The sequence below is a fragment of the Vulpes lagopus genome, chromosome 2 (genome assembly GCF_018345385.1).
Source record: "Vulpes lagopus strain Blue_001 chromosome 2, ASM1834538v1, whole genome shotgun sequence".
Lineage (NCBI taxonomy): Eukaryota > Metazoa > Chordata > Mammalia > Carnivora > Canidae > Vulpes > Vulpes lagopus.
In genome coordinates, this window is record NC_054825.1 from 101059378 (window position 1) to 101181273 (window position 121896).

At 35.4% G+C, this 121896-nt stretch overlaps 1 protein-coding gene across 3 annotated transcripts; it reads left to right on the top strand.

The window, feature by feature from the left end:
- The first annotated feature begins 56704 nt into the window (after positions 1 to 56704).
- On the top strand, positions 56705 to 120104 carry OPRM1 (opioid receptor mu 1). Of its 3 annotated transcripts, none has more exons than XM_041737851.1 (4): positions 56705 to 57009; positions 101650 to 102002; positions 102732 to 103252; positions 120032 to 120104. In XM_041737851.1, exons 1-4 carry the CDS (start codon positions 56720 to 56722, stop codon positions 120068 to 120070), a joined length of 1203 nt encoding a protein of 400 aa, XP_041593785.1. In that variant the 5' UTR covers positions 56705 to 56719; the 3' UTR covers positions 120071 to 120104. The 3 variants fall into 3 exon arrangements, with proteins under 3 accessions (XP_041593785.1, XP_041593791.1, XP_041593778.1); XM_041737857.1 differs by lacking the exon at positions 120032 to 120104 and adding an exon at positions 105942 to 105986; XM_041737844.1 differs by lacking the exon at positions 120032 to 120104 and adding an exon at positions 104956 to 105013 and having other exon boundaries at positions 102732 to 103260.
- The last annotated feature ends 1792 nt before the right edge of the window (positions 120105 to 121896 follow it).

The window sequence follows — 121896 nt, forward strand, 5'->3', positions numbered from 1 at the left end:
TATAGTATGGCATAATCTTGACTTTATTTTTCCTTTAAGCTCTGCATTCTTTTCCCTAGCTGTATAGACTGCAGAAATTCCTATGACCTGGGGATTAACATGGTGCCAAATTAATAAAGATCAGAAACATTTTCTGCCTGACTCTTTCCTTTCTTCTTAAAAAAAATGGAACCAAGAGTATGTTACAAAAATACTAGAGGTTTCATAGATTTCAGCCAGTCCATTTTGGACTCAAGTCTCAAATTCTATGTATCAGTTGAGGTGGACCCTTCAGAAGTATGTTTGGGTTTCCCAAAGTTTTTGAGTTCTTGGTGAGAAATGTCATTATAGTTTCTCTGGCTGTATTGAGGCTGTACTCTGGCTGTACATGTGATAGCTCTTGCTGGATCTAGATCTTCACTACAGATCTTACTTACTGATGCTGTTGTTCAGGAGCTTAAAAACCAGCAGGTTCAATAACTTCACTCAGCCAACTGACAGAAGTTCCTGAAGAAATAGAGAAGCAATAAAGCTATAACTAGACACCTTTTATTAGGCTCTGTAATCCTTGCCAAGTGCTAAACAGACTGAGAACTTTGCAATATCTGAGAGGATCTTTTTTTAAAAAAAAAAGTAAAGAAAAGTAGAGCTAAAACATCTCTACAAATAACATTTGGATAGACTCTTGGAAATAAACCCTTGTTTGGGGTAACATAGACATGATCCTGCTTTCTTTACACAATTGCACACTTCCTGAGGGTAAACAACATGATTTTCTGTTTCATGTTGCTATTTAGATGCAGGCTCTCTCTTCTGTGTAAAAAAGCATCCCACTTCATGGGGTGCCTAGGAGGGCCCACAGTTGGTTAAGCATCTGTCTCTTGGTTTTGGCTCAGGTCATGATCTCAGTGTGGTGAGATCCACTTGCCTAGCGTGGGGCTCCATATTGAATGCAGAGTCTACTTAAGACTCTATCTCCCTCTCCCTTTGCCCCTTCCCACTGTACTCTTTAAAATCAATCAATCAATCAATCGTTAAAAAAAAACCCAAACAAACAATTCCAGCTTCTCCACCTAGCCATCTTCCCTAGAGATAGGAGGAAAGAAACACAATGTTTAAACAATGTATTCTTGCACTCCGACTGTCTATGATAAAAGAACATATATTGATTACACAAGTATTAAATTCATTAACAATTACTCACCCATTATATTTTCCAATAAAAATACATTGATTTTTATATTATGTCTCTGGCATCACTATTACCTAAAGAGAAAAAGAAATAGTAACTTTGGAAATTATCTTCCTAATACAATTTATCTTTTAAAAAATCCATTTAGAGATACAAAATAATATTTTTAAAAATATTTATTTATTTGAGAGAGAGGACAGAGAGAGAGTGTGCTATTAGGAGGAGGGGCAGAGGAAGAGGGAGAGAGTTTCTCCAAGTAGACTTCCTGTTGAGCACAGAGCCTTGCCACTCTATCTCACAATCCATGAGATCATGACCTGAGCTGAATCCAAGAGTCAGATGCTTAATAGACTGAGTCTTCCAGGCGCCCCACAAAATGATATTTCTATCCTATTTATGTAAACATATTAGCAAAGAAGTTGGAAAGATGTAGCAACATGTTAGGAAAGATTCTATCATCTTTTTTCTTATCTATGACTTCTTCAATGTTACTTTGGCAAAGGGAAATAAAAAACAAGTTGTATTTTTGTTTTTTTTTTTTTAATACCTACTGCCTAATTTATAATTGTCATTTAATAATTTCCCCAAATTTGCATCAGATATATTAGAAGCAGAATCCTCTCCCAATTATGGATTTGACTAAAATTGTTAACAGAGAAGAGCTTAGGAAGTGACTTCTGTGTCTTCTCAATATGATCATGAACTACAACTGATTCTAAACAGCTGGTGATTGTTTTTGCCAACATTTGACATCCTGATGTCTTATGTCATGTCCATTTCTGCTCTGTTCTCATTAGGAGAAAACAGCAGAAGATAATTTTCAGTACTGATTATGTTCCTTGCAATGAATTAAATTAAGAAAAAAAATGAAACTATCCCAGATTATTCGATAAATGTTCCTGATAATTTATTCTGTATTAATTTTTATATCAAATATAGAAAAAGAAAGTAATGTTTTAGAAATCCTGAATTCAAATTACTTTTCCAAATACAATGTTTCACTCATGTCCAATCATTCATTAAACAAATGTGTAGACCTATCACACCCCAGACTTTGGCTAAGCACTTAGGTCCTCGAGATGAGTCATGAATGGTCTTTGCCTTCAAAATTCCTTGCCTTCAAGGAATTTTGTTCAGTGTTTTTACAATAGTGTTTATTACTATACTACATATATGAAATAATAATGACTATAATAAATATAATCTTTTAATACTTTTTTTATTGTAAGATAAAAATTATATATAAAATTAGAAGGAAAGACAGAGTTAGTATTATAGATGATTTAGAATTAGTTTCAAAGTCCTAAAACGTTCCCTTGTTTTTTAAAAATTGCTCTAATGAAATCATATTTTATGCAAAGATTGATGAAAACAATGATGAAATATCTATATAGTGGATGCAATTCATCTTTAATATCATAATATAGAAGTAAGTTTAGCAACTTATAAATATACTTACAAAGTGTTGTGATATATATCACAATATGCTTTTAAAAATACATCAAAATTATAACAATAGTTATCACTAATGGTTTTACAGATGATTTTTTTCATTTTGTTTATTTTCTACATTTTTATAATAAACACATCTAAACATTTCAAGTTATATAAAATTATTTTAATAGAGATTAAATATTAGAATAAAAGAGGAACTCTGTGTTTTATAAAGCCTAAAAGTAGAAAATTGCTAGAAGATAAATCTGGCAAAAAAGAAAAAGAGAGAAAGAGGAAGGAAGGAAGGAAGGAAGGAAGGAAGGAAGGAAGGAAGGAAGGGAGGAAGGAAGGAAAGAAGGAAGGAAGTTCTCCTTAGATGACTTGAGTAGCCTCTTTTGACTTGAGAAGACTTAGTGTTTACCCCAGCACCAGATATTCTGAAAATAGGAAACACTCTGTCTTGACTACATATTTGTACTGGTAAGTAACCAAAAACTTCTGTCTCAGCTTGGTGCAAGGTATCAAGAAATTGCCATGCTTTTAAAACCATAAGACCATGTCTGAATCCTAAGTAAAGTAAAAACAACAGGGACATTTGTGTGAACACTTCATCAAAACCACAATACAGAAAAAAAAAAAACCCACAACAACACAGTTTTACCATGACTTTAATGAGAACTAGTTAACATGGATGTTACTGGTCAATATATGTTTAAAAATAAATCACACATGGAAGTCAAGGTGGAGTTGTGTGTGTGTATATATATATATATTTGCAAGGAAACATTCATATCTTAGTTAATAGGAATGAAACTTTATAAATGATAATCCAATTCAATATTAAAATTTCAGTTCTGTTGATGATTTATCTTAAAAAGTACTCTACAAAAACTCTTGCCACAAAACAACCTTATTATTATATTTGAGAATGACCTAGATCTTGACTCCCAAAATACAGAGCAAGGATTCTTGCCTCTAGGTCTTTGTTCTTGCTATTTGTTTTGCCAGGAATAATCTGCCTCCAAATTTTACCTAGAAATGATCTCTCTGTTCTTTAAAGCTCAATCTCATTGTATTCATTTCTAGAACTCTCCAGTGCATGAAACAAGTCCAGGACATGGTAAGAAACAAATAAGTATTTGATGAATGAACTAGTAATTGAAATGCTAATTCCAAATGGCTTTCCCTTCAGATAAAAGTATTTTTGCCTACCTCCAAATACCTCTAAAGTTGTGTTGGCATTTTTCATAGGCTACTTAAAACACTGTCTGATACTACTGTTTTGTTCTTCGATAGGTTCCTCCCCTATGAGTGGAAAGACTATGAGTAATTATTGTTTAAATCCTTGATTTTATTTAAGGAATTTACTTCCAGCAGGAAAAAAGAGGCAGTTCTAAGTAAAATAGAACAGAAAGGTGATATAGAATGGCAATCAGAATGGAAATAAATTTTTAAATGTACTAATATGTTTCTGGAGTTTTGTCCAAAAATCTTATTTAAATAAGTCTACTTTATCACAATTGATTTGGAAATAGGAATAAAATATTTACCAAATATGTGACTGAAGAGAAACTTGATGTGAGTGTGAATAAATCAGATAGCAGAATTCATATCAAAAAGAACTTTTTGGAATGCAAGAATTTGTTGAAATCAAACACACTAGAATTTAACTGTTATAGTTTTATAGGACTACATTCACATCCAGACAGAACAACTGTATAAATTCCAGTTCTGTGTGGTTTTGATTTAGCAGTAGCTTGCATAAAACCAACTTAGTTGGGTTTTTCTACATTAAAATGAATACATGCCAAAACAGGATGTGAAAGTTCAAAAAATGGATGTAATCCTACAATAAAGGGATAATTTATACAACAGGAAGATGATATCATACTTACTATGATAAGAATACCCTGAATAATTATACTCAGTTCTTAAAAGAGTTACAGAAACATGGAGAGCAAGAACAGGGGAGATGGGCCCCAGAAACCATATCATACAGAATTATTGGATGAGCTCAGAATACTTAACCTTGAGAGTATAGAAGACATGATGGCTCATTGTCTTCAATTATTAGAGGAATTACCATGAAAGATATTACCATAAATCATCATAAAAGAATGAAGTTCATAGAAAGAAAGATTAGGGCCCAAGTTAAAGCAGGAATATAAAGGATCAGAGCTGTCAGGTCAGACTCAACTGATCCTGGGTATATGAGGGTTCCCCATCATTGAAGGTGCCCACATCACTGATGAAGGGACACATAGTGTATACTACAAGAATAGGAGCACCATATGAATGATTTAAATAGGTAATCCTAAAGCAACTTTCCTTGCAAAGATGAAATTCTAACGTAAAGTACTTACAGCATAATTTGCTAAGTGAGCTCCTAAGAAGACTCTGTCTCAGCAGTCCCCTATATTAGATCCTGTCAAGATTAGGGATCTTCCTTCTTAAAGTTCTCTTGCCCCTTCAAAAGATCTACCACATAGAAATAACTATACGATTTTCTCTGCAGTCTCTATGTTGCAATGTGGCAGAAAATGGAAATCACTCAATAATTTATAGTGACTGAAAACCTCAAACAAAAAGAGTCAGGCTGCCAGAAATAGATGAAAGAATTAGAGATGCAACATAAGGAATGAAAAAATAACAGGACAAGACACCAAAATATTATCATTTAATGATCCTATCAAAGCTGTGCATTGAAAACCAGGGACAAGTGAAATGGACTTGATGTTCATCAAATAAGTGGGCAAATAAAGATGAAATTTGGAATGAAATTTAATTTCTATGTAGTCTCCTGCTAGCTGCTGGTAAAATGAGTTGGGGCTCCTAGTAAATATTACTTTCCTCTCATCTCTCAAGAAAATACTAGAACAATTCATTGGCATCAACTTGGCTGAAGTTATTTCCTTAACACAGTTTCTAGTTGGAGTTTTCAGATGGGTAAGGGCATGGAGTGAATACATAGACCAGAGACATCAAGAGTTAATAAACTCTTGAGAACTGAGTTATTCCTGATATTACAAAATCTTTTGTCTCTTATCATTCTATTATGGAAAAGGCACAAAGATTGGGATCAGGTAACCTGGATCTGAGTCCCAACAACTCTGTTCACCAGCTGTATGATATTGCTCAAGACATATAATTTTTATGAGAGTTGGTTTCATCTTATGTGGAGGAAAAATACTCTTATGAAGGAGTATTTTGTTTTTAGCTTGCATTCTAAAAGTGTAACTTGGAAACACAACAGTAAACTCAGCTTTGCAACATGAAGTATTACTTTTAAAAGTTATAAGATGTATGCAAGCAAAAATTGTCTGCATTAAATCTTAAATTGCATTTTTAAAGCACTCTCTTGAACATTCTCCTAATGTATCTAAAAAAATAACACAGTTTCAAGCATCTTGGTTAGCTGGCTCTGCATATTGGTTTGATTGGGTTCCATAGTTATTATTCTTTTATAATAATTATATTATTATATTTAGTATATAAATATTATTATATTTGACATCCTATAATTTATCCAGCAGCCCTAATTATATGCCATATTCTGTCACACAGAATTTTTTCTGAACACATTACTGTGTCAGTTTTAGGACATTCAAATCAATATAATATTATATTATAATGTTAATAATAATATAATACTGCTTCCCTCGGAAAAACTAGAAAATATAGCACTACCGTCTATTCACGATACACTCTACATTTGCTCAAAGTCATTGTAGATACACAGTAAAGCCCGAAGCATTCTTAACTTTAACAGGTACTGTAGAATATATTACTATGCACTTTGCATTATGTCATGAAAACAATGAATGAAAACAAATATAGAGTAAACTAGATTATGAGTGGAGGGAAAGAACGCAAACGAACTTGAGAAGGTAAACTGTTTGAAAGAAGTTAAAACTATATTAGATCCATGTGGCTATAAAAAATAAATTCTATTTTTTCTACACTAATTCCAGTTTGTTTTTCATTTTTTAAATCTAATAACTTCATTTCTAAGAGGTAATTAACTAGCAGAAACAAATTAGGTGCTAGTTCTGGTACTATATATAAGTTACTAAATAAATGTAAGTTTCTTTTTATAACTGTGTCATTCAGAGCTTCATAATTCCCCATTTTATTTACTTTCTAAGAAGTTTTACTGTATCAATATTTCCCTAAATATAGAGATGATTTATATTTTATACCAGATAATTGGACAACTGTCTTATTTGAAGTTTTGCTGATGTAAAGGGCTTATGGATTGCTCTTTACCTAAGCAAGTGATACTTACTCCTCCTCAAATGAATTAGCAAATGTATCAAAAGAATCTTGTGTCACGAATTCACATAAAAATATGTGTTTGTCAGTCTTTTTTTTTTTTTTTTTTTTGTTTGTCAGTCTTTAGGGACTGTTATATTATAAGTTCTTCAGAAGAACTGGAGAGACGTATGCAAGCAAAAATTGTCTGCATTAAATCCTTAAATTGCATTTTTAAAGCACTCTCTTGAACATTCTCCTAATGTATCTAAAGAAATAACACAGTTTCAAGCATCTTGGTTAGCTGGCTCTGCATATTGGTTTGCCTCAAAATAATTCACAACTAAAAGATGAATAGTAAAGAGTTTGTGCTGTCCTTAGGTTTGATTAGGACTGCACTCCAAACTGTTTATCACAGATGGATGGATGGATGGGTGGATGGATGGATGGATGATAGGCAGATAGAACAAACAATTTTAATCCATAAAATGGGTAAAAGCAATAATTGAAAGTTGGCAGAGATGTTTCCACAGTCAGAGATTTTTCTTCATTCTGAAGTGGGTAACACTGAAAGAAACTGTGAATTAGAATTTCATGTATTCTTCGAAACAGTGCCTCTTTTACCCGTGAGACTTGGCTTTCCTTAAATGCTTTGTCAACTTAATTTCACTGTAAATCCTGACATGGAATGAGTTTTCCTACAGCATAAATTGGTTAATAAAATAAATCACTGACATTTCCCTGAAATTTAATTCTCTGTGTGTCAACTTTTATCATAACTGTACTGAAACCTCTGATGTTGCTTGGTATTATGTAAAACAATTACACATCATTATACCTGGCAACTGGAAATCTTGCTGTCCAGATTTTGGAACTAAATAATTTTAGGCAAATGCTTGATAAATGCTTTACTATTCAAAATTTCCCTACTCATTGTCTAAAATCCAGGATCCAATGGACTTGAATGTCAACATATTCCTTTTATATCTGACATTACTATTGAGAATCTCATTAATCTCCCTCAGGAAATAAAGAGACTTGACTGTTAAGATATATAGAGATATAGATAGATATCCACAAAGAGATGTAAATATCTTTGTGTTGACAGAATCATAAGGTGACCTAATGATGCATTTGGAAAGACTACAGAGAAAAGAAATTGCCAAATCTCCATCATAGTAAAGATCAAGCTCAACATATCCTGAATGCCAATTACTACATAGGGAACACAATTCCAATAATTACCTGGTGTCCATAGCACATAAAATACGTTGAACTGATCAGTAATTTCAGTCACATAATAATCATTGGAATAATCCATTCTAATATTTTTTAAAGTGATAGGTGCCTTTTATTTATTTGCACTGTAAAAAATATGTATTCACATATGTTTCCTATTGCAAACATCCCCTAGGCTGGCTTTTCCTCCCTAGTCTAACTGAAAAAAATTACTCTTTATATCTTACTGCTAATGTAGAAATGTTTGGAAACTGGTCAAAGTGAATGAATATTATTAAAATTTCTTTTATAGACCTAAAGATGACATATCTTATCTAATGAAAAAGGTGTCATTTTATCAATGTGAAGGGTAAATTTAATTTAAAAGGCAACTCTTAAATAGAAATCAAAGAGGTTGCAATTTCATATATAAAGCAACTATCACAAAAAGAAATGGATGTTGTTCAGAAGTAATTTATTAGATTTGGGACTATTGGGATTTCTTAGGCTAAACTAATGTTATTGATTCCTAAATTTATTTCATTGTAACAGAAATTGTTATGCATACTATGAGTGCTTTAGAATATACTAAGGCTTCCTTTGAGACCTGGTACTTGATTGATTTTTTTGGAAATGTTCTGCGTGTGGTAAAAATTAATTTATATTATCTTTCTTGGATGCAGATTCTCTCTATATCTTTAAGATCAGTCCTGTAAATCATTTTTTAATTTTCTGTATCTTGTACTTTTTTGAGATTTACTTATTTCTCTTATAACTGGCTCTTATTATGTGTTACAATCTATAAACATAGAAACAAATTCAAAAATGTAAAATTATTTTAATACAATTAAAATATAAGAGAATAGATTTCCATGACTGAAGTGGAGGACAATGTTTCAAGTGTAAAACCTACTTCCAGTTCCAACCATGATGGAGTGACTTACCCAATACCCTCCATAAACAAAATACATAAAGCATCCGTTTTCAGGCATTGAACAGCAGGCATTGAAGGCCTGTGATGCTTGAGAGAAAGAAAACACACAAAATGATGTCAACATTCATTTTGGCTCCCTGGGTGATGGCAATTGTCAAGCTGTAGCCCAGGGAAGTAGAGCCTCCCAGAGGGAAGAAATAGAAATCAGGTTCCAAGGAGGCTGGGGTGCCTGGAATTAGGGTAGGAATTTCTCAGAAGAGCTGATTAAGATATATCCATATTTTTAATTTTGGCCACAGACAGAGTGTTCATATCAAAGGCAAGACTGCAAGGCAGGCAAGATATAGACCCTGGGGGTTGTTTCCTGAATGAGATTTAGGAGATCACATAGTGTTGGCAGAGGTTGTAGCCCTGATCTAAAGTGAAGAAAGCACTGAACTGGAGAGAGAAAAGAAAAAAAAAAAAAAAAAAACCTTGGGTAAGTATTGCTGCAGATCATTTAATACTGGAATCTCAAGGCTGAAAAAAATGAATTCTTTGTGTATCTGTGCAAAAATATTATGTAACTGTTACAATAAGATTATAAGAATAAGGGTGGCTTTATATATCTGCCCAAGTGCATTCATTTCTGGGAACAGTGAGGCAAAGATAGCTCAACCTCAGCACTACTCATATTTTGGGTCAGGTATTTCTTTGCTGTGGGAGAGCTGCCTTGTGACTCTACCTACAAGACTCCATAGTACACTGACCTCCTTCCATCCAAAAATGACACCATATGCCTTATATCTTTGCCATGGCCTGAATGTTTATGTCCTTCCACAATTCATGTGTTTAAATCCTAACCTCCAAGGTGATGGTATTAGGAGGTGACTAACTAGGTCATGAGGTTGGAGCCCTCATGATGGGGATTAATACCTTTATAAAAGAAGCTCCCCAAAATTGCCTTGTCCCCTTCCATATGTGAAGATACGGTGAGAAGGTGCCCTCTAAGAACTAGAAAATGGGCCCCCCTAAGATACCAAATCTGTCAGTGTCTTGATCTTATGCTTACCAGCCTCTAGAACTGAGGTTAAAGACTGTTGCCATGAAGCTAACTAATTTAAGGTATTTTTTTTATAGCAGCCTGAATGAACTAAGACAATCTCTGTGGTGGAAGCTGGAGAAAAAATTACCTTCTCATTCAGAACTACTAAGCCAGAGTAATAAAGTACAGAGGGAAAGTATGACTGGAGTCCTCTACTGGGATGACATGCAATCCGAAAAATGAAAGAACTCTGGCGAGTCATTCTTTAGTAACTTGAGTCATTCTTAAAAACAGAACTCAGCAATATAATGCAGATAGCCAAGTAATTGGAAGACATGTCATAGTCAAATCTGATGGCTTATGATTGTTGACCGTTTTCTAATAATATGGAATAAATCTAAGCAATCATGGGATATATGGTCATGGAAGATAAAAGCTGTAAGTTTGGAAAAACTAAACTAACACTTTAATAAGTAAAAACTGTGAGATAGTAAAAGGAAATAAATGATTAAATGTATACAATTTCCTCATATTTCTTAAAGGAAATCTGACAGTCACTTCTTGTAATGGATAAATCAGGAATGAATGGTGTAAGCCAATGAGATAAGCTTATTAAAATATAAGAAATAAAATCTGTTAAAGGAAGAGGGCAGAAGCACAATTGTGTTGATTTTCTCATCTTTCAAAATAGGACATTAATAGATGCACCTCCAGTGGTTATACCAAAAGATGAAGAGTTAGGTGTTACAGATGTAAAGATCCATAGAAGAGTAAAAACAATGAACCTTAAAAACATATTCACATACATTCTCACACATTCACTCTGTCTGCCATACAGAAAACAAAATAGATAAAGAAGGAAATCCAAATAGTAAAAATAAAATCATAGGGAACATTCTAACAGAAAATAAAACAAGATTTAAAACTTACTACTAATTATCCCAGTTTTATCAGGAATTTTAAATGGAGGATAAACTCACTTATTGAAAAAAGATCCATACCTGACTTCATAAACCAAAACAAGCTACACATTTTGTGCAAATAACACAATTAAAACCAACATCTCAGATTATAGGTAGAAGGGTAAACATGTTAGGTCAAGCAAGTAATAACAAAAAGAATAATGAAATTTCAACAACAATAATAATAAGTTTGATTTTTTGGTAGTTAGGTAATAAGTAGATGAACATAGGAAATAAAAATGGGTTTGTTCTCTGAAATAAAAAGCTTCAAACATTAAAATAAACAACCATAATGGTAGTAATAATCATATTAAATTACAGCAGATAATGGTAAATAAATCAAGAGAGAGTCTGCATTTATAAATTAATATAGATAGGTAGATTTGACATCTCTACAATATTGAGTCTCTTAGAAAGCAAAATGTCATAAAATATATTTAAACATCTTTGAGTATTCTTAGAGGAGTGTTTATCTCTTTTGTATTAGTAAAAAGAAATTGGACTTTTTTTTAATTGCATAAATCTTTTGGTACAACAATCCAACATTGAGTTCTGTCTTTCAGAAATCAATCAATGTTTTATGTAACACATGCTGCCATGGATAGAATATTGCAAGTCAAATGTATATGTGTCCACAAGTGGATGGCTGCATGAATTATGGTATATCCAACAAGAAACTACCAAAAACAATAACTTCTATAAAATCTATCAGGGGCTTCATTTTAAGCTGCAGATTTACATATAGTGGATAGTTCCTAAACATACAAACAACACAATATCCACATTCTATACATGCTTGTGTCTGTTTGATTAATCAGAGAGCAACTTGTGGAATATATACACCACCTGCCAATAGTGCTTATTTCCAGTAGAGAGATTTTACAGGTTTGGTAAAAATATTTTAATTTTTTTCTGAAAGACTCTCTTAATTCTTCAATTTGTTGTATAAAGCAAGTATAACGTTGGCAATTTAAAATATAAAGCCTCAAGACCTCAGATGCAAATTAATAAAAGACTGTTCCCTGAAAGCCCCATTAGTTAAGGGTAAACTTAGAGACACATGGTGCTATTCGAGATCAGGAAGTGGTAACTTGCTGCTGCAGTTCTGTGTGGGGTTTTTCTGTCTTCCAGGTTAGGATAGGCAAATTTTGCATGTAAAGAACCAGACTGTAAACACTGTATGCTTGGCAAGCCATATGGAGTGTGTCACAACTACTCAACTCTGTGGTCTGAAAGCAACCAGAGGCATGAAGTAAACAAATGACAGTGGCTGGGTTCTAGTCTACTTTATTTGTGGACACCAAAGCTAAATTTCGTATGATTTTTATGTGTCACAAAATATCCTTCTTTTGGTATTTTTCTACCATTTAAAAATGTAAAGATCATCCTTAACTTATGGGCTGCCCCCAGGTGAGCTCTGGATCATAGTTGCCAAAACTTTTAGGGAATACAAGTGGAAGTAGAAATCTACCTACTGGAATGGAGTCCTGTTGTCCAAGCCAAAGCCTTTGAGACCCAGGGGAGCTGGTACAGAACTTATGCAAGATTGGAGGTTATCTTCCTACATGATATCTTCCCATGTTCCTTCTGGATGAAATACACTTGATTACTTTATCAGCTTTAATTCTATACTTAGCCTCATTGTATGCCAGAAGAAAAAAGAAAAGAAAAAAAAAAAAGCTCCAATCCTAAGAGAAAGAAATGCATTAGGCTATGCTATCTCTCACTGTGTGGAATTGTGAAAATGACATTCTCCAAACAACTGCACCCAGAAAATGGAAGTTGTAATGGGTTAGAAGAGAGGAAGGAAGCCCTCTTTTAGATAATAGATCTCCCCTGAGAAAGGCTGTGTGAGCTGTAGGATGGGTGCTGCCTGCCAGGAGAGACAATGGGTGAGGTACAGGGCAAGAGAGGTGGTGTGGTCACTTGGCTGTAGAAACAAATGAGACAAAACAATATATTCAATTGTTTGCCTCAGACTGCATCCTGATTTTACCAGTAAGATTAAAACTGAAGAAAACAAAGGTATTTGAGGGAAGAAAAGGTAAAAGGCAAAAATCATTTCCATTTTTATTCAAATTTATGCCAAAGAATTACGCAGATGCATCTCACTCAGAGAACAAAACAGTGCATCATGCATTCGGAATGTGGGGCAGTAGGTTATGACTTAGAGGTAGGCCAGGATTTCATAGAGCGGGAATGCTGGAGAACTTCAAATAAACTTCAGGAAGAATGTGTTAATGATAATAAAGAAGGCTCAGTTTTTGCAAGACAATTTAAAATCCAACTATTCTCATATGCTTTGTTAACTTCCTAAGGGAGTTAGAGTGTACCTTACTTCAAGATATATTTGAAAACAAGATGTGTGTGTATGTGTGTGTTTGTGTGTATGTGTATAAAACCTTTCAGGATTAATCCCCACAAAACACATTTTAGAAAATACTACTTTAGTTATAACCATTTACAACAAAATTTGTGCTACGACAACAAAAAGTCATCAGGTACACATAAACTAAGTAATGTAGAAAGAGAAACAAAACTTAAAATAGGTATATATGGGGACCCATGGTTGCCTCAGTAGGTAGAGTGTGCAACTCCTGATGTCATTGGCAGAGATTACTTTAAATAATAACAACAAAGTATGCATTTACATGCACTTGTGTGCATTTAACCAAACTCCCTTCCTATGGCACAAACTGTGGGAGACAGTGACATAAATATGTTCTTAAAAGCAATGGCTTCAAGTTATCAAAGAGATTTCACTTTCACATTTTAAAAGTTGGTGTTACTCTTAATAACTCAGAATGTACTTTCTAATAGAAACTAACAAAAATGGTGACTTAGTTTCCCAGCCAAATTTACTAATTTTTAAAATAAAGCTGAAATAAAATTACTGGTGATACAGTAAAACTTTTTTTAAAAAAAAGTCATTGTTAACCACAGTCACTAAATAAAACAGAAATGTAGAGATTTTTAAAACAATATTTTTAAAATAGTATATTAAGCTTAATGCTTCTGAAAAAAATAAGTGAAAAAATATAATAGTTTAAGAAAATTATAAAGGAAATTTTTGAAACATATATTTCCAGACTATTTTGTTTGCCTATACAGATATTTATCAAAAAGAGATTTTGCCTTAATAACCTTCCCTTTAACTCTTTTTATTTAAGTATAGCAAATGCAAAGAAAACATATACAGAACAAATATTCATCTCAGTGAATTATCACAGGGTGAACACCCTGGCAACCACTACTCCAGAGATGTAATATCATACCTCAAAAACCCCTGAATCACCTCACAGTCACTACTCCTCCCTTCTCCTCATGTATAATATGATCCTGACTTTTAACATAATGGCTACTTTTGCAAGCTTTTGAATTTTTTTTTTTTATTCATGAGAGACACAAAGACAGAGGCAGAGACATAGGAAGAAGGAGAAGGCTCACGGTAGGGAGCCCGGTGTGGGACTCGGATCCCTGGACCCCAGGATCACACCCTGAGCGGAAGGCAGATGCTCAACCACTGAGCCACCCAGGTACCCCTAAGCTTTTGAAATGTATGCAAAGAGAAAATACAGTACATTTTATTCTAGATATGGCTCCTTTTAGTCAATATTATGTTTATGATATTTTTCTGTGTAATTATGTTTTGCTGTAATTTGTTTTCCTTTATTGATGAATAGTATGCCACTATACGAATATACCAGCATTTAACTACTCTACTTTTATATTCAGGTTTTGGCTCTTTTACATGGATATCTGGTTGTAGAAATCTTAGTAGTGGAATAGCTGAGTCATTGGGACAAAGTTCATTCAAATTTAGTAGACAACGCCACAGTTTTGCCAAGTGGTTTATTCCCATTCACTTTTCTGTCAGCATTTCCACTGCTTCATATCCTTATTGACACTTGATACTGTCAGTGTGTTGGATTTAGCCATTCTGATATATGTCATTATGTCTTAATTTACATTTCTGTAGTCATCTTTTTCCATATTTATTGAACACTGTGTATCCTCTTTTCTGTTCAAGATGCTTGCCTATAATTTTACTAGATCATCTACTTTTTTGTTTCCTTTGAATAATTCTTAATATAGTTTGAATATAAGCTGCATTTATTGTTCAATTTATTTCTTTATTAACTATTTTAGTGCGTTTGTCAAAGTAAGAAGCTAGGCTTATGCTAAGGGAACAAAAAACCTTCAATGATTAGTAGACTTACACATAAATGTTAAGATTTGCTTCAGGTCATTGAATTTGGGGATAGCCACTGTACTCCACATAGTCTCACCATTTCAAATGTTGCTAGTTGCCTCAGCAAGAAAAAAGAAAGAAAAAAAGTTCACACCAGAAGTGATATGTGTCATTTTTGTTCACATGACAACATGCAGTTCTAGTCATACCTAAACTTATTCATACCTAAGCTTGAGAAAGATAGGAAGTGCACTTTACCAAAGGCCCAGAAATATTGGTAAGAACTAGTAATTTCTACCATGTCTGGACATATTCCTTTATCAATAATATAAGTCTAATTTTTCTTTTGAATGTTTGCAATACATTCCAGTTTGGGCTCATACCATACTTTAGTTAAGTACTTCCCCAAATTATTCACATCATGACACAAAAGAAAATGTTATTTCTGTGGTAAAATGGGATGAATATCAGAGTTTTGGTCATATTAGTGACATCTATATGATATTGTTATATTAGGTCATAATTAGAAAAACAATGTGTTCAGTCATGTGTTGCATGATGAATTACTGTATAACATTCAAATTACAGTTTTTCAAATATTTAAATGAGAAACTTGAACTGTTTCTGTAAACATGTTTTTAATATCAGATCTTGTACTTGAAATAGTAAGATGAAGTTCCTGGTCAAGGCTTTTAAATGATCATATATATTCAAGTTTTTTGGGTGATCATCAACAAAACTTGTTCATAATAAGTTTGCAGAAAAAATAAAATTACCACAGTGGAAATTATATTTGAAGATTACGACGGCTCCTCTTTTTTCTTTCACTATCAAATAAATTTTGAATTGCTTATGGAAATGGGGATGAATTTTGAAACCCAATTCAACATTGTCAACTCAACTACTTCAAATTACTGATGTAAGTTTAGTTTGTAGAACAGGCATGCATTGTTAGGACAATATTCTATAGCTATCATAAACATGATAAAAAGGATACATCAGCCACAAAGGGATAAAAGTATCCGATATATGCAAAAACAGAAATTCAGAGACTGGGGCAGATGCACCCACCAAGGACTTCTTCCTAACTCCATACACCAGTCTAGGACTGCATGCACGAACCCTTGGGTGCCAGAGACACCACCCCTCCTTGCAGTATACAAACCCCTTGTTTCTGACGGGCAGCAGCATACTCTGCAGCTGACAGCTAAAGAAGTTGTCAAAGTGGTTGACAGTGACCAATGTGTGACAGTGAAGTCATTAGTGCCTATTACCTGCAGAAAACTTAGGTGTATCACAGTCTTGCTCCCAGGAGCTCTGGGGGAGCTTCATCTAAGGCACCTAACAGTGAGATGTATTTGGCTGAGCTCCATATTGCTGGACTCTCTGCCTCTTTTCACAATATTCTGGGGACTAATTAACTAGACCCAAATAAGAGGTCATAATGACATTCACTCAATTTAACACAAGAGAAAACTGGGGCACAGAAAGATCAAATGTCTTATGCGCAGCAACACAGATTGCTAAGTGGGGAGTTAGGATGTGAAACTAGGAAATTTGCTCCATAGTTGCTACTCCAAGCACTAGAGACAGACATTTATTTTCTCAAGGCGAAACCAAAATGGCACAATTGCAAGGAATTGATATGTTGTGTTGATATTAATCATCTCTAGTGTGTGACCTGTTGATCAGAAACACCTGCAGATTTGCACTGAAAGAAAATAATGGCCCTTGCAATTCATTATGACTCTGGCTTTTCCTTACTTAACAAAATGAACTAAGAGCTAGTTTGCCTGCAAGTTTAATATGTTAGAATGTAAGATGAAAACTGTGATGATTATAGTTTCATTTATATAGTACTTTCAAATTTCTCAGTGTTTTAATACAGTATTAATTATATCAATAAAATTGTGGGGTTTTCAAGTGAAACAAGTAGAATTTCCAGAACTGATCACACATTCAATTAGAACATAAGTAGATACACTATTGAGCAACACAATTTCCCTCTTCTCTTATAACAATACGAAAAGTTGTACACTGAGGAAATCACAAATTAAAGTAATACCATTCTGAAGATTATTATTCAAGCATACTCTCAGTTTACTGTCTTATACAAATACAAAATTTGATAGTTAATAGGACTGTTACTGTAGATTTCTATAAAGAATATCATTACCAAAAAAAAAGAAGAATATAATACATTACCATAGCTATACCAAAAGATTTAAATTAGTAAAAATAAGTCTGGTCAATTTTTTGACACCTAGATCCTTAGAAATCAGAAAATTCACATGGCATTATCTTTCAAATTGCAGCAGATTTAATGACATCTGAACTGTAATTGAAAACACCAAGACAGGGACTCCTGGGTGGCTCAGCTATTGAGCATCTGCCTTTGGCTCAGGGCCTGATCCTGAAGTCCCAGAGTCAAATCCTACATTGGGCTCCCTTGTGTGTAGTCTGTGTAGTCTGCTTCTCCCTTTGCCTATGTCTCTGCCTCTCTCTCAGTGTGTGCCTCTCAAGAATAAATAAATACATAAAGTCTTGAAAAAGAAACAAAAAGAAAATGCCAAGACTGGGGCGCCTAAGTGGCTCAGCTGGTTGAGCATCTAACTCTCGGTTTACGCTCAGGTCATGATTGCAAAGTCCTAATATTGAGCCTCAAATCAGGCTCCCAGGCCCAGTGGGGAATCTGCTTAAGATTCTCTCTCTCTCTCTCTCCTCTTCATCTGCCCTTCCCCCATTCTTGCTCTAAAATAAATAAACAAATTAAAAAAAAAAAAACTAAACTAAGAGAATTTTATATTAGCCAAGCATAGACTGAACTTCAACACATTCCAGCAACAAAGTGTATTACAAATGATGTTATTCTGATGTGGTTCTTGCCTCATCCAATTTGTTCATATTTGATATGACTTAGCTGCATAAATTGCAATTTGAAAGAAATAGAAGATAGTTTAGGTTACTTTGTTGTGGTCTCTGGGAAGTTGTTTATTCTTTTGGACTTCAGGTGCATGGAATTGGGGCCAGCAGTTAGTTTGTGGCATGATCTAACCTTTCCTTCTTGCATTTTTTTTAGATGTATTTCCATGTGCTTTAATTTTCCTTCCTTTTATCCCTTTGTATATCAGCCCTAATATCATCTAATCTTCTCTCAGCCTATCATGTCACCATAAATTCTGTGACCACAATTTCTAGAATGGTTTGAGGCTATTCAACTCTTTGTGTTACTTCACAATTTTCATTGAAAATACTTTTGACTCCTCCATCCTGCTTCCTATAGATACAGTTTTGTTTTGTTTTGTTCTGTTTTTCACTGTGATAAAGTATTCCATCCTTTGTGTAGCTATGTCTTACCTTCCCAGACCCTGCTGATGGTCACTTAGATTGTTTCCCATTCTGATTCTACTAGCAATGCTGTGCCATTGCTTCATGGATATGTACAACGGTTTTTCTCCAAAGTACATCTCAAGGAAGAGAGTTAACAAGTGGTAACATATGTACATACACAAATCCATTACAGATTGCTCTGCAGAATAGTTGAATCTACTTATATTTGGGAAACAGGAAGACATTTAGTTTTCCATGCTGATATCTGACCTTAATTTTGATGGCAAAAGATTTGCATGTCATTGCTGTCTAATTTGATAATTTTCCTCAGTATTGATATTGCATAATCTTTACTTCTTAGATATTCATGCTTCTTTCTGTGAATGTAATTGATCTATTAGATCTTTTCTAGGCTAATTAGAGATTTTCCTGTCTTATTCTGTCTAAACTGAAAGAATTTCTTATATATTTAAGATTTCTTATAGATATTGAATGTTTTTTAGTTGTATGTTGTATCAGGATCATCTGCCAGCCTGTGAGCTGTCAGTTAATTTTGTCTATGCTATTTGTGTAACAGAAATCTTTCCTTGTGCTGTATTCAAAACCCACAAATTTTGCCTTTATGTCTTATTTTTTAATGTTTTGTTCAGGTCAAGGGTGTGTAAAGGGCATGAATTTTCAGTGTACAGTTTGACAAATGTTTATGGATGTCTGTGTATAAACCTTTGTGATTGCCACTCAAATTAAGATATAAAATTTCTAGCATCCCAGAAACTCCTCTGTGTCTTTTCCCAGACAAAACCAACTCTTCATCTCTACCCCTACACCCAAACAGCAACCATTCTACAACCAGATGTTAGTTTTGTTTGTTCTTCAACTTTATGTAAATGGAATCATAAACTGTATACTCTTATTGTCTAGTTTTCTTCACTCATTGTCCTGACAATGAGATTTATCCCTGTTGTTGCAGGTAGCAGTGGTTCTAGTTTGCAGCTGTGTGGTTCTACATTGAATAAATATATTGTATCTATACATTTTATTATGATTGGGCATTTGATTGCTTTCAGTTTGGGACTATTATGATAAGCTGTTACATATTACACAAAGAATTTTACAAACATATTTTATACATATATGTATATATGAACTCCTCTCTCTTGAATGTATTTCTATAACACACCTGTAAGTATATATATAATTTTTGGGATTCAGGGTTGTGTATATATTTATTAGGAATAGTTATTGCGGGATCCCTGGGTGGCGCAGCGGTTTAGCGCCTGCCTTTGGCCCAGGGCGCGATCCTGGAGACCTGGGATCGAATCCCACGTCGGGCTCCCGGTGCATGGAGCCTGCTTCTCCCTCTGCCTATGTCTCTGCCTCTCTCTCTCTCTGTGACTATCAAAAATAAATAAAAATTAAAAAAAAAAAAAAAAAAAAAAAAAAAAAAAAAAAAGGAATAGTTATTGCAAATTTGGTTTCCCAAGTGATTGTCCCAATTTACACTCCAAATTGCTCGACAGTTATAATTGCACCACATCTTTGCCAAGATTTTGTATTGTTGGTCTGCTTAATTATAGACATACTCATGAGCATGTGGGAGAATTATATTTGTGCTTATTCTCTTTTTTCTCAATATTTAACTTCATTTCTCTGGCTTCTTGATCAATTGTTTAGAGGAGAACATGGCCTGGAGTACCACAGTACTAAAGTTATTGCATACAGACTACCAGTGTGGATGAAGCAATTTATTGTCCCACAACATTATTTGAGAATATTTTCTAATCACACGTAATAATCTTTATCAACTTTATTTTCAGTATCTGTGTATGTAAAATTGCTTCACTTTAATGTATTAGTTGTGAATTATATTACCAGATGTCCCACTGCTGAAACTTTGTTATATAACTAGAATAAAATGCAGTTTGTGATGTTATTAATGAGTTACTCCATTCTGTTTGCTTAGAATTCGGTTTACTTAGAATGTTTCTATGGGTATCCATATGTGATTTTGGTTTCCTGACCTACATTAATGTGCTGTATTTTGGAAGCATTCATATGAGGGCTGTATTTGCTTCATACAATAAATTGGAAATTTTTTCTGTTTCTCTCCCCTGGAATTGTCAAATAATATTGATGACATCTCATTCCAAGTAAGATAGAATTCTCTTGGCTTCTCTAGCTTGATGTTTTTTTTTCAGGAAGTAACACTATGATAAGAAATCTCTATTTCTTCTGACATTTGGCTTGTGTTTTCAAAAAGGCAATGAGGTAAACTGGTGGAATGGACTCTGGTGCCCAAAGCCCATGGTCTGGAATCTTGGTTCTGTCCTTTACCAGCTGTGTGACCTTAGACAAATCTCTTGTCCTTCTGTGCCTCCATGTCTTTTTTGGAGAATAGGAATGATAAAAAGTTCTGATAGTGCCGACTTCATAAGGTTGTTGTGGAGATTAGAATGGTTAGGTATAGAAAACTCTTAGGACAGTGTGTGTGGCACAAAATAAAGAGCATTTAGTACTACTCTTTCAACATTCCTGGGGGAAGTTTGGGCAATTTACATGCTTGTAGAAAATGTATTTCATCAAATTTAAAACGCATGATATGGACAGAACCATTTCTTTTACATCTTCAATTTTTTGTATCTTTTATTGTTACCTCATTATTACTTCTTAGTCTTTATTGATGTATTCCTGTTTTCCTTTGATTGGTTTCGTTAACAGGTTAACAAGGTCTTGTTTTTCTCCCTACCCTAAGAACCAGCACAAGATTTATTCATTATTTCTAATGATTTTCATTTTCTTATTTATTATGTCCTGTCTTTACTTTATTTATTTATTTCTTTGGTTTCCTTTGGTTAATTTTATCCTAAGTTCTTATGTTGAGTGTTTAATCTTTTCCTTTCATTCTTCTTTATTATTTTATTACAGTTATTTTATTCCATTTATATGTCAAAGATTCAGATATGTAGTCTTTCCATTATTTTTGTTTTTCAAATATTTTGCAATTATAGTATGAATTTCTTCTTTTTCCAAATAATTCTTTATGAGAAGTTTTTATCTGTTGATTTGGTCTTTCTCCTCTTTCAATTTTCAGTTAATAAATATTGCCTTATTCTCCAGTTCTCTTACGAATAAATTAATTTTTATTGAATTTTTTTATCAGAAAGTGTTCAAAAGTCATCTTCTGCTCTGTAGCTTGTTTTACTTTTTCTAGTGATGACTTTTCATGAACAGAGCTCTTTAATTTAGGGAAATTTGTCAAGGAATTTACTTATTATCATTTTATAAGTATTATTTTTTTTTACTACTGAAAGTTGATACAGGTTCAGCCCGCATATTTTCTAAATTTTCATTTTGCTTTTTATATTTAATACCTTAATCTACTAAATCCATTTTTGTATATGATATGAAATCTAATTTCAGTTTTCCTCATTTCTAATCTGTTTTCACAACACTATTCAATTTTCCCTCTTCTACAATTCTACTTCTCATATCTGTTATGTCCATATGATTTGTCAGTTTGTCTCTTAAGTCGAATACCACATACAGTAGGGCAATTTCCTACAGCCATCTTTAGAAATACCTTGTCACATTTCATTCACATATTCTAGTGAAATCTTAACCTCATTTGAATTTTGTTTTGAATTGTATTCAATTGACAGATCAACTTGGGAAAAATCAACATTGTTTTAACGTAAGCTACAATACATTTTCCCATTTATTTTCTTGACTATATTATAGAAAACATTTACATTGTTTCCATACAGGATTCACAATCCCTTTGTTAGATGTAAACCGAGGCAATTTATGTATTAGTTTTAAAAGACGTTTTATTTTACCAACTAAATCTCTGACATATAGGAATGCAATGAATATTTACACATTAACATCATATTCATCTATGTTAATGAAATCTCTTATTTCTTCTAAACATTTGAAAGTATAACTTTTGAGGGTTTTTTTTTAAGATTTTATTTATTTATTCATGAGACACACAGAGAGAGGCAGAGACATCGGCAGAGGGAGAAGCAGGCTCCCTGTAGGGAGCCCAATGGGGACTCGATCCCAGGACCTTGGGATCACCACCGGAGCCAGGTAGACGCTCAACCGCTGAGCCACCCAGGTATCCCTTGAGTTTTATATGTGAAAAATAGAACACCTGAGAATAATGACATTTCTGTTTTCTTCCTTTTTAATTTTCATATGTTTAATTTTATTTTCTTGTCTTACAGTAGTAATAGTAACGTATTATTCCTAAAACATTTTTTACATATATTTTAGCATGGTCTCAGTTTATGTCAAATGTCTTTTGTCAGATAAAGGAAGATTTACTTTCTATTTTAATAAGAATTTTTATTATGAGTGACACCTGGGTGGCTCAGTGGTTGAGAGTCGGCCTTCATCTCAGGGCATAATCCTAAAGTTCCAGAATCAAGCCCTGCATCGGGCTTCCTGCAGAGAACTTGCTTCTCCCACTGCCTATGTCTCTGCCTCTCTCTGTGTGTCTCTCATGAATAAATAAATAAATAAAATCTTTTTTTTAAAAAAAAGAATTTTTATCATGAGTCCATGTTGAATTTCATCAAAGGTTTTTCATACATGTATGGTCATATGTCTTTTTCCTTTCAATATGTTAGTGTGGGAGAAGACATTTCTGGATATTTATGCCTTCTTGGAATAAATTGAACTTGTCATAATATGTTCTTTTTCTATTATAGATATTATCCACTAATATTTTGCTTGGGAATTTTGCATCTTTATTGAGTTAGATAGGTCTAAAATTTTGTCTGATGTAGACATCTAGTTCTTATTGAATTCAATGTATGAATTAAGAGTTTTTTCTTTTTCTGTTCTTTTAGAATAGTTTGTATAACATTGGAGTGCTCTATTCTTTAAGAATTTATCATAATCAGCCTGTAAAGCTATCTGGCTCAAGTGTTACCCTTGGGGAAAAAATTTTTAACTACAGAATTAATTTAATGTATTCAGGATTTCTATTTATATTTAATAAATTATAGTAAATTACATTTTGGCCCATTTTACCCACCCAATCTTACTTTATTTGCCCAATATTTTTCTTGCTACAATTTTACAAATCTTTTTACATTTTTTCTTAAAAAAACTAATTTTAGGTTGAGATCCCTTATGTCATCTTTGGTTTCTATTTTATTAATTTATACCATGATCTTTTTATATCCTTCCACCTTTAAATAATATTTTTCTGATATATAGACATGAAAATTAAATATATATGTTATATAATATATACACATTTAAGTTCTACTCTCAGAAAATTTTAACTATATAATATAGTATTATCAGCTATTCTCACTAGGTTATGCATTTAATCCTCAAAACTCCTAAATCTTATACTGGAAAGTCAATTTGTTTTTTTTCTAACTTAGGTTGGCTGCTTAGCTCACCCATTTTTAATCTGTGTGTGACTTGTTTTTTTTTCACTGATTTTTTAAAAGATTTTTCTGTTTACCTTTTGTTTTCTAAAGTTTCACAACAAATTATGTAATCATAAATTTCTTAGTGTTTATCCAGATCGGTAGATGTTTTGCTTTCTTAAAAATCTATGGGTTTGTTTCTTTAATTTATAAAATTCTTAGATATTATCTCTTCAAGTTGTTCCTTTGCTCCACTTTTTTCTGTCCTTTTTCTGGAAGTCCATTTAAAATAAATTAAACTTTCTCATTCTTTCCTCTTTATATTTTAACCTTTCTCATATTTTTTCATTTCTCTGTCTCCCTGGGATGGATTCTAGTTAGTTACTTCAAACAGTACCTTCCAGTACATTTATTCTGTGTAATATTTAATCTGTATCCTTTGAATTATGTCAACACTTTCTATATCTAAAAGTTTTATTTGCTTCTCTTTCAAGTCAGCCAATTTTTTTTTTCTAATGGGTTTTGCTTATTTTCCTGCTATCATTCATTTCTTTAAACATTTCATCCACAGCTATGTTATTTTTTTCTGTTTCAAGGCTACTTACTCCAGAAGAACCTATCTGAATTCTCTTGTTCTGATGGTTCAATGATTTCTGGAGTCACCATGTTTTCTGTCAGTGGTCAGAAGATGATTTACAGCTGACTCAGAGCATCCAGTCTTGCAAATGAATAGTCAATTGCCAGACTATAACTTCTCTTCCTATTGATTTCTGTAAGACTTTTGTATCTGTAGAGTCAGTTAATGTTATCAGAATATGTTTAGACACTTTCAGTTTTTCATCTTTCCTGCCAGAAATTTGATCAGTTCTTTCAATCTATAGATTCAAGTCTATCCTTACCTCAGAGATCTTTTCTTATTTTTTTAAGCAGTACATATCCTTTATCTGTTCTTTTCTTTCCTTTTAAAATTATTCACATGTTAGATTCCTGGAACTATCCATCAAATTTTTCATCTTTTCTCTCATGGTTATTATCTCCTTGTCTTTACTCTGAATTTTGAGATAATTTATGCCCTTTAATCTCAAAGGCTCTTAATTCAGGTTTTAACAGTGACAATATGTTCCTTCAACTAATCTACCAAACAGATTTATTTGAGTGTCAGTAGTTTCTAACTCCAAAAACATTCTTCTGTGTGCTACATTTATATCTCCTTAAAAGGTATGTTAGGGAGCCCCCTAAATTCTTAATCTGCTTATAAAATCAGTTCTATTATACCAAATGTTCTATTTGTCTTCACTGATAATCATTTTTTCAGCTATTGGATCCCCTTAAATGAGATGAATTATTCTTTACCCAGTCGTCATAAGTGGTGAAAAGCAAAACGGCAGTAATTTAGAAAACAGTAATTTAGAAAACAATGGTACATTCCTGCCAATGTACATGGAAGAACCTCTCTTCTCAGAATCTTGAACTCTTTTTGGCCTCAAGGACAGAAATGATTGATTCCTCCCTCAGCACTTTCTGACCCTCAGGGTGATTGGAAAAGTGTATACCTCCCTGATGGTATAAGCTTCTCAGTCTGCCACTTTCCGAAGCTTTAGCCAGAACTTCAGGCAAACTGAACAAAGTTCTGCACAGTCTGCCTGCATGGACCCCAAGAGAGCCCAAGGTTAATGGCCTGCAGGCCTATCACTGTTGTATTTTTGCCTTCTTTTCAACTACTTTGTTCCTCATTTAGCTTTTATGGGAAAGAGAGGAGTATTTTGAGAGCTGAATGGTATTTTTTTCCCAGAAGTAGTTGTTATTGTTATTATTGTTTCTCTATCAAAGATTTCCCATGGCCCCCAAGATTAGGATTATTTTAATGTCTCTGTCCTCTGCATACTGCTTCTCTGAGCTCATGCAAGGGTTATTACAATTGCTACCATTTAGTAGTGGTGGCCCTTATGGTTTCCTTTAAATTAAATCATTTTAGTTTTCCAAATCTCTTAGGAGATTTCTATTTATTTCCTGTAGCAGACAGAATAGAATTAGAACCACACTCCTCAGGTCTTCTGAAAAAAAAAAAAAAACACATATAAGAAAGAGAGAAATACTTTTCCCTTGCTACAAACATTATCTTGGATCTAAACTAGCAGTTGTTTGTTCTGAGAGGCTTTGTCCTCTGTCTCTGAACTCTAAGCATTCTGGAATACCTCTCCCTGCCAATAAAAGTTTTCCCATTACTGTTACATTGTGACTGAATTCCTCATCCATATCCAATATCAATAGATCAGAAAAATACCCAAAGTACATTAACTCTATCTAGTTGGGGGAAAGGTGAAATATTCTATGACAATAAAAGCAAGTTAATAGCATGTGGCTTTTTTCGGATAAGGGAATGCAAACTAAGAGTCTTCAACAATACAGCAATAGTTATAATTCTAATTCCTAGTATTTATGTGGAGAGTCTAGAATATTCTGCTCCTATTCTATTCCATCTTTGCAAAGAAAGGAATCCTGAGGCGCTCCCTAGGCTTTTCCCTCTAGTCCATTGGAAGTGTACACACTCTTCAGCTATCTCACCCTGGAGTCTTTACAATATTTGGTATATGGCCATGCCTTGCTACCCCAGCTTATTATATTCCCATATAACTTCTTGCCACGCTTTGATCTGAGTTTAACCTCAGTCTGTGAACATTCACCAGTATTGTTTCCAAAAGTTCAATTACTTGGACTAGGTAGTTTCTTTAGAGACACAGAGCTGGGAAAATTCTGGGTGCTTTCACTCTTGCTTCAAAAGCTAATTCTCATTCCACAGAATGAAATATTTATCCCTTAGGGGAGCCAGGGAAGCTAAAGAGCATGTTTCAATCATCTGCCTATTATCACTTCTGAATGCTTCCACTGCTTATTCCACTAGATAATTCAGTGACTCAAAGCCAGATGTTTTCATCCCCAAGTGAAAAGTCCTACATTTGGTCTAAAATTACAAATATACTGCAGTACAGAAAATGACATTCTGAAATTGGCCAAAGGGTTTTATTTAACATCAGAACACTTAGAGCATTTCTGAAGTAGCACCAAAAATTTATCGTTTATAAATACATTCTCTGTATCAGTATGTATTTCATGATATATCAATACTTATTGTCTGGCAAGTAAGACTTTGTTTTCATACATGTCTGGTTTTACCTAAGTTATGGCTTAAAAATAATTGCTATGATTATTCTGTTTTGGTGCTGAGGAAGACAAATCACAGTACCCTCTTATTTCCCTACGTGTTCCATTACTAGAACCCCCTCTTTGTTTTCTCTACAATGTTGGTTAATTCTACTTAGTTTTAAAAAAAATACAGTAACTGGTCTCTTTTTAAAATTTAGACAGGCTTTCCTAACATTTTTTACTTACCATTTGAATACTTGAATGATTATTCTCTAAAAATTTTGAGATATATTTCACGAGCCTCTCTCTTTCTCTAAATACAGATAGATGATAGATAGATAGATAGATAGATAGATAGATAGATAGATAGATAGATATAGATGATAGATAGAGATAGATGATAGATAGATGATAGATAGATAATAGATAGATAGATGATAGTCTCCAGGTTGTTCCAGACACCACTAATCTATGGAATTCAAGAGTTTAAGATCTTCCTGTAGTTCTGTGATTCCTTGTTGATAAATAAGTACTATGCCAGGAAAAAAAAAAGAACACTTTTGTTGATGGGTGATGAAAATGTGTTAGCAGAGAATGCTGAAGCAGCAAGACAGAATATCATACTGACAGGAATTCATAGACAAAACACCAGGAACCAACCTGAGGCCAAATGAATGGCTTCAAAAGCTCAGTAGATGCAGAGTGAATACATTTTTGCCTCCAGGATGGAATCACATACTTTGAAATGACTCTGCCACGAGGTGTTGCTAAAACTTTCTCAATGAGAAGGAAAGGTACTTCAGCAGTCTGCCCCTACAGAGTCCAGTAAGGTGTCCCAACCAATATCACACCTACCCTGAATCTGTCCCCAACAGATATGGAATTTGTGGTGATTCGCTCAGCCTATGCATGCATAAGCTCTATGGCAACCTTAATTCTGGCTGCTTCTTTTTTTGCCTTTCCACATCCGCATTCTGATCATCTATTGTTGTGTAACAAACTTTCTCAAATCATAGTGACTAGACAACAACAATAAGGTTATTGTTTTTCATGATTTTGTTTGTTGACTGGGCTCAGCTGAGCAATTATTTGACTGGTTCTAGTTGATGTCATTAAGACAGTAGCAGTTGCATAGTGGTTAGGATAGTGAAAAACCTCTCTCTCTCTCTCTCTCTCTCTCTCTCTCTCTCTTCCTTGAGTCTTAAGGCTTATCCTCTCCATGTGACGTCTCCTGTAAAGTACAGTAACCAGACTTCTTACAAGGTAGCTAAAGGCTCCCAAAATTAATGAAAGTTTTCTTAAAACCTAGACTTGGAATTGGTCCAGCATCACTTCTGTAACATTTTATTCATTAACATAAGTCAAATTCATTGTAGTGGAAAGTACTATACACACACACACACACACACATTTCATATGTATACTATCTGTTCTATACTTCTCTAGAAAACCCTGACTAATAATATAATGATGCACATTTTGCATCCCAGGCACCCTTTTAGCTTTAATATACTTTCCTATTATTAAAGTCTTTTTAATTGATTTCTCTTAGCTAGTTTCATTTCAATATATCTTGGGAAAGAGAAAAGCGGTTCTTGACAGCCAGGACCCAATCTGGCACTCATAGCTAGGCTGTGGTGTTCTCCTATGGAACATAATTTTAGAGAATGTCAGTATGAGAGGGACAATCTGTGATTCTATGAATCAAAACAAAGACAAGACCATAATCATGTCTGTATACAGACAAGAACATTAACATTGTCCAAATCACCAAAATGTCTGCACATCCCCCTATTCTGGCTAATAGGAATGACATAATTTTTTTAAAGACTTTTATTTATTTATTCATAGAGACACAGAGAGAGGGAGAGGCAGAGACACAGGCAGAGGGAGAAGCAGGCTCCATGCAGAGAGCCTGACACGGGACTCGATCCAGGGTCTCCAGGATCACGCCCTGGGCTGCAGGCGGCGCTAAACCGCTGCACCACTAGGGCTGCCCAGGAATGACATAATTTTAAACTTGGTTTTAGTCTTCTCCCCTGCTGATAAAATGTATTAAGACAGAATTACCTCCACCCTTTGATAGCATCTAATCCAGAACAGAGTCTGCTTCCTCAGCCCTCTTCAAAATTGATAAACCAAACCCAAATCTTATTTTAAAAAGTTGTTTCTAAAATTCTCTGAGATGACTCACAGTTGTTTTTTTATTTTTCTTTATTTTAATTCGGACAGAGAGAGGCAGAGGGAGAAGCAGGCCCCATGCAAAGAGCCCAACCTAGGACTCAATCCCAGGTCTCCAGGATCACACACCCCGAGCTGCATGCGGCACTAAACCGCTGTGCCACTGGGGCTGCCTGACTCACACTTCTTGATGGTACTGATTTACCCATCCTGAATTGAGAAAGAAACCCAAGTTGCTCACCTACAGTTATATTTCTGATAGTCTTTGACTAAAGAGCATCAGCAGTCTTATTATATGTGTCATCAGTGACCTTAAATGATTTCTGGGTCAAATCAAGGTGGCATGCAATACTTAAACAACAGAAGCATAAAATGTGAAGTTTTGAAAGACCAGTAATCGTTTTGTATTCTAAGTAATTCTCAGTGTTACACTGACTGATTTTAATGTTTATTTTGGTATCTTATGGTTACAAACCAATATTGAATATCAAAAGCACTCGGCAAATTGCTGTCTGGAAGTTATTAAATTAATCCCAAGTAGCTATATTGTTTCCTTTTCCTGAAGAAAGCTGTAGGCTTGTAATCATTATAATTCTAGGTCCTGTGAGTATTCTGTAGCAATCAAATACTTATTAACTGCCACTGTTAATGCAGCCATCAAAAAAATGTGGAATGTATAAGTTTCAATTCAATTTAGGAAATAATGGAATGACACAGTTAAAAATTCAAATGACAAACAAAAGAGAGAGAAAGAAGAAAAGGAAAAGGCCAAACATATTGAGGCACAAAAAGAAAACAGAAAAAAGAACAAACATAAATCCAAATGTATTTTTTTAAGTAAGTTTCTCCTACTAGCCAGAAGGAGTAATAGAGACTTACTAATACTCCCATTGAAACCATCAAAAACAGGATGAGATATATAAAACAAAAACCTTCAAGACATTGGACTATGACAACAAATGACAGTGATTCCTGAGAAGCATAAATGATGTAAACCCCGCAATTGCTCTAACTTATTGTCTTGAAAAAGCTCCTACTCCACTACCACAGGGACAGAACACAGGAAGGGAATGTGAGTTGTGAGATAGAGCTAATAGTCCAAACAGCTAGATATCATCAAGCAGAATCATGGAAAAGAGAAGGCTGCACAGAAAAAGGGCTCTGAAATCTGCAGATGATCCCTCTTGAGTATTCAACATAGTTCTGAACAGTGCATGTGTATGAAGAATGTATTGCAAAGCTGAGGAAAGAACCACCCAAAAGGATTGGAGGGACCAGTACATGATACTCTCACATGTGATATAGGCCACCAAATAGAAAAACATCCTATTTTATGTGGCATTGGGTAGAATATTCAGAAGGTCCTCTAATCTACTAACCAAAAAACCCACAAAGGTACATGGGTTGGGACAGGAAACTATCTTCCTGCAATTTTAGTTATCTTCTCAAAAATCAGCCTTTGTTTTTACTAATTTTCTCTATTGTTTTCCTGTTTTCTATTTCATTGATTTCTTCTCTGACCTGTATTATTTCCTTTCTTTTGCTTGCTTTGGATTAATTTATTCTTCTTTTTCTAATATTCCTAAGTGGAAGCTGAGGTCATTGATTTGAGACCCCCCTTTTTTTTCTCATTTAAGACTTTAGTGCTATCAATTTCCCTTAAGTATTGCATTATCTACATCACACAAATTTTAACAAGTTGTGTTTTCATTCTTATTCACTTCAAAATACTTTTTAATTTCTCTTTTGAATTCTTTGTCCCATGGGTTATTTCTCTGGTCTCAGTTTCCTCACATTCATGAACTTATCAGTATATAGACTTGAGAAAAAAACTCTACAGATCTTTTTAAATGCAACTGTCTCTTCTCTAGTACTCTCCCCTGTCAACTCAAACCATGTTGACTTCCATGGACTCCCAGTACTCTTTTCTCAGTTGAAGGAGACCAGCAGGTTCTATCTAGGTTTTTATTTCCCTGTATTGCAGCCATGAAACTTTCTTTAGCCAAGAAGTTGGGACAATTTCAAGTTCACCTTGTTTGTTTCTTATTTCTTATTGTCTGGTGTCCAATATCTTGAAAACAACTTTCATATATGTTTCATATATTTTTGGTTATTTGAGAGGTTAAGTCTAGTTTCTTTTATTGCATTTCCACTAGAAGCAGAAGTCCCAGAATTGAAGATTTAACTTTGCAAAGTACTTATCTCAAATAGAAGTAGACTCCAAGTTTAATATAGTATACCTTGATTCTTCCCAAGGATATAATTATTGGTAAAAGAAGATGGATGATTACTAAGAATTGTAAGAGCTGATATTACCTTAATATTTTTCATTTCACACACAATAACAGGAAGAAGAAAGATTTCTCCCATTAAAGGCATCTGAGTCTGCCCCAAATTTCTTTTCTCAGCTGCTATGGTATATTAATTTTCTATCAGCTGCTTCAAAGAAAGAGCATTTCACCAAATGTAATGACTTGGTAGGTATCATTCAGGTGGACACCTTTTTTTTTCCTTTTGCATTAAGAACAATGCAGAGAATCCCTCTGGGAATAATTTGGAGAAGACAATGAATAGTGCTCAAATGTGTTTCCCTTTTACTGCTGCTTTTATGTACTTTATATTATAGTTGGGTTGATGTTCATAGAAGTTTTAATAAATGTAAAGCCAGTAAACTTATAAACCATGTCCCAAACTCTATGACTGTAATTGTTCTTTATTTTACTCTGCTCTAAGGAATGCTGACACACACTCATTTGTCAAAGAAATTTTCCACTCTATTTAATTAACTTACATGTTTATTTAGGAAATATTTGTTGAACAACTACTATGTCAAAACACTGTGTGAGACACTAAGGTTATAATATCTGAAACAAAAAATAGTATTTTTACTAGTAAAGTATATAACCTAGTGAAGAAATGGACAATACCAGTAAACAAATAAGTATTTAAACACAAGTTGTATTAGGTGAGGTGAGGGAAATTAACAAGGGACTATGCTGCAGAATAAAAAAAAAAAATCAATTCCTATCATATATAAAAGTCCTATCTAAGAAAGTTATAAAATGATCCACAGAATGAAAACAATCAATCACAGGAATAGCACAAAAGATAGTGTATATAGAGCTATGTTTGTGCTGAAATATTACGAAAGGAAAGATGAACTTATTGTGTTTGAAAATATGATATAAAGCCACTGTGGTTGAAGTGTATCAACAGAGAGAGTGAAACCAGATGAGGCTGAAAGAGAGGAGAAGCCACACCATATAGGGTCCTACACGCAATATTCGTTAAAGAGTTTAAAGCATAAGGATGGTAGAATCATCCTTATGTTTCTGAAAGACCACTCTACCTTCCATATATATAATAGATCAGAGGAAGGCAAGAGTGGAAAATAAGATATAAACTAGGAGACTAATGCAGGAGTTCAAATAAGAATGACACGAGATACAGTAAGGTGGTGGAGATGAAGTGAGTACGTGACTACATGTTTGAACAGAGAGTTTGCGTATGGATAGGCATGGAAGTCAGGGACAAGTTTCTAGCTTAAGCAACTAAGTTAACAATGTCCATTGCTAAGATGGGAAAAGACAAAGTGAGAAAAAGATTTGGAGGTGAAATCAATTCCGTTTGGAGCACATTAAGTCTGGAATGTTTAGGAGTTATCAAAATAGAGATGTTAGGTAGCTACCTGAATAAATAATTTATGGGAGGAATCTGAAATGGAAATATTTTGGTAGTTGTTAAAATTTAGATTATATTTGTAGGCATGGAACTGGATAAACTCACCTAAGGAGAAAATGTACTCAGGAGAACCTAGGACTAACATCAAGTGTGATGGTTAATATTATGTGTCAACTTGACTGGATCACAGAATGCCCAGATATCTGGTTAAACATTATTTCTGGGCATGTCTGTGAGAATCCTTTCAGAAAAGATTAGTATTTGCATTGGCAGACTGAGTAAAGTGCATTTCCCTTCCCAGTGAGGGTGGACATCATCCAATCCACTAAGACCTGAAGAGAAGATAAAGAAGGAAAGAAGTTTTCTCTCTCTTCTTCTCCTCCTCCTTCCTTCTCCTTCTCCTTCTCCTTCTTTTCTTTTCTTTTCTCTTCTCTTTTATTTTCTTCTTCTTCTTCTTCTTCTTCTTCTTCTTCTTCTTCTTCTTCTTCTTCTTCTTCTTCTTCTTCTCATCTTCATCTTCTTCTTTTCTTTCTCTCTCTCTCTCTCCCCATGACTATTGAACTGGAGCATTACCCTTCCCCAGTCCTCAACACTTCTGGTTCCCAGGCCTTCAGAGTCAGACTAGAATCTACACCACTGGCTCTCTGACTCTCAGGCCTTCAAATTATGCCACTGGTCTTCCTGAATTTCCAGCTTTCAGATGAAAGATTATTGGGCTTCTCAGCCTTTCCAGTCAATTGATCCAAGACCTTTTAGATAGGTAGGTAGGTAGTAGGTAGGTAGGTAGGTAGATGATAGATAGATAGATAGATAGATAGATAGATAGATAGATAGATATAGAGGGATAGATTCTGTTTCTCTGGAGAACCTTGACTAACATGCATCAAGGAACTCCAACACCTAGATTTCACATAGAGGAAGAGGAGAGGAAGGGAGAAGACAGTGTGATATCATAAAAGCCAAAGGAGAAAAGTATTTTGAGAAAGGTAATGTGAGTGGGTTGTGAAAGACATATGTCAATTAGTTTTTAAAACTCAATAGCATTCTTGTGAAGAACAGTTTTTGTGAAGCATTAGAAGTGATAGCCAGATTTAAAAGGTTAAAAAGAGGTAAGACGTGAAGAAGTAGAGACACATGTGTGATAAATAACTCAGAAAAATGATTTGGAAAGAAATCAGTGAAGTGCAGTGATACATAGAGGGAAATATGGAGTCAAGCGATTTGTATATATATACACAAATATATGTTTCTTCACTTTCTGCCCTATTCATATTCACCCTGAATATTTGTCATGGTACCAATTTGAAGCATATATAAATAAATTATGGAAAGAAATCAAAGTTACCTCGCATCATCAAGGGAGAAAAGCTGCATAGTCATTCCCAGTCCTGAAAAACATGTGGAAATCCATTCTATCAATATTTGTGCAAACCAACCTATTGCTAAAATTCATTAGTATCAACACAACTTTATGAAACAACTGTCTAAACAAAAATAATCCAGGGGTGAGTGGCTCAGCGGTTTAGCGCCTGCCTTCAGCCCAGGGCGTGATCCTGGAGTCCTGGGATCAGGCTCCCTGCATGGAGCCTGCTTCTCCTTCTGCCTGTGTCTCTGCCTCTCTCTCTCTCTCTCTCTCTCTCTCTCTCTCTCTCTGTGTGTGTGTGTGTGTGTCTCATGAATAAATAAATAAAATCTTTAAAAATAAAATAAAAACAATCCTTTTTCTACTTAACAAGAAGAAATGGTTTTTGATGCAGATTCCTATAAAATTGTGGTAAGTCATGTTACATGTTACTATGAAAGTTCTCTTTCTCTATGTAAAACTAAGAATTACCATAAAAAAAAAAAAAAAGCACTAAGCACAACCGAACAAAGATAGAGGGTTTGACGTCAGATTTAACTTCCAGGTGTGATTTTCCTGTAATTTTACTGCAAAAAAAGCTGAGCTCACAGGATATTTTTAGCAAATAAGAGAATTCTTCAGTTCTTCTCCTGATATTTGGTGATATATGGATGGGTGAAAAGTAGATTAATAAGCATAGGTGAAGGAATGAGGAGAGCATCTAGTAGCAATGGAATAGTCATGAAACTAATCTTATTATTTACTATAAGAACATACAAAGTTTAAGTGAAAGGATTATCTACTTTAACAGTTTCCACCCAAGTAAGGATTTTCAAGCATATTCCATTTGTTCTTACCAAACACAATTAGGTTGACATTATTATAATTTTACAGATAAAGAAACTAAGGTTTATGAAAGTTAAACATCTTACCTAAGTATACACCCAACTGGTAAGTGTCAGATCCAAGGTGTAAATCCAGCTTATCCAACTCCAGCGCCAATGCTTCTAAAGACATAGCAGAATGATAAGCAGTAGAGGGAAATAGGACCATGGGCTGGGAACCCAGCTGCTTCTGTTTGACACCTAACTCAACCCCATATATATATATATCTTTTTTTATTGAAGTTCAATTTGCCAGCATATAGTATAACACCCAGTGCTCATCCGTCAAGTGCCCTCCTCAGTGCCCATCACCTAGTTATTCCATCGCCCCGCCCTCTTCCCCTTCTACTACCCTTTGCTCATTTCCCAGGGTTAGGAGTCTCTCATGTTTTGTCACCCTCTCTAATTTTTCCCACTCATTTTCCCTCCTTTCACTATTTCTTATATTCCCCGTATGAGTGAAACCATACGATGATTGCCCTTCTCTGACTTCAGTGACTTCAGTCAGCATAGTACTCCCCAGTTCCATCCACGTTGAAGCAAATGGTGGGTATTCGTCCATTCTGATGGCTGAGTAATAGCCACAGTTTGGCTATTGTGGACATTGCTGCTATAAACATTGGGATGCAGGTGTCCTGATGTTTCACTGCATCTGTATCTTTGGGGTAAATACCCAGAGTGCAAATGCTGGGTGTAGGCTCTATTTTTAACTCTTTGAGGAACCTCCACACTGTTACTAACTCTATTTACTTGGGCAAGTTGTTTCTTCTACTCTATCTCAGTTTTCTCATTTATAAAAGGGAGATAATATCTACTTCATAGGATTGTTATGAGACTTAAATGAATTTAAACAGGACTTGGACTGTGGATTTTAATAAATGATAGGCATTAGTATAGGAACAGTTTTCTCTTTGGTAAAATTACCCTCTTAGGAACAGTTTTCTCTTTGGTAAAATTACCCTCTTAATGGAGTTCCTAGTGACTTCAGTGAGCAAAGATGCTTCCCAGTCAAATCACTATAAAGTATTTTTGATCTTATATCAGAAGACAGACAACTAGAATTTTAATTTCAAAATAGAGACAATATTGTCTTTGTCTCACTATTACGTATTTGCTTGTTATTCAAGCTTTTCCCACCCCAGTACCCCCAATAAGTCTTTGTCTGAGAAGTAGAACAACTAAATCTATCAGCACCAAAGCTGGGAAGGCTTCCAGGATCATTTGGAGAGTACTCCACAGAACGTAGGGAAGTGTGATCTGTCACAATATGGTAAGCTTGCACTAAGTCTGCATTCTAAAAACTCACTGGGAAAAGCAAAAGCAAACAAGATGGAGCAGCTGGGTCAGAAGGGCTTCTCCATTCAGTGTTTAGTAATGATTTTGCCTGCATTAATTGCCTCTTTCTTTTATGAACAGGAGAATTCAGTCAAGTAGATGTGGTAGAAATGAGTTGCTCTAAGATAATAGAAAAGGACTCCTCTCTTTTACATAATTGCAGCTCCTTGTTCTTCTGTTTGTTAGATGCAATAAATGCTATTCTATGACAAGGACCAGTCCTTGCATCCCATCAAAATCTTTCCCGGAAACCTGGAGCATAGAATTCTGATATCCTCTCATATTGTAGCAGAAAAGCAGTAGTACAAGGCACATTACCGAAATAACATGGTACAGGAGAGGTAGGGCTGATTTATTTTGTTGTAGAACCTTTTCCACTGAATTTGCTGGAAAAGCAGAGTAAGGGCTACTTAAGACTCAGCTTTCAGGTATTATGCATTCTGCTTGTCCCTGTGACAGAGAAGCAGACAACTGAAGGACAGCAAACAGAAAAAGAGTAACAATTCTGCGAGTTAAATGAAAAGGCATGTATGTGTACATATCTGTGTTTTTCCAGAATGGTTATGCAATAGGTAATATTTATGTCAAAGCACGGTTTTATAGAAGTCATTTTAGAGTTCCTTTGGTTACTTCTTAGTTTTATTATACATTTAGAAGCTTGGAAACAGAGGGAAATCTAGGGCTCCTCTCTATGGATTTAAATACTTAGAAAATTCAGCTGAAAGCAGAAGAGAAGAGACAAAACTCCAACATATGAAAAGTTTTACAAAAGTGTTGTTTTCCAATATAAATATAAACTACCTCATCACTGCCTGCTTATCTGTGTGCATGTCTTTCTGCATTCACACATGGTCACACACACACACATAAAATTTAAGGGCAAGCAATTTGAATTGAAATAATTGGTATGTCTCAATTATCTGGATGCTACAAGAAAAAGTAAAAATATTCTGACCACAATAAGTTTTCTATCTCAATCATGTGTAGACTATTTTAGAACATTTAGGACATTTTTCTTTAAAAGAAAATCTTCGGCAGCTATTGGGATGGAGAACAAAGAAGATCCCAGTTATTTCTTTCACAGATGGACTCCTAATACACATTACTATTAAAATTATGTCACAGCAATGTTTGCAGGTAATTGGGATTTAAATTCAAATACAAAAAAAAAAAAGCCCATTCAGAACCAAAAAGAGTTGTACTTTGAAAGTCAAGATGAGACAACCTTCCAAGTAACTTAAGCAATACTTTAGCCACAAAATAATTTAAGTTATTGCACTTTCACTTCCAAATGTAAAAACTTAAATATCACCTTGAATTTTTCCTTGTGCCATGAAGTCTCTGTCTTAAGGACTTGGCTGAAAGAGAGAAATAATTGCATTTTTAGCAAGTGCTAAAATGTGATGGGATCAATTCAACAATGTTAATGAAACTGAGTATTTACAATCATTGTCCCAACAAATGACAATGTAGGCTAAATAACAAAAATATAACAAGATAAAATTTTTATAAAGATGGTTTTAAATATTTGACAAACTTCTTAAATAATCAAGTAAAACTCAACAGAAATAAACTTTTGTCTTCTAATTTTTGTCATGATGGAAACTTTCCATAACGTATATTATTGAATTGTACTACTCAGAGAGTAGCGGGAGGTAGATCACCAGCCTTTGGTCTAGATTATCGATGGCTACATCTCTTTTCTTCCTCAAAGAGGAGCTAGGTAAACTTAAGCTGCAAATACAAATTTATGGAGTTCCCCCTATTGGCAGAACAGTGGCATTTATGATAACATCTGATTTCCAGAGCTCTTACTGGGTATCATACCTCCAAAGGGTTAAAGTGGCAAATGATGCCACATTCTAGCACCTGAGAGCTTACCCTAGAGTCTGACATTAAAAGTAGAATTTGAGGGCAGCCTGGGTGGCTCAGCAGTTTAACGCCCCCTTTAGCCCAGGGTGTGATCCTGGAGACCTGGGATCAAGTCCCACATCAGGCTCCCTGCTTCTCCCTCTGCCTGTGTCTCTGCTTCTCTCTCTCTCGAATAAATAAAATCTTTTTTAAAAAAAAAGTAGAATTTGAGTCAAGACTGGTCAATGTTTTCAATCACATTTCAATCAATTAAAAACATTCTCTCTAAACTTAATCATTCTTGACAATGTTGAAGACTTAAAAACTTTCAATGAAGTATTTTCCAAAAATAAATGAAATATGAGAGAATTTGCTTAGTAATATTTATTGCTCATTATCTTTAATCAGTTAGGTTTGCAAAAGGGGAGGAGAATTTCAAGTGGCTTTTAGCCTTGAGTCCCAAACATTTTGATTCCTGCCTTTTTAAGTCAGCCAATAACAGAGAAAACAAGAACAGTGAAAATTGTTATGTGTAGAGTACCAATAGCTGCAGTCAGGACATTTTCAAAGAATAATGTACAAAATTCTAAGAGTTAAAGGGAGCTATATGCATTTAATTAAAATCACCTGTATAAGTGTGTGGGAGAGAATAATTAGTTTGAGGAACTATTAGCAATGTCATTCAAGTGCCTAAAATAATCAATGCATGTTTGCAAAATTTACAGAAATAATTTGTGAATTTATTTATCTAACAAATGTTTATTGAGAACCTACTTATGCCAGAAAATTCCCTATCTTCATGGAATTAATATTTAATGGTAGAAAGCAATAAAGACAAAAGTAGCATATAATCAGTTCATCCTTTAAAACATGGGTTTGAACTGCACAGATCCACTTATACACATTTATTTTATTTCCATTTATTTTTCAATAAATAAAGTACTACAAATATATTTTCTCTTCCTTGAGATTTTCTTAATATTTTTTCTCTATTTTAAGAATATATTGGTTTATTGTAACAATGTATAATACATAAGGCATACAAAATATGTGTTAATCAACTGTTTATGTTATCAGGAAGGTCTCCAACCAAATAGTAGGCTATTAGTAGTTAATTTTGGGGGGAATCAAAGCTATATGTGAATTTTCAACTGTTGAGTATCAGCACCCCTAACCTCATCATTGTTCAAGGGTCCACTGTAATTAGCTGGATAAGTGGCAAATGCTAAATAAAGATCAGTGTTATGAAGTAAATTAAAGTGTGTCTATTAGTCAACTATTACTACAAAATTGTGACATTCAGCAGTAAGTGTTTATTGCACACATGTCAACTATGCTGATCTCAAATGAGGTTGGAGGACTCTAGGATGGTCAAGGTCAATCCCGACCAAGGTGATTGGGGCAACTCAGCTCTAATTCATGTTTCTCAACTTCCAGCAGGCCACTCTGAGCACTCAGGGCCTAGTGAGAAGTATGGGAGAACATATGGAGATAGCCAAGGCTTCCCAAGACTTAGACTTGAAACTGGCACACTGGCAATTCTAATTCATTGTACTGGCCACAGAAAGTCATATTACTGAAGCCAAGCTCAAAAAAACAGTGTATGTCATCCTACCCAGTGGGAGAAAAAAAAACAGAGATTTAATAGTAAGGGGTATGGACACAAGGAGGAGTAAAAAACAGGGTCAATGATACACCAACCACAGTGTATAGGCTACTCGAAGAGATCAAGAAAGGACTTATCTATTTGACCCAATTGATCAGACACCTTAAAGAGGCAAAAGGATGGGCAGCCCCGGTGGCCCAATGGTTTAGCGCCACCATCCACCTAAGGTGTGATCCTGGAGACCCGAGCTCACCTTGGGCTCCCTGCCTGGAGCCTGCTTCTCCTTCTGCCTGTGTCTCTGCCTCTCTCTCTCTCTCTCTCATTAATAAATAAATAAAATATTTTTTTTAAGTGAGACAAAGGGGTGAGCCATTGGGATGCATGGGATAAATAGTTCAAGTGAAAAGGCCATGAGGCAATGTGGAAGAAATGAGGGGAAAGAAAGAGGAGATGAGGTTACAGAGGTGGTGGCAGAAGGTGAATTGAGGCACAGATCTTATACAGTCTTGTAAGCCTTTGAAAACATGTTTATTTTTTTCTAAGTAAGATGAAAAGCCATTTGAAGATTACGAGATAAGGTAAAACAAACTTTATATTTAAGGGAATTACAACTGACAAATGCTGGGCACGCTAATAATTGCCATGAAAACTGAAAAATTGAGAGTCATAGAGAAATATGTACCTACAGATAATAAGAGGGATGGTTAAATTCTACATATGGAATCAACATATAAAACTATATACAATAGTCTCCTACTACCCACAGGGCTTATGTTCTAAGATCCCCAGTGGATTCCTGAAACCACAGATAGTACTGAATCTTATATATATTTTTTCTATACATACATACCCATGATAAAGCTTATTTTATAAATTAGGCCTAGTATAAGATTAACAACAATTATAGTAAAATAGAACAATTATATTAATATACTCTAATCAAAGTTGATCTCTCTCAAAATATCTTACTGTACTATGCTTACTCTATTTCCTTTTCTTGTGATAATAGATGATAAAATGCCCATGTGATGAGATGAATTGAAAGGTATGATGTAGGCGTTGTGAGGTAGCATTAGGTTACTATTCACCTTCTCACAATATCTCAGAAGGAGGATCATCTGCTTCCAGACCTCAGTTGACCATAGGTGACTGAAACCATAGGAAAAGAAACTTCAGATAAGAGAAGATTGCTATATATAATACCTTAAAGGAAATCTAATGGCTATTCTAAGTAAGGTGATTTACAACTTCCTTATGCTTAATTTAGAATATAGCCCAAATAAGCAGAGATTTCAGATTTCAGTATGAGCTATGGTCTTGGATTTATTACCTAGAGTCTCATTGAGCAGAGATATTCTTTACTTTATGTAGTACATGTATGTCTGAAAAGTCTTCTGGGGCTTTGAATTTTAAACTGAAGTAATTTCCCAACGGCTATAATTTAAAATATGCAATCCCATGCAAAACTAAATTGAGATCCCCTAAAATAAAATACTTAACATAAATAATAAAGTAGCAGGTATAAAAAGTTAACATACACTGATTTTTATTACATAGGTATATATAGTTAACTAAATAGAAGATATAATGGAAAAAACGCCATTTGCAGCAACAAAAATAATAATATAATATAAGATACCGGGAGTACATTTTAGCAAGAAATATCCACACCTCAATGAGGAAGTTTTTAAAACAGTCTTAATGACACAAAAGTAAAAGTAAACTTAAAATGAAAAAATAGACCATGTACTTAGGATGAATCAACATCATAAAAAAGATCTGTTTTCCCTAAGGTAATTTAGAAATTTAATACAATACCACTTGAAAAAATCGTTCATTTTTTCTTTTCCACAACTGGACAAGTTAACTATAAATTTCACTTGAAAAAAGAAACAAGCAAAAATATTTCAACAGAACTGGGGAAGTGGCTAGTTCTAACAGTTATTAAAATATACCATAAAGGTTCACAACAGTGTGAAAACTGTTCCATTAAAAAGACATACAAATGGAACTGAATAAAACGTTCAAAATAAACTTAGTTACACATACATATATACATAAAATATAGAATATAATAAGGAGGCGGCGTCTCAAGTCTGAGAGGAAATACAAACTGTTTAGTAAGTGGAATTATGATAACTGGAAACTGATATAAAAAAGATAAATTAAATCTATTCCTTACATCAAAAATGATAATAAATTCTGAAAATATCAAAAAGATTTAAAAAATAGAACATTATAGTTCTAGAAGTCAGCATGGTTAAATTCCTCTGTAATCTGGGAAACTTTGCTCAAATTCCAGAACACAGAGAAACATGAATAAATTTGAATACATAAAATAAAAAGATACTTTTTGCATGGCAAAAGACACCCTGAGCAAATAACAAAGATAAATAAAAAACTGGGAAAAATACAATCTGAAGTGTCAATATTCCTAATATATAAGCTGCTCATAAAATAAAGAAGAAAAAGACTAACCACTCCAAATATTTTAATTTTTTTAAAGATTTTTTAAAATTCTGCTATAGTTAATATCCAGTTTTTTAAAAGGAAATATTCTTTTTTTTTTAAGATTTTATTTATTTATTCATGAGAGACACAGAGAGAAAGAGAGAGGCAGAGACACAGGCAGAGGGAGAAGCAGGCTCTATGCACGGAGCCTGATGTGGGACTCGATCCCCGGGTCTCCAGGATCAGGCCCTGGGCCGAAGGCAAAGCTAAACCGCTGCACCACCCAGGCTGCCCAATATCCAGTTTTATAATAGTTTCGGGTACAATACAGTGACTCAACAATTTAATGACCCTATAATTTCAAATGAAATAAGAAACCGAATACAGAGGACAAAGAAAACTAAAGGTAAATAAATGGCTCAACTTTAAGGAAAGATATTCAACCTTACGAATAAGAGAAATGCAAAGTAAAACTTCTGGTATACCATTTCTCTTCTACCACATAATCAAAAAATCCAGAAGGTTGAAACCACACTGTTTTTAAACCAATGAGGAATCAGGCCCTCATATATTTCTGTTAAACTGTAAAATGTGAAATTCTCAATGAGACGAGTTTAAAAATACCTAACATAATTATGTATGCATTTACCCCTTGATCCAGCAATAGTTCCAAGAATCTATCTAAAAGACATACTGGCAAAAAATACAAAAAGCACAGGACTGTTCATTGCACTATTTGTAATAGCAAAAGTCTGAAAACAATTCAAGTTTCCATTAAAAAGAGATTGGTTGAATAAATTATGGAACTCCACACATCTTATTACTTAAACAGTATAAGAAGAAATGAGTAAACTCTGCATACATCAGTATGTGCTACCTCTAGAAAATTTATTAAAGTAGCTGATTATAAAATTAACATGCACAAAGTATAAGAAAGCAATAAGTAAAAAAAATCTGATGTGCTAACAATTATCTAAGAATGGAAGAACACTATTAATATATTTTATAACTTTATAATTTAAAAATTCATGGAGAAAGTACAAAGTTAAAAAAGTTATCCTTAAGTCAGAGAGGTAGAGAGAAAGATAGCGGGTAGAGAGTAGCTAAACTTATTTAGTAAAGTACTTTGTATACTTCACTCTAAGAGTTTAAATTGCTTACAAAACATCTTTAAGTTTTAGAACTGAGTTTAAAGAATTTATATTGAAAGTCATTTTCAAGTCTGGAATTTCTAACTCAACTTTTGTTAAGATAACATTAAATTATTTTCTATAGTTACTCATACATAACAGATATTTTGGCAAGTGTGAAAGCACAGTATATATGGACTATATTTGTCACTGTGATAGGTGCTCCCATTATATAGTGAAGAAGGAGATTGAGTCTGGTGGAAAGTTTCTCAGTTGAAAATCAGGTTATCAGCCAAAACTAAAAAGAGTTCTTTAAAAATAAAAACCTCAAGGGACGCTTGGGTGGCTCAGTTGGTGAGGCATCCGACTCTTGATTTTGGTTGAGATCATGATCTTGGGGTCATGAGACTGAGCACCTTCTAGGGCCCTGTGCTGGGCATGGAACTTACTGGGGATTCTCTCTCTACCCACCCTTTGGTCTCTCAAAATGAATAAATAAACCAAAACTTCAATTGTTAATAATTATATAAGAAGATAAAAATATAGTTGAGCTTTATTCTCTTAATGGCTATCATCTCATTTATATAATCAAATACAAGTATCCTGATATACCTCTCAGTTTGGCTTATCATTGAACTACTAATATGACTTTAACATACAATTGACTTTTTTCTAGCACTCATTTTCATCTGACTAATAAATTAGTCATAAACAATTTTTTCTCTCCCTCTCCCTCTCCAACTGCCCCCTACTCTTCTTCCCTCCTTCCCTTTAGAATGTAAGCTCCATTAACACAGGGACTTGTTCATTCTTTTATCCTAGTATCTGGTTTCCATGTCTGTCATATACAAGTTGCCTAATAAATATTTTTAAATAAATGAATGTGTAAATGTTATGGTCAAAATTCTATCCAAGATTTGATATGGTCTTAGAGTGTTTGACCATGGGTATAAACCCAGGTTTATGATGAACAGCACAATCTCTAGGCTTTCAATGGCATTGGTATACAAGAGATCAACAGCAGAATGTAGCGGCGAAAGAAAAGAGCCTCTGAAGTCCTTCACTGCACCTTCTCACAGAGCCTACTTTACTCACTTGTATAGAAAGATTCATGATAGTACCTATCTCATAAGGTTATTCCAGGTAAATAACCTATCACAGTATCTAGAATACAGTAGGTTCCCAGGAAATGTCTTACTCATACTTACATGCTGTGAAAAGAGATTAAGAAAGAAGACTGAAGGAATTTAATCCCTAACATCTAACTTCCACAAGTCTCTGTCCTACTATTTTTCATACAGGTGATCATTGTTGAGTTGTTGAAATAATTTGAGCTTCAGTTTCAGATTCAATAGTATCTTCTGACTTTAACATTTGGCTGCTGGTACCTACATGTAAACATGGAAGAGATTTTTTTTCATAAAGAACACATCCCTGACTTCAAAATTCTTTCTCATTTTCCATTTTCCCCCAGCAATTCCCTTTCTTGTCTCTTCTGGTTGTGCTCATCGAAAATATGGGAGTCTAAAACCTATTATAGTTCTGGGAAATAATAAAAATAGAATAAAGTCACTTATTGCCCCCAGAGAAAACACTTGTTTCTCCTTGAGGCCAAGTGCCATACTCTTCCCCACACTTCAGGCCTGCGAATGAGAAACTTGTACTTGAGTACAAGTCTCAGAAATACTACTATGCCCAGTATAGTATGATAACCTTTCATTTTGTGTTTCATACATCCCTGGAAAAATAAAGTATTTTCTACTTGAGTGCAAGACTCGCCCATCCTTAGATACATCATTAAGTTCTTTTCCCAGGCAACTACTCCCACCCCATTAATATATCTTTCCTCTTTGTGAACATGGATTGTCTCTCCCCACAAAATTTTTTCCTTATATTGCCACTTTTCTAACTATATGGCCATCTTATTTGGTCCAGTTTATTGGTTTCCCTTCCCTTTGTACAGATGTCTATACACCTTCCATGGAGCATCACCAAGCTCAAATATAAATTCATACCCTAAAAAAAAATCCCCCTTTATGCTTTGATCTTTCCTTAAAATATTTAATATATGTAAGTCTGACATTTTCTAAGGTAGTTTACATGTAATATGACAGTAAATTAAATGTTTTTTTAAAAGCTGAGCATTCTATTAAAAATTTTTTTAAAAAACTGAGCACTCTAGAACATAAATGAAAGTACTTATTCATGTTGTCATTTTGTAAGATTTTATCTCTAGAAAAGCTTCCTGTTTCAAGAACTAATCTTTAAATTACCTTTAAAAAAACATATAAACCAAATTTTTTAAAAATTCCATCTCCATACTCAAAGGCTAACCACCTTATTTTAAACCCAAAATAAAATGATATAAGCACAACACATAAATTTGGCCCTAAACAACTTTTTTATTATGTTAGGAAATCAATCTTAACCTCAAAGAAGGAAGACTCTAACATTTGCACCTATATTAAAGGATACATTAATAACTATAAGAAAGCACAGTTCCAGGTCAGATTTTCTATCTAGATGAGATGGGCTGTTATTGATAATTCTGAAGGCTCCTAGCAGGGAATGTGTGGAGAGATCAATTCTCATTTATATTTATATTCAAAAATGTTCCTGTAAACATTCAGAGTATACCTGACATATTGTACCCTTCTCAAAGTTTCCCCATGCTATCCAGTATTTATTTACATTTAAGAAGGTATGTTAACATATATGCAAGGAAGTATAAATCCTAGTTTTTGCTCTTGAGGTTCTTTAAACTTGCTTAAGAAAATAAGTTGATAGGTACTACAGAGACACCAGGATTTTAGGAATTTTCACTTATGCTGAGAAAAAGTCTAAAAATTCAAAATAGGGCTATGCCTGGTTCCTTTAAGAATTAAAAAATTTTATTAGGAGTGTATTATCAAATATGAGCTTGGAAGTGCTAGTTTGCCTGAATCAAAAGTCTTCCTGTCTGCCTAGACTCTTCCAAGAGAAGTGTGGTGAAAGTAAAATTATAAGCTAAAAATAAAAGGAAAATAGTGTTAATCAAACATATGTACTCAGTTTTCCCCTCACAAATTTGTTTTTAGTAAAGTAAATTCTGGAATATTTTCCTCACAGGATTTGGGAAGTACAGAGAGATCGGACAAGAGGTTTGGGGTTATACACATTGCCTTACCTCAAATTTTGTGCAATCTGTTCCCTGAAAAGAAGGAAAATTATATGAAGATCAGAAGGATCCAGAGTTAAAAACAACTTTAAAAATATATGGATTGTTTTCATTGTTCCTGTAGAAAACAGGCCATGGAAAAGACAAAAATAAAAAAATAGGGCAAAATTATATTAACATATCTCTGAATCTTCAAATGGATGCACATGAAGACTACAATAGGTAATCCAAGGTAATGGTCAGAAATTACAGCCACAAAGAATACAAGTGTAACTTTATGGTAGGGTTATCATAGAAGTTTGTTTTAGTTTTATATTAAAAGCAGTAAGAAAAAAGAAATAAAAGAAAAATCTATGATAGTTTAATCCCATCAAAGCTCTGTGATAGTTTATATTTCTTTTTTAAAAATATTTTATTTATTTATTCATGAAGAGACACAGAAAAAGAGAGAGAGAGAGAGAGAGAGAGAGAGGCAGAGACACAAGCAGAGGGAGAAGCAGGCTCCATGCAGGGAGCCTGATCTGGGACTCGATCCGGGGTCTCCAGGATCAGGCCCTGGGCTGAAGGCGGCACTAAACTGCTGAGCCACCTGGGCTGTTCTATATATCTTTAAATCCTATTTCAAAACCCTAGTACCTTAATGTTAATATAAAAATATTGGCATTTAGACAATTTTACATTGTTATTTTACTAAAGGTCTTTAAGGGGAATATGACCAATCAGTTGTCAGGCACAAGTGCATTCAGTTCTGAAATACTCTGCTCCATATGCCTCAGATGCATCTAACCATTGAGTCTTTCCTACCAATCAGTTGTTACAGGATTTTTACTAAGGCTTTGCTGTATTCCATCACTGTGCCAGTCTACATGGTTAAACGGGGCTAAAACAGCACCTTACAGTCAGTCAACAAATATTTATTAAATACGTTGTGTGTCAGAGAAGTAAATGATCTAAATAGAGAGACAAGAAAGAGTATGGCAAGTACAAGGAACTATAAGTTGTTCAGTATTCGCAGGGAGCAAAATGCAAATAGTGAGTACCCCAGAGATGAAGCTAAAATGATTTATCCTGAAGGACTATATGTAACAGGAAATTCGACTTTATCCTATTAATAATGGGAAGCCAACAAACAAGATCAGTAGCAGCACAGTCAGATTTTCATTTCAACATCTCCTTTTGAAAGCACTGTGTAAGGTGAATGCATAGAGAGAAAGAGAGGACAGTTAATAACTTACTATTTACGGGCGCCTTGCCTGGGTTGCTCAGTCAGTTAAGTGTTTGCCTTTGGCTCAGGTGATGATCACAGGGTCCTGGGATCAAGCCCCACATTGAGCCCCACATCAGGCTCTCTGCTCAGCAGGGAGCTTGCTTCTCCCTCTCCTGCTTGTGTGGTCTCTCTCTGTCAAATAAATAAATAAAAGATTTTCTTAAAATTTACTATTTGACTCTAAAGGAGTAATAAAAGCCTGAACTAGAGGACTGATAGCAAGAATGAGAAGCAATTTAAGGTAGACTCCGCAATCACTATCACTGAATATGGAGATAAAAAGAGAGTGGGAGCAGTCTATGAATTTATTTGACAAATATTTATATCATGTTTACACATGCCAAAGACTCTTGTAAGTGCTTTTGTTAAAAATAACTCATGCAATACCCATAAAAGCTCTATTAAGAGCTTAATTTTATAGATGACAACACTGGCTATCAGCCAGTTAAGTAAATTGTCCATAGTGGCAATGGCTTGTTTGTGGTGAAAATTGGATGTTACCAATAAAAGAGGCACCAGAGTTCACACTTTTAACCACTACATGCTGCCCATCTAGGATGGTTGCCAGGTTTCTCAGTTGGAAGACACAGGGAATGAATGAAACCATTAAGAGAAGTATGTTTGTGTTGTATGGTGAAAATACTTTGGACATACGGCATTTCCAGTACCCATGAATTGTTCAAGTGGAAAAGTCTATCAAACATTAGAATCTGAAGCCTTACATAAAGGTCAGAGCTGGAGATGCAAATTGATTGGGTCCATCAGTGTACAGGTTAAAATCAAAAGTGATTTGATATTACTTTGGAAAAGCATGTTGAGAAGGTTATTAAAGGGAATGCTTAAAAATACCAACATTTAAGGAACAAGTAGAGGAGGAAGGATGATTAAAGTAAATGAAATTGTATGATCAGAGTGATAGGATAATCAAGAAATAGAGTTGAGGAGAGACACTAAAGAGTATCAGGAAGAGAAATTATGTAAGACTAAAAATGCTAGTAGGTAAGCATTATGAAAGTCCCTAATGTCCTTAGAAATGAAGGCCAGATTTTTAAGTGTGAAAGAGTCCATGAGGCTATGAGAAAAGAGAGGAAAGATAAGGGCAGGGCTTGGGTTAGAGATAAAAACATGAAAAAGTGCCATTTTAATGAGAATGGAATGGCCTGATTTTATTAACGCCAAATTAAAAGAGTCTTTTGTACAAAGGCAGATGTATAATGGTTTGAATGCAGAACTAACATGCTAGGAAAAAGCTGCCACCATCACTTTCTATGTGATCTGTGAAGCATAGAAGTTCAAGGAGGGGAAAAAGGAGGAAATGAATTAAGAAAAAGGAAACAGAATAATGTGTAGATAAGGATACAGGTTAATAAAGTTGGTTTAGGCGAATCATTAAAAGCTATGGTACAAAGGAATGATTTGCTCAAGGAATGATTTTAAGATTTATATGGCACCGACACATGTTCAGTAGATTGATAGAAAATAAAAGCAGAGAACAGTAAATATTTATAAAAGTCTAAACCAGTAGTTCTGAAAGTGTGGTCTAGAGATTCCTGGGAGTCTCTAAGACCCTTTCAAGGGATCCATGAGGTCAAAACTGTCTTTAAAATAGGGCAGCCCTGGTGGCTCAGCAGTTTAGCGCTGCCTTCAGCCCAGGGTGTGATCCTGGAGACCTGGGATCGAGACCTGGGATCGAGACCTGGGATCGAGTCCCACGTCAGGCTCTCTGCATGGAGCCTGCTTCTCCCTCTGCCTATGTCTCTGCTTCTCTGTGTCTCTCATGAATAAATTAAAAAAAAAAAACTTTAAAAAAAAACTGTCTTTAAAATAACCCTAGAATCCCTGGATGGCGCAGCGGTTTGGCGCCTGCCTTTGGCCCGGGGCGTGATCCTGGAGACCCGGGATCGAATCCCACATCAGGCTCCCGGTGCATGGAGCCTGCTTCTCCCTCCGCCTGTGTCTCTGCGCCTCTCTCTCTCTCTCTCTCTGTGACTATCATAAATAAAAAAAAAAAAAATTGAAAAAAATTGAAAAATAAAATAAAAATAAAATAAAATAACCCTAGAAAGTTATACTGCTTTTTTACTGTGTTGAAATTTACATCAATAGTACAAAAGAAATGATGGATTGAAACTACTGGCACCTTAGGAGAAATCAAGGCAGTGACACAAAACTGTGTCACTGTAATTTTTCACAAATACACATTCACAGAAAGGAAAAAAGTTTCATTTTCAAAAAGTCATTGATGGATCAATAAAAATAATTGATTTTATTAACTCCTGACCCTTGAGTACATGGCTTTTTGATATTTCAAATGATAAAATGGGGAGTACATATAAAGTATTTCTGCCACATATTAGAGTAGCACTTCTGTGATGTGAGAGTGACCTGAACTTTTCCATGGATGACTATTATATTTAAAATATGACTAAAGATAAACTACATATATTCAGAATTATATATTTGATAAACATTTTCCTAAAATTGAAGGAAGTGAGTCTATCACTTCAAGGAAAACTGAAGCTATTTCTTACCACTGAAAAAATCCAGTCTTTCAACCAAAATTGGAAATTAGAAAAATTTGTCTTCCATTCCAGCTTGACAACATCAAAAAATCTGAAGAAATTTCCTATAATACCAGTAGTGACATTAACAAATGTGATTTTTTAATGTTATACAGTAGACTGCATTTGGAAAATTGACATAACCAAGAAATCCAACATTTTTCAAATGATCAATGCATGATTTACAAAATCATGCATGAGTAGCAGATCCATCTGAAGTGGAAGTTATGGGGCACCTGGGTGGCTCAGTTGGTTAAGCATCTGCCTTAGGCTCAGGTCATGATCTCAGGGTCCTGGGATGATCAAGCTCTGTTGGGGAGCCTGCTTCTCCCTCTCCCTCTGCCTGCCTCTCCCCCTGTTTGTTCTCTCTCTCTCTCTCAAATAAATAAATAAAATACTTTAAAAAATGGAAAATAAACCAATGGATTTTAATGTAACAGAACACATGAAAAAATCATTACTTCAATTTTCACATTCCAACTAATCTTTAAGTTAACTAGCACTTGTTAAGCTTGTGTTTGTATCAAAGAAAAATATCCACAATTATCTGCAAAGGCCACTGAAATATTCTTCCCCTTTCCAACTATGTATTTGTGTAAAGCTATAGCTTCTTCATGTCCTTCAACCAAACAACATAATGCAAATGATTGCAGAAGGAAGCAGATATGAGAACCCAAATGTCTTCTTCTAAACCAGACATTAAAAATAATTGCATAATGTAAAACAATGTCACTCTCCTCATTAAATATTTTCTTACCTGGAAAATATAGTGTTTTTTTCCCTAAAAAAACGTTTACCTGGGGATCCCTGGGTGGCTCAGTGGTTTGGCGCCTGCCATTGGTCCAGGGTGTGATCCTGGGGTTCCGGGATCAGGTCCTGTGGGCTCCTGGCATGGAGCCTGCTTCTCCCTCTGCCTGTGTCTCTGCATCTCTCTCTCTCTCTCTCTCTCTCTCTCTCTCTCATGAATAAATAAATAAAATCTTTAGAAAAAAAAGTTTACCTATAATAAGTTTACAGTTGTTATCTTAAATGAGTGAATAAATGCTTTTAAATGTTTTATCTTAATTTTTAACATTATAAATTGTGATAAAGGGATGCCTGGGTGGCTGTTGGGCATCTGCCTTTGGCTCAGGGCATGATCCCAGGATCCAGGATCGAGTCGCACATCAGGCTCCTGAGGGGAGCCTGTTTCTCCCTCTGCCTATGTCTCTGCCTCTCTCTCTTTCTGTGTGTCTCTCATGAATAAATAAATAAATCTAAAATAAATAAATAAATTGTGATAAAGTATAACCTAATAAACCAAAGTTTCTATGAATCCTCAATAATTTTTAAATGTGTAGAGTCCTAAGACAAAAAGAATCTGACAATTTTTTTGTCTAAATATAAAGTGTTGGGATCCCTGGGTGGCGCAGCGGTTTGGCGCCTGCCTTTGGCCCAGGGCGCGATCCTGGAGACCCGGGATCGAATCCCACGTCGGGCTCCCGGTGCATGGAGCCTGCTTCTCCCTCTGCCTGTGTCTCTGCCTCTCTCTCTCACTGTGTGCCTATCATAAATAAATAAAAAATTAAAAAAAATAAATAAATATAAAGTGTTAAAAGGCTATGATACAGTAATGGCAGTCTTCTGTAACTGGAAATCAAAGAGAAAGACTCAAATAGAAATGAGGTTTCAGATTTTATGAAAGATATTTAGACCTATGAATCATTAAACTATCTGCTTTTGTGAACTATTCAAAAGAGTTAACTGAGTTGGACTCATAGATATCATCTTCATGGCCTTAAAGGAATCAGGCCCTTTAAGGTCAATTTTGTACTATTAAATATTGTGTAATATTTGTGTAACTCTTCTTGCTAGTCTTTAAGCCACATACAACAAGATATAAAATTCCAAAAAGTGAAGGATACTTTCACATGCAATGGAACATTACTCAGCCATAAAAAAAGAATGAAACCTTGTCATTTGTGATAACATGGGTGGGCTTAGAGGGTTTTATGCTACATGAAATAAGTTGGAGAAAGACAAATGCTGTATGATTCACTTATGTGTGTTCCATTAACAGTCAGTCTCCAAAACTCAGGAGTAAGCTATTAAAACATGTGTAGGATAATGGTAATTATATGAATAACTAAATAATATATACATTATATGTATATTTATATATTTTTAAATGAAGGAAGAAGAGTGGCTTTTAGCACTTGTCTAGAATCCATTCTATTACTAAATGCATTGCTTTGAAATATAGTTTTATGAAAAAATGTTTTATTTTAGGGATTTGATATCAATGTCAAATCTTGACTGGTAGGTAAGTTTTTCTTTTTTTCAGAGAGAAAATCTAGGCTAAACAAGAAATACTAACAAAAAAGCAAATATTCCTATTATACAGATAACTTACTAAGGCTTAGGAAATTAAAGATTATATGGTTAGAATCCATGTTACATAAAATATTTAGGCATGTACTAAATTAACTTATGCATTTACATTTCACCTCCTTTTACAAGAGACCTGAGACTTAAGACCACTCTGGTAGATGGGACACCAGGGTGGTTCAGTCAGTGAAGTGGCTGCCTCTGGCTCAGGTCATGATCTCAGGGTCCTGGAATCCAGGCCCACATCGGTCTCCCTGTTCTGTGGGGAGCCGCTTCTCCCCCTCCCCCCGGCCTCCCTCCATGTGCTCTCTCCACCCCCTCTCAAATAAATAAAGTCTTGAAAAAAAGACCACTTTGCTGGGAAACATGCAATTAGAAGAAAAAGGAGAACACCCCACAGGGCTACTAAGATAAAATAGAATCTGGAACTTGAGGTCCTTTTACACTATATATTAAGTGGTATCAATTTTTTATTTCTATAACAGCTCTTCCCTGAGTTTCTCAAGGCTATCCTATGATATTTGAAATAGAAATTAAGTTTGTCCTACATTTCTCAAATTGTATATTGAATATATGGGAGATACTGAGATACAGATGTTAATATAATTTAAGAAAAGACTTGCATTGATGTTCAGAAAATTCTGCTTTCAAAATGGAAAAATAATTTCCTAATGAAACTTGAGAAAGAATAATAGAAAAGGAAAACATCAAATTTCAGTTAAAACTATATACTTGAAGCCAGAGTTCAAATATCTACTACCTAGAAAAATTGTATATTTATAAAATAGAATGAAAAACAAATGATATTTCTAGAGAAGGACAATGGGAATTTTTAGTCTATGACAGTAATTCTAAGAGAAAAGTCCCATGATTTTTAATGACTTTATAATGTCAGTCCCATTATATATGTAGTTATACTATGTATTTAATACTTAGAGAGCGAACGAGCCCACGACATATTAAATACTGTGTAGTGATCAGACTTGCTCTCAGGAATCATATTATACATATTATACAGCCTCTTTTATAAAGCCAGGAGGTTAATTGAATATATAAAGTAGGAAGTAGACATACAAAACTTGACAGAATCACAATTCCAGAAGATTTTGTTAGATTTGAATCATGAACTAGATCTAAGATGTAATTTAAAAATTAAAAATCTATTTGTTATACTCAGATCCCTCTAAACAACTATAAATTTGTGAAAGGAAAAATATAACTTACGAGGTATAAGAAGTCAGCTCCTGTGTTCAGAAACAATTAAATCTATCTTTTAAAACTCCAGCACCTGACCCACAGTAGATCTTTAATAAGTATCTATTGAACTCTTTTGGATCATGTTTAGAGAATGCTATCAATACTAAACCTAAGGAATGTCAAGAAAACATTGTGACTTCAAAAACAAAAATGTAATGGGATCTTTTAATACCTGTATTGTTAGAAAGAAAAGTTTATAATCTTTCTCAGTTTTTATTGGTCAGGCCAAACTTAGGGCACTGTTTTTAGCTCTAGAGCTGTACCTTAAGAACAGACATACAGTACAATACAATACAAGACGATAAAATAATAAAATTATACACACACACACACACACATATATATATATAAAACAGACGTATAAACTATAATGTGAATAGAAAAAAGGGAAGGCTACTGAGAAAAGCCAAAACTACATTTTATAAAAGAAGTTAATATTTAACTTGTGGAAAAGACTACTTAGCTATTTTCAAAAATATTAAATGGAATAATAAAAATAAGCTATCATTATTAAATAACTACTATTGTATATCTCATTTAATCCTGCTAACAGACAGATGAGGTATTATTAACATTTTTTTCACAAGAAAACTGTCAGTGAAATAAAGTTACATGTTCAAACTTATGCAGCTTAAAAGTTATAAATCCAAAATTCACAAAATGCTATGAGTCCAAGGCCAAGGCTTATTACATTGTGCTTATTTGTCTTTCACATAAATCAAGTTCTGTGTTTTCAAAAGACTAAATAATGCCAGAGACATTTCAGGTCTGTGTGTGTGAATTGTATACTAGTTCATATGAGCATATGTGGTAAATGTTTTTTACTCATCCTTAGGAGATCTCTATGAACTTTTATCACTGAAATTATACCCTCTAGTGTAAAAAGATAAAAATAATATTAAATATTGGCAAAGTAACCTATGGAGTTTAATGGTGTTTACCTATGAGTTACCTGTTTTCAAGAAAATGATAATATTGGAATTAAACATTTTTTTCAAGTTCCCTAAGCCACTCCTCCCCCTGTTCCCCAAGAGTGTTACTTTCTACAACCAGCTGGGGATATCTAATATCAATCTTTATTGTTAAAAATATATATACAGGGCAGCCCTGGTGGCTCAGCGGGTTAGCGCCACCTTCAGCCAGGGGTGTGATCCTGGAGACGTGGGATCGAGTCCCACATCAGGCTCCCTGCATGAAGCCTGCTTCTCCCTCTTCCTCTGTCTCTGCCTCTCTGTGTGTGTGTGTGTCTCTCATGAATAAATAAATAAAATATTTAAAATATATATACATAACACAAATACATACAGTTATGGGAATTACTTCAGGATTAGTATTAATTTACCAAAAAGCAAACAAATTAATAACAAAAATATCTTACCCCTGGTTGATTTACACATGTATTTCTAAAATAGAAATATTTAGGGTCTTGGAAGTTAGGTATCAAATTTAAAATGTATCAATATTCCTCAACCTTTTGTCAGCCACTCCAGTTCCAGATGTCTATGAAATTCCTCCTGGAATCTCTACACTGGAAAACAGACTGATATAATGCAAATGTTTGATCTTGACAACCTCCCACCGAGAAGCACATGTTCATGTAGCAATTCTGGCAATAAAAGAGATAATAAATAATTCTAAACGAATCTATGAGATCTAAGATGTGGGGGATCACCAATATCTTTCATTGCTTTCCCGGATGCCGCCACTCTCTGATTTCTATAACATGTTCTTGTGCCTTGTCCCCACCAGGGTAGAAATCAGTGTAACTAGAGCTTCTACTTTAAGAGAAATTGGGGACATATGGAGTAAAAGGAATAGATTTCCTAGACAAAAGTTTGCTTCTCACTTCTTTTTCAAAGAAAGGACCACGTTTGTTTTAAAAAGCTTTGTAGGTCTGAAAATGTTCATTTACTGTTGTAAAAAAAACACGGTTAGTTTTGTGTGGACATGAAGGACTGAGCTAAGGAGGACTAAGGAAAAGGAGTTTGTGAACCCTGTCCGGAATGATTTCAGCAGACTGGAGGGCTGGAGGCGCGCTGGGGTGTAAGGATTGTCCGGGTTGTACCAGGCCAATGTCTTTCCTTTCGTATTATACAGAGAAAACGGAGCTGGGAAAACAGACTGATGTCAGCCCCCTTTCTTATGCTTTCCTGCTGCCAAGAACTCACTCTCTGTCTCCCCCATCCCTTCCCCATTCTGCCGCTCCTTAGCATTCTGCCTATGCTTGCACCGACGAGTGCCTTTTGGGAGACAGACCAACTCGTTGGATCGCTTTGCGCAAAATCCACCCCTTCTCTCTCCTCCCTCCCCTTCAGCCTCCGGATCCCGCACAGCTCTCCCTCCCCTCCCCACAGCGGTCGTGGGGTTGAGGATGCGTCTCTACTACTAAGGCGGAAGGGGGCTGCAAGCAGATTATGTCAGATGCCCAGCTCTCCCCTTCTACCTGACGCTCCTCTCTGGCTGCACCAGGGCTGGTCTCTGTAAGAAATAGCAGGAACTGTGGCAGCGGCGGGAGGAGGCGGCCGAGACGCGTGGAACCTGGAAAAGTCTAGGTGCTCGCGTTTACCTCGTAGCGAAGTCCCAGCCAGCCGTCAGCACCATGGACAGCAGCTCCGTCCCCACCAACGCCAGCAATTGCACTGATCCCTTTACGCACGCTTCAAGTTGCTCCCCAGCTAGCCCGGGGTCCTGGGTCAACTTCTCCCACCTAGATGGCAACCTGTCCGACCCATGCGGTCCGAACCGCACCGAGCTGGGCGGGAGCGACAGCTCGTGCCCTCCGACCGGCAGCCCTTCCATGATCACGGCCATCACCATCATGGCCCTATACTCCATCGTGTGCGTGGTGGGTCTCTTCGGAAACTTCCTGGTCATGTATGTGATCGTCAGGTAAGGAAGGCGCCAGGGCTCCCACCAGAGACTTCAGCAGCTAATAGGGGCGTAAAGGGACACCTGATCCCCCAGGCAGCGTTTGGCGGGAGGATAAGAGAAGGGAGGTAAACAGGGGAGAATATGGGGGCGACAGTAGGTAGAGTGGTTGTTGTGAGTGCAAAAATCTACTTTTCTATTTTTCCCTCCATTGCTAAAGAATCAAAAATTTCAGAAACAGATAAGTTGCTTTAGTAGATGTAAAGCTCTGCGGGGGTGGGGGGTGGGGGGATGTTCTGTCTTAGAGCTCACTTTCACTGAGCCAAGAGGGTGCTTGGACTCAGAATCCTACAGTCCCTTACACAGGAGCTGTGGAAACAATAATTTGTGAATGATGGAAGAGAAATTCTAGTTAGTTTTCCTGATGAAGGGAAATCTCCTTTTCATGTCTGAAGTTGAACTTGAACATGCAACTTCCCTATCCCTGCTGGCTTCCGGGTACTTTGCTGCACCACAGCACCCCCCTCCATTCCCTTGTCACACTTGTCCTTTCCCCACTGTTCCTTCCATCCTGAGGCCACACTCACTGAGAAAGTTTTCTGTGGTAAACAGTGTTGCTTTGCAGGAACAAATATGACAGTTGTGTTGCCTAGACCATTTGGCAGTTGGCAGCTGCAGATCTGCTAGGGGAGTCACAAACTGAATTGAGAATAAATTAGTGTGGTTCAGGAGACCTGTAGGGCATGACTGTTTTCCAAATCCTCTGAAAGTGGGAACCAACTAGAAGTGACCTTAAACGTCATAATTCTGGATTATAACTATCTTTAGGAACTTACAGTGGTTTCTCTGAAGGGATAAAAGTGTCTTAATCAGTGAAATTTTTTGAAAAGAGTTTGTGGCCCATTTTCTTTCTACCTAGATACTCCAGGTGTATTTGGCAAAGAATGTGCAAGCTTTCAATATTAATTGAGATTAATGTAGACTGTGTTAGTTTTGGTGTGCATATTCAAGTCCTACTTCTAATATGGAATACTATATATTCATTTTTGTTAAAATAGAAATGTATTTTAAGACTTTAAAATGGTTTCTAATTTGGGGTCTTCTTCCTACTACAGATTATATGTATGTAGTGAACATAGTATTTTCATATTTAGTTACAATATTCACTTCATCTAATCAGCAAGTACTGCAGGTTGTAATGGAGTTCCTTAATCATTTAACAACCATTTTTCCCCTTATGCTTTCCTGACCACGGTGCTGCAAGCTGCTTGTAATCGATTATTTCTCATATGTCTGATTTCCTTAATTAATAATTGTTAAAGAATAAAACTAATTTCTCTAATCTTTTGATGAGGAATAAGATAAGTAGTGTCTCTGAGAAAAGAGCACCATCTATTGAGAAGAAGGCTAACAACAGAAGGGAAAATGTAGGAAGGAAATCAATGGAGAATTTATTTTTGAAAACATTTACCGTGTATAATACAACACAACTCATATCAAAGATAAAAACCATGTCTCACATATTTACAGTTATGACAATAAAAATCATAATTAAAGGGTGACCTTATGAGAAGAAAATATATTTCTCATTTGTCCTAAGAAAATTCATAGAATCATAAGCCGATAGGGCTAGAAAGGACCCTAGAGTTTACCTATACCAGATGAGTAAACTGAGGCACAGAAAATATTAATGATTTCTTCAAGGATGGATAGTCATTAGTTCAATAACTGTATTAGTTCAATATAATATCTATCTTAGCCAGTATAATTTTCTTTTTATTGGAGTGGCAAATTATGATTTGAGTTAGTCCAACTAAAATATTAACAGAGTAGATTTAATTAGAAGTAATAATGTGGAAATAATAAAGTACCCCAAATTTATGTTTGAAATCCTGGAAAATAAATGATGAAGAGAAATTACCAAAGTGTGTAGAAATCCTGCTGTCTGAAACATAATCCTGTATTCCTTTTATTTGCTTCTTTTGGTATTTTCCTTCCTTGTTTTTTTCTCCCTCCTAGTTTTATGCTTTTCTATAAAGAGAGAGTCAATAAAGCAGCAACTGGCTGTGAAATAAAAAGTTTGGTCTTATTTCAGTGTTTAAGAGATTGCTGGTTGGGTGAGTTTATTTTAAAGGCATTACTTCTGACCTCTTAATGACTTGGAGGATAGTGACATTGCATCTTAGTGGGAACATGATATTATGCTTTTACTTCTCTGTACTGAAAGTTCTAACAAAATGCAGTATGATTTGAAAGGTCACCCAAACATACACCTATGGCACATTGGGTGTATAATTCCATACTTATGTAACCTTATGGTAATATGACAGTGACACAGAAAAATGAACAGTTTAGTGACCAATAAAGTGATGAAGAAAGCATTTGGAGATTGAGAATATATGTTTCTTTAGCTTAGAATATTTAACTGGACTCCAAGCTGTGATGTTTTCACTACAAAATGGTAGTTCAGAGATACTATTGCCTCTGTTTAAAAGATAAGTATAATGCTACATCTATTAAATTATTGAGGTGAAATGCTCACTTTCTGCTATTATTTAAAATTCAACAAATATTTTTGAATGGTCAAGCGCAGTTATTGTCAAGTTACAGTTTTCTATCCAGATTAAGGTGATATTTATTAGAATGCTTTAATACCTCAAGTAAATTATGAATCTCAGATGACTATAGCAACCAAAACAACAAAGGTAACTGGTAATACAGATGCCATGATTAATACTTTTCTGCTCTGTGTCTCAACCCCATCATCATCATACCTTCATGAACAACATCATTAAATAGTATAAACTTAAATAGTATTCTTACACGGTGCTGTTCTAAGGAAATAAGGTAGGGAAAGAGATACCATCATATGATCTAAAGATTTAAAATCTAAATGTTAAATGATAAAAAATGTTGTAACTATTCATCACATGAAAACCTTTTCGATTTTAAAGAAAAGAATTACTTACAAGATAATTATATAAAAATTACCACAGATTCTGAAAAATATTGTGGTCAAATATTATAAAATGTTGCAATTATTTAAAATGAGATGACACTTTATTATTGTCAAGAATGTTTTCTAGGGGCACCTGACTGGCTCAGTCAGAGGAACATGCAACTCTTGATCTTGGGGTTGTGAGTTCAAGACCCATGCTGAGTGTGGAGATTACTCAAAAATCAAATCTTTAAAAAAAAAAAAAAGGTTTTTTAAAAATATTAACCAAAATGGTACACAAAGTTATGGCTACCAGGAATGTTTCACTTTGAGAACACTTGACAAAACTGTAGAATTAACCATAAATATAAAAACTGATATCGTCCCACATGTATTTATTTTGGGAGATTTTTTTCCAAAAAGACTTGTCCATATAGTCATGAACATGTTCTATTCACACATTGTTTAAAAAAATAGAGAGTTGGAAACTGTTAGATCTTTATGAGCTGTGTAAACCATCCTTCCCATAAATTTCCAATGAATAGTGCCAAATGATACCTCCTTCATTTTTCAGATTATTTCTTAATTTGACTAGATGAATTCTCAATATGACTATCAGACCAGAGTATTTAAATATATGCAAGATGTTATTGTTATTTTTCTTTCACTAAAAGGTATCTCTGATTTTAAAGCCTTGATCTATATACTAAATATTTGATTCGGATTTAAATTACAAAATGATCAGTCATGCCTGATTGGAACAAAGCATAAGATTTTTTATTTCATGTATAAGTAGCTGAGAAAATAAGGAATAACAGTATTTTATCTAATTTAAGGTTATATATATTGTATTTATATATATATATACACACATGTATCTACAAATACATATATACATGTAAATTAATTTCAATGCATATGCCCCTGAATATGGTCACTAGTAATTTTCATTAAAAAAAAGTTTATTCACAAAGTTCAAATACTAATAAAGTTCATTTTCTTTTTTCAAAACTAAAATATTCTAGTTAGAGAATGGATTTAAAGGGGAAAAAAATCTTGCTAAATAAAATCTGTCCTTAACATAATGGTATACATGAAAACATTAGAATTTAATTGTATTCCTTTCCCTACACAATAGAAAGCTTCTAGTGCCATCTATTACAATTTCAACTTTAACTACTATTTCCCATACAGGTGCTAATTCTGTCAGAATAGTCTTCTTCAGTGCATCCCAAAAACAAAAGTTGCTTTTCGTTGCCTCTGTTGTAAGTTGTGTCTCTGACATTTGTATAGTGTTATCACTGAGTTTCTTTTATTTTTTTCCTTTCTTTTAGAAAGAATGAACTATCTTATATTTCATGAAATATTTTCAACATTAAGGAATGCATAGAGAGTAACAGAAAATTCTTCACCATTAAAAATTATATATAATTATAATAATTATAAATACTTCTAGTAATATATATTATACATATTAATATATATTGTTTATATACAGTATATAATATATAATACATAAGTGTATATAATTATATGTTATAGAAAATATATAAAATAATATGTAACTTATAAATCATATTACATATATATAATATATATAAGAAACTTCCTCTCTTCTCTATTACACTGTCTTCCAGACACTATTACTATTGTAAATTCAGTGGTTTTCTCTATTCACATACATATTTTTAAACTTTTATTTCTGATGTGTTTCCACAAACAAAATATAATATTTAAACATGTTCTTCAAACTTAACATATTAAACATTTATATTTTACATTAATGTTAGCAAACACAATTTCGCTATTTTCACAGAGTTGTTCTAGTTCCAGCAGATCAATGATAGAAACAAGATGCAAAACAAAAAACTAACTCTCCTTAATACTTTTAACTTTTAATCTGTGTTAAAAATTATTGTAAATATTTCTTTGCAAGTATTTTCCTGGACTAATATTTTCATTAATACTTAACCGCAATATTTGGGGGAAAAACTTCTGGCAACTGCTACAGTAAGTTAATCTGTTCATAAATAAAGCTTAGGTATAATTCCTGTACTTCTACAAAGGAAATAAAAGTAATTGGTTCCTGACTACTTCAATATGTCATTCAAGTGATAAGTGCTAACAGTACTTACTTTGTTCAGGATTTTGAATATCTTAGAGAACTTTTTATAAATAAAAATTGAAAATATTATTTCTTCTAGTATTCCACTTTAGATATTAATTGAAATAAAATTATTTTGGTTAGCAGGTGCAGATAAATCAGTTTCCATAAATAATGTAAAACAACGTAACATTTTAAAATATTTTAATGATAAATACCTAGACTAAATGTTGTATGAAATTTTAAAATATGAGAATTTCATATTTTTAACCTTCATAAAGTTTAATGTCTATGAACTAAAATAATGATTTATGACTGTAGTCTCCAAACTTGTTTATAGACATAGACATTTACTTCAAGAACTCGTAAGCCAATATATAAAAGAGATCAAAGGAGCAATTCAGGATTAATCACATGTTGGGACCAAAGAGTGCTTCTCAACTGTCACCCCCATCCTAACCACCATGCTGTCCCCAAGGCACCTTCATGGAATTTCTAGAGCTCCCTCATGCAATGCTCCCTCATGCAATAGTTTAAAGCAATGGTTTTCATACTGTTTCAGACCTATGTTGTATCTCACCTCTCATCCTGCAGCTCACCGTTTACTTCAGTGATTGGTATGGCAGTCAGTTTTGCCTGGATATAAATTATTAACTCTCCACCCAAGGTAGCTCCTCCCTTGCCTTCAGCCCTGGAACTTCTCTGATTTCACCACTCTCCACAGAAACCAGCCTGGTACTAACGATTCAGAAAGTGTGAGGAAGTTACCATCCCATGAAACAACCCTTGACTGAGAAAGTGAGAGACTGTGGACAAATAGTCCCCTAAGCTTCCTTCTACCCTTGAGTATACAGTTCCAAGAAGCAGACCACAAAACACATTAGAAGCTCTGGTCCACGTTGTGTCCATTTCAAGAACGTTATTTTCTTTCTTTCCTATTTCACTTCCCCGTTTCACTTTCTATTACTCTAAAATGATTTACCTTCACACCTATACTTCAAAATGATACACCTTCACACCAATTTCTGTTACTTTATAATCAGCTACAAGTGTTGGCACAGTAAAATCTGACTAATAAATGAGGCTTTACATACTCATAGAGTACAGATTTTTCTTAATAATTAAAAGTTCTTATGAAAAATTTGCATAAGTAACCCAAATTAAAACAATGAAGACAGTTCATGAGTCAAGCTTCTCCTTTTATTTGTTTTCCTGCCTCAGTATTCAGGAAAGTCTTTAGTACATTTTTACTTAATGGACAGGGAGTAGGCAATAGTCATGTGTAGTGTTCAGATTACTTCTTGAGTTCAAACTGATGGTGTCAGTAGACTCTAATATGTAAAAGAAATAAAGCCTCCTGTGCCTTCTAACAAATTATTGGAAGGCAAAAACTACCACCCCCCTCTCCACTGATTACAAGTTGTATAATAACTATAAGAGTTCTTATAATAACTAGGCTCAAAAAAAATTCAGGATTCTCAAAAAGAGCTGAAACAACAGATACAAGAAACCTCATATAATGAGTTTGTTCTAGTATCTCCTTTTCCTTAGCCATCTGTTCTTCCTTCAGTCCACTTTATTTCTTTCCCCATTAATTCTTCAGGTGAGGGTCCTTGAACCAATATAGACATCTAGAATGGAAAAGTCACATGTAAAAAGAATTGCTTTAGCTCAGGACCCCAAGTGTCAATTGTGTCTAAACTTGTCACTTCAAATTGTTCTGTGCCTCATTCTTCTCATCTGTAAAATGTGAGAATTGAACTAAAAATCTTGGAGTACTTTCTAGTACTAAGAATTCCTATGGCAACTTCAAGGACTATTTCTCCATAATTTATGCAGCTATATTATGTAGAGACAAAAGTAATGATTTACCAAATTAAATACTCTTGGTTTCAATTCCATCTTTTCTCTTGGATTCTAAATAAGTTCAAATGGATTCTGTCAGAGAGAAAATGCTGAGCTGCCAGTTTTGTGCTGGTCATTTAATACCATGAGCCAAACTGAAATCAAGAGTCAAGCCTTTATTCACTTATGAGAGTATAAACAAGACAGGAAACAGGAAAAAGGTCTCATCCCCCTAGTGTTCCATTTTTTTCCCACAGAAAGGCACCAGGTTACATGTATGAGTATAGATGTGGCAAGGGGAAAGAGAGTAATCATCTTGCTGTACAGAGAGCTCCAAACAAACATATTTCATGGACCTGGGCTGAGAAGGAGGGAGAGGTGAAGGGATAGGAATGGGAAAGTATTGAGTCAGAGAGGAGAGGAGTTTCTTCAAGAACTCCTGATGAGGTCTCAGAGGTCTCAGCAGAGACACCTGGAAATAACCCCGTCAAGGGCTCCTCAATAAGGATGCTCCAAATGCAGGCAGGTGGACTAGCAATGCATATTCATCTAAGAGCATGGTTGTTGAGGTGGAAGAGGGGCATGAGTCCTTGATTACAGCTCCCTCCAGACTATGTACCAAGTATGTTGTGAGGAGGGCAGTTTCTCCCCATGAAGCCTGCCAGGTAAGCCTTTGTAATTGCCTATGGTTGGGCCTCAAAGATCACACATAGGTTTTTGCCTGAACTCAGACCTCTCAGATTCAGCTTAAACCCTGACACCTCCTCTCCTCTCCTCTCCTCTCCTCTCCTCTCCTCTCCTCTCCTCTCCTCTTATCTTTCTCTTTCTTCCCATCTAACTCCTCTCTCTTCCTGCCCCCTTCCCTCTTTCTCATTCTTTTTTTAATTCTTTAAAGATTGTTTTAATATTTTCTTTCAGAAATTAATTATATTCTAGATGTTACATTATAAAGTAGGGTGGATAGGGCTCTCATACATGATGAAACCCTGGATGGGTTAGAATGAGAGAGAGATTATTCTGTTCTGGATATAAGTTTCTGCCCAGGGATCCCTGGGTGGCGCAGCGGTTTGGCGCCTACCTTTGGCCCAGGGTGTGATCCTGGAGACCTGGGATCGAATCCCACATCGGGCTCCCGGTGCATGGAGCCTGCTTCTCCCTCTGCCTGTGTCTCTGCCTCTCTCTCTCTCTCTGTGATTATCATAAATAAAAAAAATTTTTTTTAATTTAAAAAAAAAAAGTTTCTGCCCAGACAAGAATATTGTTAAGTAAAGTTGTATGTTTTTTTAATTCAATCATGAGATGCCTTATTAGTTCTTATAATAACTAGGCTCAAAAAAATTTCAGGATCCTCAAAAAGAGCTGAAACAACAGATACAAGAAACCTCATATAATGAGTTTGTTCTAGTATCTCCTTTTTCTTAGCCATCTGTTCTTCCTTCAGTCCACTTTATTTCTTTCCCCATTAATTCTTCAGGTGAGGGTCCTTGAACCAGGGTCACTTGAACTAGGTGTCCTAAAGTGATTTAAATGGTAATCATTCATACTTACTAAAAATTATTCTTTATAATTTAAATTAATGTAACAAATAAATTAAACCTGGGGTGCCTAGGTGGCCCAGTCAGTTAAGAATCCAACTTTTGGTTTGGGATCAGGTTGTGATCTCAAGGTCATGGGATCCAGCCCTGCATCAGGCTCCACATTGAGTGTGGAGTCTGTTTGAGATTCTCTCCCACTCCCTTTGCTCCTCCTGCTGGTGCTTATTCTCTAAATAAATCAATCTTTTTAAAAAATAAAAAAAGGGGGGCACCTGGTTGGAGCAGTTGGTTAAGCATCTACCTTCAGCTCAAGTCATGATCCCAGGATTCTGGGATCAACCCCCGCATCAGGCTCCCTGATGAGCCAAAATGGGAGAGCAGAGTATTGCTTTGACCTCAGCTGAGAACTTGCCCATCAGTGTAGCTCAACAGACTCCCTGTTGCCTGTGGGGAGTCTGCTTCTCCCTCTCTCTCTCTGCCCATCCCTCTGCATGTGCTCTCTCATGCTCTCTCTCTCTCTGTGTCAAATAAATAAATAAAATCTTTTAAAAAATAAAATAATAAAAAGAAATAAATCAAACCAACCTAATACATCCACTGTCTTCAAATATGCTACATATTAACTTTTTCTATAGTTTTTTCTTTACTTTTGTATTTTCTTCTATATGCCTGGAACTGAGCAGATCAGCGGCCCCGCCCCGGAGCCTCCAGGCCCTGCAGACGGAGAGCCCCGGAGCTACTGCGGGAGCTGACTCCAGGGTCTCAGAGCTGCCCCCGCCACTGTGGCTTCCTCCCGGGGCCTCACGGGGTGAACAACCCCCACTGAGCCCTGCACCAGGCAGGGGCAGAGCAGCTCCCCCAAGTGCTAACACCTGAGAATCAGCACAGCAGGCCTATCTACTTTTTCTAATGAAATCCTTCTTATTCTTTGAGTCTCAACTTACGTACTTTAAGCCATGTACTTTTCTTTGCAGCCTCCCCATGGTACTTCTACAACCAAGTTCCCTGAAGTGTAACCCATGATAAAGTCTCCAATTGCGAAAAATCTGGGCATTTTCTCATCCCTTTACAAAATGTCACTTCATAATCCTTGAAGACTTGATGTACAACTCTCTCTCTCTGTGATAACTAGGAAATTAAAATATCTCAACAGAACCATGCATCTTTGAAGTATTTTGCAATTCAAAGTTTTCAGCATTTCAAGTTTACCTCAAAGTATTCAGATGTAAATTCTCATTCAGACAATTCTCTGAATTCACTGCTTTGTTCATGGGTATTTAGCTTTTGTAACTTTAGTCATGAAAATTGATCTGTAGCAATGGATTAATATCAACAGATCATAAATTCACACACATATACACAAATAAATAAATAGATAAATAAATTCACATACATACATAGATAGATAGATTGATAGGTGATAGACATGTAAGTCCAAAACTTTAAATAGGAAACAGATTGAACACTTATGATTGAAATACAGAAAGTAAAATTTTAAAGAGAAAAAAATAAGAAGTGAATACAGTCAATTCTCATTATTTGTGGTAGTTATGTTCTATAAAGTCATTGTGATTAGTAAATTAGAGAAAACTAAATATTTGCCTCTAGGGGAGATGCAGAGTTAGGTTTCTATGATCCTCTAGTCTCATTTTCATCAATTAATCAAAACATAACTATCTGTTATTTGTGGTTCTGTTTAAAGGCAACTATTTATTTATTTTTTTTTAAATTTTTTTTTTAATTTTTTATTTATTTATGATAGTCACAGAGAGAGAGAGAGAGGCAGAGACACAGGCGGAGGGAGAAGCAGGCTCCATGCACCGGGAGCCTGATGTGGGATTCGATCCCGGGTCTCCAGGATCGCGCCCTGGGCCAAAGGCAGGCGCCAAACCGCTGCGCCACCCAGGGATCCCTAAAGGCAACTATTTAAATGTATATTATTGATTCATTAACAATGAATGCATGATCAAGAGTATTATAATTAATGCCTGCATGAAGCACATCTAAGATATCTACTTTCTCCATCAGACACATCACTACTGTCTTGTACTTAGAAACATCAGACAGTACTTCAGCACCCTATTTGGGATCCATTTTAAACAATGAGATCACACACACAAAAAAACACCCACAAAAATGCTCTAAATGTTTCATTAAATAAGAGGGTTCCCCTTTCTCCACATCCTTGCCAAAATCTCTCATTTCCTGACTTGTTAATTTTATCCATTCTGACTGATATAAGGTGGTAGTTCATTGCGGTTTTCATTTGTATTCCCCTGATGTGGAGTGATATTGAACATTTTTTCATGCATCTGCTGCCCATTTATGTCCTCTTTGGAGAAGTGTCTATGTCTCCTGCCATTTCTTGACCAGATTGTTTCTTGAGTGTTGAGTGTGATAAGTTCTTTATAGGTTTTGGATACTAGCCCTTTATCTCATAAGACATTTGCAAATATCTTCTCCCATTCAGTAGATTGTCTTTCGGTTTTGTCAACTTTTCCTTTGCTGTGCAAAAGCGTATCTTGTGAAGTCCCAATAGTTCATTTTTGCTTTTGTTTCCCTTGCCTTTGAAGACATGCTACACTGCTAGCGGGAATGCATACTAATAGAATCACTGTGGAAAAAAGTATGGAGGTTTGTCTAAAAGTTAAAAATAGAGCTACCCTATTGACCCAGTAATTATACTACTAGGTATTTACTGAAGGCTACAAACATAATGGTATGAAAGGACACTATATAACATTATATAGTTATATAATTATATATAGCCATGCCTATATATATAACATAATATATTTTATATATATAAATATACATAAATATATATATATATATATATATATTTCTCAGCCATCAAAAAGGATGAAATCTTACCATTTGCAATGACGTGGATGGAACTAGAGGGTATTATGCTAAGTGAAATAAGTCAATCATAGAAAGACAATTATCATATGATTTCACTCATATGTGGAATTTATGAAACAAAATAGAGGATCATAGGGGAAGGGAGGGAAAGATAAAATAAGATAAAGTCAGAGAGGGAGACAAACCATAAGAAACTCTTAACTGTAGGAAACAAAAGGAAGGTTGCTGTAGGGGAGGTGGGAGGAAGAATAGATTGGGTGGTATGCATTAAAGATGGCACTTGATGTAATGAGCACTGGGTATTATACGCAGGTGATGAATCACTAAGCTCTACCTCTGAAGCCAATAATACACCATATGTTAATTCAATTTAAATTTAAAAAATAATGTAAAATTTTTTAAAATAATTAATAATTAAAATTAAATAAATAAATAAATAAATAAATAAATAATAAATAAATAAATAATAGAAAAATAAATAGACCTCAGAAAGAAGACATTTCCAGTCTGAGAGCCAAAATGGGAGAGCAGAGTATTGCTTTGACCTCAGCTGAGAACTTGCCCATCAGTGTAGCTCAAACTTTTCATCACTGTACGTATCTACAAATGACCACAAAAGCCCATAAGTATAGATTTTTAGGGTTAAAATAAATTTAGCATATAAGTTTGTTTGCAAATACAGAATCCACTTATAATAAGGATTGACTATAGATGCAAATGTTTTCTTTTTTTTTTTTTTTTTTTTTTTTTTTTTTTTTTTTTTTTTTAAAGAATGAGTGTCAATCCCTTTCAACTCTTTCATTTATTTATTTTTTTTTTAATTTTTTTTTTTTTTTTTTTTTTTTTTTTTTTTTTTTTTTTTAAATTTTATTTATTTATGATAGTCATACAGAGAGAAAGAGAGAGAGGCAGAGACACAGGCAGAGGGAGAAGCAGGCTCCATGCGCCGGGAGCCTGATGTGGGATTCGATCCCGGGTCTCCAGGATCGCGCCCTGGGCCAAAGGCAGGCGCCAAACCGCTGCGCCACCCAGGGATCCCCGATGCAAATGTTTTCTAAGGAAATATTTTAAAAACTGTATTTCCATTTTCATCTGTCTCCAGGTATCTTTCTTTTCTCCTTTGATTTCTTTGCTGACCAACTGGTTATTGAGTAGCATGTTACTTAATATCCACATATTTAATTTTTTTCTAGTTTTTTTTTCCTGTAAATGATTTCTAGTTTCAAACCATTGTGGTCAGAAAATATACTTGATAATTATTTCAATCATTTTAAATTTATTGAGACTGTTTTGTTGCCTAACATATCTATCCTCAAGAATGTTCCATGTGCACTAGTATTCTACTGCTTTTGAATGGAATATTCTGTATGTATTTATTAAGTCCATCTGGTCTAATATATCATTTAAAGCTAATTTTTTCTTACTGATTTCCTTCTGAATGATCATAAATCTTATTGACTTCTAGACCAGGAGATCTGGATGTGTCTCCTTACCAACATTTTCAAAAAATGTGGCTTTAGGCATGTGTATAAGCTCATTTCAGGGATGCATCAGTGAGCTGTAGCAAGGCCAAGGGAGGGCTCTAATATGGTATATCCCTGCCCACAATCCCTGGGAACACATCTGTAGCATCTGGATCTGTGGCAAACCTGAAGTCTGCTCCTCAGGCTGAAGCTCCAGGACAAAATAAAGGCATTTTTTTTCCATAAAGACTGGGAATGTGTGTCAGTCTGCTGTTTATGCATTACCCTAGAGATGGTAGCCTTCCAAGGACTGTCTCCCTGATTATTTCAGACCCATAATGCACAGAAACAAAATCCTCATTGGTCACCAGAGCCCAGCATTTGAGGGGCATGCCCTATGTGGGCTGTGCTTATCCATAACCTATAGTGAGGCAGACTGTGGCTGTGACACATGGAAACTGGAGCAAGAAGCCCACAGTTTAGGTACAATGTGAGGTACTTGACTGCCCAGCTGTGGTGTATGAGGGCAAGTCACTCAGCAACTATGGTGTGGTGTGAAGGGATGGGGCACTCACACCGGACCTAGAAGGCCAGGAGACAAGTGTGAAAAATGATACCCACTAGCCCCAGTATCAATAAGGCAGAAGGTGAATGCAAAAATGGCACCTGCCAGCACCTCCATCCCTAGAGAGACTCCCAACAGGTTCTCACCTGTCTAGAAGATGCTTTAAGGTTAACAAATAAGTCTCCTCATATGGTTTAGTCACCTTTCAAATTGTTGCTTTTGTACTGAGTCTCCATATGAGTGGGTCTGTGCTGTCCCTATACCCTATGGTTCTCCAGGAAGTAGGCCCTTTTTGTTTTAAGGCCAAACTCTTTGAGGGCTAATTTGGTGCACTTCCCATGGGTTAAGTTGCCTGGTATGGGATACAAACCCCCCAATCCTTGGAGATAAGCTCTGTATTATGAGATCCCTCCTGGCTTCAGGTCACCACACCTGGAGTGGGGTTTCTTGCAAGACCGTGTCTCTGCCTCTCCTACCCATATGGATGTGTCCTCTTTATCTTTTGTTGAGGAATCACTGTTCAGCTAGCTTTCAGGTCCTTTTCGGAGGCAATTGCTCCATATATAGCTGTGGGTTTGTTTTATTTGTGGGAGGAGGTGAGTTCAGGATCTTCCTATGCCACCCTCTTGAGCCCTCCTTCCTAGACAATCGGCAATATTCATTACCACCCTTAGCCAGTGATTAGGGAGTAAGTGCTTAGAAAATAGCATTGCTGGAAAGTTTCCCTCAATTGGACGTGCTTTGTGGTTATCTTAAATCAGTGCAATTTTCTAGGCTTTCTCACAGTATTTTCATCTTCAACTATTTGAAGCTTTCAGGAAAAATTGAAACTGTCATCCATAAATTCATATTAACTTCTTAGCAAATACAAAATCTTCCCTCAAAGACACCTAAGGCTGCACACCAGACACTCTATACCCACCCCCATGCACCCAGCTGGTGACTGGCAGCTTCATTTCACTCAACCTCTCACTATGCCCTTTCAAGTACAAAAGCTCATTGCTTGGATTTTTTTTTTCTTTTCTTTCTAATTTATGTAACTTGCTCATTTAAAAAAACTGCTTTCTACGGTTTGCAAAGTTTACCTTGAAAGATGTTATCCCTTGGATTTTGGTATTCAGACTGGCTAGTTAGATAAAAAGAAACACCAGTTAGGCCAAAGTATTCTGTGGTGTTTGTAATCCCATGGTTTCTTGTCCGTGGTTTTGCTCAATGATTTTCTAAAGATTCACTGAACTCTCTTTTCTGCCTGACACATATTTAATACAGTCCCCATATGTCTCCAAACTCTACGTTGAAGAGTTGTTCTCAGAGAACACCTTCTGCCATGTACAGGAATTCTTTAGATTAGCCAGATAGCTGCTGGGTATAAGTTTGCAAGGGCAGCAAAATTTAGAGATTTAACTGGGTGATATACAGTCCAGCTAAAAAATTCTGTAGTTCCAAGAACCACTTATGTGAGAATTAGATCTATATTCTACTGAGAAACTCAGACAAGTTAAAATAAATAATAAAATGTGAGTTTCCTTCCAATTAGCTCATGGAATATTGGAACTATTGCATACATCTTTGCAAGATGCTTAGTCACGTAGAAGAAGACCTCCCAAATCATCCATTCCAGTGGTGCTCAATATTGGTTACACATCAGCACCGCCTGGGAAGCCTTAAAAAAAAAAAAAAAAAAAGGAAGCTCACCTCCAGCTAAGATCAAGGTTAATTAAATCAGAATCTCTGGGGGTGGTGTTTTGGACATAGGCCTTTTAATGTCCAGCCAAGATTAAGAGGCACAGATCTGGTCCAACCTATTCATTTTATGGATGGGAAAACTGAAGCTTATCTGTCTAGGAGGCTTCAGGGGTTTGTACATATGCCTTAATTCTCTGAACTTTAAGACGCTGTTTATACAGTAAGTAGTATATTAAATTACCTCTCAGAAAATCTAAAGCTTGAGGTGTTTTCAAAATTTCCCTAAAATTAACCAATTGGCTCTCATTATAGGTATAGTGGAGTGGACAGAGTGCTGAACCTGGAATGAGAAGACTCATGTTTGAATATCTTCCCCTTGCCAGTTAACTTTCAGCATTCAACCTCCTTAAATCTTATTAGCTAACCTCTACTAAAGAAATAATAACCATATTCAATCTCACATGGATTTTAGGACCAAATAGACAAGATATATAGAAGTGTGTGATAAACACTAAAAGTGCTATATGAGAGTAAAAAATTTTGTTTTTGTTCCTCTTGTACTGTGAATTCATCTTTCTTCCCACTAGGCTCACACCATGAGCATGTGGGATCTCAACAATCAGTCCTTTCCTTTCTCATAGGTCAAATATATTACCCACTATAATATTTTGAAATACAGTTTATCTTTTTGGAATCAGAATTTCTGCAGAGGCAAAGCAAGGCATTGCATGAGTGTCACTATTGTCATCCCTTTCTTCATTCCAATCAACTCCTTCCCAATACTGGATCATTCCAAAATCATCTTGTTGACTACCATGATGATGCTTAAAAAATTTTGAAAACAGAGAAGTGCCATTTACTTGGTTCTTTATTGATAAGTCTTTTTACATTGTCCGTTGAATAAATTCAGTGGGTAAAAAATATGCAAACCAATTATTTTGAGAAGAAAATAGCTATTTTATTACTTAAATTGGTATTATAGCCAAAGCATCTAAAGCAGAATTTAAGTCTAAATCCTGATTGCATATGATGAAACTCCTCTTTAGTCAGCAGCATTGTGTATTTGAATTAGAAGAAATAATTTACAATAATGGTGTTCTCGAACACTAACTTTGGAAATTTAGACATTTAGAATTCCATCTCTGGGAAGAGAGTACTAGCTTCTTTTATGAGTCTGACTCACTAATCACAGTAAAATTGGTCAAAAAGGTGGAGCTCTTCATGATGAACGTATTAATGATACAGTGAGTTTGTATGTCTATTCCTAACACCTTCATAATGGATTTTTTCAGAACTTGCAAAGCAATGCCTGTAAATGTCCTGAGGGTAGTAAATTGTATAAATAAGCAACCACAGGTAGAAAAACAACATCCATGGGACTTAGTGTCCCTGAGAATTAAGACTATTCCAAGTATAAAAGCTGTGAGAAACAAGATCAATGAAAGGGAAGGCCTTCTTTGTTTCTGAGCATTTATCCACTGAAACACTGGGTTCAGTGCCAATGAGAGATTGAGCATTTTGCGGGGGAGTATTAAATGTTAATTGGAAAATGCTGCCAGCAGTATAACCTGAATTTCAGAACCTGATTGTGCCTGCCAAGAACAAGGGAAATTATTATAGACATTATAATTTCATACTTATCCAGCCCCCATTGCCTATGAAAAGGCAAACACATGAGTTGAATGAAATTAAGTATGAATGTGCTTCTGACGATGCTGGTGATGATCCAGGGCCACCAAAATAAGAGGTCTTGTTAAAATCAGACAGCGTAAATTGAAATCCCACAGTCTTTCCTTCTGAAATCAAAAGAAAGCTTATTTAACTTCTTCGTAAAATAAACAAAACATATATATATATAAATAATAAAGATTATACTTTATAATTTTAAGAGACCTTAATTTTTTTCATTGCATTGGCTGATTTGAATTTCATAAAGTTTTTGCAACCATAAACAGGGAAAAAATTAACTAGACTAATACTAAAGAGGATGAAATTAGGGCTCATGGATTTATTTGCTATGCTTGTGGGATACCAACCATGTAAAAAGAACTCTCCTAGGGACTCCAGATATATCAGTGATAAAATTGATATAGTCTTCCCTGTCCCGAAAAGTACAGTCTAGTGGAGAAGAAAATTAAACCATTTCACCATTTGATAAATGCCAAGGATAGGACTATAACAACTAACCTATCTATGTTCTTCAACCTCACTATCAGGCAAACACTATTCCCAAGCTTTTTAACAATCAATTAGTATAGTTCTTTATCACCAAGCCCAGCAATGTAGTAACTCCTGATTTGAGTGTTTATTCACTTTTCCAAATTTTTTAAAGTACTATTTATGTCTCAGAGACAAGATAGAGAAATGTGAGTGGACAGGGCCCCTGGTTAATTTAAGAAAACTATGAAAGAGAATCTTATTAACCATAATTTATAAGTATTTCTTTAAGCAGGTATTGTAAACATTTTACAAATAATAAGGACAGCGCAGTGGAACAATAGAGTCCTGAATGAATAGAATGCAGAGGAAGAAAACAAATCTCAGAATCATTGCTTTAGGAGATTCACTACTGTCACTGGACTATAACTATGGCCAGTCTCCTTCTGAATATCCTGTAACATGCACACAGGCAGTGGAAAGCTCAAACTGGGAGTCAGAAAGGAAGCTTCTGTTCTTTAAAATTACTATCCTTTTTGTGAAATTTAGGATATATGTTTCAAAGGAAAAATTGATGCCATCCTTTGAAAAGGATTATTTCTCTGAACAAAGCAGATATTTCCTGCATGAAAATAAATAGGTCACATTTCCACAAAAGACATTACTACGTGAGTGGATGCCAAAAGCATACATTAAAATACATGAACCACACCAATGATCATTTCCACAAGAGTACTATTTCCTCAACAATTGAGAAACTCAAAATAATAATACATGAACAAATGAATTAACATGCCACCTACACACTCGTGGTTTAATTGTCTCTTAAAATATATCTTGTATAAAGTTATATGCCTTCTGCTCTACCAAAAATTTAATTCTGGTACAGTGATAGAAATAATGCTTTGGTGTAATTGAGATGTTTTGTTCACATAGTTGTTTGAAGTTAAGCTTATACATAAAACATAATATACTAGTCAGCCTTCTAGCTAAAATAGATGATGACATGAAACTTAACAAGCTAAAACATTCTGGAGAGATATAACTGGTTAAAGAATATAGTTGTGTCTTATTAGGTTAATCATCAGTCAAGATGCATCTTTAGCACACATGAGAAATACTACAAACAATGTTAGTATAAGCAAAACAGAAGTAACACTTTTATGAACATTTACCAGTATCTTATCAGAGAATAGTATCAGCCTCATTAAATTCAAAACCCACAAGCAGCATACCCATCCTTGTAGCTAACATTTGTTGAAAGTTACTACCCGTTAGACTCCATGTTAACAATCCTTAAATGAACCATTTTTTAAAATTTTCATCATTAAACCATCTAAGGAAGTTACTAATTATATTCCAAGTTTTACAAAAGAGAAAAATAGAACTAAGAAAATGTATATAAGAAGTCCAGATTTGTCCAGCTAATAATGACAGAACCAAGATCTGAATCAAGATCTATATGATCCTAAAACTTAACTTTCAAAACCGTTATGTTTAATTGCATCAAGACAAGATTTTCAAGCCCAGTTATGGAGGCTTCATCAGGATGGCTGATTAGTCTTTTATTCTACATCATATTTCCAACAGCATCTCTTAATTGACAAGCTGGTCATGATTTTCCCTTGGTGGATAGGCTGTGCCCCCATTAAAATGGAAATGAAACAAAGAGAAAACTTGTGTCCTTAAGGGTCTAAATCTGGAGATTCTCCTTAATATTCGGCTGTGACACATTGAAGTGAACTTATACCTTTGGACTAACTGAATCTAGGTCTCTGAGTCTACCTTTCAATGGAAAGCTTTCAACTGAAAGGTAGACTGATTAGTTCTGATTAATAGAATCCATTATTTGTGAAACTTTCAATTACAAAAACTCAATTGTGATCTAAAGATGCTGTCATATTGGGGACAGATCCCCAGTAACATGATTTTATGCTGTGACAAGTGGATGCTAATAATTCAGAGCGACACACTGATCGGTTTGTATGCCAGACTCAGTGCTGACAGCTATAGATCAAGTTTGGCTTTGATCTGGTATCTAGCCAAACACCATGCCAATTTTATATTTCCATTTACATCAGTGATCCCTTCCTACATATTTGGAAAAAAGGAAATATTCAATTTGGAAAATGTAAGCTCCTTGAGAATCAACTGTATATTTTTTCATTTTTTAATCCTGAAGCCAAAAGAGAAAGAATTGGTTATATGGTGCTAGTGTTGCTGGAATGTTTCAGTACATTGAATTGATTATACTGTTATATTAGTGCCAGATTTATTTCAATCCTCTAGATCTAAGTGTCCTGTTCCTGGTTTTTAAAAATAATAACTTTTGTGTCTTTGCTCCTCTGGGAGTTAATGGTTGAAATAAACTTAGAATTCCTAAAAGTAAAATTCTTATAAAAGTGGTAGCTACTGTTTAATATAGGAGCAAAGATACTTTCCAGGGTTGTTTTCCTCATTCAAGAAGAGAACTTGAGTCCATGCATTCTTCAGCTTCCTTCTTCCAACTCATTATTCCAAAGAACCCAAATGGAATAAGGGCTGTAAGGTGATAATAGTGAATGAGAAAAATTGAATATAGAAAAATTATTTCTAGAAGAATCTGAGAAGAATTTCTGCAAGGATACATAGGTCTTTATTCAGGATTTTGCTAAAGATTCACCTAATTAAATTCAAAGAAAAGCATTCTATTGCATGCTCTTATCTTCCTGGTGAGCAAAACACCAGATGGACAGGCTGGAGGCAAGTTAGCTGGAATTACTCCAGATGAAAGTAGCAAGGCATGTTGGTGCTACTCCAGAGAGCTTAAATAAAGTAAATAGAAATCTTCCCTTCTCACTAGTGGCTCTTACCTGTGACACTTTTTTTTTTTTATCTCAAATGGCTTATGGGGCCACTTTTGAAAAGTATGGAAACCTACCCTGTCCAACTCCTATGCCAAATTCTTTCCATACACTCTACTTCCCATGCCATGAAAACAGATTGGGTATATGAAGTATCCCAGGAGATTACAAGTAAATAGAATTCTGCTTCTTGCATAAACATGATAGACCAAACACTGAAAAACATTAGGAGAATTCTTAGCGAGATTTTTCCCCCCCTGAAAAGCCAATGGACTACACCTCTCCAGGAAAATAAAGATGAGATGACAATACCCATAATAACAAAGGAAAATAGGAGTGGGGTTCTTCCTCAGGAAATGGAAAGAAATAAATTATAAGACAATGTATGATGAAGAAATCCAGGTTCATCTTATTGATGTATCCACATGATGGACTAACCATTTCACAGACATTTAAAAATACAAAGTTTAGGTTAAGGAAAAGAAGTCAGATTTCACACAGAGAAAATAAACTGGCAATAAAATTTTGATAATTATTATCAGTAAAATTTGCCAACTTAAATGCATTTAACAGAATTTCTGGAAAGCATACATAATAGACTAATTGGAAAAACCATATTTACTTTTATTTCTAGAAAAAAGATAATAGATCACTTATTTGGGGCCAACCCTCTACTAATCCCTTCCTATCACCATCAGAGACAAAATCCTCAGAAGCATAGATCAGGCATATGACTCCAAGAAACAAATTTGATATTTTCATGGATACTCCCCAGGTAACGAAACAAATTTTGAATAATTGCAACATTTCTGACACTAAATGAAGGTTAGATCTCCTCTCAACATTGCCACACCACCCCCACTTTGCCATAATATCTAACATACTAGTTGAAATCACTCAGTTCTGATACCTTACCAGACTGTAGATCCCTTCAAGGTAAGAGGGTCATGTCTCAGTTGATAACCATTACCTACCACAGAACTTGGTGAAAAGAAAAATGAAAAGATGTTAAATTAATGGATGTTTGATTTAATATTGACACTTTGAGGATTTTATGGTTAAAAAGTAATTATGAAAATATAATAATAATCATATCCTCTCAATAGCTGCAGAAAAAGCATTTGACAAAGTGCAGCATCCATTCTTGATAAAAACCCTCAACCAAGCAGGGACAGAGGTAACATACCTCAACATAATAAAAGCCATATATGAAAGACCCACAGCTAATACCATCCTCAATAGGGAAAAATTGAGAACTTTCCCCCTATAGTCAAGAAAAAGACAGGGATGCCCACTCTCACCAATGTTATTTCAGCAATCAGACAACACAAAGAAATAAAAGGCATCCAAATCAGCAAGGGAGAAGTCAAATTTTATTCACAGATGACATGATACTCTAAGTAGTAAACCTGAAAGACTCCACCAAAAAATTGCTAAGCTGATACATAAATTTAGTAAAGTCACAGGATATAAAATCAATGTATAGAAATATGAGGCATTTCTATACACCAATAATGAAGTGGCAGAAAGAGAAATCAAGGAATAAATCCCATTTACAAATGCACAAAAACCATAAGATACCTAAGAATAAACCTAACCAAAGAGGTAAAAGATCTGTAGCCTGAAAACTATAGAACACTTATGAAAGAAGTTGAAGAGGACACAAAGAAATAGAAAGACATTCCAGGCCCATAAGTTGGAAGAACATGGGGATCCCTGCGTGACTGGGTGATTTAGCGCCTGCCTTTGGCCCAGGGCATGATCCTGGGGTCCCAGGATCGATTCCTTCATCAGGCTCCCTGCATGGAGCCTGCTTCTCCCTCTGCCTGTGTCTCTGCCTTTCTCTCTCTCTCTGTGTCTCTCTCATGAATAAATAAATAAAATCTTTAAAAAAATAAGTTGGAAGAACAAATATTGTCAGAATATCTCTACTAACCAAAGCAATCTACATATTTAATGCAATCCTTATAAAAAATACCAACAGCATTTTTTATAGCTAAAACAAACAATTCTAAAATTTGTATGGAACCACAAAAGACACCAAGTAGCCAAAGTAATCTTGGGGGAAGAAAAGCAAAGTTGGAGACATCACAGTTCCAGACTTCAAGTTATATTACAAAGCTATAGTGATCAAAACCATATGTCACAAAAACAGACACATAGATCAGTGGAACTGAACAGGAAACCCAGAAATAGTCCCACAACTATATGGCCAACTATTCTTTGACAAAGCAGGAAAAATATCTAATGGAAAAAAAGACAGTCTCTTCAACAACTGGTGTTGAGAAAACTGGACAGCAACATACAAAAAAATGAAACTGGCTTACTTTCTTACACCATACACAAAAATAAGTTCAAAATGGATGAAAGACCTAAATGTGAGACAGGAAAACATCAAAATCCTAGCGGAGAACGCAGCCAACCTCTTCAACATTGGCTATAGCAAATTCTTACTAGATATGTCTCTAGGGGCAAGGAAAACAAAGCAAAAAGAAACTATTGGGACTTCATCAAGATAAAATCAACAAAACTAAAAGGCAGCCTTCCGAATGGGAGAAGATACTTGTAAATGATATATCTGATAAAGGGGTTAGTATCCAAAATCCACAAAGAACTGATCAAACTCAACACCCAAAAAACAAATAATCTAGTTAAGAAATGGGCAGAAGACATGAATAGACATTTTTCCAAAGAAGACAGACATACAGATGGTTAACAGACTCACGAAAAGATGTTCACATTACTCATCATCAGGGACATACAAATCAAAACTTGTATATAGTGAGACACCACCTCACACCTGTCAGAATGGCTAAGATTAATGACACAGGAAGCAACAGATGTTGGCAAGGATGCCGAGAAAAGAAAACTCTCTTACACTATTGGTTGGAATACAACCTGGTGCAGTCACTTTAGAAAACAGTATGGAAGTTCTTCAGAAAGTTAAAAATAGAACTACCCTATAACACAGCAATTGTACTTCTAAGTATTTGCCCAAAGGATACAAGAATACTAATCTGAAGGGATTCATGCACCCCAATGGTAATAGCAATAACCAAATTATGAAAAGAGCCCAAATGTCCATTAACTGATGAATGAATAAAGAAGATGTGGTATTGGTACACCTGGGTGAATCAGTGACTGAGCAAATGCCTTTGGTTCTGGTGGTGGTCCCAGGATCCTGGGATCGAGTCCCACATAGGATCTAGGCGAGGAGCCTACTTCCCCTCTGCCTATGTCTTTGCCTCTCTCTGTGTGTCTCATGAATAAATAAACAAAATCTTTAAAAAAATAAGATGTGGCATATATATATATATATATATACACTATATATATATACTATATATATATAATATATACTATATATTATATATAGTATTATATATATTATATATATAGTATTACTATATATATAATAATATAGTATTACTATATATATAGTATTATATATATATTATATATATAGTATATATATAATAATATAGTATTACTATATATAATATATATATACTATATATATATATAATCTTGTCATTTGCAAGACCCATTTCATATGGATGAAACAAAAATGTATTATGCTAAGCAAAATAAGTCAGTCAGAGAAAGACAACCACATGATTTTACTAATATGTGGAATTTAGGAAATGAAACAGATGGACATAGGGAAAGGGGAAAAAAAGAGAGAGGCAAACTATAAAATAGACTCTTAACTGTAGAGAACAAATTGAAGGTTGCTGGAAAAGTGGTGAGTGGAGGAGGGGTTAAATGGATGATGGATATTAAAGAATTCACTTGTTGTGATGAGCACTGGATGTTCTATGTAAGTGATGAATCACAAAATTCTACTTCTGAAACTAATATTACATTACATGTTAACAAACAAAAGCTTAAAATAAAAAATATATAATATACAAAAATAAAGTTATTTTCATAAAAAAGAAAGTATAAATGTTTTCTATGAAAATTAAATGCATGCCTATAATTCTTCAGATAGTTCTATTTCATAATGTAAAGGCAAAGAAATGTGATGTGTATAACTTTGATACAAAATTAGACTATTAAATATAACAAAATGTTATGAGAATTTGTCTCTACATGTTAAGCTTATTATGATTTGTGTTTCGCTTTTTATATTCTTCATAGTTTTGCAATGGATATGCAATGGTATAATGAAGAAAAACACAATAGTATGAAAATAAAAGGAGAGAAATGTTTTTTAAAGTAATAGATGATCTTGAAAAGCAATTAAATATTCATTAGAAGGCTTTTTCACTAAAATACAAGTCGAGATCATGTTTGAAGTTTTCCTATTAAGAGTACAGTTACATATATTAATTTCTGACTAAAAATGTTGAGCGTGCCAAAGGAGTCCACTCCAATTTGGAAGACAACTCCATGGTGATTTAATAACTCTTATCACACCCTAAGTCTAAATGTTCACATTTTAAAAACTAATGGGACTTATTTGCCTTGCCAAATTACTGATTTATGAATCTTTTTTTTTCCTCCTAACAAGTGCTATTGAATTCTCCGCAGGGGAAGGGAAATACCTTCCAAAAAATCTCTCCGCCTGAAAATACTTAGGAAAAAAAATCTCAATAAACTGACTTCTGTTTCCTAGAAAAATCCCAGGTCAGCATGATCATTAAGTTATAAAGAATTTATAATTCTTGGATGGAAAACTGTCATCATAAACAGACTACTTTACATAAGCAAAGATTTAGAGGAATTAATTGTATCACTTTTATTTTTCCTTCAGTTGGTCCTGAAAGAATTTGGACAGCTATTTTTGCAGGAATTAATTGAATGCCAAAATATTTACATATCAGCGGGTTCTATGACACATTAGAAGAGGTAGACAGGGAATGTTCATCAACAGTTTGACAAACAGAATTTGAAATTGAGTCTTTGTGTATCTTAATTAAATCTCTCTGTTGCAAAACTCAGGAGCAATGAGAACATTCCTATTTCAACTCCTTACACAGTATCTTGATATATGATTCTCTCCAACATGCTATGCTGTTGTTAAACACTGGCAATAGTTATTTCTACAGGACACACACACACAAAGCCACATGCAAAACATCTAAATTATACAGGTGTTTTGTTTGTTGCTATGCAAACAAAACACCCAGGTATTTCAAATGTATAATGCTAGACAAGTTTTTCCCAGACACTGTTCCAAATTGTAGTTCTCTTTAAAATGGGGACCATAGTTGCTTCAGCTACCGATAACCATAGTTGTTCCAACTACCAATAGAACTTTTGTGAGCACTGGTTTACACAAATGTTATACAAATACACAAATTTGTGTTACACAAATGCACAAATGTGTGTTTATAAACCTTACTGCACTTTTTAGAAGTTAGTATTTATTATATATATGGTTATATTGCATGATGTGTGTTGTAGCAGTGCCATGTAATAGTGAAGAGTAAACCATAATAGATATGGGCTTAAATTCTGCCTCTGCCACTGTTATTACTGAGCAAGTTATTTAGCCTCCATGAACCTTGGTTTATTCATCTACAAAAAGAAGTGATAACATGCAACCCATAAATCTATTATGAAGATTGAGCAAGAAAATCCAAGTAAACTGCTTAGAGTAGGGCTCCCTTATCTGTGGCTTCACCTTCCAGAATTTCAATTACCAGTTCCCTAAAGGAAAATGACTCCTTTTCTAAAACAGCATCTGAAAAACAATAGACTAATGCTGTGTCACAATGTCTATCATTCACCTCACATCATCTCATCACATGGGCATTTTATCATCTCACATCAGCACAAGAAGGATAAGGACAGTACAATAAGACATTTTGATGGAGCAAGACCACACTCACATAACATTTTATTACAGTATATTGTTATAATTGCTCTATTTTATTATTAGTTATTGTGGTTAAAATCTTATTGTGCCTAATTTAAACATGAAACTTTATCAAAGGTATAGATGTATAAGAAAGAACGTAGTATACACAGGCTTTGATACTACCCATGGTTTCAGGCATCCTTGGGACTGTATCCCCTGCAGATAAGTGGGAATGCTGTATAGCAATGCCTGGCACAAAGCATTCAATAAATGTTCGCCATGGTTATAATAATTAAAAATAGCACCTGTCACCATCATCATTTAGTTTGTTCTAATGATAATTTTTAGAGGTATTATAATCACCTCTACAGTTTGTAAAAATTGAAGTTGGACCACCTGGCCAATATCACAAGACACAGCACTCAGAATGTGTTCTAATTCTAAACTGAGTGTTTTTCCTTCTAGATTAGATAGGACCATTTTACTCCTAACTTGATGAAGAAGTTAAATTGGGGTAAAATTAACAAAATCAAAGTAATTTTAGTTATTCAGTGTTCTATGGGTTCACAGCATCTAAACGAGACTGGCCTTGCTCTTCAGAGTAAGTAAACAGTTTGTATGAGAATTGCCAGGAATGCTTCTACCCTAAAAGGTAAGATTTTTGTTGCTTAATCTCCTAACACTTCAGATTTTAATTAAGGAAATATCAGATGGTCATTTTAAAATCTGAAATATCTCTAGAAGATATTGAAAAGAAACACTATAAATACAAAATGTATGTCTACAATTGAGCAGGTTTTTTGCTTCCATGACGCCAAGACCTAAAACCACATTCAACTAGTACTTGAAGGAATGCAATACATAATAGGTGAAAAGAGTTACCTAGGGCATGGGGAGGATCCAGCTAATGGCTCAGTGCATGGTTGCGGGCTTGGAAAGAGGGGAGCATCCCTGAAAAGCATCCCTGAAAATCTTTTTTTCAGAAATTTTCAAAAGAAAATTTCTTTTCTTTTCTGAAAAGAAAGATGACATGGTATCCAATATAAACCACAACCACCTCCAATGCAGTACCATCTGGAAAAGTCTCTAACTGCTACAGACAGATATTAAATGAATACATTTGTCAAGGCTCCAGTGATGCAGGCAGCTGTTGTAGCTACAGTGCCCTCTAAGTAGCCTGTACCCATCTGTGGACATCACTGGAAAATTCCTAACGCTCCCTCCAATTGCTGATTGCTGTTGGCCCGCTGGTGCTGATACAATGTCCTGAGCCAAGTACACTCTACTATCAATGCTCACCAGCTGAAAACCATGGGGAATACATCTGGAGCCAAACAAAATTACATTTATTAAACTTGCTACAGTGAAAGAGACAGTGCACCACAGGAACGTCAGTCCTTGCTTGATGATTTAAGATAGGATTCAAGGAGCATAGGTCTATCTGGACAGGGTGCAGTCTCAAAGCAAGAGTAATCTGATGTATGAGCATCAGATATTTTTTATCTAGGACACAGAATAAACAAAGTAGGGCTGGAGTCATTATTGAATAAGAAGCAGCAGTCAATGTTAACCAGGAGAGGTGAGATATTTGGCATTTTTAAGCTGTGAGTGACCTGGGGTTTATCTCTGTTTAGTCATAGTTTTAAAGTTTACTTGTTTCCGTCTTGTTGCATTACAGCCATTAAGAGTTCTCCTATGATGTTAATATTCTGTAGAATTATGTTCCACAAAAAAAAAAAAAAAAACCCACAGCCTGGCTTTAGCAACTAGGCTAGCTCCCTGAAAGCTGGCAGAGACTTTTTCCTTCATATTCCTCAGCCTCTCTACCATTACATGTCATCCCTTGCTCTCCTCTGATGATAGAGGAGGGATAAAAATGGAGATCAATGTAGGAGTGATAAGATGACATCGAATGAGAAAGTATGATTTATTTCTATTTGTATAGAGAAAATTCCTTAAGAATATGAGATGAACAGGAATGTCACATTTAAAGAGATATCACAATATGGGCAAAATGTTTAGTCAAGAGAATTCATCATGTTGTTCAGGCAAGCAGACAGTAGAGTAGAGATAGAGCACAGTTCCTATACTCCAGAAGCTTACAGACCAAATGATAAAATAGCTAATTCTAATATAATTACCACAGATGTTAAACAGCACTAAGATTTCATGTGCAAGCATGCAAAAGGTTGAAATTTATTCTCAAATTCATTAATAGAACAAGATTGGTCTTACTTGAATTTTCAGATTTGTTGAGAGTAAATACCATAAATGTTTCATTTTCAGATTGATTGAAAACAAGCACAGCACTCCACTCTCTGCCTCTAAACTCTAGAACAACTTTTAGAAATTATTATTTTTTTAAGATTTTATTTACTTATTCAAGAAACAGAGAGAGAAAAACAAAACAAAACAAACAAAAAAAAAGAAACAGAGAGAGAGAGGTAGAGACACAGGCAGAGGGAGAAACAGGCTCCATGCAGGAAGCCCGATGCAGGACTCGATTCCTGGTCTCCAGGATCACGCCCTGGGCTGAAGGTGGCGCTAAACCGCTGAGCCACCCGGGCTGCCCTAGAAATTATTTTTTTTTTAGGTTTTATGTATTTAAGTAATCTCTACACCCAACATGGGGTTCAAACTCACCACCTGGAGATCAACAGACAGACCCCCCAGAAATTATTTTTTAAAAAGCATAAATTAGAGCAATATATTACTGAATAGACACAAATTTATGAAAATTATGGGAAAATTCTTGGTAGGCAATGTTGGATGTTTAAAGGAGCCTATAAAAAGCCATGCCTACTTACCTTGCCAATGTTTGAACCAACTGAGAGATAAGATGAAATGAATCAGTGAATGGAGAAAAAAATATCAGCTTTATTAGGATAATTACTTTGATGTATGATATGCAGTGTTAGTACTTTCCTAATTCTAAATTCAAAATGAAATACACTAACCCACTTAATCATAGTCCTGGACCACTGGTGACCTCCTCATTTGGACATCAAATTTTTAAAATTTAGAATGTGAAGTAGTTAGATATAACATGCATTTCCTTTGAGCATCTGAGTCTCAAATAAAAGATAGAAGAAGGGGCAAAGCTATACGTATCCAATTTTTTACCCTAAACATATAAACCAGATATGTCATTCTTCCTCCTTTTGAAACAAGTGAATGATGCTACAGATAGAGATTGAATGCTAGAGTCATTGGTGACTTTACTCATGAAATATGAATTCAGAAGAAAGAAGATTCTTTCACATTAGATAAACTAAAACACTGAACAAAAATCTGAGACAAAAAAAAAAAAAACAGAAAATCTGGGCTTTAGGTTGTGAAGGGCACCCCAGAGGTAATTTCATAACAGAGTGGATTTCCACAGTGTTGGCAGCCATGTTAGTTGACTTTTGTGTGTTTTCCAGGCCACAGACTAGGCAAAAGCAACACTGTCCACTTTAAAACTGACGCAGTGCTTGGGGAAGAGATATTAGGCTGTACCTGGGAGACCAGCAATGCTCTAAAAATTAGAAGGCAGCCACCAATGGACTACTTAAGCTCACCCCCACCAACAGCTTTTTTAGAAAACCTTGGTAGAAGAGGCTCAGGAGCAGATTCCAACCTCTGCCCCCAATCAGACTGCACAGCAGAAGTGTGAACAATCTGCCAAGGAATATTTATTTCAAAGAGCCTCTCAAAATTAATAATCATCGTATTGTTAATGAATGACAGTGCCCTGAAAGAGATGGTGTCTGGGGGACAACACAACAAGCAAAAGAATTTACACTTGAGGAAACCATTAAAAAGCAATCACACAAGGACTTTAAAATGTTAATATCTTCAGAGGAAGGAAAAAGAATAGTGTGCTCATGAAACAAGAAGAAGTAATTAGGAAATAAGAAATGGTTATTAATAAAAAAAGGATGGCCATTAAGGTCCCAAATAACCTGAGCTCAAATTCTGGCCCTAGCAATTGCTAGTTGGGAGTCTCTAAGGCAATTTATTTAGCCACTCTATGTTTTAGTTTTTGCACTTGTATAACGGAGATAATCATAATACCTACCTAATTATTTAATGTTTGTAAAGCACTCAAAGCAACACTGACACTTAAGTGTTCGTGAGATATAAAAACAAATTTGAAATCCTGAGATTAATGGCCATAATTTTTCATTCAAGACTCTGCATGACCTAAAAAAAAGGAATGAAGGGAGGTGAAGAGTCTATCATTGAGCTGGAAGAACATAGTAAATGGGAGGAGTAGAGAGTAAAAAAGCAAATAAGGTACCAGAGGGAAGCCAGAATAGCTAAGATAACTTTGTTAGAAGCAGAGAACAGAAGGAATGGAAGAGAAGCCATATTTGAAGAAGTAATAGCCCTAAATTTCCCACGCCTAAAGAAAGTGATAAGATTTTAAACTGGAAGGGTTCTCTGAATGCTGAGCACAATAAATCTTTAAAAATAGAAATTCTCACATTGTAATGAAGTTCAAGAGCACAAAAGATGGAGGTAAAATTGCAAAGAAAGAGAGGAGGAAACAGTATGTTGTAAGGGAATAAAATCAGTCCTCATCAACACCTTTGGAGTAAAGAGAAAGATGACGGAATGGTGTTTCAAGATGAGTAAAAACTACTTTGAATGACAAACCAAACTAGATATTATAGAGGTTGCATTCTATACATACACTAGAAACATGTAATTTACTGATTTTGACATAAACAGTAAAATAACCCATTTCAAGCACTAAAATTGATCACATGATCACATGAGACAGAATAAGTGAAACTGTCATCTTATGAAATTACGTGCAGAGATTTCTTCAAAAAGATTAAGTGTATTTTTTAAGCAACCAATAAAATAAGCACTTTTGAGTGCCTACTATGAGCTTCATGGAAGAGTATTAAAACTCAAACTCTGACTCTAAGGGACTTTTTATTTGTTGGGGGTGGGGGAGCGGGATATAGAGCAGTGAACAGACGAGGGGTTATCCCAGTTCTGTCACTCATTGGCTTTACAATCTTGGGTAAGACTGCCAATCTCTGAGCCTAGTTTGCTCATCTGTACAACGAGGATGATAAAGCCTGTCCCAACAATTTTGTAAATTTTTTGGTGCAATAACAGGCATGTAGCCAGTATTAATAAACGTTATTATTCTCATGTATGATACAGTAGCCAAATTCTCTCTCTCCAGGGGCTAGAGTTTTAGTTTTATTTTATTCTTTGTACTTTCCTGTATTATTTTATGTTTACATTAGGCATATATATTTTTAAGTTAAAAATGCATTCAAAAAATTTTAATTATTGAAAGGAAATTTTAAAGACAATTTTTAGTAGTCTCTGAAATAGAATGAAAGAGGCCTTTGTGAAAAATGTGCACACACACACACACACACACACACACACATACACAATAAAGGAAGTTAAAATTTGATACATCTAAGGGACCAAAAACCCACAAATAACATAAAGAGTAGCAGTCTGAGAGGAAATATTTGCAACATATATTTTTAACCTCTTGGAAATCAATAAGAAAGAGATAACCCAACAAAAATGTGCAAAAATGAAAACATATTAATGGAACAGGCAATACAACTCATCGTGAAATATATGAAATGATTTTCAACCTCTTAAGTAATCAGTAAAGTGTTAACTAAAACTATAATGATATAATATATATCATTCATAAGACTGATACATATTTTGAAGTTTTTTAACTCCAAATATGGGAAGAGACTGTCTCATGCTAGAAGTGGTAGTACAGCCCCTTTGCCACATGATTAGGGAGACACTCTCTCAACAGAAAACATGCATTGTCCATGACCCAGCATACAAGCCCAGAGGCAGATTTGCACATGGGCATAAGGGGCTAAAATACAGAATATCCATGCAGTCTTATTAATAATATTGAAGAAGTTAACAATACAAATGCCAATCAGTTAAAGGGATATGTAAAAAGAAGCATTTTCATATGAAATACTGCTAGAAACAGTTTAAAAGAATGAATTAGGTCTCAGATATTAAAATGGAGAGACTTCAAAATAATATTGCTGACTGAAAAACTACAGAAATTCGAAGATGGTACAGACAGCATGGTACTTCTTGAATTAAGAAAATAATGCAGCATTGCACATTTTCTAAGCGTACCTGTCTATGCATATAATTATTGTAAAAGCTTATAATAGACCAAAGCCATAAGAGTGCTTGGGAAAAAGACAGCCATTTGATATTGGAGTTAAGACTTAAAGAGGTCTTTAGTTTTATCTGGAACTTGTGTATAATTTGTGTTATCATAAAGAAATTTGAATTAATTTAAAGTTTGAAGAGAACAAAAGACAAGTTTGACACAATATCTGTTTTAAAGGGTAACGTGCTACAGAAGATAGCACAAATGCACAACTGCATGCAAACCATATTAACTGGAGAAGGAGAAGCAGGAAAAAGAAAAAAGAGGACGAAGGGGAAGAGAAAGAGAAGAAAGCAGAAAAACAACAGAAAGAGTAAGGACAAGAAGAGTGCATAGTAGTAGTAGAAGCCACACTGCAACGGTAGTCATTATGAGAAGAGTCTAGATCACACCATGAGAAGGGCAAGAGGCATTGTTAAGGATGGTGTTTAAATTGGGATTACTGGTGATATTTTATTCTAGGCTGATTTTAGTCTCATTTTCCATAGTCACACCCTACCCTTTTTTTTCCTTCTCCCTTCCCTTATATTCCCTTTCACTATTATTTATATTCCCCAAATGAATGAGAACATACACTGTTTGTCCTTCTCCAATTGACTTACTTCACTCAGCATAATACCCTCCAGTTCCATCCACGTTGAAGCAAATGGTGGGTATTTGTCGTTTCTAATTGCTGAGTAATATTCCATTGTATACATAGACCACATCTTCTTTATCCATTCAACTTTCAATGGACACCGAGGCTCCTTCCACAGTTTGGCTATTGTGGACATTGCTGCTAGAAACATTGGGGTGCAGGTGTCCCTACTATTCATCAACAACTCCAAAATCTTCCCCTTTAAGGACTCTTAGTCCCTTCACACTATACTCTTAATTCAGACCCTGAATCTGGTGCTCCCTTAAAACTGAGCCTTCCCATCTGTCATTCTAACCACTTGTTTTGCAAACTACAAATCTCAGGTGGGTGCCCACCACTGCCAAACAAATGTTTCTTTGCTGAATTTACTTTCCTACTCTCCTCTCTGCCAGATCTCCCACCTTCCTTGCTCCCACCTTTGTTCATTGATGCCCCAGACTTTTACTTCATTTATTCATTTAACAAATATTTATTGTGTGCCTACACAGTAGAATTGAAGACAATGAACATGAATTCTTTTTTTCTAGAAGCTTAGTGAAATAAAAAACACAAATGGAAACTACAAAATAGAAAATGAGGTCAAGAGAAGGATTTTACTGGAAAAATATAAGCAAGCAAAAAAAGTCTTCAACGAGTCTGCAAGCCTTTTTGTATCTGTCCTCCTACATTTCATCTTGCTGCTAGTAATAATCAAGAAGGGACCAACCACTCATGTGTGCTATGATTCCTATCTCCTTTCAGTTTCTCAAAGACATTGCCTGCACTAGTATCCCCTTTTTCCCCCAATACGTGAAATTTCATTACGACATGATTCCATAGCACACACACACACATTCTCTGATATATCAGATCAAGTTTTATAAAAATCCTTTCTTGAACTCACACTCCGTCTGTTCTGTACAGCACAACATCGCCAAAGTATTCTTACATCCTCTTCTCAATTTTTTCCCATTTGCTTTTTAAACTCTTATCTACATAGCTTCCAGCCCCACGGCTCCACTGCATTTGTCCAGACCATTAATAATGTGCATTTTGCTAAAGCCAACAAACGTAATATCTCTGTCCTCATTTTATTTAAACTCTGCAACATTTGATGAATTTGACCACTACAGACTTCATGACACTCATTCCTTTCTTGGTCTCTTTAACCCCACTCTGGGTTTCCTCTTTAAATCCTGGCTATTCCTTACTTCTCTATCTTTATCAGGGCTTTAACCTGAGCCCTTTTCTCTTCCCTATACAGACTTTCTTCTCAAGTGGTCTTCCATGGCCCCAGGCTTATATAATACACAAATGTTAACTTCTCCCAAATTCATACTTTCAATGTGTCTTCTCTTCTAGACTCCGTACTCCAACTACCTATTTAATTTCTTCACCAGATATCTAACAGGTATTTGGCAAAACAATAAACTAAAATGCTATCTATTCCTTTTCAATAATTCCTTTTTAATCCTGCAGCTTTCTAATATTTAAAACCAAACTATCGGGCTGAACTTTATTTTCCCAGAGAAGAGGAGGCTATGAAAGAACCCAGGGAAGATAGAGAAAATTAAGCTCTTGACTGTAAGTTCCATTATACAGTTTTGAAAGCCTTAGCTTTAAAATGCAACATCAGGTAGACAAAAAAGGAAAATGTTTTGAATGAACTCTAAAAGTTCAATCAATCACTCTGATTATAGAAAGCTCAGCCTAAAGAACTGGGAGAATAGAGTTTATATAATAAACCATAGATTAGGACAGAAAAGTAGCAAAAAAATGTGATTTTCCTGCCACACTGAGAGGAGAGAAAACTTTCTGGACTGGAGGAAGTCCATCTGAAGGTTAGGAAAAAGAGAACAGAAAGGTCAACTCTTTATTTGGGACCCTACCCTTATCACTTGCCCACCTCACTATCTTACTCCAGGGACCAACTCATTATGGGAATATAAATCACAATTCTGTGAATATAAAACAGTAAAAGATTTGACTTCATAACTGGCTGGAATTCTGGAACAAGGTGCCTCAGAGAACATCTCATGGTACCACTGGGTAGTGATGGTGGAATAAAATGGGCAAGGCAGAGAGAAGAACTGAGATAGTCTTGCATTATAGGGAGGAAATCCAAATAAAGGATGTAGGAGATTATTGGAATTGAGAATACTTGTGCCATCCAGAGGCACCCCTGCCACATGCAGTAAGTGAGCCCTCTAGTTAACTTGAGTGGCAGAAAGCCCAGGGAAGAAACCAGAGATATCATGGATTGAATCTTGGGAAGTGCCCTGTGTGTGGGAGCTGAGAAGTAGGCAAGGAGAGGCTCAGAATATGTGAGGTAGGGCTCAAAGCTCATATACTTTGGAATTTCAAATTCAAATTAATTATATTTAATTAAATTTAAATTAATTAGAAATTAAAACAAAGGGGTAGCTGGGTGTCTTAGTGGTTTAGCGTTTGCCTTTGTCTCAGGGCGTGATCCCGAGGTTCTGGGATCGAGTCCTACATTGGGCACCCCAGAGGGAGCCTCCTTCTCCCTCTGCCTATGTCTCTGCCTCTCTCTTTGTCTCTATCATGAATTTAAAAAAATAAAAAGAAAATAAATTAAAACAAATAATTATGTTGAAAAATCAATGAAAATACAATTTTTTTAGGGACGCCTGGGTGGCTCAGTGGTTGAGCACCCGCCCCTGGCTCAGGGCGTGATCCCGTGATCTCAGGATCGAGTTCCACATCAGTCTTGCCTGGAGCCTGCTTCTCCCTCTGCCTATGTCTTTGCCTTTCTCTCTGTGTGTCTTTCATGAATAAATAAATAAAATCTTTTAAAAAATTTTTAAGCTGATAAATACCACAAACATCACAAAATCCATAATAATAATATTTTTATTAGTTATCTCCCTGCCATGCTTCTGTAATACTTTCCTAAATTTTAGGCTGTATAGTTTTTAAATGCTTCATCATTTTATACAACTTTGTATTATCATTTTCTACGGAAAAAAGAAAATTATTTTAATTTTCCTCTAGCACAGTTGATCAAAATTTATTTTTATTGATTCTTTAGAAAAATTTCTTTCCTTTACAGATTGATAGTGGAATTGTATAAATTTTCAAATTGTCAAATTTGGGGAAATATCTATCAAATTTCTTATGTGACTTATAAGATTTATCAGAAAAACATTTATCAAATAAGTAATATATGAGTTAATATGTTAGGATGCCTAAAATAAGCAATTTCACATATAGACATACTAATGGCTGTAGGACTGCTAAAATTCATGCTTTCAAAAGCAAGAATTCTGATAAATTCTATTTCAAACAATTGTCCTCAAGAGTTGTATTATCCCTGAATAATTGTATTTTATACTTTACAATCAAATATAGTCATAATAGGAAAGAAATATTTTGATTGACTATTTATAAAAGTCAAACCCCCCCCTTACAAAAAAAGTATGTCTGGTGATTAAAAGACTTGTGCCCACATTCTAGCTCTGACATTTCAAAGCTCATTTCCTTCCCACCCATTCTGATGCGTCCCCTGTAACACATTCATATTCTTTCTCTCTCTCTCTCCTTTTCCTTTATCTCCTTCTTTCTCTATCCTTTTCTGAAACATTGTCCTTCTCTGCCTTAACACTGTTCACATTTTGGATCTTACCATAAGATCTCATCCTCTTACATGATCAGAATTATCATCCAGAGGCTGATGATTTATAAATGAATTGCTCCAGCTGAAATTCAAATATAACCATTCTTCCTTTGTCCTACAACATAACAGGCTCAAAATCAAACTATCAATACCAAATTTGCTTTTTCCCTCTTCCTTCCCTGTTAGATAATGGTATTACCACCTGTCTATTCTTCAATACTAGAATTTGGGACCCATATTATGCCCTTCCTCCTTTATTTCCTATTTCTTGAAAGTAATTAAATCTGTTGATCCTTCTTCCTAATTATCTCAATTCACCATTTGTTACATCTTTTTAAGTGATGTTACTGATTATTTTGCAGTTGGTAATTGTGTAAGTCACTCCTTAGTAGTGACTAAGGAGTAAGAAAGAATCACTACATTTGGGAAATATTGCATTTGAGAAGCCAATAGCAAGTGCAGATGTTCAAAAGAGAGCTGGAAAGGTAGCGATGGAACTTGAGAGAGAGGTTGTGTGTCAACTACATAGAATTGATAGAGGATTGTGAGAAAATAAAGCAAAAGATATGAACTCAGCTCTTCTTTAAAAGCTATGATTCTATTATAACATTCAATATAATAAGAAAATGTCTCTAGATTTCCAGGATGTTCCCAGCATAATCATATTGAGAAGATTAAAAAGCTTTGCATGCCTACCATGTTTTAGCTAGTGAGCCAAATATTACTGGGGCAAACTACTCTGCAATGTTATCAGCAATGCACTCCCAGAAATGTACATATCCCACATCATAGTACAGAAGACACATTGTACCTTTAGGTGAAGCCTAAGGAAATAGGGGGAAAAAATCTCAAACATTTGTACATCTCTCCATGCTTTGGACTCTTCTACCGTAAAACAAGGTGATCGGATAAACTGGTTTGGAAAACCCCTATCAGTACCTACTTATCATTACATGACCTTTTTGGCCAAAGTTCTTTGTATTTTTTTTAATAGTAAATTTATTTTTTATTTGTGTTCAATTTGCCAACATACAGAATAACACCCAGTGCTCATCCCGTCAAGTGCCCCCCTCAGTGCCCGTCACCCATTCACCCCCATCCCCAGCCCTCCTCCCCTTCCACCACCCCTAGTTCGTTTCTCAGAGTTAGGAGTCTTTATGTTCTGTCTCTCTTTCTGATATTTCCTACCCATTTCTTCTCCCTTCCCTTCTATTCCCTTTCACTATTATTTATATTCCCAATATGAATGAGAACATATAATGTTTGTCCTTCTCCGATTGACTTATTTCACTCAGCATAATACCCTCCAGTTCCACCCACGTTGAAGCAAATGGTGGGTATTTGTCATTTCTAATGGCTGAGTAATATTCCATTGTATACATAGACCACATCTTCTTTATCCATTCATCTTTCGATGGACACCGAGGCTCCTTCCACAGTTTGGCTATTGTGGACATTGCTGATAGAAACATCGGGGTGCAGGTGTCCCGGCGTTTCATTGCATCTGTATCTTTGGGGTAAATCCCCAACAGTGCAATTGCTGGGTCGTTGGGCAGATCTATTTTTAACTTTTTTTTTTTTTAATTTGACAATGAACTGACAGGAAAAAAAGAATATTCTGTCTTCACTTTTACTTAAAAACTGTTGGTTCTCTAAAAAAAAAAAAAAAAAGTTTGGCTATCTTACTATAATAAAATAAAATAACCCATATCCTTCTTGCTGTATTTAATTCCATTCAACAAGCATTTACTGGTGCCTATCTTGTGCTAAGTTCTGTGCTGAAAGGATAAATCTTCTCTTTTTTTATTTCTTTTAATTTTTCCATTTGTGCTATCTTTCCTATTTTAGTTATAGTGAGCAATTATATGCACATCATCATCAAGAGTATAAATGAAGTCTTTGTTGTATTTATTGTATTAAGTATAATAGGTAATAGTTTTACAGGCAGACTATGCCTTTTAAAAATTTATAATCTATAGCATATGTTTGAGCTTCAGAAAGTAATTTTCTAATACTGGTGTTGGTAGAATTGTTTTGTCATATATTGAAGTTCTGTTCTTCTCTTTTGTTCCTTCATTTTTAAATAAATACCTAGGGATATAGCATTATTTGAAATTGGTAGTAATGTACTTGATTGTTTTTTATGTACAAAACTTTCAGATTCTAAAATAGAAGACATTTCTTTTTCTCTTAGACCTTCCAAATTTGAAATCTAAGATATTTCTAAGTTCTAAAAACTAGTTCTTTAAAATAAAAGCAAAGCATTGTTATCTATGAACCAAAAAGCTCTAGCTCTGAGGTAGATGTTCTCATGCTGTTTCTGAAGTCAGTGAGTCTGAGATGAGATTTTCCTGAAAACAAATCTAAAGCTACAGACAAGAATATTTCAACCAGTTATACTGGTTAAATATACCAGTGGATTTAGCATAGTAATATTTACTATGATATATAAACATTATTTATCATAGAATTTGGCATCAAGTAGGCAAGACATAATTTTTATATAAACTTCTGATGAAATAAATGCTATTTATTTCCCAAAGTAAAATTTTCAGAAACAAAATAAAGCAGGAAATAAGCACTTCCAAAAAAGCATAACCCCCCTCCGCCCCCCAAAAAAATGGTTAAGCAAAATCTCTTGGCCATAATGGAAGTATCTCACTTTTTCCCTCTGACCAGGAGTAGTGCATTGACAGGTAGCCATGTACTCACTCCATCCTCCACTTCAGTTCCATTTCCATAAGGAGAACTTCAAGAACCTTACAAAAAATGCATACAATAAAATAAGAGAAATAAAGATGAAAATAGGCAAAGAAGAAACCAATAGAGAATGAAATGATGAGATCAGCAGTAAAGATATGATAGAAATGTATTCAATTTTAATGTCATTAAGATTCTACACTGATTAAGAGGAAACACAGATTTTACTTTGATTTTTCCGAGCCACAAATGCAAAAATATAATCACTTATTCATTTCACATTTTCTATCTAAAAGGTCCATCAGTTCAATCTACTTCAAAAAAGCAGATTTTTCCCTTGCTCTGTGTGAAAGATATTTTTCTCACGAATTATCATTAATGGGAGGAGAATGAAACTAAGAATAAAAAGAGAGAACAAAAAATGAAGCAGGTGTGAATAAAGAGAGAGTAACACTCAACCGAAAAGTCCCTGATGGTCATCATATTCTGGTGACACAGAGACCGAAAAGCCAATTAACCCCTGGAAGGAAGTTTCCTCTTTGTTTAATTTCCTATAAGCCTTTCTCTGTGCTTCTTTTTTGAGCCAAACTGGTAGGCAATAGTCACTTTCTTGTCCACAAGATTCAGAGGTCTGAGGTTTATTATTCTGTCCTTTTATTAGTATAAGCTATTAGAAATTTGGTCATCAAACACATAAAACTACTTTGAAATAATTGTAAGTGAAATATTTTAAAACATTCTAGATAGCAAAGTGAGTAATCCCCTGTTCCCACTTCCATTAATAGAGAACGTAATAGAAAATAATAAGTTAGTATGTGGTCTCTTTCTATGTTAATACTCAATGGGAGTATCATCACTGACTTTGACTTTGGTTCTTGTTTTAGACCTCAAATCTCTCTCTTTCTCTCTCTCTCTTTCACACATACACACACACACACACACACACACACACAAACACACACACACGCTTGCCTGAAATATCAGAATGAAATGGACAATGAGAAATTTAAGTAGATAGTCATATGACCACTTTGCTCATTAATTAATAACTTATTTTCTCTGTTAAAAGTGTGAATTTTTTATTTGAGGGTGAGTAGACATCAAAGTCAGAGCAGATGGAAGAAAAGTATCTTTACAAGAAAAGTGCTAGAAAGGGTTCATTGAATCCTTACTAGATTAGGTACCTTTCTACTTCACTGGGATTAGCAAACAGGAAAAAAGGGAGAAAAAAATCTGTTTGGTAAAAACATAGCAGAAAATTAGTTCAAAAAGAGGTGAAAGTCTTCTGCACATCCCAATTGGCTCTGCTGTGAATTTCTAGCAGAGCAATGTGAAGGGCTTGACATGGTACGAAACTGACAAACTGGATTCTAGAATATGTTCTTCCTCTTTTCAAGCTTCCTTGGTCATTTTTTTTCTGGCCAGAGACAAGGACATCATAATTCAAAAATTAACTCAAATTAAACAATAACAACAAAAGGTTTGCAAAGCCCATTGGGTATACACAAGTAATTGATTCAGTGTGGCTTCATTTAACATAAGTTGGTCAAAATCAAAGATATTTTGGCAACTAGTAGTAATTGCAAAAGTGACATCAAGAATGGGTCTGAAAATAAATAGGAATTCTTCCATAAACACAAAGAAAGGAAGGGCATTTATAAACAAAAAGTGTATATGAAATCCAGGAGAATATTTGAGATGCTAATGAAATGGAATTCATACTGCCTCTTCCCCCAACACAGCATTGAGAAGCTCCATAAATGGGTCAAACCCTGAAGGTCCTGAGAATATAATTTTTCAAAAATAATTATTGCATAGTTATATATTTGGATTTACATAGCAAATAAGCTACTCAACCACATAGAACAGACTTTTAAAAATACATACTAGGAAAATTTCAATGGAGATAATTAAAAAGAAAAAAATAGCTTGAGCCTCTGCCTAGAGGAAATGCCCCTTTTCAGTGGGCATGGTGAAACCAGTCAAGGTCAAAAAGGCCCTGGGAGTTCAGGAGAGACACTCCAAGGACATGCCATGTATCCCTCCTATGTCACTTTGCCCATTTTGTCACCAAATTCATTTATGGCACAGTAAGAAGGAATAGGTACAAAGGATGTTTTGAAACAGGCTTGTACAGTGTTAATATCCAGGGGCTCTACTCAGATCCACCCAGGTAAACTGAACAAGCAAGGATGGTCCTTCCTTTAGCTCACCTCTTCGGCATGTTTGCTAACACTGGTTTATATTCTTCTATGATTTACAGTGTGACTCTGATTGTTCATGTAACTTTTCTGGGGCAGCATTCATACCACTGCATCAGAACAGAACAGAACGAAAAGCCCGTGTTTGTTGGACTGCATGATCCCTTTTCTGATCAGACTGTCCCTTTAGATTAAAGCCTTTAGAGATATGCTAGAGGCAACTAGAATTCTCAAACCTTTGGTCTTGTATAATTCTCTGACATATATTTAGGAAATTGCTAAGCCCTCTTTTGTATGTTGCTGTGACTCAAAGTGTGAGTAATTGGGGTAAGAACATAGGCTATCTTTAGAGAAAGGCTCTTTGGATAAATTGAGAAAATTCAAACAGCTTTATTCCTGTAAAATGCCAATTGAAACAGCTTCTGTAGATATTCACTTTTCCTCTTGTGATGTAGGACCCTAGCCTAATTTTGTTTCACAAACATCTCGTCCCGGGGGAGGAAAATTTTTTAGCTGAAATAAACATACATCAATAAATACCTAGTGCTAAGATGAGCCTGAAGAAAAGGTTAAAGGTCTGATGAGTCATAAAACTGACAGTAAAGAACCTAATTATTTAACATAATACACTCTTAAAGATAAGATGTGAAATGTAAGGTTAGCTGGGTGAGAAAGTGACTAATGTAGTCGAGCATGCTTTTATATCATGCAGATCTGTTATCAGTGGTGTAGCTAACACAGTTGGGTTTTTTTTTTCCTTCTTTGTGGGGGAAATTTATTTTTGTAAATATCAAAAATTTTTAAACTTCTTGAGCGTCCAAGTCACTTATTCTAAAATCTTTAAAGTCATACTTTTAATCTTGTTTTTATTTGTTTGTTGTTGGACTTTGGAGGATCTTGTCTAAATTATCCTTTTTTATGTTTGCCACATTTAAAGTCCTCACTAAAATCAAATTGCTTTACCTCCTCAAGTTGAATGGCTTTCTCTACCTTTTCCTTTATAAATCTTTTAGAGGATTCAAACTTCTAAAGCAATTCAAAAGGCCCCAGATCTGACTTTCTGGCATTAATGCAACATCTGCAATTTTAACAGACAAGATGGGGCATCAGAATTTTAGAGCTCAAATAAACAATTCGAGCCTGTTGACCCTAAGAGGGTTCATGGAATCCTCCACTATAACTGCAGCTTCCCAGTGCTTATTGAAACCAAACAAACTTTCCTGAACACTGATTTAGGGCCCTAAAAAAATGAGTCCATAACACTACCTCCTCCAACCAACAGCCATCTTGGACTAAAAGAGTTAGCTTCTTAATTTCATGTGACTGAAAAATATACACATGCTAAAGTTTAAAGGGAACATATTGCACCATGTAAACAAAAAGTCCAAAGCTCAGGTAGATGTTCCTCTCTTGCTCTCTTAAATTCACATCCTCTGTGTTGGATCCACTTTCAGACAGACCCTTCCAAGAACCTTACATTCTCTCAGGTTTAATTATCTAAAAATAGTTTATTCTTTCTCCAGAAGTCCCCCCCAAATCTTATTGGCTCTGGTTGAAACATGAGACCATCCCTGAACATTCATTCACCATGGCCCCAATCACTTTACATGTTGAAGCCTTAAACTAGTAATAGAGCCCAATATAAAACCTTCAGACTAAGAGTGGGAAAAGAGTGGTTTCCAGAGTGAAATTGAGTACTGTTCCTAACATTAAGGCAAATAGATGTGGAATGTCAAATACATCTCACAATTTGACAATACATTAGCAAGATATTCTTCCAACATCATATATAATTTATTAGCGTTGTCAATATACCTGCTTCTCTCTTCTAAATTCTAATTTCTGTGGCTTTGAAAACATAACACCCTAGGTTCTTACACAGGGGAAAGAAAAACATATGTTCATGCAAAGATATAATTAATGTTCATAACAGCTCATTTTCAGTATCTAAAAACTAGCTGCAACTCAATTCCCATTAATAGATGAGTAGATAAACAAGTTTAGCATATCCACACAATGATATCTGTATACATACTCAGTAATAATAATATCCATACTTAGTAATAAAAAAGAATGCATTATTGACACATGCAACAAGATGTAGATGAATCTCAAAATAATTATGCAGAGTGTAAGAAGCTAGACAAAAAAAGAGTACACACTGAATGATTCTATTTACATAAAATTCTAGGAAATGAAAACTAACCTAAAATGACAGAAAGCAGATCAAGATCAGGGGTCAAGGCAGGGAAGAGAATATGGAAAGATTAAGGACCTGCACAAGGAAACTTCTAGGGGTGATGGGTATGTTCATTATCTTGATCAAGAGTTGTCATTTTTTGCTGTAAAGGGTAAGATAGTAAATATTTTAGGCATTGAAGGCCACATGGTCTCTGTCACAACTACTTGACTCTGCCACTGCATCATCAAAACAGCTAAAGATAAGAAGTAATTAAGTGAATGCGAGTGTGTTCCAACCAAATAGGCAGCAGCCCAACCAGGTCTGCAGGCTGCAGTTTGCCAATTCCTGATCTTAATTAAGATGATTGTTCCGCAAGTGTGTACATATGTCAAAACTTATCAAATTGTACACTTTAATTACATGCCATTTATTGTATGTCAATTATGCCTCAATAAAGCTATTAAAAAATAAAAACAAAACAAACAGCCTTAGCTTCCTCGCCATGGATTGGATAAAGTTCAATCTTCTTGCCACGGCATACAAATCCCTCCAAGAACCAGCCTCTGTGTTCCTACCCTTTCAGATTTGTTGCCATTCTCTGGTGGGATTTTACCTTTTGGGAGAGCCAAAACACATGCATTGAGCCATTTCAACTCATGACTCTGTTTAGGTGGTCTACCTATCTAGAATAACCTACTCTTACCAATGTAAGATTAAACTTGCATATCTACCATTCCGAGATACTTTCCTTCTTCCCTTATCTTACCCCTTCTATTCCCTTCATTTCTTCTTTCTGCCACCATAATAATCTGTATGTGTGTATACAGATATATGTTTATATGTGCATATAAACACACTTGCACCATTACATTGATATATATATATATACAAACCCATTCTTGCATGATTACACTTTTCCATACTTTTAACTATATATATCTGAAATTTTTCCTTTACATATTTAGAGTTAAAATGAATTATTATTCATTTTATAGTCATTTCGTGAATATCAGTAAGACTTGGATATGTGACTGAGAGCTCCCTGTGTCTATTACACCTATCACAGTGCCAGGCACATTTTTAAAAACGTGATAAATCAGTATGGCAGCTGTTATTATAACCATTTTATAGATTATAAAACTGATAGGTAGAGAAACTGTTTTTAGCTCATAGCCACATGGTTATAAGGAGCCAATCTAGTATTAGAAAAGAGTCCTTCCATATCTAATCTCAAGTGCTTCCACTAACTCTTGCAATATCTTTTAATATTGGAAGCTGATCTATATTTCACATTGGTCTTCTTCTGACTTTGCCACCACTCCTCCTTCATCTCCTAGATACACCAAAATGAAGACTGCTACCAACATCTACATTTTCAACCTTGCTCTAGCAGATGCCTTAGCAACCAGTACCCTGCCCTTCCAGAGTGTCAATTACCTAATGGGAACATGGCCGTTTGGAACCATCCTCTGCAAGATTGTGATCTCCATAGATTACTATAATATGTTCACCAGCATCTTTACCCTCTGTACCATGAGTGTTGATCGCTACATCGCAGTCTGCCATCCCGTCAAGGCTCTGGATTTCCGTACTCCCCGCAATGCCAAAATAGTCAATGTTTGCAACTGGATCCTCTCTTCAGCCATTGGTTTGCCTGTAATGTTTATGGCAACAACAAAGTACAGGCATGGTAAGTTGCAGGAATAAGGGATAAAGGACTTATATATAGACTGACATGCTGATAAAGTCATGAGCCAAGTATGGAGTGGTCCAACATATTAGATTATAATTTGAGCGATTTTTTCTAGCAAAATGCCTTTGAATTTTTTGTAGTAGGAATTTTTCCCTAAATTTTAAGCCCACTAAACATGTTAAAGAAAATATAATCTATTGTTTCCTGATTTCTCTGCATCATCAAAATGATAGTAAAATAAGAATATAGCTCTTCCAAGAGTAATTAGAACTTAAATTCCAAAAAACCTTAGGTGGAGGCTTGTTTTAAAATTTCAAGTGCCTGCCCATATGACAAATACATCTTTCTAGTCCTCATATCAGAATGATGAACCACCCATCAAAAAGTGGAATGAAAATATCCATTAGCTTGTACCTCCTCTAGCCTTTGGACTGTGATTATATTTTTATGTCAACATAGACTCCACAGAGGATCTAGCTCACAGTGAAAAGTTCTACAATTATTGACTGAATGAAAGCTTAAAGTGATTAAAATGGAAAAAAATGAGATATTAAGGAAAAAAGTCTAAAAACTAACTCCCCCTAAAAATCAACAGAGAGCTGAGTTTCTCCCTCAATTTCTTTAAATCTTCCATTGTTGACTTCCCTTAATGGGTTTAAGTTAGCTCTGGTCAAAGCTATAATTAGATGCTGTTGCTAATTCTTCCTTATAATTATTGTTTTCTAGGTTCCATAGATTGTACACTCACATTCTCTCACCCAACCTGGTACTGGGAAAACCTGCTGAAAATCTGCGTTTTCATCTTTGCCTTTATCATGCCTGTCCTCATCATTACAGTGTGTTATGGACTGATGATCTTACGCCTCAAGAGCGTCCGTATGCTCTCTGGCTCCAAAGAAAAGGACAGGAATCTGCGAAGAATCACCAGGATGGTGCTGGTAGTTGTGGCTGTGTTCATTGTCTGCTGGACTCCCATTCACATTTACGTCATCATTAAAGCCTTGATCACAATCCCAGAAACTACATTCCAGACTGTTTCCTGGCACTTCTGCATTGCTCTAGGTTACACAAACAGCTGCCTGAACCCAGTCCTTTATGCATTTCTGGACGAAAACTTCAAACGATGCTTCAGAGAGTTCTGTATCCCAACCTCCTCCACCATTGAGCAACAAAACTCCACTCGAATCCGTCAAAACACTAGAGACCACCCCTCCACGGCCAATACAGTGGATAGGACTAACCATCAGGTATGCAGGTTCTAGAATTGGGTACACCTACTGGGGATGACGTAAAAATTAGTTTGTGCCAATCCAAAGTTTTAATCCATTAGAAGTGGATCTGTAACGAATGGATGGAGGTTCCTACCATGAGGACTGAGGGAGGAGAGGAGCAAAATTATGGTCATTGTGACAGAGAGATACTTCATTATATAATTTGTATATATTTAGTTATATAGAGAGATATGCCAACTAGAAATTCATAAAGCTGCTAAAAATCAGTATCTTCACAGCTGTTGCTTCTATGCAAAATTAATGATGTTAGAACATTGAGGAAGTGATGCTAAATTCTTCTCATTTTCTTTAATGTTATATGTTTCATGCATATCATTCCAATATCCCTGTCACTTCTCAAAAGTCAGCCCTGTTCTGGTTCTGTGGTTAAACAGAAAGGGTCATCACTTCATTCACTGTGGTGATGGGTGCCAGATGTTTCCAGCAAATCACTGTCACAGCAAAGGAAAAAAGACAAAAAAAGAAAAAAAAAAAGCCAGCCTAACTTGTTCAGCCATCGGTTTGTCAATTTTTATACCTGAACTCTAGAGAGAACAGCAAACATATTACTTAATTATTAGAACTAACTCAGTTTTAGAACAGTCATTACCAGTCAGGATTAATATGGTGAGGAGTGATGATTTTTTGTAAGATATATTCCTATGCACAGAGTACAGAGTGTGGCCTGCACCAAAGAGTCAAGATTTATACATGGTATGATCATCAGATGAGAATCAAAAAGAGAAAAAAATGTCTCTAAGTTCATATGACCTTGATAAGCCACTGATGATGCAAAATTTGGAATCCAACCTAGACGGTAAATTAAACATACCACGTCACTACTAATATTAATTTAAATAAGTAAATTTGCAAATCATAGTGCCAACATCCAAAAATCACAGCCTCTGTAATTTTATAACACAGAATTCAAATTCCAACTTGCCGTGAAGGAAATCCTTGAGTCAGAGCCAGCAACTTCATAGGGTCAGGGGCCAGGACTGTGAGAACAGATGCCTCCATAAAAGGGACTAGGAAGCCTAACCAGAGGAGGCAGAGGGAAAGCCTTACAGTACAGAGCGGCTGCTTGCTCTCAGTTTTCTTTTCCCCATGCCTCACTCTGCTTTGCCCTATCCCCACTGCAGTGCCCCAGGCTCACCTAGGCTCACCCTTTCCTACTGACCACAGGCCTAGCCTAAGGAGGCCCAAATGATCATCCCTCCGGGATGCTAATCCTCACAGTGCTGATATTAATGCTGAAAGGAACTTGGGAACTTGGGCCCCCTAGACAGTATAAGATAATGATGGCAGACCCACTGCCAACCAAAGGGAAATTACTAATTTACCATGTGTCCCTTCTAATTCCATTTCAGGCTGGGTAAAAGCCAGAAAGAAATGTTTTTCTACTCTGCTTCTTTTCTCTGTATTTTTTTCCACATCAAGACCTCTAAACCTGCCTCTTCTACTAAACAGCTCTCCCCCTCAGCAGCTATCAAAGGCTTGTGAGTACCTTAAAACGGGTAGGGATCCAAATAGATTTCCTCCGACCAGAGGATAATACATTGCAGAATGCAATTTAAAACTCTCAATCCTAAACCAAGGTTAACACATTTTGCAGTGGAACAAAGTACTTCCGTTCAAGCACAGGGATGGAGCACTATCAAGTATTGACTCTATCTCAGTCGGGGCGTGCCCCACCTTCCCTCTCTTGCGGGCACGCTGGGGTGTGGCTGTGGGTAGCCTTACCCAGGACTACTGCTGGGGCCTCTTGTCCCATCGAATCTTCTGAGCGTGCTTCCCTCACCTGCTCTCCGGGAAACACAGCTCCCAGCCTGCCTGGCGGAGAGCTTCTCCTGTTCAGCATGATTGTCCTGCAGTTGCCCCGACCCTGCTCTTGACTCCCGTCCAGATGCAGCATTTTCACATTAGTGTGGTTCCTGCACAGCCAGAGAGAGGAGAAAGGAAGCTAATTGAGGAAGCTCTGTTCTAAGTAACTAAAAGGTTTGCTTTAAAAATACAACCAATTAGGGCTTATCTTCATTGCTGCCTCTATGAAGCAGCGTCAGTGTCAGATAACAGCAGAAACACATTAGCCCTGGAATTGGCTGCTTTCCCAAAATGCCCAGCTGGGAGGGCTGGACAGAGAAGAGCCACTGCCAGGAAAAGAGGAAAAGACACTCTGACATATTTGAGAATTAAGATAAATCAAAGATCTCTTTCACTCATCTCCACTGATGTGTCATTGTTAGAGTCCAGGCGGTTCCACAGACATCTGGAAGGAGACATAAGCCTTTGGTGAGAGTTTTGATAATGTATCAAAATAATGAAATTACTTGAAGGAAAAATCAGAGACTTTATGGCTGTGTCTATAGGACATAGTTGATCAATCATACAAATTCAGAATCTGACAGGTTTTGGGTTTTTTTTTGTTTGTTTGTTTCTTCATTCATGTTTTTTTTTGTTTTGTTTTGTTTTTTGTTTTTTTTTACACCATGCGCCATTCTTTTGGGAAACAAGGCTAATTGGATTTACATGAACCTTTTAACTGCTTGTTTGGAGTTGGTGCTGTGGTAGATGTTTATGTCCTGCCTGTGTATTTGTATTTTCTTGAAGAAATATATTCTATATGTCACGTTTCAAGCGCACTAGTCAACTTCATATTCTGCAGATCAGAGATCCAATATCAAACCTTCCCAGGGTGTCTGTATTCTGACAACTATACACTGAGACCATGTCCCTACAGCGCAAAATGAAGAGTTGGCAGTTATTAAGGTAATTTGATAAGCCATATAGAAAATTCTGTGCCCAAAATAAATTTTGAATCATATTTACATAGTTAAGGGTTACTTGGTCAGCTTTTGCTATGTAACAAATCATTCCAAAACATAGTGGCTTAAAGCAACAATTTATGTAGTTTGTGCTTCCATATATGAGTAGTTTGAGCAGGTCTGGGCTAGAAAATTCTTCAGTCTTAGGTGGACTCACTGCAAGGGCAGCAGCAGTTGCCAGAACTGCTGTCAGCTAGCCGGTCTGGGATGACCCCTGCAAGAATGGCAAGGTCCTGATGGAACCTCATCTTCCAGCATGTTAGCCCCTGCTTTCCTCATGGTGGTCACAAGTTATAGGTTCAAGGAGTAGAAAACAGACCTTACCTCTTGATGGTAGAAGCTGCAGTTACATTGCAAAGGGGTGTGGATATAGGGAGGGAAATCATTGTGGGCCCTTTTGCCAACTATCTACAGTAGGCAGATGCTGCACTGGACAAGCATAGCTTCCTGAGGGCATGAACCACATCTGCCTTGCTCCTTCTTCTTCTTCCAGTAGCTACCTAAACAGTGTCTGACATATTAAAAAGTACTCTAAAAATATCTATTGAATGAGTGAACGATCAAAGGGCCCATGATATTTCAGGAGATATGGAGGACAGTAGGAATGACCCCTTTCTTATGCTACTAATTGATGACCTCAATGCTTACGTAATACTCTGCCATTATTCCAGGCTCACTCTTCAGTAACTGGAAAATATTCACAGAAGGGGTTCTTCGTTTTCTTTTCTTGAGTCCTCTGATCAAAAGTTCTACTGTCAAAAAAAAAAAAAAAAGAATTGTTACATGTGTGCTGGTCTTCTAATTTTATTTTTAGCAAGTGCTATTGATGAGCAGGCCAAGAACTGGATTCCAGGCCCTAAAGAGGTCTTGCTCTGGCTAAGTATAAAAAATAAAATAAAATAAAATAAAATAAAATAAAATAAAATAAAATAAAATAAAATAAAATAAAATAAAAATGTCCTCCTCTCCTTTGTGCATTCCAGGACTCAGCCTCCTGCTCCAGCTGCAGGACTCCATGCCTGATTTATGGTCAGTTCATAGTCTATGACTTCTAGAATTTTATTAGGTAGACTCAGGCACAGACATTCATTTTCTATCTACTGTACATGTAGCAGCCAGTGGTTGTCATGGGACTCCACCTTGCTTCAGAGCACTTTCCCCATTTGCTCAGATCAATTCAGATCAGCTCAGACCTGAGATGCTGACCACTCTAACCTGCCTTCACTGCTTCATGTCCCACCCTGATTTGCATTCCATAATGCGTTTTCTATTTTGATACCAAGACTATGTCCTTTAATGTTTAACATTATATGGGAAAAGAAACAACTCTATTAGACACTTGGATTATTATTTAAAGAGTTTGTATTAAGCATAACTGTCATAATAATGCTATCTTACATTTGTATCACAGCACAGATTAAAAGTGCTTTCATGTGCACTATCACATTGGCTTCCTGTAACAACCCTGACGGGTAAACATAAGTAAATGCTCAGGGAGACTCAATGGTTCTAAAAGATCAAACCATCAATAAGAAGCAGAACCCCGAAAAACACCTGGGCCTCTAGTATTAATCCAAACTCTCCTTTGCTTTCCTACACAATGCCACTTTATAGTCAAATATTATTACATGGTCTCAGCCAGAGGTTCTCAAATCTTATTATAAGTTCTGAGAAATTCCTCTAAGAAATTCTGGTTCACTGGGTCAAGGTCAAGGAAGGGTCCAAGAATCTGCATTTTGAATAAAACATGAAATTGAAAACTGGTTAAAGCTGTAACTTTATCCAAATAGTATAAAAGTTACTGTTTTGTCTAATCTGACTACTATTTTAGTCAAGCTGATTGGTAAGAATGTTTTCACCAAATGAATCTTGTATTTAGCAAAATAATGCAGCTATAGGTGGACAAAGCTTTAATTTTCTAATATAACTATCAATGAGTCTTTTAGGGCATTGATAAAACTAATATTATGGTACCTCCTGCCAACTTCTTCTCATTGATATGACAAGTCCAGCGCTAAGCCCTGTGGTTACCATTTTTAAAGCATTTTCTTAGCATTTTAATCAAAGTACCATGTCAAGAAATTAGGAGATGCTTTGCAATTTTATTAACTACAAAGTTATATTATCCCCAGCTAAACTAAAAGCAGTAGCCTAATTTTTTAAATCAACCACATCACTCTAAAAAACTAGATCTTGATGTTTTTTTGTAAAACATCTGTGGAGAGATAATTTGAGAAGGAAAAGCATTTCCATTCCATCACAAAAGCCCCAAAGAGAATAGTTCACAAAATTACAGAGCTTGACCACATTAATGCATATTTTGTGAATAAAACAAAAATGGATATTCTTTCAACTAGAGGATTTAAAAGAAAATGGATCCAGTTATGAGTGTGTGTGTATGCACATATGTGCATGTGCATAATATTGGTGTGCCTCTTTATGCATGTGTAGTACTAGAATATATTTATATTTAAAATGAATAATATCTTTAATAAATAACAATAAGAATTTCATGTTTGTATAACTTGGCCATTATCTAGGAGGATAAAATATTATTTAACTGAAAATATGATTATTCACAGAAAATATTTGGCTTTAAGACTATTAGAAATGTCACTTATTGACCAGTTTGTGTCCAGTATAGCTTATTTAGTCATATGCGGTATGAATTATTATCTCTACAGTTGAGAAAGCCAGTGTTTACAGAATTAACTTGCCCAAGGTCATATTTACAAAATTAGTGGCTGAGGAACAAATCCAATTGAATTTGAATCTAGGTGCCCTACTGCCCCACCAGTTGGTTGTCACTCTTCTCCAGTGGTAGCTCCTAGAACTAAATTGTAGCATTTACATATGAACAATTCAAATTCCACAAGGTCTTTATGTAGGCTTGTTTATATGTATTCATATCATATATGTGTATAAAGATAAATATCTAGATGGATTAATGAATACCATGGGGAATTAGAAATTTAATAATGAGGATTTTGCTTATCATTCCATGAGTTATTTGAACTAAAATCTTTTGCCATCATTAAAGTCGTGTTGATTCTCACTAAATGATAACATTTGCTTTTCCACAAGTTAAAATTTTTCATTCATGTCAGAGAGGCTGAGTTAACATTTTTATTTTTTTTAAGATTTTATTTATTTATTCATGAGAGACACACAGAGAAAGAGGCAGAGACACAGGCAGAGGGAGAAGCAGGCTCCAAGCAGGGAGCCGGATGTGGGACTTGATCCCGGGACTCCAGGATCATGCCCTGGGCCAAAGGCAGGCGCTAAACCACTGAGACACCCAGGGATCCCCCCTAGTTAACATTTTTATAAATCACATTTATCTTACTAGAGAAGGCAGCTTGTTGGGTGGTGGTGCCAGAGGAGACCAGGATGGGGAGAAGAGTGAATGCTTTAGTTGTCATGCTGTGCCTGTCCAACATGTGATGGAGCAACCCCTTCATCTTATATGAGTTCAGTTTTTTCAGCTTGCACACAAGAGGGTTGAAACACAAGATTATTATGTATATCAGAACCATACAATGAACCCTGAGGCATGAATTAGCTAACATTCTTCCTGAATGAATTTTCTCATCTTTCAGGGAGGTTGTTTTAAAGATTAGATTAACTAATATAATTACAGCAGCATTTTCCTGTGCTTGTTGTTTCAATTGATGTAACTGATAATATACAGCAACACATTCATCTTTTAAAAACTAACTTTAAATGAGATGTTACTTATTCGGCTAACCTAAGTGGAGAATTGTTATTTCCTAATTATTTAACATGGACAATTCTCACATTGAGCTTTCGTGTTTTGAGACAGGTTAGTGTTTATTTGTTATCTATATTTATTGCTGGGAGCTAAGTACAAAAGGTAGATATTTTGCTCTTTTAACTTTCTACATTTATTCTTCCTTCTACCTCTATGAATTTGAAATGCAGTTACATAGTATTTTTTTGCTTTTGTATTTTTTTTCCTCATACCAAACAAACTGATCATCTGAATGAAGATGACCAATTACACACCAGTCATTTAATTTTTTAATGTCATTCTGAGTGCTGTATCTTTGGGTAGGTTGCAATAAATATTTGGATATCAGTACCATTTTACAAATGACAAAAATTATTTTGGGGATGACATTATGAAAACTACAAGTTTCTAAGATAGAACATGTCTTAATTTTTCCTTTTTAATTATTATTTGCATAGAAATCAAGAACCTAGAGTCACAACTTTTGTTGCCCTTCTCCTTCTACACTAAGGAATTTCTTTCTTATATAATGGAGTTCCTGGCGTTGAAGTGAGTAGAAAGTGGGTAAGGAGAAGCTATTAACAGGATTCATTTTTGGAGCTAAATAATTGTGATAGTACTTTTTCAAAATATGAATGGTTTTCATGATCCCAAAGATTATAATGCCAGTTCTCAAGACCTCATATGAGTTTGATCTTCTGCATTATCAGTTATGTATGCTGAAGGAATGAATACCCATAAATATTATTTTACTAACCATACCTGGGTGGGAGGTAAGTTTAAATTTAATTTAATGTTTGTTGCTTTATTGTTTGTGAATGAAAGGAAATGAACTACTTTTCCTTTCCATAATAACTGAACTTATTAGGAACATAAGCAAATAAAAAATTATATCCATATAGTTATCAAATATTAAAGATAAGCTGAAAGTTTCACTGTGATTTAAAATAATAGTTCTGTCAGTCCAAGAATGAATATGGGGGAAAATAATTCATATCATTTATCTATAAAGCATAGTATTTATAAGGAAATAAGAAAGGAAAGAAGGGATGGACCGAGATAAAGAGTAGATATTGTGTTTGAAATTAGCCACATTCTTCCTACTATTCTGTTTTCCATACAGATACCAGGAATCCTGGGGAATATCAGAAATCTAGGAACTCTGTGAAGCTACCTAATTGTTTCCCCATTTTTCTACCCATATTATCAAATCTTCATAAAGATCAAAAGAGATAAGTAGACATAAAGATGATTCAGAATCACAAAATGGTAATGTGGTAAGCTTAAGTCCCTAAAGCATAACAAATGGGATGCCTGGGTGGCTCAGTTGGTTGAGCGTCTGCCATCAGCTCAGGTAATGATCCCGAGGTCTTGAGATTGAGTCCTGCATCAGGCTCCCTATAGGGAGCCTGCTTCTCCCCCTGCCTATGTCTCTGCTTCTTTCTCTGTATCTGTCATGAATAAATAAATAAAATCTTAAAAAAAAAATCAAGCATAACAAATTAATAACTTTTGCTTATAGTGATGAAATATTTATCTCTAAGACACCTGATAGAAAAGCAAAAAATTAAAGGCTATGGAAAATGGCATTAAGAAATAAGAATATTTTACTCAAGAAAAACCAAAGTATTAAAAAAAAAACCCTTAAGAAAATGCAGTGCATAGGGGATGTAGAAGGGAATGTAGTCGTTATATATTTGGCATTATGAACACTTATTTAACCCATCCTACAGTTTACCAATTTAGCAAGAATATTTCACTCTTATTGTTCTTTCCTCTTCTCTGTCATGTTACCCAAAGTGTCCTTATATTCAAAAATCCCCAAATATATATCAGTTCATTCAAATTCAAAACATCAACTTAAAAAATGCTTTCTCTGACCTACCCTTAAGAAATAGAAGAGATACATGTCACTCACAGAACTTTACCATGCTGTTTACCTTGGAGGCTTACAGTATGACTACCGTATACATATGTCAAGCATATGCAAAATATTTACAATTCTTAGGTGATTGGAACTGGAAAGAAAACACTAAAGTTCATACAGTCCAAACTGCCTTATCCTACAAATGAGGAGTGTAGACCAAATATGTACTTTTTAAATTTGTGCTTTTTTTCTAAATATAAAAGATGTTAGTGAGAATCTTTTCAAATATCTGGTTTTCAAGTACAGATTAAGAAAACGTTTACGACTAAAGAAAAAGTCAGGTAATTATATATTATTTATACTCTAGTCTATGTAAATTTAATTTAAAAATTCAGGTAAGGAAACACTTTATAATTATGTAAAAATAGGAGATGTAATATAAAATCCTAAAAGTTTAGGTGGCTCATTTATTTTTCCAGGTGCTACCACTGCCCAACTAAATGCTCCTAAGTAACTCCAGCTTCAAATGCTACTTCTGTGAGAATGATGATAACTGTAGTAGGCAGCACTTAGTTTTGACTTGAATGTGATGAATTATAGGCCACATACTTTGCCAGGCAATTGGCTAACACTATTCTAAGCCACTCAATGAGGCTTTACACTTTTCATCTCCTTCCTTCTCTTTTCCCCAAGAAACTGAATTACAGCTCTTGTAAAGAAAATTCAAAAGGAATAAAATAATCGTGCTGAAAGGAATCATAAGTTTGATCCTAGCCAAGGCTTCTCAACCTTGGTACTGATGACATTTTAAACCAGCTAATTCTTGTTGCAGTAGAATGTGCATTGTAATGTTTAACAGCATCACTGGCCTCTGTCCACTAGATGCAAGCAGCACTCACTCACCCCTAGTTGTGACAGCCAAAATGTCTCCAGCCATTGCCAAATGTCCCCTAGGGTGAGAAGATGGGGGTGGACGTGGTGGGGGGAAGGAATATGCTGAGAACCACTGATCTAACCTGACAACCACATTTAATTGATGAAAAAATTAGTTATGACGTCTTTAATATAATGCCTGAAAGTAGGAGCTAGACCCCAGGTGTCCTATGAGATAACTGATTTCTCAAAAGAATGCTTCCTTCTGCACTGCTAACCAGTTGCAAAGATTAAGATTCAATATTAATGAAGATAAGAGGAAAGCACAATTCTTCAGTTATTATTTTATTTCAAGCTTCTCTTTCAGAGAAAAAAAAAACTTCAGCCTAAAACATTATTGTTAAAGGGTACTGGAAAACTCAGAATGAGGTCAAGCCTCCTGGATATTGTGAAACGTTAAGAGAACTTGTAAATGAAACATAAATAATAACCTCAGAAGCAAAGAAGGATGGGAGACATTTCCTGTAAAACTCAGGGAAAAAAATAGAGTCACAGTTTTAATAGTAACTTTGTAGCAACTAAAGACCACATTGAATATTTAGCTTTGCATTAACTGTTTTTAGGACCTAGATCAAATCATTAAAACATACTTTGAGGACACTTAGAAAGGAAGCAATAAAAAAAAAAAAAAAAAAAAAGAAAGGAAGCAATAACCTCTAGGAGGCAATATAAGCTTTCTAAGAATTTATTATGGTAAAAGGAATCTTGTTTTCTTACCAGACAAAGAAATCAGGTAAACACAGTATCAATAGTGTTTTTTGGCAAGAGATTTGACCAGTTCTTGAAGTGTTATAATACTATAGTATGTTGAATTATGATCTGGATATAATGGTATAATGGGATATGCTTATAAGCTTTGACAGATTCCCATCTTAAGAGTCCCAATCAATGAAGGAATGCTGGAAACCTGAAGTGATAGGATAAAGAAACAAATATACTAGAAAAAATAAGCAAAAACTATAGCTATAGTAGTTACTAGAGAAAAATTTTAGTCAAAAAAATCTACCTATAGACACACAGAATGTGAGTGATAGCAGAAATGAAAAAAAAAAGTCATATTAAAAAAAGTCATAGATTTTATTTCATGGATCAATAATAGGAAACAGGAAAGAAAGAAAAAAAAGAAAAGAAAAGAAAAGAAAAGAAAAGAAAAGAAAAGAAAAGAAAGATAGATAGATATAGGCCATCCCAACTATTGTATTAGAGATAATCATATCCACAGAAGTCTAGTGACTAGAGCCTAAGAAATGTTAGCTTTACTCTAATACGTCACATTCTTCAGAAATGAAATAAGCAAATTGCAATGTGTTCAGAGATGAGCAACTGAGAAGATGAAAGAAGTTAAAATTCTTCAACATGACAAATTGTTGAAGTAACTGCACATAGTTACCTGAGAAATAGAAGACTCAGAGAGGATGAAGTAGTTCTCTTCATATACCTGAAGGGATGCGAAGAGGGAATTGGATTTATTCAGTACAATTCCACTAGTTAAAGCCAACAGGTGGAAGCTACAGGAAAGGGATCGTAATATAACCAAACAAAGACATTTCTAAGCCTTGAGATACAAGAACTCCCTTGTCACTGGAGGTCTTGAATGTTCAAGCATCAGAATTTTGCCTCTACGAAAGGGAATGTGGCCAAAATTCAGGTGTTAAGATTTGATGTCTAAGGAATCAGAACTAATGACTTTCTAAAAAGGATCTTACAGCACACTACTAAATAAAATGTTAATATGCAGTCTGTGAAAAAAAATAGCTCTTAGACAAATCTTCAGAAATGTGGCATGTCTTATTTTGGTCATGGGAATTGATACTGTGTATTAACATTGTAAAGGCATTGAAAAGTTCTAGTGCACGTGTGTGTGTGTGTGTGTGTGTTTGTGCCACATTTCCTTTTATATACATATTTGCATTTTGTTTTTTAAGCTGAAGTTCTCAAACTTATCTGAATACAGGGCCAGTGTTTCAAAGGTGTTCTGTTTGGGTTTTCACTTTTGTTGTGCTTTGTTTTGAAATTTGCCACTTTCTGGTTATGATCCTCAAGGGGGGAAAACATCTATGTAGCTTTGGAATATGTTTCCACTGATCTAAACTACACTTTGCTAAGAATAAGTCTCATAGTTGGCACATTCTTTTGTTTTGAGGAAAATAGGTTTCTTTTTAAAAAATCATCTATGCTCAATGGTGAGATACATGCCAAAAAAGTTGAGTAATTATAATCTTTTTTGTGAAAGAATGCAAGACTGGAAGCTAAAGAGCCTGAATTTGGTGATGGCTGCTGATAACTAGCTGTGTGAGCTTGGCATCCTATGCCAGTGGCTGTGCAGGAGATCTTCCCAAGCAGGACATCAGCAGTATCTTCTAAGTGCCAAAAAATTAGGGCTCCTTTCTGGGTTTGATTGATCACTTCAATCAGACTCTGGGGACTAACTTCTAGTAAACTACAAAAGTAACCACCAAAGCTTCCTTTTGTGAGAGAAAAGATGTATTATACTGAACAAAATAAATACACAGTTAGAGGAGAGGGAAGTATATGGCCCATCGAGTCTGAATCCTTTGAACTATCAGACTATTTCACATTTCCTTGAATTCTCCTCTACCAAAGTTTGACCCCTTGTCATGCTCTAGATCCCAATATGTCTATTTAAGCAAAAGAGCTTAGAAAAAGAGATGGTTCTATATTACTGAGGCAAATGGAGAGTTTTGCCTATTAGGCATCAGCTCTCAGTTTTCTGTGTGGCTTTGTTTTTATGATGCTGTAAAAATGACAGTTTGAAGCCTACTGCTGGCTAAAACTATGATCAGCTTCAAAAGTACCCAACTTTGTAACTAGCTTCAATCGCAACTTCAGATGACATCAAAAGAAAGAGAAAACAGAAGTGGAAAAAAGTGCCTGCAAAAAAGGAAAAATAAGAATATTGAACTATCTTTCCTCAACCAATATGCAGGCATGTCACTTCACCTCTCAAGACTTCAATTTCTTTCCACAGAATGGTGAAATTGGTTAAAAAAAGAAAAATCTGTTAAATTTCCTTCAGGGTTAGGAAACACACTCCAATCATTGTGTGGATAGAGATTAAAAGTGCCTCAGTTAGAATAATCCAAAAGCTTTTCAAAACTTTATTGTTCAAAATAGGCTAAAAAACAGTTCAAGGGTATTTGCTATTTGACTTCCTGAAAAAAAAAAACCAGTTCAAAAGTTGTTGACAAAATTGGAAAAATTATAGATTAAAAATTATAGATTAAAATAGTGTATCGATATCAAATGTCAAATTTACTGGAATTTATAATGGTACTATAGTCATGTCAGGAAAAAAGGCCAGACTTAAGAAGTAGCAGGAAGTCACGGGTTTTCAAGAAAGCAAGCAGGTTTGACACCACTCCATGGGTACCAAAAATACACATTGTGACTCAATGGACCAGAGAAAACAATTTGTCCCCCATAGCACTACAAACTGCAGGAGTATCAGCACAGGAGCCCTGGCTCCCAGTCCCTGTGTCCCAGGGTGCAACACAATGGGACCAGATTGTCACTATGCACATAGTGGTTGCAACCAATGGAAAAGCCTAGAGCTAGGGGTTCAGCACGTTTTGTAGCAAGTGATAAGCAAACCAACCCTCTCACCAAGGAGCAAGCAATCACAAAATGGTGATGCTGTAGTCCTCATGAGGTCAGGCAACAAAGGTTCTCAATTGACTGTGACCCTAGGAAGAATTCTGAGTCAGAAGATAGGCCTTGTAACACAGTTCAGTTAGCAAGAATGTGTAGGGATGCTTAGAGGACTGTCTTTCCCAATAATTCACCTGTCAGCTCAACACATTTTTGGCTGAACTCAATTTTTATATGCCAACCCATAGCAATTTGGATTAGATATTCTGACAGGATCTAGAACCAAATCTGTTCTCTTCATTTCAGTCAATATTTGATTAGACTTATTATCCACAGAATCCCATCCACAGGATGTGGTCAATCTCTAGTATTGACCTCAGCCATGCATCCCAGTATCTATATTCAACTGAGTAAGTGCCAGAGAAGACTAATAGGTCTTATTTCCAATAACCATTCAGCTTTTTTCTTAGAGTAGCATGAATTGTACCACCGTAGTGTTGATATCAATTCAAACACAACAAATTAATTCAATCATATCAAAAAGAATGTAGTCTAAGCCCAATCGTTGATCCATTTACAATCAGGGAGATTAGCCTGACTTGTTGATCTCCTATGGCTTGTTCCATCTCATTGGCTATGGTAGCTAAAGTAAAGGGTAGGTTCCTGACTACAATATGGAATCTGATGGCAGGGGACAATATTCACATTACTATGTATATTCTGTGTCAGAATATATGCAATTATATATATTATATTCTCTCCCCTTTACCTTTTTCTCCTACCCTCATTGTGTCCTTCTTAGGGTATGAAGCCTCTGATCTCCCCTGGAAACAAAAATACCTTACCTCATCCCAGTGCCCCTTATCCTTAAAGGTTTTCAAATCTTGATACAGAAATGCAAGGTGAAGCAGTAGAGGTTCTGAGGACGCAATTTGCTATAAGGCAGCCACATGGCTTCCTAGTTCCTCATTAGTGGGAGACTGGTCTCCACAAAGAAATCTGGCTCTAGAGAGACATGCAGAATTTTATTTGTATGAGCTACTAACTGCCTCCATGGGGCCCATCATAGCCTTATATCTGGACCACATTTCTTTGGTGATTATTCCATCAGCCTCTACTTTGGGACCCCCCCATTTTAAGAAGCATATTCACATTGCCTTACAGTTTGGAGGACATTAGATGTTCCCATCCTGACCTTTGCCTTAGATTGCAGAGACTGCCTGGTTTGGAGAGTGCTATCTCTGTCCTGGGCCTCTAGTGGCCCTAAGTCTGCACAGCTTCCATCACAAGGTCTTCCAAAAGAAAAAAAAAAAAAAAAAGAAGGAAGAAAGGAGGATGAAAGAAAGAAAGAAAGAAAGAAAGAAAGAAAGAAAGAAAGAAAGAAAGAAAGAAATAGTAGAATGTTCCACTTTGCAGAGAAGGGGGTAATCTTAAAGTAAAGTGAACCAGTTGTTCTCTGGACGCGGGATCATAATCAGGCTGTCATTCTGTTCAGTATAGAAGAAGTATAAAACAGCCTCAGCCTTTGAGTAGCTTTCTCTATAGAGTTTCATGGGATTGTATTGGCCTCAAGAAAGTCTCCCTGGTTTGGTCATAATGTGATCATTGAAACAGAAATACACAATAGTAAACTTCATTGTGGGGCATGATTCTGTCCCAGTTCAATTATCTGCACACTGGCTTCAGGCATGAGATTTCCTGTAAGAAGACATTAAGTGCTTTGTTCACTTTGTAACCTCCCTTACTCCTTCATCAGCCACATGGCTAACACCTTTTTGGCCTGTTGATCAAAGCACTCCTGGACATCCTTCTTTTTCCTCTCACTGTGGGTCTATATCTTAATGTTCATTATGAAGACATTTGCCTTCTAGAAGTTTCTAGTCTTGACTTACAGCTGGTGAAGTTGCGCTTTCCTCCCTGGTGGTGGTCAGAGTGCTCTCTTAGTCTCCTAGTCCATAGGAGAGCAAGCAACCACCATGGTACCATGTGGGCAGTTGGTTAGACTTGAGTCCTCACCACTCAGCCCCCATCCATTGACTTAAGTCACATTCATCAACAAGAAGACAGGGGTGGACCAATTACTCCCTGTCTTTTGGTACCACCTTGGCCAGAACATTTACTACCAGCTCCCAAAGAGTTTCTTCATATTCTGAAACCCAGTCCATGAGCCCGCCTTCTCTCTTCCAAAAAGTTATTGTCTATCTTGACATCCTGCTGGTGGTGCCAGCAGGTGGTGGTTCTTTGGGAAGAACCTCTTAGAAGATGGCAAGAAGTAACCAGACTCCAAAGGAGTCCATCTCCAAAGACTACAAAGGAGATGATTGAGCAAGCAAGCAGGTTGTCTTACCACAACTCTTGAGGTGCGAAAAGTAGACCAAAGGTCAGACAGTTTGGTACTCACAGCACAGGAATAACAGGAGCTTTAGTTTAGCAGTGCCTCTTTTGCCTCCAAATCCCACAAGGCAGCGTGATGAGACCAGATGGTGGCTGCACACACAATGGGTTGTGTCACAGTTAAGGAACCCAGAGCTAAAGTCTCAGCCCCTTTGGGGCCAAGCAGTAAACAAACCTTCCTAGGAACAGGCACTTCACACAGCAATCGATGCTGTGGTCACCTTGGCCTAACTAATTGCCTATGTGACCCCCTGTAGAAACTGTTCCAGGCCTGAGGACAGTGAAGCCTCGCAGTTTGGCACAGTCAGCAAGAATGCACTGGAAACCCAGGGCCATGGTAGACTGCCTCTCCAAATGGTGATTCTGATCTTTCTACTCCTTATTTTTAGGAAATATATAGTGAAATATATAGTGAAATGTGTAGTGATAAAAAGTCAACTGACTATCAAATAGTTCAGTAAGATCATGTGTGTGTCTGTGTGTAGAAGAGAGAAAAAAAAGTATAGGAAACAAATGATAAAACAAATGGGATAAAATGTTAATAGCGGGTAAGTCTGGGTAAAGTGTACACAAATGTTCTCTGTGCTATTCTCATTCTTGCACTTTTCCTGAAGTGTGAAATTTACCAAAATAAACTTAAGGGAAAAGCCCTCTCATGCCTTGACGCTGACTCTGTAAACACCTCCTTTCCTTCTCACCAAAAACTATAGTAACAATGACAGCAATTATTACTTGCTAATTATAAAACTTGTTTCTTTCCTACAATTTTCCTCCCATATTTGAAAATATCAAGCCACGTTTTTATGTGTGGGAACAAACATGTTATTGCTCAAAAAAGTAGCTAGCTTTACAGTATATGCTAGCTTTACAGTGGAAATGCAGGTGGTAAAATCTGTGTGCTTCAGGGAAAAATCCATTAATTTTGAGAATTGGGTGAAAAATTAAAATGTCTTCATCTAGAAATGAAGAACATGAAAGGTATTGCAAAAAGAGACACTACTTTTCTTTTGAAATTTTTGTCAAGCCATGAATAATTTGAGGAGAAAGAAGGAGAAAGAGGGTCAAGAACAGAGGGAGATAAGGGATTTGGATTAAAATGTATTTTTTCAAGGAAGCCATCAGTAATATCCCTTTGATGACTACTGTATAATTCTCATTGTATACAAATGCAATAGTATATTCATAATGACCCAAGAGATTATTCATAATGACCCAAGAGATTAAGTAATGTCTTGACACTTAGAAAAAGCTCTGAGGGTTGCAGGTAAAAGAATACTGAGGGTTCTCAGGACAGTTCTGACATACAGAAGATGCCTGATAAATATGACTGCAACCCAATTTGAAATGCTCAGTGTCTTTGCTCTTTCTTCTTTCAGCTAGAAAATCTGGAAGCAGAAACTTCTCCATTGCCCTAAGTGGGTCTCATGCCATTCAGACCCTCACTGAGCTCAGAAGCCACCATCTATATGGAAGCAGGTCACTGCAAGAACGTGTGGGAAGCTCCAGTTTCCTAGGAAAGCATCTGCTCCAGAGTCATCCAAACTCAATCCTCTGTGGCCACTCTACTCTGCACATGAGAAGGACATCTCAACTAAGTCAAGTGCTGGGAAGGAAAAGATTATACTACACTGAAGAGTCCAGTTTGTGTACATAAGCATGAGGAAGATGCCCAATGGAACCAAAACATACCATGGTATGTGAATTGAGGTCATCATAGAAGATCACCATTCCATGTATAATATTTTTTTCCAAGCAAATATTTATAATCTCATTAGAGGAAAACCATCAATTATTAAACTCAGCATGGTGACATGTAAAGTAAGTGCTACCTCCGATCAAAGGAACTTGTGTGGGAAGTCAGGACTTTACTTAGTCTTCTTTAAGAAATATTTTATTCTGTTTTTTTTTTTTTTTACTTTTAATGTTAATCTTCAAATTATAACACGTAAGACATCATTTCCACCTTCATTTCTTGGTTTTGTATTCTTTTTAAAATAACATCTCTTATCTAGCTCCATGATTGCAAGGGAAGAAATTAACATGAAACGTAGTCTGAAACACAGCAATGTGTCAGCTGCAGAAAGGTAGATTCTTGTGCATTGCAGGTACTTCCCGAGAGTCTCAATGGGAGATTGTCCATTCTTAGGCTTTCAGTTGTTTGCTCCCTAGTTTTAACGGTGCAATTCTCTTCTTTTGTAGAAGTATTCATATAAGGTAATAGTGGATCATTGAGCTCATCACTTCATCTATGGAGGAAGTCAAGCATTAAAATGTACTGACTTCATCTTGCAGTAGTTTCTCCATACTACACACTCCCTTTGCATATTCTTTTATCTTTTTTTTTTAACTCTGCTCAGAGTACTTATGCTTTTTGAATCAATGTGATAAAATGACAGATTTTTGCTGTTGATTTTCAGAACAGGCTAAACCTTCTTAAAAATAAGGATCCAATAAGCTTAATCTCAAAACAGAAAGAATCAAATGGCCATAGATAAAAATGGTTAATCTTCTTTTCAGTCCTGTGGAGTTACTTGGACATGAAATACTAACAATGACCCAGGAATATTTTCCTGAAGATTGTGTTTATATAATGTCATCATCAGTATGTTGGTCTTTTTGATCTTTGCTAAATGTCAGGATTTCCTTTATAAAATGTCAGTCTTCTAAGCAATTTCTGTAAGATAAATCTCCTCTTTGACTGGTTTTCTATCGTATAAAATACAGTAAAGATTTGGCAATCACTCATTTTACTTGATCTATGTAGGTAGTCAAGTCAGACGGTCCATGCATAAAAGCCCTCCACGTTGAACTCTTGTCCATGTTGATTAAATGAGTCATGTACATATTTATCTATGTAGACATAGTAGACAACAGGGTGCCAACTTCCCTTATAAAAGTATGTCTAAGTCTGCAAGCTGCCAGTAGATTCAACATTAAAATTTGTATCCATTCCTCAGTATAATAAGGCACAAATATGCACCGGACATCCAAAGGCAATGTTTCAGGAAGACAGCTGTCTTGGATCAGAATAACTAAATTTACCATCTCAGATCCAGTTGGCTGTCATTATGTGAACCCAATACATGTATTCACTGAATGAGAAAAAACAAAAGCCAAGATAATATTTCATCTTGAATATTGAAGTCTTATATTTGCCTCTAATAATCTCTATTTCACAAATATATGTCCCAGAATGGATATACATCATCTTTAATGTTTTTCTGATCAAAGTAACTAAAAC

Coding starts and splice junctions, on each gene's coding strand:
- OPRM1 (XM_041737844.1), top strand. CDS start 56,720: ATGGACAGCAGCTCCGTCCCCACCAACGCCAGCAATTGCACTGATCCC. Junction 57,010..101,649: donor GTCATGTATGTGATCGTCAG/GTAAGGAAGGCG, acceptor TTCATCTCCTAG/ATACACCAAAATGAAGACTG. Junction 103,261..104,955: donor ACTAACCATCAGGTATGCAG/GTTCTAGAATTG, acceptor ACTCTATCTCAG/TCGGGGCGTGCCCCACCTTC.